Source organism: Sorex fumeus, unplaced genomic scaffold (assembly GCF_029834395.1).
Source record: "Sorex fumeus unplaced genomic scaffold, SorFum_2.1 ptg000034l, whole genome shotgun sequence".
Taxonomy (NCBI): Eukaryota; Metazoa; Chordata; class Mammalia; order Eulipotyphla; family Soricidae; genus Sorex; species Sorex fumeus.
This window is the reverse complement of record NW_026606091.1, coordinates 12,576,655-12,720,833: the sequence shown is the minus strand read 5'-3', so window position 1 is coordinate 12,720,833 and position 144,179 is coordinate 12,576,655. Positions and strand designations below refer to the sequence as shown.

Genomic DNA, 144,179 nt, shown 5'->3' with positions numbered 1-144,179 from the left:
AGTAGGTGGGGGTCACACCCACCAACTGGCCCCCTGGCGCCATGTAATCCCATCAATGGCCAAGACTCAGAGACTATAAAACCCAGCTCCCGGAAGCGCATGGCCGCATTCGCGGCTGCATGACATCTTATCATCTCATTCCTACTTTGGACAAACTGGCAGGCTACCGAATGTAACCTGCCCACAAGGCAGAGTCTGGCAAACTCTCTGTGGCGTACCCAATATGCCAAATACCAGTAACAATGATGGGTCTCATTCTCCTAACTCTGAAAAAGCCTTGAATATGGCACTTTAAAAAAAAATCTCAGGGCTAGGACAAAGGAGACTTTACTGGGGCCTGCTCGAGGCAATCGACAAATAACAGGATGATTGTGATTGATTGTGATTGTATACATGAGTAAGTAAAAGTAAAAGCCCTCCCGTTGATCATCGATTTGCTTGAGCGGGCCCAGTAACGTCTCCATTGGAGACTTTGTTGTTAATGTGTTTGGCGTATAGAATATGTCACGGGGGGCTTGCCAGGCTCTGCCGTGCCGGTGAGATACTCTCAGTAGCTTGCCGGGCTCTCCAAGAGGGGCGGAGGAATCAAACTCGGGTCAGCCATGTTGGCTGCGTGCAAGGCAAATGCCCTACCGCTGTGCTATTATATATAATTAAAGTGTAATACATAATTAATAAATCATAAAACCTAATTTTAATTTTAACTAATTTTCGGTTTAAATCTTCCTGAAGCAAGCCTTTCAAAGCATAACAAGTGAATTTTTGAAGAGCTGGAGAGAGACTACATGGGCAGAGTGCTTTCTTTGGATGCAGCTGACCCAGGTTCAATCTCTGTCATCCCATTTAGTCCCCCAAAGCCCCAGCAGGAGTGATTCCTGAGCACAGAGCCAGGAATAAGCCCTAAATAGCTCTGAGCATGGTCACCAAACAAAAAACTAAAAAATAAAAATAAAGTGAAATATTATTTTGTCTTTTATCCCCTTATAATAATAGAACACTTTCTTCTTTTAAAATTTAATTAATTCAGAGCCAGCGAGACAGTACAGCATGTAAGGCAATTGCCTTGCACAGAGTACACTGGCGATCAATCCCATATGGTCTGTGTACTCTCAGAAGTGATCCCTGAGCACCATATGGTCTGTGTACTCTCAGAAGTGATCCCTGAGCACAGAGCCAGGAGAAAGCCCTGAGCACCACTAGGAACAGTCCCGAAATTTAAAAATTATTTCAGGACTGCAGAGATAGTACAAGGGAAGGGTGTTTGCTGTGCATGCAGCAGACCCTAGTTCAATTCCTAGCGTCTCCTGAACATTGTCAGGAGTGATACCTGAACACAGAACTGAAAGCAAGACACTAGCACTGCTGGTTATGATACTCTCCTCTCAAAAAAAAAAAAAGGCCAACCCACAGTAGTAAAATTTAAATTATTCAGTTTATCAATCTTATTGAATAGCAGAATATTAGTTGTACCCTTTAATTTTTGTCATGACTAAGCAGTTTTTTAAATTGCTGTTTAATTATTAAGAATTTGTAGAGTCTTGTAGTCCACTGTCTTTGGGACCTGTTTTTAGGTTTCTTTGAATGCGTTTAAAGCCAGGGCTCAGAAACAGTTGGAGGAGAACACATGGCTAGTCTGGCTCTCTAGCACTGCCTGCCACCCCTAAACTGTAAGCAGTCGCCTCATCCTCCACAGCACTGCAGCCCCATTAGTGGCCTCACTGCCCTTACTCTGATACTTTTTATTAAAAAGAAAAATATGGGCTTTGCCCTTCAAGCAGTGTTCTCCCTTGAGCATACATCTCATCTCTGCTTCTTCCACTTTGGAGTAATCCATGCTTTCTCTTGAACAGATACTTCTCTTTATACAAATTTCTAGGTCAGCTTCAATAAAATCTACTTTGCTTCAATAAAAATAAATAAAAGACAAAGATAAATATGACTTGTTACTATTCCTTTTCTTTTCTCTATTCAGAGGGTACATAGATTCTTGAGAATCAAGTTTTTTTTTCCTATTGAGTCACACCCAGCGATCACAGGAGCTACTCCTGGCTCATGCACTCAGGAATTACTCCTGATGGTGCTCAGGGGACCATATGGGATGCTGGGAATCGAACCTGGGTAGACCACATGCAAGGAAAATATCCTCCAACTGTGCTATTACTCCAATTCCCTCCCAGTGTGCCCGAAGAATCAAGATTTTTAAGGTACACTGGGCTCAGGGATATTATTTTTGAGGTCTTATTTATTATCTGTTTAGTTCACGATGAGGAAATAGTAGTTTACCTAACTATATATACATATTTTTCCAGCACAACAAATATTTATTGGATATTCTAAGACACTGATATAGTTTTGTGAAGTACAGTCCTACAATTTTTTTAAACTTTTTAAAAATTAAGGCACTGTGATTTACAAAGTTATTCATAGTTGACTTTTAGGCATACAAAATTTCACCATCAATGCCACCACTGGTGTCAACTTTCCTTCATTAATAATACCAGGTTCCCTTTCATATCCCCATTTCATTCCATTCCCACTGCCCCCTCCACCCCCAACATCCACCAGCCTACCCTATTGACAGGCAACAAGAACTTTAACATTAATTCTGTTGTTAAAGTTTGGTTATCTTGATTTAAGTGTGGTTTGGATATTTGGTTCTATCATTCCTTAACAACACATTTGTACCCAAATCCCAGATTCAAGACTATTACTAAAGACTCAATCAGTGTTGGAAAGGAAGTGGTCTCTTATTCCAGCTGTAATGACAGAGAGATGGGGGAAGGGAAATAACATGGTTTAGTTTTCCCCCAGATAACAGGCCCACTAGATACTTTCATCTTTCACCATCTACTACCCAATTATACGTATATATATATGTGTATATATATCACTCTGCAAACTATATCACACCAGTAAAAGAAAAAAATAATATTCATATGCACATTTTAAAAAGAAACTGATTTTTAGAATGCTTCTAAGAAGATTCTTTATTTGCACTCAAAACGTTTTTCAACATTTTTTTTAACTTCAAGGAAGACAACATATTTCATAAGTCAAGTTAGCCTGTATTACTCAATCTGGTCCCCAAACCTATATGTCCTGTTCCCTAATAAATTCTAGATTTCTATGATTGTAGATTCCTTAATCATTGATAAAGGATCAAGAAATGTAAAGTAGAACAAGGAAAGCCTCTTCAATAAGTGGTGCTGGGAAAACTGGACAATATACCTGTAAAAAAAAAATAAACTCTGACCAGGTACAAAGGTCAGATCGAGATGGATTAAAGACATTAGTAACAAATCTGAATCCATAAGGTATATGGAGGAAAATGTAGGCAGAACCCTCCATGATATTGAAACTAAAAGCATCTTTACGGATGAAACACCACTGACCAAGCAAGTGGAAACAAAAATAAACAAATGGGACTACATTAAACTAAGACGTTTCTGCACCTCATAAGAAATAGTGACCAAAATACAAAGAGAGCCCACATAATGGGAAATAATATTTACCCAATACCCATATGAGAAGGGATTAATATCCAGGATATATAAGTCACTAGTAGAATTGTACAAGAAAAAAAAAACTCCAGTCCCATCAAAAAATGGGGAGAAGAAATGAACAGAAGCTTCCTCAAAAAAGAAATACAGATATACAGCCAAAGAGAAGGGCCACATGGAGGGCGGGGATCCACAGCTCCCGAAGAAAAAAAAAACAGGTTCCAAAAAGAGCCGAGATCATCGGGAAGTCCCAGATGGGGTAGGTACCGCATCCTGCCTCCCCCAGATGGAATCCCAGTGACCAGAAGCCTCTACAAGCACAGCTCGAGTATGCGGGAACTAGGACTTTTCCTCAAATCTGCCGGAACTACAACACCCAGGTAACCTCTGATTCCGGAAGTCATGCCCACAGCCCGCCCCCCAACGCCATCTTTATAGCATACAGCCAAAGAGAAGGGCCACATGGAGGGCGGGGATCCACAGCTCCCGAAGGAAAAAAAAAAAACAGGTTCCAAAAAGAGCCGAGATCATCGGGAAGTCCCAGATGGGGTAGGTACCACATCCCGCCTCCCCCAGATGGAACCCCGGTGACCAGAAGCCTCTACAAGCAAAGCTTGAGTATGCGGGAACTAGGACTTTTCCTCCAAACCGCGCGGCCGCATAAGCAGCCGTGCGACATCTCTCAATATAGAAAGTGATCCATGGGAAGTAAACCACCCAACGTTTCTCCCTGAAAATCAGAGTTAAGTTTGAAGCACAGCCACAGCCCCAGAAACACAAGGACTTAATGCAGAACCCGGCAGCTTGGAGCAGAAAAGTGAACGAACTATGCGTTAATCCAGGCCATCATGTCTGTCTGGAGGGGAAAGGGTGTTGCCCCAGTCGCCCTCTCCTTTCTGGAAAGAAAGATGGTGGCTGCATAGGAGCCTCGTGGATAGCAGGTATGAGCCGGGGGTGTGGGGGCGACTAAAACCTCATGGGAAAGGGGTGTTTCGGTCTGCCCTTAACGCCCTACCGAGGTCACCAGTTGCCCCCCACTAGCGGCTCTCCAGCACGGCCACGACTCCAGAGCACAGAAACCAATTTCTTAACTATCTGACTTTCAGTAGAAATACTTCCAGGGTCAATAAGTAAAATAGCAGAAATCCAAAGCCAACATTTAATTCTTGAACCCAGCTGTAGAAAGCAAATCAATTCACAATGCTTTTTCAGTATGTCTGATTTGGGGGGGGTGGTAAACTCTAAATAATAGTGGTGAATCTTTTATTGAAACAATGAATCTAATCAAAGCAGATAGAGTGTTAACTAGAATTCATCTTCCTCACAGGGACTGGGAGGGGTGGGGAGTGGGGTTTTATTGGGGTTCTTCATGGTAAAAAATAAGTATTGGTAAAGGGAAATGTGTTTGATATTTGCATGACTGAGACCTAAACCTGAAAGCTTTGTAACCTTTCCCACAGTGATTCAATAAATAAATAAATAAATAATTAAAAAAAAAACATTTTACAAAAAGTAAAAAAAAAAAAAGAAATACAAATTTCTAAAAGGCACATGAAAAAATCCTCTATGTCACTAATCATCAGGGAGATGCAAATAAGAACAACAATGAAATATACCACAGAGACTGGCACACATCAAAAAAGAACAAGAACAACCAATGCCAGCGTAGATGGAATAAAGGGATTCTCTTTCATTGTTGTTGGGAATGCTGACTTATACAGCCTTTTTGGAAAACAATTTGGGCATTCCTTCAAAGAGGCTGAGCTTCCATATGACCCCTGAATACAACTTCTGCAAGTATATCCCGAAAGTGCAAAAAAAAAAACACAGTAGAAATGACATCTACACCAGTATATTCATTGCAGTACTGTTCACAATAGCCAGAATCTGGAAACAAGCTTAGTGCCCGAGAACAGACATTAGGGTTAAAGAAATCTTGGTACATGTACACAGTGGAATACTATGCAGCTGTTAGAAAAGATGATGTCATGAAATTTTCTTATAAGTGGATGGTCATCAAGAGTATCATGCTAAGTGAAATGAGTCAGAAAGAGAGGGAAAGGCATAGAAGGACTGCACTCATTTGTGAAACATAAAGTAACATAATATGAGACTGACACCCAAGGACAGTAGACTCAAGGGCCAGGAATATTCTCCATAGTTGGAAGTCTGCCTCATAAACTGGGGGAGAAAACATCTGGAATAGAGAAGGGATCACTAAGTCAGTGATGGTTAGAGGGATCCTTAGGGATGGGAGATTTGTGCTGAAAGTAAACAAAGGACCAAACATGATAGCCTCTCATTATCTATATTGCAAACCATAATGTCCAAAAGTAGAGAGAGAGTATGGGGGAAATTTTCTGCGATAGAGGCAGGGGGAGGGTTGTGTGGGAGAGGATACTGGGGACATTGGTGGTGGAAAATGTGCACTGGTGGAGGGATAGGTGTTCACTCATTGTATGACTCAAACTTAAACATGAAAGCTTTGTAACTGTATCTCATGATTCAATTAAAAAAAATTCTAGATTGCTCTCTTCCTGAGTAATTTCATTGTTTGGTTTATTTTTTGACTTATGAGGATTCACACTATAGAATCTGAAAAAGACAATCCATGCTCAAAATACTTTCAAATATTTTTATCCAGATTTTTGTGAGCAAAATATGTATTTTTGCAATGGTTAGTGGACTGACAAAAATGTAAAATATATATCAATTACTAAATATTCTTATTAAGAATAATTTAAAAAACACAAAAATCTTCTTATATGTTATGATGGGAGTGAATGGAACACCAGGTAATCTAGTTAACTTAATTGGTCATTTTGAATCTTTATGGCTGAAAAGATATTTAGTCATAATTCATAATGGGATAGTTGGGGATAGAAACAGGAGATCAAAGAGAGTCCTGAGTTAGTCTTCTCCTCTTTACCTTACACAGGTGCCCAGAAAAAGGGCAGCCTCTTTTTTGCCACTTCCCCTAACCCCTAGCTGACTGTAAGATAGCAGAGTTCTCATCCATAAACATGGACCCAGGCCCAGAGAACTAAGGAAAGTCTTTTGTGGACAGGGAAACACTTGGTCAAGAACCTCAAGGCATAAGCAGTGCAGCCCTAATGACAGACCAGAGAGCACCAAAGAGAGACCAGATGTGGATTTAAGAGATGACTGACCAGCAAGAGACCTGCAAGGACAATAAGGACATAGAGGGAAATCAGTCTGAAACCAGCATGAGACTGGGACATAGAACACCAAGAGGGCCAAATAATCTCCTTAAATGTGTTAAAGAAGTAACTATAACTTTCTATCTGGACATCTGGAGTTTTTATGCAAATACTTCATATACTACTTAGAAATAAATCCATTTTTGGTGACAACTACAGAATGGCATTCTTAGATTGAGGCTGAAGGAAACTTTCAGTTGATTACAATTTGCCTCTGTTTTAATATGATTCAGCAGTCATCTTTCCATATTAATAGTAATATTGGAGAAATGTCAATATCACCATATATAAAAATTATAAAATAGATGAAAAATACAATTATAATATGAAATGCCTGATCAAAGATATGTTCTGCTAATCTTCAAGGTATAATAACTGAGCATGTAGGGTACTGAAAGAGCAAGACCTAGTAAGAAATAAAGAGAAACAGGAAATAAAATATTTGTGAGTTATATTTGTACAAGGACTGTAGGGAATAGAGTTGATAAGAACAAAAAGCTGCTATATAGATTAATATATTTTTCGTCTTTAATGTATTCACTCTCTGTCATAAAAAGATGTTAAAAAAAGATGTAAAAAAAGGAAAAAGTCTTAAATAATAAAATCAAATATTCAACTTTGAGTGAGACAAATCTGAATTCAAACTTGATCTGAGTGACACTGAGTGCCTTGTGCTTGCTGAACATGTTTCAAAAAAGGTAAAAATTAAAGATAAAATGTTTATCTTTCCAAAATATGCTAAAAATTAAGTGTGAATCATATGTGAAATCTGAATATAATGCTGGCAGATATGGATAATTATTATGCCAGGTTAACAGGAGTAATTAAATTATTTGCAACTGTATGTATTAATGTCATTCCATCATCTGAATAAATAATTTCTTTTTTTACCCCTGCATTTTATATGCAATGATTAGAACTTGACAAATGGCTGTGTTAGTTGCAATGATGTAGAGGTGAGGAGAGCTAAAGTCTGCCTCATTAAAGCATTGTATTCTTTGGCAATCTTTGTGTGATTATAAATTATTTAACTACCTTGCAAATTAATTATCTGACAAAATTTGCAGAAATAGTTAAAAAAAACTAAAATCTATGCCCCATCTAATTAGAGTATGCCTTTAAAATCAAAAACACATGTCATTCTGGATATTTCAGTCACAATGACTGAATTAGGATTCCATCATTGGATCCTAAGAAAGTGAGAAACCAGAACTAAGTAGCACTTTACATATTTACCAAGACTATCTATTTTGAAAATTATGGACAAGTTTAATGCAGACAAAACATCCTGCTGGCTCCACAAGTGAACCTTTCATCCTTATATGAAAAGAAATTATCTGCTGTGAAATGTATGATATAAAAATTTGCCCTGGAAGTATTGCAAAAATAAATTCTGGAAAATAGATATTTCCCTATTTTCCATTATTTATCTCCTCATTGTTTAACAATCATTTACTCCAAAGAACTGCCTCCAGTCTACCATTCCTAATTCTTTTTATTTAGAATTCTAATATCTTTGAATCCAATATCTTTCTTTGCCTTCTTTTCAATTTTATAAATTTATTTACTAAGTTTGTCAATTTGCAATTTCCTTTTGACTATTTTCATGGTAGAAAAAGCTAATAAAATCATCTCTTAAATGCACTTTTTATTCTTATTTGTTGACACCTACCCTTTGGGCTGAAACAATAGCACAGTGGGTAGGGCTTTTGCCTTGCACATGGCCGACCCGGGTTCGATTCCTCCTTCCCTCTTGGAGAGCCCAGGAAGCTAATGAGAGTATTCCGTCTGCACAGGAGAGCCTGGCAAGCTCTCCATGGTATATTCGATATGCCAAAAACAGTAACAACAAGTCTCACAATGGAGACGTTACTAGTGCCGCTCAAGCAAATCCATGAACAAAGTGAGGATAGTGCTACAGTTCTCTACCCTTCAGAAGTCATGACATGTGACATGTGTGATGATATCTGTGATGTCAGGATTTTTTGTTTCAAGGAATTTATTCACAGATCTTGATTATTTTGAAGTCATGATTTCTTTTCATTCCCATGGATAAACTGTACTATTATTCTGAGTTCATTATTACATAAAAATTGTTTCAAAAAACCAAGAATCAGAGGTGCACAAAATCTGAAACTGGCATGGAGTAAATGATGTATGGACTTAATATACAGCTATCTGATTCAAAAGATCATAGCTCTTCCATTAAAGTAAGTAAGTAAGTAAAGGCCCTCCCGTTGATCGTCGATTTGCTCGAGCGGGCCCAGTAACGTCTCCATTGGAGACTTTGTTGTTACTGTGTCTGGCATATCGAATACTCTCGGTAGCTTGCCGGGCTCTTCCATTACACTATGGTAATAATCCTAGGGTGTTCAATCAATAAATAACATGCTCAGGACTTTGAGCCACATGGCAGATAATTCAGCAAGTAATTTGTTGGCTGTTTTCATCTTTCAGATGGCCAATGACTGCTTTATCAATAGTCTAATCACTCTCTATCCCAATATAAATATTATGTTACTTATCTCATAATCAGAGACTCCAGGTGCTCATTTGGTTTGGTTTCAGTTTCAGTTCTGAATAATTTACACAATTTTTTTCTTTTTCTCCAAATTACCTGTATTTTATACAAATAGGTTCCGATAAGGGAAGATGTGTTTATGTTCATTCATTAAAAATAGTGTTTTGAGAGAAATACAAAATCTCTAAACTCTTTTACACTAGGTTTTGAGTGAATGTGATGAAATTATATTTAAAATTTCAAAATGTATTGCATATTGATTAATACATGCCAAAAGAACAGAATTGTTTTGGCTGGAAAATTAAAATCACAGCTATTTTGGACATTCTCCAAAATAAATGCTTTGCTGTTTTTATCATGGGTAGAATAAAATATGATCACATTTGCTTCAAAAAGAGAATCTGTCTTATGGCTTGAAAAATTATCATTTTAAGCCTTTTTATTTAAAAAAATCTGAATCATTTCATTATACCAACTATTTCTGAAATTGGAATCTAAAGAATTCTAGATGTAGTAAATGACTTCCATGATCACAATTGCACCAGTAGATTATAATACAATATTACTTTTCCCCTTGTTGCCATATTGTTGTTTTAATCGTATTTTTGCTCTTAGCATTAATTTCATGATCTAGCAGGAATGTTTTGTAACTATCGGTTTTATTAGTTTGAATTTTGTGTTTGCCAACATCACAACTCTGTTATACTTTCCTTAAAATAAAAATAAACTCAAACATTATTTAATGTGAATATACCTAGTCTTCATTGAGGTAAAATTTATTTATAGCTGGACTAGTGAGGTAATATAATGGTCAAGGTGTTTGCCTTGCATTCAAGTGACCTCAATTTTATCCCCAGCAGTGCATATGGTGCCCAAAATACTGCCAGGAGTAAGCCCTGGGCACCACCAGTGTGGACCCAAAATAGAAAAACAACAATACATTCGGTGAAATGCATAGACAGGCAGAACAAATAGAACCCTGTTTCCTGGGGTGGTGCGACATGAGTTCTGTGCCATGAAAATGCTCACTGCAGACAATTATCATAGATTTCCTAGACATTTCCCAGGTAACTGTGATGGGTATAGAGGGAAGTTGTAGAATTCCTTCTGGAAGCTGCCACCTCTCTCCTCCCAACTTCGCATAAACTACCTACAATGTCTGCAAACAGTGAACATAGATTTTTTATATTCCAGAGGAACAATGGGAAAATGGAGGCATTATTTTTAGCCCACTTCTGAAAATCTATGGGGCACAACAACTCACCCCCATGACTCATTATATGAATACCAGAGACTTATACTCCAGTCTTTGAAGCTGTTAAGCTTTAACGTCATTGGTTACTACATCATTGGGTAAACTAGTCTGACGAATATGTTATGAAACTTTATTTTATCATAACATTTTCTAACAAAAACTGAACTAAAATTTCTGTGGTAGAGTGGTGGTATAGGGCTCAAGTCTCTCACCTTCTCTTTGCCAACCCTGGTTCAATCCCTGAGCAGTGGTTGGGTATTATCTCTCTCCATCATCATCAAATAAATAAAATGAAATTGTTACCAGTGGAAGAGGAAGAGGGGGGGAGAGATGCCTAGCAATCTAACAAATACAATTGGCCATTTTAAATCTAACCAAGAGAAAGCAGCCAGTCAGATATATAATGAAAATGGACCAAGGGCAGATATGATAACACTCTAAATAGGAAACACAGGTCACTTGGTGTCCTCTTTGACCCTGATAGTGCTCCAGCAGACCGCACCGCCTAGTCCTACAGCAAGAAAAAGCAGCAGTTTTTAGCCAGGAAAGCATGGTCAGAAAATTGAGAAATGCCAAGGGAACAAAGAGCAGAATGCACCAGCAAGGAAAGATAGACCACAGAACAGTGACATCGGTCAGGAATAACCACAGCCCTGTATCAGATAAAAAGGAGAGCAATGAAAACAGAACAGATTTATTTTATTGCTATCAATCACAAATGATCATAGTTTAGGCTTTGATGAAACTGTGAATAAACTATCTCTAAAAGCAAACAGTTCCTTTAGTCAATATGTTTATTGGCTATTGAATGTATACCAAACTATTCTGGGCACAAAATAATTTCAAAGTTGCTGCCCTCATTTATGAGACATATAAGGCAGAAATAAATAATAATATATATTTTGCATCTATATGCACTTATATATGATAACTGAACTCCATTTAAGTTAAATTACTTGAGCTGAAAGAATTCAATTATCATGTACAGGAACTATATGGATGCAAATAATTGACTCACAATTGTCCCTCTCTTCCCCATCATATTTTGAAAGTTTTCCTAATTTTATTCTCTACCTTTCATAAGGTCAAAGGAACTGGCCAAGGGGCTAGAGCGATAGTACAGTGGGTAGGGTGTTTTCCTTGCACGCAGCCAACCAAGGTTCGATTCCCAGCATCCCATACGGTCCCCCGAGCACCGCCAGGAGTAATTCCTGAGTGCATGAGCCAGAAATAACCCCTGTGCATCGCCGGGTGTGACCCAGAGTAAGTAAAGTAAAGTAAGTAAGTAAGTAAGTAAAGTAAAGTAAAGTAAGTATTGCTGAAGCGATAGCACAGCGGTAGGGCGTTTGCCTTGCACGCAGCCAACATGGCCGACCCGAGTTCGATTCCTCCGCCCGTCTCGGAGAGCCCGGCAAGCTACCGAGAGTATCTTGTCCGCACAGCAGAGACTGGCAAGCTCCCCGTGACATATTCGATATGCCAGACACAGTAACAACAAAGTCTCCAATGGAGACGTTACTGGGCCAGCTCAAGCAAATCGATGATCAACGGGAGGGCCTTTACTTTACTGACCCAAAAAAAGCAAAAAAAAAAAAAAAAAAAAAAAACTGGCCAAAAGGCAAGGAGGCAAAAGATGAAAAAAAAAAAGCTGTTAGAACTTGAGGAATAAAAATAAGCAAAATGTGGGCAAGGGCTATACTCCAGTGATTAGGGCACTTACCTTGTTTGCAGTCAACCCAGATGACCTGAGTTCAACCTCTAGCACTTCCTATGGTCCCCTATATCCACCAGGTATGATCTCAGAGCATCCCAGGAGTAATCCCTGAGCACCAATGGATATGACCCCAAACCAAAATATAAGCACAAAAAATGTGAATAACAAAGGTGAATTCCCTGAGGGTTTTCTGACTGGCAGAATGGCAGAGGGAGTTCTGAGTTGCCTATTGTGAGGAAAAGATGCACTTGGTAAAGATGCAGCCCATGCCTATTCCAGTCCCTAGTTATAACTAACTGAGAATATCACTGGGCACAATAAGTAGCACTTAGGCTAAAGTTCAGTTAACCAAGAATCTTAAAATGAATTATTATCTCTTATTTGCATTTTCTTTCAGATAGAATGGTTCCTGCGAAAGCAATAATAACCAACCTCAAAATATGCATTTTCTCTTTCAGCCAGGATGTTAAGAATTGAGTTCAAAATAAGTATGATTTTTCTCCAGGAATGATGCTAGGAACTGTTATTATTTCCATGAAAGACAAATGGCTTGACTTAAGTGTAAAGTTTCCTTTTTTGAGAAATATCCTGCTTCTATCACACCTATGTTTAAGTTTGAACCACTCCTAAAAGAGGTGAAGAAGCAGCTAATCAGAAGTTTTCTCTTGCCCTGTAGGTTTCTTCCTTGGAGCTATCCTAAATTAAAGCCCTAAAAGATAAATTTTCTTTGTTATATTCATAAGACATTCTTATTTTATTTTAACTAGAAGACTATAATCAATTCTTCAAGGAAAATCAAAGTTATGGTAAATTAAACTTGCATTAAAATGACATGTATGGGGAGCAGAAGAGGTATTACTACAGGTGGAATGCTTGCTTTGCTTAAGGTGGGCCCAGATTAAATTTCTGACACCTCCTAAATTCCCCTGAGCACCACTGGGAGTGATCCCTGAGAGCAGAATCAGGAGTGCCACGAACATTACTGGGTGTGACCGCTCAAAAAATTACATAAATAAGAATAAAATTACCTGCATTGTTGCATTTAGAGGCAATCCTCTCTAACATAGAGGAAAAATACAAATAGCAAGAATAAAGTTCCACACACTTGTTCTTCTTTAATATATTTATACTATATTCTTACCAGATAGCTTTGCAGAAGAAAACATCTTCGGTTAATAGCTAACTTGGGGACTGGCTTCTGAGTTTAATTCTAGTTCTAATCTACTAATGAAGTAAGAAACTGATTCTTGAAAACAAAAATGCCAAAAGGCATTTTCTTTATTTTTTGATTTTATTGTTCTTAACTTACTGTATCATTGAAATTGTTTAAAGATAAAGATCATGAGTGCCTGCCTTAATGTGAGATAAAGAAAAGAGTGTAAAACTCAGCAAAGGTAATTTCTAAGGCTGTCTACACACTCTTGCCTTAATTATAGACACTGCTCATTCTTCTGATATCTGTTAGCTGCCTGCATAAAGCCACCCTCCATAACTCTGAAATCTATACTGTGTTTTGTCTCTGTGCAAGGGAGCTGTCAAATGATGTCACACTTGCTAATTCATGGACTATTTATCTTTGTGTTTACGCTCCAACAAAATGATGGCTGTTTAATTATACTACAAATGAGTTTTGCCAGCCAATTGTATGGCAGATGTTATTTACTCCCAGAACAACTGTCAAAAGACCAAAGTAGCACATCTAACAAATCAAAATTCAGTGTATTGAGTTACATTCCACAGGCAGCGCCCTCAAGCATCTAGCCACAGGCATTGCATTATGATAATGACGGGAGGGGGTGGGGGGGCATCACTGAGTATAATAGCTAGCGCAAAATTGGCTTGTCAGAAATAAGCAGCATTAAAGGAGATATAACTGGCTATATTCTTCTGAGGATGGATACGAGGATCTGTCAATAAACATTTATAAGATACTTAAAATTTGCTAAATGTCACATACTGGAACATTCACCAAGTAATTCTATGATAGCAGATGGGAAAGAGGAAATAATCCACCTTCGCTATTCATATGGTGACTGAGCTTTAGTCAATGAAACATATTTTACCCACCAATTTATGATGCTATAAAGGTAGAAATAATGCCTATAGCTAGATACCATAACTTGAATCTAGGAGGCATGCTACGGTAAACTTATTCTGTGTATTGTTTAAACTTTCCTAAGCTTGTGGGAGCATTTTATTATGCCTAACACTTGCTTCAAATAAAACTTGCCAGAGAACTCTGCTGTGGCTTTCTTTTATGTAGTGTGCTGGTTTTATGCCAAGGTTTTTAATAAGGAGAGAAAATAAGAACTCTTAAAAGTTTAAAGCCCAATAATCCAGAAACTAAAATCTGATTAAGTACAAAATAAACTTTCTACAATTAAATGATTCAATGGCAGATAAAATGGAAGCAGAGCCCAAGAAGTAACTCTTACCAATTTAATTCTGCACAGTCCAATAAATGGGGATGATGACTCTCTGCTTAGCCCAGAAGTATTAAAGGAAATGAAAGGGGGTTCTCATTACTTTCAACCAGAAATATATCTCTTTGACAAAAATCAAGTGTTTGACTTTCAAATTAGTAGGGATATGAAAGTTTATCTTTAAGACCCCTGCTCATAGCTTATTTTTATGTACCATCTCAGTTGTGAAGGGGACAAGTGGTATACAATGATTACAGAGCACTAATGCACACTCATATCCATTTTATGAAGTCTCAAAACCACCAATTTTGCCTAATCCTGGAAAAAGCAACATGAAAGCCTTGTTTAGCTAGGAAATATGGGCTGTGTAGACTTTTGTCTCTTTTAGAATTTCTTATAACAAAGAATCTATTGTCTGGAATAGAAATCTTTGCTGACTTTTGAAAACAGCTTGGCAGGAATATGGAGCACCTAATACTGGAGATGAGGAAATCCTAAAGAATTTCATGCATTTATTTTTATATTTCAAGCAGAATGCTTAACATTGACTGAAGTCAAAACATTAATTTAGCTTCTGACACCTCTTTATTTTTACGTATCTCTCATATATTATTATTTTATAGTAAGGAAAAAATATGATCATTACTGCTTTCTAAAAAATTGATAATTATAGAATTATGTGAATAAGTTACTTTACTAATTTCATGGGGGTAGAAGAAGGTAACTGCTCGAGCGAATATTAATAAAACAATGATATTTCTTGTAGTAATGGTAAATAGAATGAGCATTTTTAATCATGTTTTTGTCTAAAGAAATAACACTTGACAATCATCTTATATAGAACCCTATATTTCATTGAATTTACTAACCACCCAAGTCTCCTATTGATTTCTAGATCAACTTCACCTCTTAAAAATGCCAAATGATTTATGATGTCTTTTTTCTTTTCATTCTTTGCCCCCATTTTATAAAATTGCACAATCAATAGTAAATATACGCAGATATGTTATAGATTATAACCATGCACTCTGTCAAGAGGTAATGGCTATAATAGAGCTGCTTAAATTTAGAGATAAAAGATGAGCAGTGGATAACAAATCCTCTGTTTTAAGAGTAAGGGGTGACATGGTTATAAAACATCATATTTAACATTTCTTGTTTCCAGGCATAAACCCGAAACTGCCATAGTCCTCATTTGTTCGAAAAGGTATAAACTATAAATCTCTCAAGTAACTGCAAAGGAACCTTAAGTCTCTGTGCTTGCTCCTCCAGAATGTCTCAGCAGGTTTCTCTTCCAATGAGCTGAGGCCCATATGTTAACAACAACTCAGAAAACAACTCAATAATTGTAAAAAACTATGCACGCAGAAGGTTGTGTGTTCGCGGGCTCTCTGGACGGCTCTATCTCACCGCCCACGTTCGGTGCCCTAGAGCCGCTGTGTGTGGCCTGCATCGGGACGGCTGTTGGCCAAGTGCAGATGAAGGAAGAGACGAGGGCCAAGCCGGTTGATCTTAGTGGCAGTTTATTACAAGGAAGTTTATCCCATAGAAGAACTTATGTTGTGGAGGGCCTAGGTTCTCTCAAGCACATGTTCCCCTTGCTAGTCTCTCGGTAGTCCATCTTTCAGCCCTGCTCTCTCCTTCTCCAGCTCCCTTCTAGTCTGGGCTGACGCTCCACCCAGTCAGGTAGCCAAATCAACATAAGAAAGCCCTTCCTGACTGCTCAAGGGCAAGATACCTCTTAAGGTGTTTTTCTCTTTTCCTCAGTCCAATAAACTATCAACTATTCCTGAGGTTATGCAGGAAGGACAGAACAGTGTTATCCTACAAATAATAGAATGTACATAGCATCTGAGTAAAAGAACCCATCCCTAAACTCATCTCAAGTCTTGTTTAGATTCCCAGGCAAAAGGATGCAACCACCTGAAGCACAAAAATGGTAGAAGCATGCTGAAAGTAGACTATAGACCAAACATGATTGCCATTCAATGCCTCTGTTGCAAGCCACAACACTCAAAAGGAGAGAGAACAAAAGGGAATGCTCTGCCACAGAGGTAGGGTGGAATGGAGGATGGGGGTAAGAGGGATACTGGGATGAGTGGTGGTGGAAAATGGGCACTGGTGGAGGGATGGGTACTCGAACATTGTATAATTGAAACCCAAGCATAAAAAAAGTAGGTCTAGAACGATACCTCTTGGTGTTTCACTAATAAAAAATTTTTTTAAAAGTAAAAAAAAAGAAAAAACCCAAGCACAAAAATTTGTAAGTCTACAACTGTACCTCATGGTGTTTCACTAATAAAAATTAAAAAAAAAAAAAGGCCAGTGCTCTATCCATTATACTATCGCTCAGCCCCAGTTACTGGATTTTAATAGTTTATGGGATGATTTGCAATTTAATATCAAATTACAACTTGTAGTTTGTAGTAATTTACCATTATTTAAAAAATAGTCATCAGAAATCAAATGTTTTTGCTTAACTGTGTTTTCAATCTTTATTTGAAATAAATGAATCATGATTTTGAATTTCTGTCATTTTGTTAACTATGAAATATACACAGAATCACAGATATTAGCAAAAAAAAAGACAGAAGAATTGTAGTTTTTATTCTTTGAGCATAGATCTCATTAAGAACAATATACTTTTCTATATGGTTTGGTATTATGGACATGGATAGCACAGATTTTTCTAAGTTAATTGAATGGTAGAAATATAACCAAACACTCAAATGTTAGGTATTTGGTTTTGCTTCCCATATAATCTACATTTAAGTGGCTTTAATGGGTCTTCAAGAGAAAGAAGCAAAAAATAATTTGTGGCCTTTTAATGTTGTAATTTTGTAAATGATTACAAAAAGGAGCTACAAAATAGACTGAACTACTACTGTGTACTATTAGCTACATTATTCAGTCTTCTCACCCATTAGGATGACATGGAAACAAGAAAAATAGAAACAATAAAACAGATATTTTGTCTATAGTTTTACTTGTTCATTTTTACTTTATTTTATTCCAAATATTTATATGATATTTACAGTTTTAAAATCCCTTAGAAATTGCATACTTGACAGATCCAGATAAAGAAAAGTTTCAACATCTTCCTGCATCTTGATTCTAGGAGTTAGCATGGATTCCTTTATGCTCTCTCCAAATCTTAATCCATACTATGTATCCAATCACTCCTTGGGTTTATTGATTCAGTTTTATATATCTGGAATATTTTTACCTATATTACCACACCTTATCATCATTCATTTTACTTAAAATTATTGCGAGAGGCAACAGACTCATTTCACTCTGGCTTTTATGTATTAATAATAAGGAGAAATATATCTAGCCAGTACTATTTGAACCAAACGATTATAGGTAGTACCAACAACAGTATGGTAGTATTACAATGGAACACAATAAAAAGTTTACCTGGTAGTTTTCTTGTCTAAAATATATAATCAAAAGCGAACCATGAGGAAATGTCTTCAAATTGCAAAATGTGGGATCTTTCATGAGAAACTTGCTGATTTCTCAACAATAGCAACAAGAATCATTATTATAAAAAAAATAAATTGCTGTACAGAATTTTTTTTCTAAAAAAATAGGGTATGTGATTTATTTTCCCTTCTTGGTTATTTCTTTTGTAAACTATTGAATGGGAATTTTATTTCATAAAAGGTTTGGGGTTTAAAATCTTCAGACATTCTGGGTCCTTGGCATTCAATGCTTGTCGTTTGGAAGAAATGCCTTGCTGGTAGCTTCTTGTGGGCAGAATGCACAGCAAACATTACCCACAATGAATGTTCTGTCACAGGGGGACTGGGCAGAAGCATCTGTTAGAGTCTTTTATGACATATCAGTATATAGGCAATGTTGCCAGCAAGGGTTTCTCTCCATTATAAAACAACAATCTTCAGAAGAATTGAAGTCACTAAAAGTAGGAAAACAGCTTGCTTTATGAAAGATGCCACCTTGCCTGTAGCCAAGAAATCACCGATCTGATGTTAAGTTCCTGCTATTCGTCTTTCTTCAGCTGGGCAGGTGGCAACTGTTCCATGTTCCAGTTCAGCTCCCCAAGGTTACAGCTGTGAACCTGGGTAATTACTGCGTTTATTCTTTGCCAGCCTTAAAAGTTTTCATGGTAAAGTGTTCCCCCCTTCTTTATGCTTATTGAAAATCCCATCTGGAGCGGATATGTCTCTCTATTTTCTAACATTTCAGTGTTTGGGAATAAGTTTAGCATTTGTTGTTGTTTCAGTTTGTGGCCGTATTTCTAAATGCTAATGTTATCAGCAATATTGAACTTAGTTTCAGATGTCCCTTCTCTTGACCCTGCTGGAAAACGTTCCTGGTAATCTACAGGTCAAATATCCTATGCCCTGAGCATCATAAATAACTATTGTGATTTAATTGCAGTCTATGCTTGCTATTGTCATACTAGACTGGATGTTAAAATGAGATCAAATGAGATCATAGAGAACCAGACAACATAATCTTCATTTTCACTATTTTGTATACATTTCTAGTGTCTATTTCAAGGACTTCAATCTTGACAGATACCACTTCTAACCCAATCAATTCTGAGAGTTTCTAAATAATTTCTCATAATGGATGCCACATAAATTCTACATTATACAGCAGAAAACATTTCTTTTTCCTTGTTTTGGCTTCATATAGAAGCATCAACCACTCATCTTCAGCATAATTCCTATCTCTCATATAACTAGAATTTCCACAGATCTCAAATTACTCTCTGAAGCCCAATGCTCCAAAACCAAACTCTCTATATAAAAACTATCTCTTGGGCCAAAGCGATAGTTCAGGGGTAGGATGTTTGCCCTGCATGCTAGCAACCCTGATTCCATCCCTGGTACCTCATATGGTCCCCTGAAAGGAGGCCAGGAATGATCCCTGGACACAGAGCAGGAATTATCCCTGAGCATTGCTGGGCCCCTAAAATTTAAAAAAAAAAAACATGAAAAGTATTCTTCATTTTTCATCTTTTCTTCTTTTACTTTCATCTGTAACTTATTTCTTTATTTAATTTTATTGTGCCAGGTATCAAATCTAGTTCCTTACATTTATGTAGCATCTGATCTTGCTGAACCACACCATTAGGTCTATATCTGCAATTTCTAGTCAATCACTATTTTTATAAATTCAGCACCAGAATTAGAATAATTAACAAGAATGACACAGTCACAATCTTGGGCATTAGATATATTGGGAAAATCATAGTAAATAAATCATCAGGAATTTTGTCAGTTTTATAACTGGAGGATTACAGGGCACAAAGAAACAAGTAATTGGTCCCAAGTTCAAGAATCAATGGCCAGAAAAGGCCTCCCAAATAAACTGAGAATACAACATAAATATGAGTATAAATCAGCTAGGTGAAGAGAAAAAGATAATGTAGGAGGAAAAGTATAATGTCATTCTCACTGAATTTGCATTAAATGTGCAGCCATCTTTTAATTAAAATAGATGAAAATGCCAATATTTCCTTCTTAAATTCCTACTTAACAGTAAAGGAATTATAAAACAAATATCCACAGACCTATCAAACACTTGTCTCTTTAAACTATTGCTGAACATGGTATATTAAAATTTCTGCTTATAATAATAGAGTTTTCCTTTCATTTTATAGCTAAATTGTCTTATGTTTTAGAGCTCTAGTAGGATGAGTTAATGTTTATGTATACTTAATGATTTCAGTTTTGTACTTATTCAATAATAATTTTTGACTTAAATTCTCTTTGTCTAAAGCAAATACTACATCCGTTTTTGTTTTAATTTTGACCCTTCTATTTTTATATTTTAGGTAAATCTCCTGTCACTGTCACTGTCACTGTCACTGTCCTCCTATTGTTCATCAATTTGCTCGAGCGGGCCCAGTAACATTGTGAGACTTATTGTTACTGTGTTTGGCATATCGAATACATCATGAGTAGCTTGCCAGGCTTTACCGTGCAGACGTGATACTTTTGGTAGCTTGCCAGGCTCTCCGAGAGGGGCAGAGGAATTGAACTCAGGTTGACCGGATCAGCTGCATGCAAGGCAAATGCCCTACTCGCTGTGCTATCTCTCCAGCAAGGTCAACCTAAAGTCAACCTGCAGCAACCTACTGTAAAAAAAAAAATTTTTAAGTCAACATCTTAGTCTAGAAAATAAAATTATTTTCTCACTAGAGAAGTTACATTATTATTGCTACTGATGTATCACTTGTATCACTTGTCATCCCACTGTTCATCGATTTACTTGAGTGGGTGCCAGAACGCATTGGTCCCTGTAGAGTGCTAGTGTAGCCTAATGGAGTCTGCTTGCTTCAGTAACACAGAGAGCATGATTTTAGCAGCTTCTCCTTTCTCGTCCTTCCCAAGGCAGTCGTATTGGGGGCTCTTTCAGGGTCAGGGGAATGAGGCCCCTTATTGTTACTGGCATATTGGGTATGCCACAGGTAGCTTGCATATTGGCATATTGGGTATGGGAGCTTGCCAGGCTCTGCTGTATGGGCGGGATACCCTTGGTGGCTTGCCAGCCTCTTCGAGGGGGACGGAGGCTTTTAGGGCATCCTCCAGGAAAAATTGCCACTACTGATGGAGAGCCTGGCCAGTTACAGAGAGTATCTTGCCCGCACAGCAAAGCCTGGCAAGCTACTTGTGACATATTCAATATGCCAAAGTAACAACAAGTCTCACAATGGAGACGTTACTGGTCCCCACTCGAGCAAAATCCATGAACAACGGGAGGACAGTGCTACAGTGCTTCCCTTTGTAATATTCTTTGAATACTTTATGATATTTCATATTCCAATTTTTCTCTATTTCTATCTTTTTGTGTGTTGGGGAGGACGATGGTTATAACAAATCCCAGTGTATTCAGGACTTAATCCCACCTGTACTCGAAGGTCACTCTGGTGTTTCTTGGGGAGACTATAAGTGATGCCTAGGATAGAATCCAAAGACTGCATGCAAAGCAAGCATCTAAATGCCTGTACTATCTCTCCAACCCCTCTATTATAAATTTTGGTGGCATCTTCCATATTTAATTTATTTGCTCTTAACCTTGATAATTTATAATATGCAAATCATTAAAAATCTCTTCTCTCTCTATTTTCCATAATAAAACTATAAAATTACAAGAATATTAGAATTATTTGAATAATTATCCCAGTCACAATTTATTGAAATTATTATTGGGTATTCTAATTTCCTAAATGACTTCAGTGAGAATTATGCCAATATCAGTGTTGTGATGTTTGGCTAGTTTTTCCAACATTAATATTGCTGTTCACCATTTTCCCTTGAATTTTAGTAATGTAACTTGATATGATTCTTTTTTGCCCTAAACTAATTTTTAATAAATTCTGATATTAATAACATATAAGAATTTAAAAATATTTATAGTAAAAACAATAAATTCTCTACTCATTCTTTAAACACATTTTTCTAGTTATAGAATTCCAAACTAGAAAGTAATCTTTCCCCAACACATAAAGATAATTTTTTATCACATTGAAAAGAAAATAACTATTAATGCAATTTGGCTCTTACATAAAACAACTATATTTTCCCTGTGGTTGGTCTCTGACATTTAATTCTATATGTTCATTTCTATGAGTTCACTGTGATTTCTAGATATAGATTTTAAAAATTTATAATACTAGAATTCTATATAGCTATTTTTTACTTGAGGTTAGTGTCTTATAACAATCTAAAAATAAACAAACAACAAACATAAAATACCCTCAGTCAGTATCTCTTCAAGTCTTGTATTTTCTAATTCCTCTATTATCCTAGTTCTACTTAGATAAATGTTTTCACCATTTCATTCTTTTTAATATTTTTCTTTGCTTTCTCTCTGGCTTCATTCTGGATAACGTCCTTATATCACAATTCCAAGCTACAAATTCTTTGTTTCCTTTTAAACTTCAATGAGATTTATATTTAATTTACCCTTTCTTTAATAAACATTTACATGTTCTTATTTTAGGATTACCATTTGGTTCTTTGGGCTGGAGCAATAGCACAGTGATAGGGCATTTGCCTTGCACGCAGCCAACATGGCCAACCTAAGTTCTATTCCTCCACCCCTCTAGGAGAGACCAGCAAGCTACCGAGAGTATCTTTCCCGCAAGTCAAAGCCTGGCAAGCTACCCATGACGTATTCAATATGCCAAACACAGTAACAACCAAGTCTCACAATGGAGATGTTACTGGGCCTGCTTGAGAAAATTGATGAACAATGGGAGGACAGTGACAGTGACATTTGGTTCTTTAGTGAGTGTTCTCAGTCATATTCATAGGAACTATTTTATCTCTTTACATTCTTTTATCTTTTAATTGTTTCATCTATTGTTCATTTATTGTTGTTTCTGATGACACCATGACCAGAGATCACACTTAATTGTGGAATTTGTTGGGTTTATACATTTAAGTGATGGAGTTTGCACGTATTCTGAAGTAGAGTACCACAGCACAGACTTTATTATGAGACTGGGGTCTGCAAATGGCAGTTCTTCCAGAATCTCTCCGTCTGCCAAGTGATGCTGAGCATTGAAATTACAGTCACCACTCCTAAGATATTCATGAGCCCCTGAGTTGCTTTTTAAAAAGTATAAAATATATTCATTCTGTTCCTTCTATGATCCCCAAACAAGAAGCATTGGCATGTCTCATTCTGGCATTTGTTTATTTTCCTATTGGCTCAGATTCATGAGAACTTCTGTGGAACAGTACATCTTTTTCATTCATGAATTCATTCAAATTCAGCTGTGATTTGTCTACTGGCTAAAATTCATTTTTATCCTAAAATCAATACTCAATCCACTTTCATGTTTTGTGTACCATGTGGGGAAATGTGCAGTGATGAAAATTTCAGTCACCTGAAATACATACTGAGGTTCAACAAGATGGCCCTCTCTGTTTTCATATTTTAGTCCTCCAGAAACAAATGTATTTTTAAGTCAGATAGGTGGAAAGTTTTTGCTTCTTTGTGCATGTATGTCTATGTTAAAATTTCCTAGCTCAAAATTGTCACGAAGGGGTCAGAGTGATAAAACAGCAGGTAGGGCATTTGCTTTGCACAAGGCTGATCCAGTATCACGTATGGTTCCCAGGGAATGGCCAGGAGTGATCTCTGAGTGCAGAACCAGAATAAGCCCTGAGTACTACCATGTGTGACCCCCCCACAAACAGATTAATAAACAACAACAAAAGTGTCCTCAAATATCATATTCAAATGTCTATTATTTACAAATATAAGAAGACACTGATATGCTACATAGCAAGAATGTAACTTACATTAGTTTCAATTATTTCTTTCTGTCTTTTTGGCCACACATAGCAGTGCTCCAATTCTCAGTGCTTACTTTTGGGCTCTGTACTTAGGTGTCCCTCCTGGTGGGGTTTGGGGAACCATATGAAGTGCTGGGGATCAAACCTGAGTCTGCTGGCTCCAAAGCAAGAGCCTTCCCCAATATATTATTCTCCTCTCCTAGCTTGATTTACTTGAATTATATACTTTTATAAGTTACAGTTTTAGAGCTCGGTTTCATACTGAACTCAATGTCAATGTCAACGAATCAACTATATATTAAATGCATTGTTTAAAAAGAAACATATTATTTACTGTTGGAGCAAAATTTTATGATCTCCCTGTCCCAGAGCTTTGAATCTTGGTGGTTCTTGTCTCATCCAGCTTACCAGATAAAACCAAGCAGCAAACTGATGCCTTAACTCATTGGTTGGACCTGTCCAGAACTGGGAGGTGATAAGAGCCTGGTGCAGAAATGCCATTTTGAGAAGCACACTTTTTATTCTTCATGAAGGTTTTGACTTCCCCATTTGAAGTTCTACAAGTTATCCCTGTCTTGGAGAAATTGAAACCAACTTTCAAAGTCCAGATAGGTTCAATCATTCTGTTGCTTCAAGAGCAAGAATTCTTTAGTCATAAATGGTTCGATAAAAAAATGCAAATATGACTTTAAATAAAGCTAGCTGCTTAAGGTTGTCTAATTAATTTAAGAAACACAAATCTGTGAATAAATATATTTACATATTCTCAATAGTGAGTCACTTGTATCACTTGTATCATTTGTCATCCCGTTAATCTTAGATTTGCTCAAGCAGGTGCCAGTAACATCTCCATTCATCCCTGTTGCATGCTTGTGTAGCCCAATGGCATCTGCTCACTCCAGGAATGCAAAGAGCCTGCCTCAAACAGTTTGTTCAGGGTTTTGACAAAGTCTGACCATCTCATCGGTGGGCAGCCACACGTCCTTTTGACGTCCCATGGAATCCAGTTGGTTATGGAGTCATTTTCCTTTAATTAGGTAGAGTGTTAGGAAATTCCAGGCTTTGTGCTCAAATATTATTCTTTTGGTGTTAGGGACTGAATCAGGAGCAGACATATGTAAGCATTAATGTTGCTATACTATCTCTCTGGCACCAGGAATGTCATTTTTTGCATATTTACAATTCATACTTGTGCCAAAAGTTAAAATAGGAAGAACTGTTAGCATAGAGTGAGATATTTGCCAAATCATTTATAATACTTTTTAACATTGTGTTCTAAGTCGGTGGCTATATGTCTTTAACTAACATCTATTTTTTGTTGTTATTTTTGTTTCAGGGCAACACCCAGAGATACTAAGGGCTAGCTCCTGATTCTGTACTCAGGGATCTCCTGGCAGTGCTCAAGGGACCATTTGGGATACTAGGAATTGAACTCAGATTGGCACTACGCAAGGCAAGTGCGCAACACACTGCTCTATCTTTCAGCTCTGATTTACATCTCTTTCTCGGAAATGAAATTACTCTGGGGCATCGTGTGAATCACTTTGTTATCGAAATGAAATAATAATGTGAAAACTACACTTGATCACTTGACATCCTGTTACTCATCGATTTGCTCGTGCAGGCACCAGGAACGTCTCCATTTATCCTTGTCGCATGCTAGTGTAGCCCAATGTCATTTGCTCATTCTAAGAACACGAAGAACCTCAAACCAATTGTTCAGGGTCTTGACGAAGAAATATGAGCATCTCGTAGATGGGTGGCCATGCGATCTTTTGACGTCCCGTGGAATCTAGTCAGTAACAGCTCTAGTCCAGTGGTCATTTCCAAATCGCATTATGTGTCCAGCCCATCTGATTTTCAACACCTTGGCAAATGAGAGAGCATCCCTGGTTCTTGATCGTCAATGGAGGTCGTAACTCCAGATTCTTTCTCTCATTTGAGTGAAGCAGGATACTCTCCAAGGATAGCTCTTTTGATTCCTCTTTGGGAGACCCAAATAGCGTTCTCATCCTATTTTCGCAGGGTCCAGGTCTCTGAAGCATATAATAATGCAGGAACAACAGTAGAATCGAAGAGATGTGCCTGGAGCCGGAGGTTCTTCATCCTTTTAGCTATTTTTTTTTTAATTTTTAGTAGTGAAACACCATGAGGTACAGTTGTAGACTTACAAATTTTTTGTGCTTCGGTTTCAATTATACAATGATCAAGTACCCATCCCTCCACCAGTGACCATTTTCCACCATCACTGATCCCAGTATCCCTCCCACCCCCCAATTCCCACCCCCCCACCCTGACTCTGTGGCAGGGCATTCCCTTTTGTTCTCTCTCTCCTTTTGGGTGCTGTAGTTTGCAAAAGAAGCATTGAGTGGCAATCATGTTTGGTCTATAGTCTACTTTCAGCATGCATCTCCCATCCTGGGAGAATCCTCCCAACACCCCCTTTACTCGGTACTCCCTTCTCTATCTGAGCTGCCTTTTCCCCTAACACATATGGCTGGCCTCCAACCCATGAAGTAAACTTCCTGGTATTTATCTCGGCTATTCTCGGGTGTTAGTCTCCTATTTTGTTTCTTTATGTTCCCCAGATGAATGCAATCTTTCTATGAATGTCCTTCTCTTTCTGACTCATTTCGCTTAGCATGATACTTTCCATGTAGACAATTTCCATGTACCATTGTATGTAAATTTAATGACTTCATCTTTTGTAACAGCTAAATATTTCTCTATTGTATAAATGTACCAAGTTTCTTAACCAGTCATCTGTTCTCAGGCATTCAGGTTTTTTCCAGATTCTGGCTATTGTAAAGAGTGCTGCAATGAACAAACAAGTGCAGATGCCACTTCAACTATACTTTTTTGCTTCTCTGGGATATATTCCCATGAGTGGTATGGCTGGGTCAAATGGGAGCTCAATTTCTAATTTATGGAGAATTGTCCATACTGTTTTCCAAAAGGGCTGAACCAGTCAGCATTCCCACCAACAGTGAAGGAAGTTCCCTTTTTCGCCAAATCCGTGCCAGCACCAGTTGCTTTTGTTCTTTTGTATGTGTGCCAGTCTCTGTGGTGTGAGATGATATCTCCTTGTTACTTTGATCTGCATCTCCCTGATGATTAATGACGTAGAGAATTTTCTCATGTGCTTTTTGCCATTCGGATTTGTTCTTTGAGAAAGTTTCTGTTCATTTCGTCGCCCCATTTTTTCATGGGGTTGGAGGTTTTCTTCTTGTGGAGTTCAACCAGTACTTGATATCAACCTGTTATTGAATTGTATTCGGTGAATATCCTTTCCCATTCTGTAGACGATCTTTGTATTTTGGTCACTTTTTCTTTTGAAGTGCAGAAGCTTCTTAGTTTAAGATAGTTCCATTTGTCTATCTCTGTTTTCACTTGCTTGGCCAGTGGCGTGACATTTTTGAAGATACCATTAGCTTCAATGTCATGGAGGGTTTTGCCAATTTTGTCTTCAATGTACCTATGGATTCTGGTCTGATATTGAGGTCTTTAATCCATTTTGATCTTACTTTTGTACATGGTGTTAGGCAGAGATCTGAGCCCATTTCTTTTTGCATGTAGCCGTCCAGTTTTGCCAGCACCATTTGTTAAAGAGGCTTTCCTTACTCCACTTCACATTTCTTGCTACTTTATTGAAGACTAGATGATCATATGTTTGAGGGGAGATGTCAGTATATTCAACCCTGTTCCAGTGGTCTGCAGCTCTGCCTTTGTTCCAGTACCATGCTGTTTTAATTATTACTGCTTTGTAGTAGAGTTTGAAGTTAGGGAGTTTGATTCCTACCATTTTTCCTAAGAATTGCTTTAGCTCTTCGTGGGGGCTTATTGTTCCATATGAATTTCAGAAGTGTTTACTCCATTTCTTTGAAGAATGTCTTGAGTATCATTATATGGATTGTATTGAATTTGTACAATGCTGTGGGAAGTATTGCCATTTTGACAATGTTAATTTTCCTGATCCATGAGCAGGGGACATCTTTCCATTTTCTCATGTCCTGTTTTATTTCCTGAAGAAGTGTTTTGTAGTTTTCTTTGTACAGGTCATTTACTTCCTTAGTTAAGCTGATTCTTAGGTACTTGATATTCTGGGGCACAATTGTGAACAGGATTATTTTTTTCTTGTTATCTTTCTTCTCTCTCACTTTTTGCGTATCGGAAAGCCATGGACTTTTGGGTATTGATTTTATAGCCTACAACTTTACTATACAAGTCTATTGTTTGTAGGAGTTTCTTGGTAGAGGTTATAGGGTTCTCTATTATAGTATCATGTCATCTGCGAATAGTGAGAGCTTGATTTCTTCCTTTCCTACATGAACGCCCTTATTATCTTTTTCTTGCCTAACCACTATTGCAAGTACTTCCATTACTATATGAACAGCAGGGGAGAGAGTAGCATCCTTGTCTCATCTCTGATCTTAGGGGGAAGGCTCTCAGTTTTTTTCCATTGAGGATTATGCTTGCTGCAGGCTTGTGGTAGATGGCTTAACTGTATTGAGGAAAGTCCCCTCTATATCCGCTTTGGCAAGGGTTTTCATCATAAACAGGGGCTGGAAATTGTCAAATGCTTTCTCTGAATCTATTTATATGATCATGTGCATTTTGTCTTTTCTTTTGTTGATATGATGGATTATGTTGATCGATTACCGAATGTTATACCATCCTTGCATTCCTGGGATGAATCCTACTCGGTCATGGTGTATGATCTTTTTTGATGAGTCACTGGATTCTATTTGCTAATAGTTTGTTGAGGATCTTTGCGTCTGTGTTCATCAGGCATATCGGCCTGTAATTCTCTTTCTTTGCGGTATCTCTTTCTGCTTTTTGTATCAGGGTGATATTGGATTCATAGAAACTATTCAGAAGTGTTTTTGATATTTCATTTTCATGAAAAAGTTTGAAGAGTATTGGGAGTAAGTCCTCTTTAACGATTTGGAAGCATTCACTAGTGAATCCATCTGGGCTAGGACTTTTGTGCTTGGGGAGACTTTTCATTACCGTTTCAATTTCCTTGATGGCTATAGGTCTGGTCAGGTATTCCTGGTTTTCTTGGTTCAGCCTTGGGAGACTATAGGAATCTAGGAATTTATCCATTTCCTCGAGGTTTTCATGTTCCATGACATAAAGCTCAAAGTACTCCCTGAGGATCCTTTGAATTTCTGTATTTTTTGTTGTAATGACCCACTTTTCATTTCTGATTCGGTTTATTATGGTTTTCTCTCTTCCTTTCTTTGTGAGTTTTGCTAGAAGCTTATCAATCTTGTTTATTTTTTTGAAGAAACAGCTCTTGATTTCATTGATCTTTCGGGTTGTTTTTTTTTTTTTGGTTTCCATCTCATTAGTCTCTGCTCTGAGTTTTATTATTTCCTTCCTCATGTTCGGATTGGCCTCCTTTTGTTGATCCTTCTCCAAGTTCTTAAGCTGTGAGGTTAGGTTACTTATGTGGCCTAGGTCCTCCTTACTGAGAAATGCTTGTAGAGCTATAAACTTTTCTCTTAACACAGCTTTTGCTGTGTCCCATACGTTTTGGTAACTCGTGTCCTCATTTTCTTTAGTTTCCTGGAATCTTTTGATTTCTTCTTTGATTTCCTTTCTAAGCCACTCTTTGTCCAATAGTGAACTGTTTAATTTCCATGTTTTTTATTTAGTTTTCTGTTTTTGTGTGCGATTTACTTCTAATTTCAGCACATTATGGTCTGAGAAGATTTTTGATACAATTTCTATCTTTTTAATTTTATGGAGGTATGTTTTGTGGCTCAGTATTTGATCTATCTTGGAGAATGTTCTATGCACACTTGAGAAGAATGTGTGTTCAGCTTTTTGAGGATGAAGTGTCCTGTATATATCTACTAAGTCCCTTTCTTCCATTGTTTCCCTCAAATGAAGTATGTCCTTGCTAAGCTTGAGTCTGGTTGATCTATCAAGAGGTGACAAAGCAGTGTTGAAGTCTCCCACTAGTATTGTGTTGCTATTGATGTCCTTTTCCAAATCTATGAGTAGTTGTTTTAAGTACTTTGCTGGTCCCTTATTAGGTGCATATACATTTAGTATTGTAATTTCTTCCTGTTGTACAGATCCCTTGATCAATAAGAAATGACCTTCACTGTCTCTTGTGACCTTCTTCAGTCTGAAATCAATGTGGTCTGTTACTAGGATGGCTACCCCAGCTTTTTTATGGGATCTGTTTGCCTGTAGGATTGTTTTCCAGCCTTTGATTCTGAGCCTGTGTTTGCTTAGACGATTGAGATGTGTTTCTTGCAAGCAGCAGAAAGTTAGGTTCAATTTTCTTATCCATCCTGCCACTCTGTGTCTTTTAATTGGTGCGTTGAGAGAGATTATTGTTATGGGGTTTTGTCCCATTTTTCTGTTGAAATTTGGTGTACTTGAAGGGCCTGTCTTGTCTTAAAGTAGCCCATTTGGTTGTTCTTGTAACCATGGTTTTGAATCTATGAAGTTCCCGAGCTGTTGTTTGTCTGTGAAACTGTGTATTGTTCCTTCTGTTATGAATGAGAGTCTCTCTTGGTAAAGTATTTTTGGTGAGGCATTTATTTCATTGAGTTTTTCACTATATCTCACCACTGTTTTCAGGCCATGAGTGGTTCATCAGAGAAATCGGCTGTGAATCTTAAGGATGCTCCTTTATAGGAAATTTCTTTCTTTGATCTTGTTGCTTTCAGAATTTTGTCTCTATCTAAGGTTTTGGTCATTTTGATCAGGATGTGTCTTGGGGTATTTTTATTCAGTTTTCTTCTAGCTGGTGCCCTTCAGGCCTCCTGAATGTGGTCACATGTTTTCTAATCTTTGGAAACGTCTTAGCAATGATGTCTTTGATAGGTTCTTCTTCATTAGGGTTTTTTTCCTGTCCCTCTGGGACTCCAATAATTCTTATGTTACCCCTCTTGGCTTCATCACAATCTTCTCTTACCATCCGTTGCCGAATTGTGAGTCGCTTTTCCATTTTCTCCTCTTTTCTACAGAGTCTCTGGCTTCATCTTTGAGCTCACTGATTCTGTCCTCAGCAGCTGTTACTCTGCTGCTGAGACCTTCCAGTGAGTTTTTCAATTCGCCTACCAGGTTTTTCAGGTCTGACATTTCTGTTTGTATTTTCCTCATTTCTACCTTCAAATCCTCTTGTCTTTTATTGGCATTGCTTTCCATTGTTTCTTTTAGCTTCCTAAGCATCCTCAGTAGCTCCTTTCTAAATTCCTTGTCAGAGAGGTTGTCTAGCACTTCATTAATGTTGGTGTCTTCTGGGCTAGCCTCTTCAATAAGTAATCATGGTGGGCTTCTGCATTGTTTTACCAATGTGACCAGTGAGGTTTAGGACTTCATACTAGCTGTTAATATTCTGCTTGAGATGCAGAATGAATTGAGATGGGCTTAATGAATTATTGGCTAATGTGTTTCTGGTGGTTAAGCTAACCTAGTGAAAGTTCCATGTAAGAGGGTAACTTATGGCTCCTATGGGGTATGTACGAGGGAATAACTCAGAGCCACGTTAGTTAAAATCTAATTGTTGTTCATTGTACTCAGATTGGTTAGTATGTACATAACACATAGTAAATTTATTACTTATAATTTATGAATTATAGCCATGATGTCTAAATGTTTATATGTTCACTGAAAGTTGTTTCCAAATATATGCATTATAGAATGACTTCAGAGTTATTATAATTTCTTAATGTAAAACCATTATATTGATGAATCTTTTCTAATCTAAGTTGTGTGTGTTTTAAATAGTTGTAGTAGTTCTAATACTTGCTAGCAGAAATGCCAATAAAAGTTCAAGTAAACTCAATGCCAGGCATCATGCCTGGGCACAAATTCTTTCTGAGAGCAGACAGATGCAGTGCGACAGCAAGAGATTGATTTTAACAATGGAATGTCTCTTTGTCAGGTATATCTTTGTAATGACTAAGAAACAGGTTAATAAGATGATTAGGATGAAGTCTAAATATGACAAAAGTACAAAGAGTTTTCTCCAAGTCATTCCTCAGAGATATGTGGGTGGCAGATATTATCTCTGTTTTGTAGATTAAAAATGAAATAGCTCTTGTACTCAAAGACATTTTATCAGCATTTTGAGTTTTAAAGAGGTATATAGTTTCATGTATATATATGTATATATATACATATATATATATACCTGTTGTTATATCACTTTTATACTCCTGTTATATTCCCAAACAAGGGGAAACCTAGGATTGTTGAGATGAATAAAGTTTTCTTCTTTATTTATTTTGAGAACTCCCAGTGGTGCTCAGGGTTTATTTCTGGCTCTGCACTTAAGGATATTTCCTGGTAGGGATTGGGGGAACCATATGGGGTGCTAGGGATCAAACCTGGGTTGGCCGTGTGCAAGGCAAGAGCCCTACCTGCTATACTGTATCTGCAGCCCCTTATTTTATATTGTTTTCTATAAACGTCTTAACAATATTTAGGTACTAAAGTGATGAATGAAGGTGTGGATATTGCCATACCTGAGTCTATCCAAGTAATTTGTAAGATTTACAGCTTGCTTGTTTTTAAGAGAGTTTGTAAGAAAGGATATTCATTTTTGGTTTTCAATAATTGGAGCTTACAACTGGTATATGAGGCATTAACCATCTGTCATTTTTAAATTAAATACAATAATACTCAGGAAAAACAAAAGCAAAACTTAATATATAAAAATAGAAAATAAAAACTCTACATTCTATGTTCCATGTTTAGCTCTAAGCTGAATTCACTATTCAGTACTATATAATTCTACATATTATAAGTTGAATTAAGTGGGATTACCAATTTAGAAATATAATGCTTAGAACTCAATAGTTAGGTATGGAGAATAATCAAATAACAATGATTTTTCTCTACAAGTTGATGGGCTGTGGTAAGGTTATGCTATTAGTTCTCACTAAAATCTCTTTGACCTTTGTTAAGATAATTTCCTTCTACACTTTCCCCATCTAATATAATCTAGTTCCAATCCATAACTATAATTATGTTAGTAGCAATTGTTAATATTCAAAAAGAACTGCATTACATTTTAAGTGCTATAAATGACATACATTTTTACTTCCAATGAAGCCACAATTCTGTACTCTACATCTAATTCACTATAGGTTCACCAAAGTCCTATAATCTAAATAGATTTGAACAACAGTGGTCAAAATGTCACTTGCCTTTATCAGTTTCTCTAATGGTATAGATAAGAAATGAATTTAATTAAGTTTAATTATTTTATCACTTTATTATATGATTCAAAATTTTAATCAAAAAGTTATAATATGAACAGTTTATATATGGCAATGCTAAAACAAATCAAATTCATTTAAAAACAATTAAATTTTGATAGTTGTTCTGAATATTTCCTCTGAATTGTTCAATAATTTTCTATCTTTACTTAAAAAATAAAAAATGATGCAGTTTAGTTTTATGACATTTTGTGTTAATTGTGTTTTAGGAGTATGCAATTAAAAGTTTGACATAATTTAAGTAAATTACATGTTGTTTTGCATAGAATGTAAGTTGTCAAAATAAAAAATTTCTCATATATATAATAAATATTTAGCTTTCTGTATTGGTTTTATTTGCTTCAGGCTAGTAATTAGTATTAAATTATTTTCATGAGCAAATGAATCTTTAATAAATGTAACTTCTGAATTCTATAAGTACTATTTACAAGTGACATTAATTTTTCTCCTTTGTTCAACAGAATTAATTCCAAGGACTTACAATTTTGCTTCATGGATGACCTATTCGTATGTAATAAAAAAACTTAGTTGTTATGCATTTATTCGTTCAAATTTTATAATTTGTATTAGATTCCTATATCAATTAGCAGGCATGTAAAGCTATCTTAACCAGTTATAATAATATGTCATATAATTTTATATTTGTTTAATATGAGTTTGTAAATTGTCCCCACTTTTTGATATCTTCATTGTTATTTCATGTTCTACAATAGCCCAAGGAGAATTTAGATCCATTACCCCCCATTGGAAAAGAAAATAAGACAATTAGACATTCCTTTCTAATTACCTGTAAATCCCCAGAAATGGAATATCTAAATGTACTTTCCATGCTCTACTCATTTATATCTGCCAGTAATGTCTCTTTAGTTGCTTTCACATGGTTAGAGAACAGTTTCACTGCCAACTTTTATGACTCAGTTCAAAGAATGACTAAGAGTTAATAAATAGATGGAGTGAGATGAACATTTTGGCAAGAGGTGGTGATTTGTGAAAGAGTGCATTTTTAAGTTATGGTGCAAAAATCTGACTTGGGATATATGAAGAAATTATGGAAAACCTAACTAATTTTACTTTGAAATATAAGAAAGGTGCATCTACATATAACATTAAATTTTACCATTGCTAAAATATACCTCAATTTGGAAAAGAAAGGCAATGGAATAAGTGGCTGGGAACATAGTACAATTTGTATGTAAGGGTTTGATCCCAAGCACTAATAGACCCACTGAGTATTGCCAGACACACTGCTGAAGCTTCTAAACACCCTAGTGTGGCGATGAGGCCTTTGCACTGCTAAATTGGCCTGGGTGGTTTCTGGCACCACAGGACCTTAATGTCCTCTGTCCTTAGCACTGAACAGGGCCTAGTGGCTGAGAGTGATCTCAAGCCACCTGGGAATAAAAATTGAAGGCAATATTTCCCTCCAAATAAAAGAGGAACTAAAGGTAAAGAATGAAGAGAGAAAAAAAGGACACAAAAGCAAAAGAAGGAAAGGAGGGAGGGAGGGAGGGAGGGAGGGAGGGAGGGAGGGAGGGAGGAAGAATAAGAGGCAGGAAGAATGAGAGGAAGGAGTGGAGGAAGGGAGGAAGGGAGGAAGGAAGGAAAACTTGGAGGGAAAGAGGAAGGAAGGATAAAATTCTGTATTCTGACCAATTTACCAAATCAGTAAAACAGCTGTTTTAAGGTGGTTGATTTCCCATAATTAACTCTCATCAAACCTCTTTTTATGTACAATCCCAGTACATTCTATAAAACCAGAAACATCATGTTACCAAAGTCGTTTGTAAATATTGCAGGAAAAGAAAATTGCTAATATCCCTTTGAATATATATTTTAAAACAAGCGAAATAAGAATATATGTACTTTTAAAAACGTGTATATTATGATATATTAGAAAGGTAATGGTGATATAAAGTCAAAAATCAATTTTATTCTAATGTACAGCATAAAAACTCATTATTATCTCTATCTCTTCACTTAATCACTTAATCCCCGTTATTCATCGATTTATTCGAGCGGGTGCCATAACGTTTCCATTCATCCCGGTTGCGTGCTAGCGTAGCCCAATGGTATCTGTTCGTTTTAGGAACGTGTAGAGCCTCAAACCGATCATTTAGGGTCTTGACGAAGAAGTCTGACCATCTTATAGGTGGGCGTCCACGTGATCTTTTGATGTCTCATGGAATCCAATCAGTAATGGCTCTAGTCCAGCGGTTGTCTGTAAACCTCATTACATGTCCAGCCCATCTGATTTTTGATGTCTTGGCAAATGAGACAGCGTCTCTGATTCTTGAGCGTTGACGAAGATCAGAACTCCGGATTCTATCTCTCATTTGAGTGAATCGTGATATTCCAAGCATAGTTCTTTCGATTCCTCTTTGAGAGACCCGAATAGTGTTCTCATCCTGTTTTCGTAGGGTCCAGGTCTCTGAGGCATATGTTAATGCAGGAAGAATAGTGGAATCAAAGAGATGTGCTCGTAGTTGGAGGTTCTTTGTCCTTTTAGTTATTTCTTCAATGCTCTTGAAGGCATTCCAAGCCGCTCTCTTCCTCCTGCGTAATTCAGGTGCCAGGTCATTCATCATGTTGATTTCTCGACCTAAGTATATATAACTGTTGCATTCGGAGATGGTGGTTCCGTTGAGAGCGAATGGAGCGTCAGGAACAAGGCTGTTTCTCATAAACATTGTCTTCGTAAGATTCAGCTGTAGTCCGACCTTTCCACACTCACGGTCAAAGTCCACAAGCATTTGTGCCGCTTGGCTGATGTTTGGTGTTATTAGAACGATGTCATCAGCAAAGCGGAGGTGGTGTAGTTGCCGACCATCTATCTTCACTCCCATGTTTTCCCATTCTAGTCGTCGCATGATGTTCTCGAGGGTGGCACTGAAGAGTTTTGGTGAAATGGTATAACCCTGCCGAACCCCTCTCTTGATATGGATGATTACTTCTTTGTAGAATGGTGAGATCTTGGTAGTGAATCCGCAATAGAGCTCACGAAGGATCCTGATGTATTGAGTTTGTACGCCCTGATTGGCTAGGGCTTCCATGACCGCTTCCGTCTCAACAGAATCAAAGGCCTTCTTTAAATCAATGAACGTTAGACAGAGCGGCATCTTGAACTCCCGAGATACCTCAATGAGCTTGGTTATTGTGTGGATATGGTCAATGGTACTGAATCCTTTTCGGAATCCAGCTTGTTCACATGGTTGTCCTTCATCTAGTGTTCTGCTAATCCTATTCAGGATGACTTGAGTGAATAGTTTGTAGATGACAGACAATAGGCAGATTGGGCGATAGTTGCCAATGTCGTGGATGTCTCCTTTCTTGTATAGTAGTACAGTCTTGCTGATTTTCCATTGGGATGGAACCTTGCATTCAGACAGGTAGCATGTGAAGAGTCGAGCTAATGTATTGATGAGTACTGATGGTAAGTTCTTCAGGTGTTCAGGTCTGATCTTGTCTGGGCCAGGTGCTTTTTGTTTCTTTACTGACGAGATGGCATGTTGGATTTCAGAAGGGAGAACATTGGGAACGACATATCCATCATGTGGTATGTGGTATGTGGGCAAGTGGATGTGGCTATTAAAGAGATCTGAGTAGAAGTCATGAATAATCTTCTCCATTGCCCTTCTGGAAGATGTGATAGATCCATCATGATGTCGGAGGGCAGTCATCTTGGTTTTGTAGTTGGTGAAGGACAGGCGGGCATTACGAATGTTTTTCCCAGCTTCTGCTGCATCTACCAGTACTGCTGCTCTCCTGTTTTTGAGGTCATCCTTGATGGCTTTTCTGCACTGTTTTGCCAGTTCGGACGTTTGCTTGTGGTTGTCTGAGGCACGTGCCACGCCACGTTGGCGAATAAGTTCAAGAGTGTTCGAAGAAAGACGGTTTTTTGTGGTTATCTCTCTCTTGGCATTCCTTGCACAATCATGGAGGTGCTGAATCATTCGATCGTATTCCTCATCAATGTTGTCAATGACGGCATCTTCCCATGTTGCTGCAACAGAGCCAAAGAGTTCCCAGTTGGTGGTTGTTCTGGGAGTCTTCTTCTTAAACCTTGCATTCTTTTCTCCTCGTTCTGTGAGGTAGAATTTTGCACGAAGAAGACGGTGGTCTGATCCCGTTTGGAAATTTGGGACAACAGCAACATCGGTTAGGCAAAACCGCTGATTGAATATGATGTGGTCTATTTCATTGTGGAACCGTCCATCGGGAGACTCCCATGTCCAACGTTTAGATTCAGCCTTTTGGAATTGTGAGTTACCATGGAAGGTTTTGGTTGACATGATGAACTCAGACAGTCTGTCACCTTGTTCGTTCCATTCCAGGCCATGGGTTCCGATGTGGAGTTCATCGACTGATCTTCTTGGTCCTATCTTGGCATTAAAATCACCGACAATGATCTTGTAGAAGGTGTGATCTTCTTTATAGAATTTCTCCAGCTCCATGTAGAATTTCTCAGTTTCTTTTTCACCATAACTGGATGTTGGTGCGTAGACAACAAAGATAGAAACTGCCGGTAGTGAGCCACATTTATTCAAGTGTAATCGTCCGATTCGGGTTGTTAGGCATTCAAATGAATCAATGCTTGTGACTAAGTTTGTGTTGACAAGGATACCGACACCACCGACGCCTCTTTTATCACATGTTCCAAGGAACAGTTCTCCAGTGTCGAAAACAGCATGATGGGATTGATGTCTTCTCGTTTCGGTCAGACCAATGATGTCGTACTTGATCTTTCGTGCTTGTACCATAAGGTCTTCAATGGATGTAGCAGATGCCAGCGTACGAGCATTAAAAGTACAGACAATCATTTTTGTTTTTCTGCGTTTTGGCAGCCCATGTCTGCCTTGGTGTTTTATCAGCTTCTCCTTCCATATCCTTCTCGACTCTGCATAATCAGGGTTAGGGAAATGAGATCCATTTATTACTGGATTTGGCATATCAATTTGGTCAATTTATATTATCTCTATAAATATAACAAATGTATTTATAGAATCCAGTATATTTTTTATTTAAAAAAGATAAGAAAATGCGGCTGGAATGTACAGATTGCAGGGCACTAGCCTCGCATGCAACCAACAGGGGTTTTAACCCCATTATCCCACAGGAGTACCCACCAGGAGTGGTCTGAGCACAGAGCCAAAAATAAGCCCTGGCACACAGAGTATGCCCTCACCCACACCCCCATTAAGAAAATGAATTAAGTGGCCTGTATAATAACTTTTTATATATGATTATGAACAAAAGATCATAGATGATAATTAAAAGGCACTTGTGGATAATGTGTAGACACATTTAGTAGGCTATATCAAAATTTACAGAAAACCTTTACAGAGTTAAGTCTCACATTTTTTGTACTTGTAATCTGAAATTCAGACCAAAGGCATTATTGCGAATCACATAAACCATGTATAAAACTGACAAAAAGCCCACAAACTCCTACACTGAAGATTCAAGAAATAGTGATCATTCATAGCTTTTGGAAGTTAAAGACAACCCAAGATCAGAGAGCTTGGGAGAGTCAATTTTCCTATATAATTTGTGCCCCAAATTCTTTATTAACTCTGCACTACATATCCATAGAGAAGATAGAAATTAATTGAAATATAAAGGAATGAAATTGAAATTTCAGTTGTTATACTTTGTTAGAGAGAAAAAAATCAAATCTATTCTGAGTGATATACCACAATCTATAATCTCTTTAACATAATGTTAATTAATGTTAGTAGAAAGTATTCCAGAATTATTCAAAACATGAAAAGCAAAGAATATGCATACTAGTCTCAAAACAAAAATTTAAAAACCTAAATTTAAGCAAAGATAATTGAGATACTAGAATGAGCATGTAAAGATGTTTACTCAATGAACATAAAAGAAATTATATTCATGATAAAGCAGAAGCAGGAAAAATGATCTCAAAACAAATACCATAATACAGAGCTGTAAAGGCAGTACAGGGGGTAGATGCTTTGCCTAATGGGTGGTTAGGCCTGATTTTATCTACAACATCTCATATGGTTCCCAAGCACTGCTATGAATGACCCCTATGCACAGAACCTGGACTAAGTCCTGAGCACCACCAGATATGGCCCCAAAAAACCAAAACCAAAATAACAACAACAAAATAAAACAGAATCAAATAAATTATAGTGTGTTTACATATGCACATGCGCAAGTCCAATTATTCATTTGATCATCTCTATAGAAGAATGAAAATTATAAAGCAATATAGAACTTGTGACAAATTACTAGAAGCAATCAAATTTGAAAAACGTGTAGAAAATAGATTGGGAAACAAGAGTAAAGCCTCAGGGTAATTCAAAGTAATAAAATGTATAATATAAATGCAATTTTGGTTTCTGAAAAGGAGGAGAAGGTTTTTATTTTGATTTATTTATATTTAAATTTTTATTAGTGAAACACCATGAGGTACAGTTGTAGATGTACAAATTTTTGTGCTTGGGTTTCAGTTATACAATGATTGAGTACCCATCCCTCCACTAGTGCCCATTCTCCACCTCAAATGCTCCCAGTATCCCTCCTACCCCCCATCTCCCCATCCCACCCCACCTCTGTGGCAGGGCATTTCCTTTTGTTTTCTCTCTCCTTTTGGGTGCTGTGGTTTGAAAAAGAGGCACTGAGTGGCAGTTATGTTCGGTCTATAGGGTACTTTCAGCATGCATCTCCCATCCTGGGAGGATCCTCCCAACACCCTTTACTTGGTGCTCCCTTCTCTATCTGAGTTGCCTTTTCCCCCAGCATGTGCAACAGGCCTCCAAGCCATGGAGTGAACCTCCTGGTACTTATCTCGGCTATTCTTAGGTGTTAGTCTCCCATTTTTTTTACTTTATATTCCCCAGATGAATGTGATCTTTCTATGTCTCTCTCTCTCTTTCTGACTCATGTCACTTAGCATTATACTTTCCATGTAGTATACTTGTATGTAAATTTCATGACCATCTTTTCTAACAGCTGCATAGTACTCCATTGTGTGGATGTACCTAAGTTTCTTTAACCTGTCATCTGTTTTCGGGCACTCGGGTTTTTTCCAGATTCTGGCTATTGTGAGTAGTGCAGTAATGAACATAGACGTGCAGATGTCATTTTGACTGTACTTTTTTGCCTCTCCGAGACATATCCCCAGGAGTGGTATTGCTGGATCAAATGGGAGCTCAATTTCTTATTTTTTGAGAATTGTCCAGTAGAAGGTTTTTAATAGTGACTTTCAAAAATATGGTGAAATATATACCTGCATATCTGAGGTGTATACATCTTTAGTCAATATGTTATATTCTGAAATGCTTCTTTTTCCCTAATGTGACAATAATCTTTTCTTTCATTTGTAAATCTAGAAATTTATGATAAAATTGTTTTTAATATGGAAATAAAATAATTATATTATTGCACCCTACTTACATATGTAATTGAGAAAATTGTTCTTTCTTTGATTAACTTGAAAGAAATTCAACATGTCAAAGAATTATCAAAATGATATAATAAAAATAAGGAGATTTACATTGCCAACTAAATTTCTAAAATATTATAAATGTCAGTTCAGAAAAACTGATATATAAACTGCTCTTTGGGAAGTTATTATAGGTTGCATTACAGAAATATTATTAGCAATTAGAACTTTTAAATAAATATATGTATGATCAATCATAAAATAATATTTCTTGGTTTGTTTTGAATTCAGACCACACCCAGTTGTATTAGGGCTAATTCTGGCTTTATACTAAGTTATCTCGCCGGAAGGTGCTTTGGGAACATATGCAGTGCTGGGGATGGAACCAGAATCTGGGACTTGTAACACAAATGCCTTAACCCCTATAACTATCTCTCATGCTCAAAATAATATTTGTAAGAATATTTTTTATTTACCTAGGTGTATTTTGGGTGGATTGATAGCACAGCAGTAGGGCATTTGCCTTGCACGCAGCCAACTTAGGCGAGCCAGTTTCGATTTCTCCACCCCTCTCGGAGAGCCTGTCAAGCCACCGAGAGTATCTCTCCCGCACGGCAGAGCCTGGCAAGCTCCCCGAGACATATTCGATATGCCAAACACAGTAACAAGCGTCACAATGGAGATGTTACTGGGTCCTCTTTGGCAAATCGATGAATAACGGGAGGACAGTGCAGACAGTGCAGTGCAGGTGTATTTTATTTTATTTATTCACGTCTGTTTGTTTGTTTGTTTTGGTTGTGGGTCACAACTAGCAGCACTGGGGGCTGATTCTAGCACAGAACTTGAAGTTTACTCTCAGATATGCTGGAGATAAAGCCTAAGACTCCCACAGCAAAACACTACCTTCAACCACTTGAGCCATCTCCCCAGCTCTACTCTCTATTTCTATTTTTCTCCCAATTTTCAGCAGAGAATAATAATATTTAGTGAGTACAAAACAGCACAAGCCATGACATAGTTAAGTTAAAACATCTGACTTTTGGCTCTCATTTCACAGAAGTAATAATATGGAGATAGAGAACTGGCAAGACGAGATCTCACACATTTTGGGAATGTGTTTTTGCACCTGTTAAAAAAGGAGAAGAGGCGCTGGAGCAATAGCCTAGCGGGTAGGGCGTTTGTCTTGCAAGCGGCAAACCGGGGTTCAATTCCCAGCATCCCATATGGCCCCCTGAGCACCCCCAGGGGTAATTCCTGAGTGCAGAGCCAGGAGTAGCACCTGTGCATTGCCAGGTGTGATGCAAAAAAGAAAAAAAGAAAAAAAAAAAGAAAGGAGAAGAATCCAAGATGGCATCCAAGGATAAACAAACTCTCCTTTCCCTCACTTCCTGAGCAGTTTCATCTCATTATCCCTTATGCAATATACTAGCATGGCAGATGATACATGCCGTAACAATTTACAAAACTATGGCAATTGGCACGCAAAATTTTATAAGAAACTAAAAGGAGTGCAAGCCAGTTCCTGGATTCCCACCCTGCCCCCTCACTTCCATCCTCAGAAAAATCATGAGTAAATTTACCTATGCTTTGCATATAATCAAAGTTGATGATAAATGTTTCAGTGAAACTCCCTTTGGTGAATTGCTTGGATTTTGCCCCCTTTTGTGACTCCTCTTTTACCTGAGCAAATGTCCCTTTCACAAAAGCCTATTCTGGAGCCATATTGTCTTTATGATTTGAGAGCACAACCACTTACCTTAGCACAACATGATGAAATAGAATAAATGAATATATATACATATATATTTCATAATGAAAACAATAAGAGCAAAAAAATAAAATAGCAAATGTCACCATGGGTTGCAGGATGCAGAGCATAAACATTGATGTGCCTATAAAACCATTTCAAACCCTTATTAAAGTAAAAAAAATGCATATTTGGTGCCTTACAAATCTGTTAGTAAAATTTTTCTCTTACTAGTGCTGTCATCCAAAAGGTACTATAGTGGTCTCTACAACACATAAAAATATATCAAAGATTTTCCTATCAGTAAATGAACTTATTAGCTTAACCATAAAGATTAGTTTATATGGATCCACAGTTTTAGTATTTAAAACAGTTGTGTCATGCAAAACATTACCCTCAAATACTTAAATTATAAAGTTCTAAATCTATTAATTCTCTGGCATGAGAAAAAGTGTTAAAAGTTATTTCCTTTTCTTCTAACTAAATTTTAGAAGCTTGGAAATTTATTCTTCTAAGAGACTCTGAAATATTGTATTATTTAAAAGAGAACATTTCCAGTGCCATTAACCAGAAAAACATGGTAATATTTAGGCGGGTGGTTTCTGTGATAGTAAGTTTATACATGACTAGAACACAAAAACAATATTTATCTTTCATCATTGAGTTCAGTGAAGTGGAAACTGTATAATTTTTTCTGTCAATGCCTTCCAGTTTTCCTGACTATGGAGTAGCTTTTCCATAAAATGACTATACAACCATCTGAGGAAATTTAAGCATGCAGCAGAAAACTAGACATCTAAGCCATAACATTATCTGTACAAAGCTAAACATTTTTTAAAAAAATCCTTTGAATATTATTATTCAAAGATATGCATTGAAAGTTACTATTTAAAGCAGGAACTTTATTCCTCAAATATAGCTATATCAGTGCATTTCTCAGAATTCATACTTTTAAAACTTTAGTTTTCCAAATAATTTTTAAGTTTTTCTCCTTTTGAGGAAGCTATATTGAGTATAGGGGGGGGGAATGGGAAACAATGCTATTTTAACCATACTGCAAAAATGGTAATGAAAAAAAAGAACTTACACAAAATGTGAGGAATTGGTGGAGACGTTTTTCCAAAGAACACATACAGAAGACAAAGAGGCATGTACAAAACATATTTCGCTGTATTATTGTCAGATAATACAAATTAAAAAGAAAAATGAGGTGATATCACCTCATACAAATGAGAAAGACATTAAAAAAAAGTGGGCTCAGATCTCTGCCTAACACCATGCATAAAAGTAAGATCAAAATGGATTTATGACCTCAACATCAGACCAGAATCCATAATGTTTATTGAAGACAAAGTCAGCAAAACTCTCCATGATATTGAAGCTAATGGTATCTTCAAAGATGTCACGCCACTGGCCGAGCAAGTGAAAACAGATAGACAAATGGGACTATCTTAAACTAAGAAGCTTCTGCACCTCAAAAGAAACAGTGACCAAAATACAAAGAGAGCCTACAGAATGGGAAAGGATATTCACCAAATACACATCCGACAAGGGGTTGATATCAAGGATATACAAGGTACTGGTTAAACTCCCCAAGAAGAAATCACCCAACCCCATCAAAAAATGGGGCGAGGAAATGAACAGAAACTTTCGCAAAGAAGAAATTCGAATGGCAAAAAGGCACATGAGAAAATGCTCTACATCACTAATCATCAGAGAGATGCAGATCAAAACCACAATGAGATACCATCTCACACCTCAGAGACTGGTCCACATTCAAAAGAACAAAAGCAACCGATGCTGGCGCGGATGTGGCGAGAAAGGGACACCCCTTCACTGTTGGTGGGAATGTCGACTGGTTCAGCCCTTCTGGAAAACAGTATGGACAATTGTCAAAAAATTAGAAATTGAGCTCCCATTTGACCCAGCAATACCACTCCTGGGAATATATCCCAGAGAGGAAAAATGTATAGTCGAAGGGACATCTGCACTTGTTTGTTCATTGCAGCACTCTTTACAATAGCCAGAAACTGGAAGAAACCTGAATGCCCAAGAACAGATGACTGGTTAAAGAAACTTTGGTACATCTACACAATGGAGTACTATGTAGCTGTTAGAAAAGATGAAGTCATGAAATTTACATACAAGTGGTACAACATGGAAAGCATCATGCTAAGCGAAATGAGTCAGAAAGAGAGGGATAGACATAGAAAGATTGCATTCATCTGGGGGATATAAAGTAACAAAATATGAGATTAATACCCAAGAATAGCTGAGATCAGCACCAGGAGGATTACTCCATAGCTTAGTGGCCAGTCGGGCATTCTAGAGGAAAGGGCAGCTCAGATAGAGAAGGGAACACCAAATTAAGGGTGTTTGGAGGATCCTCCCAGGAGGGGGGATGCATGTTGAAAGTGGACTATGGACTGAACATGTTTGCCACTCAATGCCTCTTTTGCAGACCACAACACCCAAAAGGAGAGAGAGAACACAGGGGATTGCCCTGCCACAGAGGCAGGGGGGGATGGGGGGTGGAGGGTGGGGGGGATATTATCCATGGTGGTGGAAAATGGGCTCTGGTGGAGGGATGGGTATCTGATCATTGTATAATCAAACCCAAGCACAAAAAATTGTAAATCTACAACTGTACCTCATGGTGTTTCACTAATAAATAAAAAAAACCCACAATGAGATATCATTTCACACCACAGAGACTGGCCCACATCCACAAGAACAAAAGCAACCGGTGCTGGTGTGGATGTGGTGAGAAAGGGACACTCCTTCACTGTTGGTAGGAATGCCGACTGGTTCAGCCCTTTTGGAAAACAGTATGGACGATTCTCAAAAAATTAGAAATTGAGCTCCCATTTGATCCAGCAATACCACTCCTGGGAATATATCCCAGAGAGGCAAAAAAGTATAGTCGAAGTGACATCCGCAATTGTCTGTTTATTGCAGCACTCTTTACAATAGCCAGAATCTGGAAAAAACCTGAGTGCCCAAGAGCAGATGACTGGTTAAAGAAACTTTGGTACATTTACACAATGGAGTACTATGTAACTGTTAGAAAAAATGAAGTTATGAAATTTACATACAAGTGGTACTACATGGAAAGTATCATGTTAAGCGAAATGAGTCAGAAAGAGCGGGATAGACACAGAAAGATTGCATTCATCTGGGGAACATAAAGCAACAAAAAGGGAGACTAACACCCAGGAATGGCTGAGATTGGTACCAGGAATTTTGCTCCATGACTGGAAGGCCAGCCACACGTACTAGGTGAAAAGAAAGCTCAAATAGAGAAGAGAGCACCAAATAAAGGGTGTTGTGAGGACCCTCCCAGGGTGGGAGAAGCATGCTAAAAGTAGTCTATAGACCAAACATGATTGCCACTCAATGCCTCTCTTGCAAAACACAGTACCCAAAAGAAGAGAGAGAGAACAAGGGGGAATACCCTGCCACAGAGGCAGGATGGGACGGGGGGGGGATGGGGGGGAATGCTGGGACCCGTGGTGATGGATGATGGGCACTGGTGGAGGGATGGGCACTTGATCATTGTATAACTGAAACCCAAGCACAAAATTTGTAAGTCTATAACTGTACCTCATGGTGTTTCACTAATAAAAAAGGAAAAAAAAAAGAATTAAAAAAATAAATAAATAAAAATGAGTTGTATAAAAAAAAAAAGGACCATGGGATAGTAATAGAGTCATCTTGAAACACTTGGATCCATCAGTGAAGTAACTCTGCAAATGTAAAACCTTTTTAATGGTATTGTAAACGAGGATACCTCAATAATAAAAAAAAGAATATACCATGTAAACATATAATGGAATATTAGTTGATATGAAAAGGAATAAAATCGATATGTCTGCTATAATATGTATGTACTATAAAACATACTAATGTATGATTTCTTTTTTGTGAAATGTGAAATTATTTAAATCCAAAGACAGTTAAAGCAGCTTTGTGGTTTCCAATGGAAATTAGAAGAGTTTGAGGGTTGAATGCTTAATGAGTATTAAGTCTATAGGTGGTGACAAAATGTTCTTGAATTAGAAACCAGAGATGATTATAAAACTATGTATTTCTTTTTTTCTTTTGTGGCGCATGGTTTTGATCATATTCAGAGGTGCTCAGTGAATACTCCTGGATCCACACTCAGGGATCCCTCCTGGTGGATTTGGGAGACTACATGGGGTACTGGGGATAGAACCCAGGTTGGCAGCATATAAGGCAAACACCCTACCCACTGTATTATCGCTTCAGCCCCAATTTTTAAAATAACTGAAAATAGCCACTAAAATGGTTAAAATTGCTAAAAATATTTGTTGACTTTATCTAAAAAATTGAAATTTAGTATTAAAGTACACAATGGAATAGCTGAAAATACATGGCAATGATCAACCTTGAGACTTAACCTGATGAAATGAGCTAATTTTGAAAATAAGTTGCTGGAAATATGAAATAAGAATAATTATCTGCTATAAGAAAAAGAAAAAACAGATTGCTAATAAATTTTAATATCAATATTTTATCTTAAAAAACTAAGTGATCTACATAGCATACTCAAGGTTAGCAAATGTGGGCATCAATTTTTATAGCCAGTAATAGTGATTTTCAAATGTAAAAAACATACTATTTTAATGCTCCCGAACTCAGAAAATACACTTTCAGATTCACATTTCAATAACTTCCAGGCAAGAGAAAAAAACTGAAATCAAAATTAACTTTGAGTGCAAGCATTACATATAAATTTATTATAGATCAAAAACTGTTTCAAAGAATTTGATATATAAAAAGGCTCTTCAAAAATTTATATGACTATAAAATGTTTATTGTATCTGGATAGTCTATACTTCTCCTGCAATTTCCCTATTTCATTCACCTTTTAAAACTGTTTGGCATAAAGCCAAACATACTAATATGACATATTTTATTTGTGTATTTTTTTATTTACGATTTTGTTCCTGGGATACATCCAGCAGTGCTAAGGGCTTACTTTTGGCTGTGCTAAAGCCTCACTCTTGACCCTGACCCCTGTTAATTACAAGTATCTCTAGAAACAAAGCATACACTAGCATGATCTTATCCTTAAATATATTATCTCTTTAGTGTTCTTTGAGGAATTCTCTTACGTTTCCAATACACCTTTGAATACATGATATAAAGGCCCTCCCGTTGATCGTCGATTTGCTCGAGCGGGCCCAGTAATGTCTCCATTGGAGACTTTGTTGTTACTGTGTCTGGCATATCGAATACTCTCGGTAGCTTGCCGGGCTCTCCGAGAGGGGCGGAGGAATCGAACTCGGGTCGGCCATGTTGGCCGCTTGTAAGGCGAACGCCCTACCCGCTGTGCACATGATATCATGTTACACATTTTATAGTTGCTCTTCAGAAGTTTCTGTTCCATCTTATCTTCAAATTAACTTAAAGTCCAGTCCAGTTGCTAATCATTTAAATATCTATGGTACTCTGCATTTCTAAAGGGCAGATTTTGTTTCGAAATGTTCTTTTTCCTCAGTTTGAAATTCTAACACAGTGCATTCTGTATTGAGTTGTGAATAAATGAATAAAATGTGTGTCTATTTGGAAGACCTTGTCAAGTAACTAGAAATGAAATAGAGTAAATACATATAGTAGTAACAAATTCTGATTTGTTTTATTATAATGATTTGTTATCTAGAATCAAACTTAATAGTAGAAGATCAACTATCTATGTTTTCTTCAAAATACTTTGAAGAAGGCAATAGTCTCTAATTTTACTAGCTTTCCAAAGGGATCTTTGAGATCCAGTATCTCAAAGAGAACTTTTGATGATTATTCTTTCACTGGTAACTCTATCTGTGGTGAATTTCTTCCCTTATCAATGATAAAACATCAAAGAAAAGAAAAATATCTTGAAATTTTTTGAGCCAACAAAGAACTTTTTCTTAGCCAACAAAGTAAACAGAAAAGTATTCTTTTTCATAATATGTCATTATGCTTCAACACACACTTTATTAAACACACACACCATGCAGTACAAAGATGTAATTTTTTAATTTTTGTTGGAATCTTCCAAAGTGAAAACTTAACTCCTTTCTGTTAACCTAAATACCATGGGACTTTTAATGATATGATACTTAATGTCTAATCTAAGATATGGAACCTCCAACAAACTCAGCTCACAAATACACAGAGTTGTGAATCAACATGAACTCAAATATATAACATCCTAGAGAATCCCTCACAACATATTTTTCGATTTGGTACAGTTGCTCAGGTCAAACATTTAGGATCCATCTCCCCCACGCCTCATGTTCTGTCTCCATATTCTTCTATTCTCCCTTTCATCACCAAACCCATTTTCCATGCAGCTAAGTATTAAAAATTTTTAAAAATTACTCTCTTCTTTCTTATATCCTGTCTTTCTTCTTGTAACCATTCTCTTTTTTCCAAAATATTGGCTCTTATTTTTGTCTCTCTCTATTTTCTACTTGCTGTTCCCTATAATGTTCACTTGTTTGGGAATATTGTTAGTATTGTTAGTACTGAACTTCTTGCCTCTTTCTCTTATCAAACTTCAATTTACTCAACTTGTTGAGAGGAAATACAAACAAGTAAAATGCCCTTTAAAATTCTGCTTTCTGTTGTCAGACTGGGGAAGAAAAGCAGAATAAACAGGTGTAATTTCCTTGGGAGCCTGATTTTGATCCCTTCAAGTTTTCTCCTAATGCACATTCATTTCTAATAAATACATCTCCACATTGGTCTGAGTTTCTATTTTTCTAAAGCTCAGAGTAATTTCTCTCTGCTTGACTCTGTCTTCAGTCACTGTTTATGTTCTCTTTTGTCAAAGTCACAATGGGTATTCTTGGCCTTTTACCTCAGTAGATCTCTCTTCTTTTCTCAGATTCCATGCTGAGTAATGGTTTCTAGATTGGCTGGATCTATTTATTTTCCTACTGGAAAAAGAGACACTAGGGATCTAATTATGGTAGTCCAACTTCTCTAATAGTTATGTTGCATTTGATCACAATATATGATGTTTCTTGCCATCTTCAGAGAAAACAGAATTGCTACTTCTGTCCTGCTGCAGTTATTGTTCCAGTGCTTTATTTCAGCAGCTTTTCTAAAGAGGATCTTTTGTTTTCTTTTGGTTAGATGCATCTTTTTATTTTAAATAATTTATTTTAAATTATTTTATAATTTATTTTAAATAATTTATTTTAAATTATTTTTAAGTCTGTATTTTAAATATATTATCACTATAACCCTAGTTGGACAGCTATCATTACTAGGCTTTATTATAAATCCACGGGCTAGATTGTATTATTTAATGACTCCTCCCCCACCAGCTCCAGCGAGCAGCACAATCATTACTTGTGTGCCTAAGAAAATAGAAAGATGCCCTGTATCTGAGTGGCAGCTCAGTGGGATGAGCTCATGCCTTATACACAGAAGGGCCAGGTTTAGTCCCAGGTACCACATGGTCCTCTGAACAGTTCTGGGAGTATCTCTCAAGCAGAAAGCTGAGAGAAGCCCCTAAGTACTGCCAAGTATGGTCTATGGGACCTGGGAGGAAAATCAAGTATGACCCCTGTGCAAACACATGTGCAAACATCATAACTAAAGGAGAAGAAACCTCAGTGAGCACCAAGGCCAAACATGAGAATACCACTGCTGACATGTGAGAGTCACAACCAGCTGTATGATCGTTCCCCTGTCTTTGCAACAATAGCATCAATGACAATAATGACAAATGGGACTGGAAGATGGGGAGGGAATAATCAATGGGGTCATGTAAAAATATAATTTTCAAAAGGAAAGAAGAAGGAAGCAGGTAATTACTTGCCAGGGAATAAGGGAGGTGAGGAGATATGGGGACTGCTTAGTGGGTGTGGGTTCTGTTTAGGGGTGATAAGCATATTCTGCAAATTAGTAGGGTAGACTCACACCATTACAAAGGATCCAAAGACTATGAATTATAAGTGGTAAATATGGTAAATATGAAGTTATGGGACTCTTACCATTATTGTTTTTCATTGAATCACTGTGATACAGTAACATCAAGTTGGTCATGATGAGTTTCAATCATAGGATGTTTCAACATTTAACCCTTCACCATTGTATATTTCCTGCCACCAATGTCCCAAGTTACCCCACACACACTTTCCCAGGCTACCTCTTCTCTGTTTCTGTCTCTCTGTCTCTGTCTCTCTGTCTCTCTGTTTCTGTTTCTCTCTGTCTCTGTCTCTCTCTCTTTCTCTCTCTTCCTTTCCTCTTTCCTTTCAGGCACGATCATCTGCAATAGTATTACTGTAAGTGTAAAGTGTATCATGCATGTCACTTTACCCCCCTTCAGCACCCAGTTCTTATCTAGAGTGATCATTTCCAACTATCATAGTCCCAAAGGTCCCTTCTCTATTCCTACTGAACTCCCCACTGCCCCAACCCCCAATCTTTGTGTCAAGCTTCCTACCATGGACCAGTACTCTTGGCCCCTGTTTCTCTTTTATTATTATTCTCATACCATACCTTTTTTTAATATCATGCAAATGAGTGTGATCGTTCAATGTCTGTCCCTCTCCCTCTGATTCATTTCAACTCAGCATGATCATGCAACTCCATGTCCATCCAGGTATAAGCAAATTTCATGACATCATATTTACTGATGTCTGTATTGTATATAGAGCATTGGTAGAACTTTACAAGAAAAAAAATCATCCAACCCCTTCAGCAAATGGAGAGAAGAGATAAATTTTCTCAAAGATTTGATCCAAATGGCCAAAATGCACATGGAAAAATGCCTTACCATTATGTTTTTGTTGTTCTTGTATTGCTTTTTGGGTTACACCAAGCGATGCTCAGGGGTTACTCCTGGCTCTGCATTCAGGAACTACTCCTGGCGGTGCTCAGGGGACCATATGGGATGCTGGGATTCAAACACAGGTCGACCGCATGTAAAGCAAATGCCCTACCTGCTGTGCTATTGCTCCAGCCCCACCATTGCGATTTTTAATGGAAATCTAAGAAAGGTAGTAATCTTTACCTTGCTAGACGTTTGTCCCAACCACAATGGCAACTTCTTGAGGTCTTCGAAGCCTGAACTCCTTTGTTTTTCAGGTCTTTCCATAGCTACAATTCTCAAAGTAATGTGACTCTTTTTTTTCCAAAATTCTGGGTTCTTTAAAATCACATCTTTGTAACCATAAGGAATTCAAAGGACTGAACACAAACTTCTACAAGCAGAAGTTTCATCCTAGATACTGCATGGCCCCTTAGCATGCTAGGGAGGGAGGATGCAGGGGGCATAAAACAAAACACAGATTGGAGCTTATTTTAGAGTAAGGAAGGTAGCATAGTGATAGAGCATATGTGAGGGCCTGGGTTCTATCTCCACATGGTGTCCTAGCATAGTCCCCAAATACTGCCAGATATGACCACAAATGCAAAACAAAATAAAACAAGAAAAAACTCATTTGGCAGGTGACTTGGGATACACTAGTCTAGCATGTGTGGGGTCGTGTGCTCAACCCCAAGCACTGGCAAAAATAAAATTAAAACCACTTCTTTTGATGTTGCTAATGTTGGGTTATCTACCTAAAACATCTTTTTCATCCAACCAAACAGCTACTTGCTTTTTCTTGAAAGGCCAACTGAAAAATGGTCTCCTTGTATTGTTGATCGCACCCCCCCCCCAATTCAATCTGGGTTCTTACAGTACTTAGGTCACATTATCTACATCATGTTCCTGATATAAGATCCCATTCCACTGCATTGTAGTTACAATGATACTATCAATACAATGATAGCATTGATACAATGTGCCAACTAGCGCCAGTCAGAGTCATTCAATGCCAGACGGTGCCAGTTCCACCTCATGTCATCCTGTGTGAATCCATGCCAAGCTGTGACACGCTATGACAACCTGTGTCTTCTCTGTTAGTCAGGGCCAGTCTATGCCAATTGTGTCCAATACACGTAAACATATCTCTCCAGACATTCAGCTAATTGTTTTGGCAGTTCAGCTTCTTTTAAGATTAGATGTGGAGGTGAGTCATTTATATGTCAGAGGAGATCAGTAATAGTGGCTACTGGGTCTCTTGGGAAGGTAGAGGAATCTGCCAGCCTCCATTCGAAGAAAGTCTCAGAGTGGTCAGCCTGGCAGATTCTCTTCACTCTGGAGAGGCCTAGTAGCCTCCACATTTGACCTCCTCTGGCATATAAATGGCTCAGTTCTATTGCTTCTGACTGTGTGGCATCTCCTCCATATTTCATAGTACTAACAACCCAAATTTGAACAGCAAATCTGATGGAAAAGTTGCATAGAAACCCATTCAGTTCAATAAGTGCAAACAATAACACAAATGGCTCGCCAGCACCAACCAGTTCAGTAAATTCTCTACGAATTTAGTAATGCAATTGTTAAATATAATAATTATCACAAATTGTCTTGTATTGATCTATCTTCTGATAATTCCATTTGCCATTTTGTTGTAACAAGCAATAGAAGTAATTTTGTTTGAGCCTATTAAGCGGGGGGGGGGGGAGGGCGGGGAGGCAGGTTTGAAGTGGGGTGGTAAAGCGGAGACACTGATGATGGGAAGGTCACATTGGTGGCGAGATTGGTGTTGGGATAGTAGATGTCTAAATTCCTGAAACAACTGTAGTATCATCAACTTTGGAACTCACCATGTTTAAATTTTAACAAAAGTTAAGTTGCCTTAAAAATTAAAATCCAGTTGCCTTAATAAAGTAAAATAAGGGTAATTGATAACTGATATATATCACTGTCACTGTCACTGTACTCCTGTTGTTCATCAATTTGCTCAAGCGGTCCCAGGAACGTCTCCATTGTGAGACTTGTTGCTACTATGTTCAGCATATCACATACATCCTGGAGAGCTTGCCAGGATTTGCTCTGCGGGTGAGATACTCTGGGTAGCTTGCCGGGCTTGATTCATCTAATACTTATAACCTGATGGTTAAATTAAAAAAACAAAATTTTAGAGCCTAAAGAGGTGTTAAAAGAGAAATAAATCTGGGATACCAATGATACGTGATAGCATACAGCATCAGCCCTGGCTCGGTTAGCATAAAAAGTAAATGAAAAAAATATGCTTTATCAATTTATCAGGTGAGATCTGGCACGTTCAGGGTGGTATAGCACAGTGGTAGGGCATTTGCCTTGTGTGCAGCCTGGCCGACCCAGGTTCAATTCATCTGCCACTCTCAGAGAGCCTGGCAAGTTACCGAGAGTATCTCGCCCACACGGCAAAGCCTGGCAAGCTACCCATGACATATTCAATATACACAGCAACAACAAGTCTTAAAAAATGGAGACATTACTGGGCCCGCTTGAGCAGATCGATGAACAATGGGAGGACAGTGGACAGTGGACAATTTATCATTGATTTAATATTTTGTGGAATTTCAGCAATTTTGGTGCGTAGACAATGAAGATAGAAACTGCAGGCAGTGAGCCACATCTATTCAAATGTAAACATCCGATTCGAGTTGTTAGGCATTTGAATGAATCAATGCTCATGGCCAAGTTTGTGTTGACAAGGACACCTACGCCTCCAACACCTCTTTTATCGCATGTTCCGAGGAACAATTCTCCAGTGTCGAAAACAGCATGGTGAGATTCGTGTCTTCTTGTCTCCGTCAGACCAATGATGTCGTACTTGATCATTCGCGCTTGTACCATCAGGTCCTCGATGGATGCATCTGATGCTAGCGTACGTGCATTGAAAGTACAGACGATCATTTTTGTCTTCCTTCGTTGTGGCAGCCTAGGTCGGCCTTGAGATTTTGTCGGCCTCTCCTTTCTCATCCTTCTCAGTGCTGCCATGTCGGTGAAGCCTTCAGGGTCAGGTGAATGAGACCAGTTGTAGTTACTGGTTTTGGCATATCGAATACACAACGGATAGCTTGCCAGGCTCTTCCGTGCGGGCGGAATACTCTCGGTAGCTTGCCAGTCTTTCCGAGAGGGATAGAGGCTTTTGGGGTGACCTCTAATCACCCTTGTAGATGTTACCATATTTGAACCCTATCAAATATGGTACGACAATTCCGGAAGATGGGTATTTAGTGTCCTGGAGTGTGGCGGCAGCTGGGTAGTGGAGGTAGTGTCTATAGTGGAAGTCTGCCAGTGGGGTATTTATCTGGGTAGGGTGGGTCTTCTGTGCACAATCCGATCCCTGGGTGGTTGATGGAAGCAGACAGGGCAGGGTAGGGTGGGGCTCCCAATTAGAATCCCTTTGTCATCTGTGATTGTTGGGAGCAAACAGAGAAACTCTGTCCCTGGGTCCGCCGAGCCTGGAGTCCAAGGTCTCAGAGAGTTCCGCTTATCTTGTTCTGTGGGTCTTCATTCATGCGTGAGTCTCGGCCGGAGCTGCCACATGGGTCTGGAAAGCGTCCTGGAGTGTGGCGGCGGCTGGGTAGTGGAGGAACAATTTTAGCTCTATTCTTTTACATCTATGTAGGAATCACAACATCTAGAATGAAATATATCTCTACCATATGTAGGATAATAAACATAGTAAGGGAACAACAAGTGGTCAAACTCATCAGAACTAAAGATTGTGTCCACAGAACTGAATTCACATGGGTGGGTTGTGGGACGTATGCTTGGGACACTGGTGAAGGGAAGCAGATGACAAGAGTGGTAGAATGATGTAAGCATTAAAAGTATAAGGATGGGTACTGGATCATTGTATAACTGAAACCCAAGCACAAAAATTTGTAAGTCTACAACTGTACCTCATGGTGTTTCACTAATAAATTTTTTTAAAAAATATATAACAGTATTATAAATCCCTGTACCATAATAAAAATTTTTAATAAAAAAAAGAAGCAAATGAGAGATTCACTTACAGGACTTAATTCCTTGTCACTTTTAGACTTTAAAGAGTCTAAGAACTGAAAAGGGCGTGGGTCACTATCTCATGCAAATCAGAGCTATAATAGGGGTGCCCACAGACCATCCCAAAATTTTGTTAGAAAAATATGGGTGCGAAGCTAAAGGGTTAGGCATAGGAAAGTAGGGATAAAAATTTGTCCAGAGAGATTTTAACTTATTCAGTTTTCAGAAGCAGAGCCTAAGTCTGTCCAGAGAAACTTTAGCTAATTCAATTTTTTTATTCATTCATTCATTTATTTATTTATTCATAATGTTTCACCATGACAGACTTACAAAGTTTTGTGCTATGTTTCAGTCATACAATGATTGAGTACCCATCCCTCCACCAGTGCCCATTCTCCACGATCAATGATCCCAGTATCCCTCCCAACACCCCCACCCCATCCCTCCAACCCTACACTGCCTCTGTGGCAGGGTATTCCCTTTTGCGCTCTCTCTCTCCTGAGTATTGTGGTTTGAAATATAGGTGTTGAGTGGCCATCATGTTCGGTCTATAGTCTACTTTCAGCATACTTCTCCCATCCTGAACAGACTCTCCAAATAACCTTTACTTGGTGGTCTCTTCTCTATCCAAGCTGCCATTTCCCCCAGTATGTGAGGTCAGCTTCCAAGCCATGGAGCAATTCTCCTGGTTCTTATCTCTATTATCCTTGTTAGTCTCCCATTCTGTTACTTTATATTCCACAAATGAGTGCAATCTTTCTATGTCTGTCCCTCTCTTTCTGACTCATTTCACTTAACATGATACTTTCCATGTTGACCCCACCTATATACAAGTTTTATGACTTCATATTTTCTAAGAACTGCATAGTATATTCCATTGTGTAGATGTACCACCGTTTCTTTAACCAGTCATCTGTTCTTGGGCATTTGGTTTTTTTCCAGATTCTGGTTATTGTAAACAGTGCTGCAATGAACATACTAGTGCAGATGTCATTTCATCTATACTTTTATGCATCTCTGGGGTATATTCCCAGAAGTCGTATTGCTGGGTCAAATGGGAACTCAGTTTCTAACTTTTTGAGAAGTGTCCATACTGTTTTCCAAAAGGGCTGAACTAGCTGGAATTCCCACCAGCAGTGTAGGAGGGGTCCCTTTCTCCCCACATCCACACCAACATCGATTGCTTTTGTTCTTTTGTATGTGTTCCAGTCTCTGTGGTCTGAGATGATATTTCATAGTTGTTTTGATCTGCATATCCCTTATGATTAGTGATGAAGATCATTTTATCATGTGCCTTTTGGTCATTTGAATTTCTTCTTTGAGAGAGTTTTTGTTCATTTCATTGCCCCATTTTCTGATGGGGTTGGGTGTTTTCTTCTTGTAGAGTTCAACCAGTGCCTTATATACCCTTGATATCGACCCCTTATCAGATTGGTATTGGGTGAATATCCTTTTCCTCTGTAGATTGTCTTTGTATTCTGGTCACGGTTTCTTTTGAGGTACAGATGCTTCTTAGTTTAAGATAGTAAGTCCATTTGTTTATCTCTATTTCCACTTGCTTGGTCAGTGGCGTGTTATCTTTGAAGATACCTTTAGCTTCAATGTTGTGGAGGGTTTTGCCAGCCTCTTCTTCAATGTACCTGATGGATTCCGGTCTGATGTTGAGGTCTTTAATCCATTTTGATGTGACTTTATGCATGATGTTAGGTAGAGGTCTGAGCCCATTTTTTTTTGCATGAAGCTGTCCAATTTTGCCAGTACCATTTCATAAAAGTGGCTCTCCTTGCTTCACTTCACATTTTTGCTCCCTCATCAAAGATTAGATGATCATATATTTGAGGGTGTGTGCAAGAATATGCAACCCTGTTCATTGGTCTGTGGCTTTGCCTTTGTTCCAATACCATGCTGTTTTCATTATTACCACTTTGTAGTAGAGCTTGAGGTGAGGGAAGGTGATGCCTCCCATCTTCTTTTTCTCGAGAATTGCTTTAGGTATTCATGGAAGTTTGTTGAACCATATGAATTTCAAGAGTTTGATTGATCCATTTCTTTGAAGAATTTTATGGGTATCCTTATAGGGATTTCATTGAATCTGTATAATGCTTTGGGAAGTATTGCCATTTTGACAATGTTAATTTTCCCACTCCATGAGCAGGGGTTATCTTTTCATTTCCTTATGTCCTCTTTTATTTCATGAGCTAATTCACCTTTCAGTTAGCACCATTGGCACAGATAATGGCAGAGTATTTTCTTTCCAGCAGCACTCAAAATTCTGTATATAATTCATTATCTATATATATTCAGAGCAAGTCTGGTGAAGAACCAATGAGATTGAACGTTAAGAAAAATGGACTATTTTTGTTTTTTAAAAAAATTTTAAAAACTCTGAATTTGGTCCTCTGTTAAGAACTTATTTCTGAATTTCACCTTATTTGAGACAGAGATTGAACATATGATATGTTATTCAGCTAAATTATTGACAGGCTCACTCACAATAATTATGGCAGTCTATATGTCCTTCTATATGAACTTGACCAATGATAGTAAAATTCATCATGTAAAATAATTTGCTAAGTTACTTTATTATAAAATTAACAGCTTAAAAAGTAAATAAAGTGCTGAATAGCTTTCTCAAAGGGTTGAATGCTGGAGTCCTGAGTTGAATTCCAGCATCACATGGTTCCTCAAGTATAACTTGAAGCAGTCATAAAGTACAATAAAACATAAAAGGACACAGAACCTTTTAATTCTGAAAAAAATCTATTTTGGTAGTGATTACAGAGAGTTATTATATATTCATATATAGTTAAACATGTGTCAGTTAAACTCAGAGAAACTCCTCAGTGGCCAAACATCCCTGATTTTCAGTGTTTAAGAATTATTTAGAATGTCTTTAAATCCAACACCAATCTAGTTTACCCCTAGATATGATTTTAATATTATTAAAGGATTTGTAAAAAAAAAAAACCTGTTTCCTGTACAGCCAGGCATGTGTCCAAAACAGAAACAAAAAATAAACTGTTTTGCACAATAACAAAACTTTCTCAGCAAGTATGGCAGTGTCAGACAGGGCTCGACATTGCCAAGAGTTGGCCTTGAGCTCACAACAAGACTCTCATGTACTTCTGATAAACACAATAATTGCACTGTGTAATGACTACACAAATAATCCATTACATTGGCTTTACACAGAAATGACAAATTTTCCTTTACCCTGAGTCTCTGCTTTTACTTTTTCTTTATCAACTACACACTAGTCTTACTCAACACTTCCACCTCTTCAATTATATTACTAATAAGTAATCATAAAGTTAACAATAGACAGCAAGATAAAAAGTTTTGGTATAGATTTGGGATTATACTACTAGTCCTACTAATAGTTCTATAAATTCTAATAATAGTAGCAAAATAAATTGAAAGCTAATATTCCTGGATATTGGGGCAAGTACTCATAGCAAGTCCTATAACAAGTAATTTGTCCACTATCTCCTTAATGTACACAGTGTATGAAATAATTGTATTCATCCATATTTTATAGATTAGGAAAAAACTGAGACCTAAAAATGTAACTCCCACAAAGTCATTGAGCTCATTATTAAATACTGGTCTAAAATCTGCATGTCAATATATTATTTTATTATTTACTCATCTGAAGGCAATGAAAAGGACCACATTCTTGCATTGTGTCTAACAGAAGGATGATTTTTGAAATCTGTCTGACTAGAGGATATGCCTGTTGGAAATTCTCAAAAGAATGCAAGAGTACCAACTATGAATCTTTTTAATGTAAGAAGATTTCATGCCAGTTTTGGTTTAAGCATCTCTTCTTTGAAGAATTTCCATGAATTTTGGGTATTTTTGTTACTTCCACTAACTGTTAGTTCCAAATATATATATATGCCAATTCTTATATGCCAAATACCAACTGAAAGGTTCGGTCTGTGTTAGCCAAATTGCAATTTTGTTCCACTTCTCACTAAGCTCCTACTGCTTTGTCAAAAATTGGAAATATTGCTACTCAGGTTTCTATTGTATAATTAGGATAATTTTTTACCCCTACAATCTTACTCTGGCTAGGAAGATGACGTTTTTTTCTATCCCACTTTTGAATATTCAAATAATTTTTATGGTTGCTTATGCTGATTGATGAAATAAAAATTAAAACCCAGCCATGGCTTTTTAGAAACGTTTAGGAGCAAAACACTCACCAAACACATGTTTATGTCAAGAAAGTTTACAAAGTTGAGAATACCATTTTCAAAAATTAGCAACAATTCCATGTCTCTTATATACTGGACTAAATGTGACAACCATAAGATGGAGCAATAGTACAGAGGGTAAGGCATTTTTCTTACATATATTCAACTAGGGTTCAATCCCCAGCACCCCATATTGTCCCCTGAGTTTCACCAGGAGTGATCCCTGAGAGCAGAGCCAGGAGTAAGCCCTAAGCACCACCACGCGAGGCCTCCAATTAAAAACAAAACAGTAAAATATACTTTAAGAACTAAAACTCCAAAACCAATGATAAGGAAGATTTCAAGGGCCAGGGATATAGCTCAGGAGTCAGGGTGCATGGGTTGCATGCTTAAAAATTGGTGTTCCCACAGCAGAAACACCATCTGCACTCCTATGTTCATTGCAGCATTATTTACCATAGCCATAATCTAGATACAACCTGACAAGAACAGGTGAATGGATAAAGAAACTTTGGCACATCTACACAATGGAATACTATGTAGTTGTTAGGAAAAATGAAGTCATGAAATTTGCCTATAAATGGATCGTCATGGAGAGTATCATGCTGAGTAAAATGAGTCAGGACAGGAACAGATATGGAATGACTGCATTAATTTGTGGTATATAAAATACATATAGTAGAAGATTAATATTTATGGCCAGGGAAAACAGGGGTTAGGAGGACTGGTCAATGGTTAAGAACTAACCACAAGTGTGTGTGGGACTGAGGGTAGGTAAGATAGAGAAGAGACCAGTATGGCAATAATAGCTGGGAATGATCATGATGGACAAGATCTGAGTGTTAAAGATAGGTAAAGGGATATTCTCGATAACCTTTAAGTATCAATATTGCAAACCACATGCCCAAAAGTAGAGAGAAAGAGAGACAGAGAGAGAGAGAGGGAGAGAGAGGGAGAGCGAGACAGAAGCAGAGAGAGAGGGAGAGAGAGAGAGAGAGAGAAGAAGAAAAAGAAGAAGAAGAAAAGTGCTTGTCATAGAGCTAGGCAGGGGATGGGGGGTAAGGAGAGGGAACCTGAGGACACTAGTGCTGAGAAATGCACACTGGTGATGGATGTTGGAATACTGTATCACTGAAATACAATCATGAACAGCTTTGTAAGAGTCTATCTCACAGTGATTCAATAACAGTTAAAAAAAAAAAACACCAACTCTTTTCACTCTCCCCACTACATAGCCTGATAAGCACTGCTAGGGCAACCCTAGGGACTCCCAGAATCACTGGCCTGAAGAGTGATGTACGTCTGAGCCCTAGCATTGAATCATCTAATCCAGTTTTCCAATTACTGATGGGCATACCTCCTGACTCCAAGAACTTCTTGGGACCCATCTCCCAACTCCCCCACAAAACACCACCAAGCTAATTTCAAGTCGTTTCTAGAGAAACAAACACACAATCTCTGTGATTCATCCTTTGACCATTAAATCCACAAACATTTTTAGTAATGTCAGGAAATAGATAAAGCAAACAATGTCCATTTCTGAGAAAAAGAAAGGTAGTTGTTTAGTTGCCAAGATTCTTAAAATTATTTGGCGCTCATCTTATCAGAAATGGTGCCAGGTTGAAAGCTTTGGCACTTGAGATTATTTTCTCTAAGTATTTCTGGATCATGTGTAACAGGGGCAGCTTTAGGTTAAATGACTCCATCCTGAGTCCAAACAAATTAGAATGGCCTCCAGGACAATGGTCTGTGAGAAATGAAAAATCATGCTATAAGTAAGTCATGCATGATTTTGCTAAATGGTAAAAATCATATTATCTTACATATAGATCATTAAATGACTTTATAGTATTTTTAATTTTTCATGTATATCTCTTTCACTTGTTGTAAAAAGAATGAAGTTGGAGGCATGTCAGCCCCAACTTTTTTATTGCATCATGTTTTTATGTGACATCATTTTTTAAGAGAACAAATTCAATCCTCACTTACCCATGGAAGTTTCTATTTTCCAGCAGGCCTCTCAGTTTTTATTTTTGGTAAACTCTCAGTCTACAGGTTTCAGATGAGTTTAACAAAAAAATTTTTACATTTTGATTAAAGGTGTGTTCTATGATCCAGTAGAAACTAATCAGCATATTCAATATCTCCAGCTAAAATAATTACTTTAAGAAAGGGCACATAGCTCAAAAGAGCTCAGTGAAACTGTATTCCAGGGATTAGAAAAACTTTTAGGTTTGGATTCTTCCTAATAATAAGGAATGTATCGTTTGAAGACTACCATTTGATAATTTTTTCTTTTTGAGAATGAAGTTAGTACTAACAAATAATAATCACTAAAGATAAAGAGATAGTGGTGAGAGAAAGAGGATGGGTGGGTGAAGAATATTAGGGGGGAGCAAGGAAGGAAAGAAGAATGAAGGGAAAAGATAAAGAATCTTCTGATGACATTGTTTTGTCTTGAGAAACATTGAATTTTAACTCCCTGAACAATTAATTACTTCTTTATCTTCAAATTATTTTGAATGGAATCAATTTAATTTTCAACTTAAAAATTTAATAATACTCCTAAACGTGCATGCACCTAATGAGGGGTCAGCTGAATACTTAAAACAACTGCGAACAGATTTTAAGAAGAACATTGCTAGCAACACAACAGGATTTGGAGACTTCAACACTGCCCTATCTCCTCTAGATAGATCAACAAAATTAAAACTCAGCAAAGAAACACTGGCTTTGAAAGAAGAGATAGAAAAGATAAGGCCAATAGGTCTATACAGGGCTTTGCATCTCAAAACAGAAAGAATTTTTTCTGCTCACACGGAACATTTTCCAAAAGGGAATATATCCCGGAGATGCAAAAAAAGTACAGTAGAAATGACATCTGCACCAGTATGTTCATCGCAGCACTGTTTACAATAGCCAGAATCTGGAAAAACCTGAGTGTCCAAGAACAGATAACTGGTTAAAGAAACTTTGGCACATCTACACAATGGAATACTATGCAGCAGTTAGAAAAGATGAAGTCATGAAATTTGCATATAGGTGGATCAACACGAAAAGTTTCATGTTAAGTGAAATAAGTCAGAAAGAGAGGGACAGACATAGAAAGACTGCCCTCATTTGTGGAATATAAAGTAACAGAATGGAGACTAACAGACAAGGATAGTAGAGATAGCACTGGGTAGCACTGTCCTCCCGTTGTTCATCGATTTTCCTGAACGAGCACTAGTAACGTCTCACAACAAATTGTGAGACTTGTTGTACTGTGTCTAGCATATCAAATACATTACGGGTAGCTTGCCAGGCTTTGCTGTGCGGGCAAGATACTCTCAGTAGCGTGCCAGGCTCTCCAAGAGGGGCAGATGAATTGAACCCAGGTCAGCCACATGCAAGGCAAATACCCTACCCGCTGTGCTGGTAGAGATAAGGACCAGGAAAATTGCTCCATGGCTTGGAAGCCAGCCTCCCATGTTGGGGGAAAAAGCAGCTCAGATAGAGAAGGGACCACTAAGTAAAGGTGCTAGGAGGGCCTGTTCAGGATGGGAGATGCGGACTGAAAGTAGACTATAGACCGAACATGATGGCCATTTGGGTAGAGCACTTGCCTTGCTTACAGCCAACCTGGACCAAACTGGGTTCAATTCCTCCATCCCTCTCGGAGAGCCTGGCAAGCTACCGAGAGTATCGCGCCCACATGGCAAAGTCTGCAAGCTACCCATGACATACTCGATATGCCAAAAACAGTCTCACAATGGAGATGTTACTGGTGCCCGCTCGAGCAAATCGATGAACAATGGGAAGACAGTGCAGTGCAGTGCTACTGCAAACCATAACAACCAAAAGGAGAGAGATAACAAAAGGGAATGCCCTGCTATAGAGGTGGGGTGGGGTGGAGGGGAAGGGGCAGGGGTGGTGGGGGGGATACTGGGACCATCGGTGGTGAAAAATGGGTACTGGTAGAGGAATGGGTACTCAACCATTGTATGACTGAAATGCAAGGACGAAAGTTTGTAAGTCTGTAACTGTACCCCAAGGTGATTCACCAATAAAGAATTTTTTAAAAATTAATAATATATTCCTGTATAAATGAAGAAATCAGAGTTCAGAGTGAAGTGTCTTAAACTTCACTATGAAAGAACTATGACTATAACCTAACTCCTAGCTTCCAAAATTTCCCATCTTACCACACTGCCTTTACTACATAATACAAAATACTTAGCAAGGTCATGGGAAATTAAGAAAACATCCCATATTTCATTCTTAAACTCATAACTTCATATTTAAATAATATAAGCATTTTATTGGAGAGAATCAAGAAATCACTTCTACATGATATACCCCTTTTTTAAAAAACTACATTTCTCAAAATCAGAGGTAGAATTTGAGTATCTGACATTATCTAGTCATTTAGCTTTCTTCTGAGATTGCTCAAAGAGGAACCAACTGTGCTTACAGGTAGCATAATAAATAAATTAAATAAACTTATTCATTGAAATTCATTTTACTAGAAACCATTTTAGATCACAAAAATCACAAATCATCCTGTTATTCGTCGATTGCCTCGAGCAGGCCCCAGTAACGTCTCCTTCATCCTAGCCCTGAGATTATATTCAAGGCTCTTTAGGAGAATGAGACCCATCATTGTTACTGGTATTTGGCATATTGGGTACGCCACGGGGAGTTTGCCAGACTCTGCCGTGTGGGCAGGCTACATTCGGAAACCTGCCAGTTTGTCCAAAGTACGAATGAGATAATAAGGTGTCATAATAAGATGTCCGGTTCCGGGAGCTGGTTTTTATAGTCTCTGAGTCTTGGCCGTTGATGGGATTACAGGGCGTCAGGGGGCCAGTTGGTGGGTGTGACCCCCGCCTACTGAAATTTGGAGGATCTGGGTGGAGGATGCTCGGGCCAAATCTGAGTAGTCTTGGAGATCTCGGCCCCGGAACCCGCGTGGCTTTGTCCCTCTGCCAGTACCTTCACGTGTGCGGAGAGTGGTCTCAGCATGGTGGTGGCTGGCCCGGGAGGTCTTTGGCTGCCAGAGCCCTGGTCAGGGCGGGGAGGAAAGCTCAACCCGCTCCCCTCCAAGGGGCCCCGGAGAGGACAGTCAGGAGCACCAACTGTGCTCACAGGTGGCATAATAAATTAATTAAATAAACTTATTCATTGAAATTCATTTTACTAGAAACCATTTTAGATAATGTTTTGTAATTGATAGCAATGGATAATAAATGAAAGTAATTAAATACTGAGCTGTCAATTCACTTAATTCTGGTTTCTCTTAGTACTTAACCTAGTACTAAGAAAAGGAATTTGTGGTTGATGGCCATGACTGGAAGCAAAGTTAAGGAGGAAGTGGATAGCATACAAAACTAGATTACCTAAGTGATTTTTTTTCTGAATAACTAGTTGAGATTATCTGATTAACAAAGACTGGGTTAGAGTAAAAGAAAAAATATCTTGATATGGATAGTTTTTTACTGGGAGATAAACATTAAGCTAATTTATTATTTGGGAGGTTGATTTCAAATTCTTCATGTTTTCTAAGGGCTTGAGCAATAGCACAGCGGGTAGGGTGTTTGCCTGCAAGCGGCCAACATGGTGGACCTGAGTTCGATTCTTCCACCCTTCTCAGAGAGCCTGGCAAGCTACCGAGAGTATCTCGCCCACGCAGCAAAGCCTGGCAAGCTACCCGTGACGTATTCGATATGCCAAACACAGTAACAATTGCCACAATGGAGACGTTACTGGGCCCGCTCAAACAAATCGATGAATAACAGGAGGACAGTGACAGTGACATGTTTTCTAAAGGGATAAAATTATATATTGAAATCTCTATAAGATACGGTACAATTTCTCATTCTAATTGTCATTGCAATAATTTATAAGTCAGAGTGAAATTTCTTCTGATGGCATAAAATTAACCTTGAAATGTACTTACTTTAGCTTTGGAAGATCAGAAATAAACATATATCCAGCACTATATCTATGATGTATTGAATACAATATAATTGTTAAATGACTTAATCGTGAATTGACTTAATTATAGACTCTGATTTGTTTAAAATGGCATTGATATAATGTATATAAATACTAAAACTACAGAAATAAATTTAGGGCTTGCAAAGATATATCTTACTTTTTAGTCAAGTGTCCTATTTTCCCTTTGAAATGCTGACTAATAGATTTGCCTTCATAACTGTTTCTCTTTTCTTGGTACCTCCTCCAATTTCCTTCTCCTTTTCTAGTCCATATAAGAACTGTATCAGCATGGAAATACTATTTTAGAATTGTTTCATTATCTGCTTCGCAGGGTTGGTGGGACTTTTTAGATTCTTTACAGTTCTCAAAGTTTAGGTACATGCTTCTCCCATCCTGGGAGGATCCTCCCAACACCCTTTATTTGGTGCTCCCTTCTATATCTGAGCTCCCTTTCCCCCTAGCATGTGTGGCTGGCCTTCAAGCCATGGAGCAAAATTCCTGGTACTAATCTCGGCATATGGGCACTGGTGGAGGGATGGTTATTTGATCATTGTATAATTGAAAACCAAGCACACAAATTTGTAAGTCTACAACTGTACCTCATGGTATCTCACTAATAAAAATTTTTTTAAAAGTTTAGGTACATAAGGTTCAAAAATCAATGTTTCATCTCAGGAGTTCATTAGATCCAGAAGAGAAATTTTATGACTATTTCGAATAACAAGGGCTGTAGCGATAGCACAGCAGTAGGGCGTTTGCCTTACACGCAGCTAGCCCAGCCGATCTGGGTTCAATTCCTCCACCCCTCTCGGAGAGCCCAGCAAGCTACTGAGAGTAGCTTGCCCTCATGGCAAAGCCTGGCAAAGCCTGGCAAGCTACCAGTGACATATTTGATATGCCAAACACAGTAACAAGTCTCAAAATGGAGTTGTTACTAGGCCCGCTCAAGCAAATCTATGAACAATGGAAAGACAGTGTTTGTTGTTGAATAACAAAGAAATGAAGATCTTTCTAAATACCTGGTATGTGAGAAATATCCTGAACTAGTCATTATAGATGTAAATAAAACATTGCCATAGCCATATTATGAATTTTAGGGTCTGGGTGGGCTGGAGCGGTAGCACAGCGGGTAGGGCGTTTGCCTTGCACACAGCCAACATGGCCGACCCGAGTTCGATTCCTCTGTCCCTCTTGGAGAGCCTGGCAAGCTACTGAGAGTATCTCACCCGCATGGTAAAGCCTGGCAAGCTCCCCGTGACGTATTTGATATGCCAAACACAGTAAGAACAAAGTCTCACAATGGAGACGTTACTTGGTCCGCTCAAGAAAATTGATGAACAATGGGAGGACAGTGACAGTGAAAGTAACAGGGTCCAGGTAATTCAGAAGATTATGAATTCATTTTCTTTTAGGCTCTAAATATCTGAAAAAAAAAGGCACAACATTTTTGCTTCATCAGTAACCAGAGATGACCTTGAAAGACAACAAATGGAAAAAAAATTCATTCCTAAGTCCTTGAACTCTAGAATCCTCCTAAGATTACTGATTTATTGAAATGCATAATGCTGAGTCACCATTAAAATATAATTACCTCTTTTATCTGGGGCATTTGCCTTGCACGTGGCCAACTTGGTTTCGATTCCTCTGCCCCTCTTGAAGAGTCTGGCAAGCTACTGAGAGTATTCCACCTGCACAGCAAAGCCTGGCAAGCTACCTGTGATGTATTCAATATGCTGAAAACAATAACAGCAAGTCTCAGAATGGAGACGTTACTGGTGCCGGCTCCAGAAAATCTATCAACAACGGGAGGACAGTGCTACACTGCTACCTACCTCTTTTATCATTAAAACTAAACACTATTTAGGTCAAGAACAACTTTGTTACATTATTACCAAAAAGTGTTCTTTGTGCATTAAAAGTTTGATTGATACTTAATTAAACACAAATAAACAAAATTAGTTTCCATTGTTTATTTATTCACACCTCTTCTGTCAGATACTTTCTTTTCCAAAAGCTCAGAGTATCTACATATTTCTAATTCACTAGCTTTCCCCCCTTTCTTCCTTAAGCTTTATTGCATATTTTGAAACAATTAGCTCATTCTCTTCACAGCAAGTAATCTGGGAGTGTTTCATAACTGAGAGCAATTTCAAGTAGTTATAGCTAATTGTAGTAAACAAAGACAAGTTCTATGGTTAGACATCCTAATATCAGGTCTAAATGTGAACTGACTAGATTGCTTCACTTTTTTTTCTTTCATAGACAAGTCAAGAAACTGTTTTTAATTCAGAGGTTTAAAATAAACTTTCCCACATGATGAGGCCTTGTTTTAGCATACCTATAAAGAACTACACAAATGATACTTGACAGAATTGCAGTCAGTATGAAGATATAGGTATATAGGTATATTAAAGATTGCTTCACTATTTGAGACTCCTTCCTTCCTTCCTTCCTTCCTTCCTTCCTTCCTTCCTTCCTTCCTTCCTTCCTTCTTCCCTTCCTTCCTTCCTTCCTAAGTAGTCAGATAAGGGACCTCTCACAATGAGTTTGGGGAATAAATGAAACCAAGATATTGTCAGAAAATAAGTTATCTTGCCCAACAAAAACCATAAACTCATGACTTAAATGACCCTAGTTAGACTTAAGATTATCTTGAACTTTCAACTGTATATGACTCAGGACCCAGCCTAAGCTCGGAAGTCAATTCAGAACACGAACACTTCAGGAGGTAACCCAGTAGGCACTAAAGTCTAAAATTCTATTGCAGAAAATTACCGGAGCACAAATTTATTTCTTCTTGCCCTAGCAATGAATGCTCCCCTGTATAGGAAATCCCTAAGCACAGGCAGTTTTCTTTAAAAACAAAACAAAGAAACAAACCTTAAAGTAAACTTTGCAAAGTAAGAGGTACATTCCACTCAGGAATCACTTGCAGTGCAACTTGGGGTGTATAATTCTTTTCTTTTATTTAATGACACTCTTCTCTCCAGAGAATCTCTGATGTCTCATAAGCACATTTTCTTTTCTTCATTTTAATTAAATTTATTTGCTTCATTATTTCACTCCCGAAACTTTTTTATGTGAGAGGTGGTGACAAATATGGGAAACCTGTGCAGAAATCAGGACTGACTTTTCCTGTAGAGTATAGTTCAACACCCCTGCCTAGGGTGATGGAAATTTGGTACGAGTTCCCATGAAAATCAAGTGGACATCAGATACGTCTTATGGCTGCCTCGGTGTGGTTAAGGGGATCCTAGTGTCAACTCTAAGGAGGTTCTCATAGAAAACTTGTACAAGTCCTACTACCAGGACTCTTCTCCAGTTAGATGGAGGTGAGCTACATCAAGAAGGCAACAATACTCAATTGAAACTACGCCCTCTTCACTCACTGGCTTCCCATACTTCTCAGTGAGCTTTCTTCCCTTCTCCTTCCCTCTCTCCCACCTTTCCCTCTCTCCTACCTGCCCTCCCTCTGTCCATCTCTCCCTCCCTTCCTATCTTCCATCCTCCCTTCTTTCTTTACTTCCTCTAACCCCTTTTCATATCCTCCATTCCTTTCTACCTCCTTCCTTCTTTTATTGCTTTTGTCTTATAAAATGAAGATCGAGTTTTTCATTTGTTGTATGTTTGGGGATACACCTAGCTCTGCACTTAGTGATCACTCCTGGCAGGCCTGGGGACAATACAGAACCCAGAGATTGAACCCAAGTAGCCATGTGAAAAGAAGCTGCCCCATAGGAGTCACATTTGTTGTATATTTGATAGGAAAAAAATGTTAAATATGCAAAAGCACTGTGGTTAGATAATATTAAACATTTCTTACACATATTATACCTTACACATTTCTATTCATCAAGATATATGTTTAAAAATCGCATAATAGGGGCTGGAATGATAGTACAGCAGGTAGGGTGTTTGCGTTGCATGCGGCCAACCCGAATCCAATTCCCAGCATCCTGTATGGTACCCTGAGCATGCCAGGAGTAATTTCTGAGTGCAGAGTCAGGAGTAACCCCTGAGCATTATCGAATGTGACCCAAAAAGCCAAAAGAAAATCTCATACTAATACTTATAGTCAGTTTTAATATACCAGTCTAAATAGCCACTTTTATTTTATTTGCAGTGTCTCAAGTGATGTTCATGGAATTCTAAGGTGACTCTCATTGACATTGCCAGATAGTCTGATGGTGCAATGCTAGGGCCCAAGCATGCAGTGCTACAATACTCCCTGTGATGTTAGAGATTATCCAAGTCACCGTAGTAGTGCAAAGGAGGCCTCTATGGTCACACCGAGCATCACACTGAAGGGCCTGAAAAGCTATAGCAGCAATGTCTAAGGGTGAGAAGGATCAAGTACAAGTTAGCTATGTAAGACAAATGCCTTAACTAGTACACTATCTCTCTGGCCCCTCAATGTCTATTTCAAATGCTGTACCTCTTCCTAAATTATTTGCTAAAATATCCAATTAGCATTATATCCTCTTTGATGACTTTAGCATCCTTTGAGTGTTACCCATTTCTATTAGCACTTTATACTTTTCTTACAAAATTTTATCTTCTTAAAAATAACATCCCATTTTGGACACCTTTATACTTCTTGTCTAATCATATGCTTCATACATAATTACAGAGTCAAAATTAAATTAATCAAATTGAACTTAAAAACAATCAACAATCTTATGCTGAGGTACAACTTCTTTCATAAATATATATAAAGACACACACGAATATAGACTAAGATGATGAAATTAAGAGGAAATTCTATTTGCTAAAAGAATGGTTTTGGATAACTTTGTGTGCTGGGGCAGTATCCTAGCTTATTCCGCAAGTCACTTCCACAATTGTTAAAACTTAAACTGTTCAATAAGCAAACTTTGGCAAGAATTATTACTTTTCGTTGGGGGATCATGGATTTTCATTTACTAAGCATATGTTATAGATATATAGATATAGATTTCAGAAACTCAATGAAAAAAAGAACTATAGCAGAACAGCTTTATTTTTGTTATAAAACTATTATTAAATTTATAATCCAGATAATATTTAGTCCATTAATAAACATTAATAATGATTTAATAATAAAGTTTCAGAATTCAGAGTCAGGAAAAAGTTAATTTCCAGGAGGAATAAAAAAGCATGATTTTTATTATTACATAATAAAAGTCAAATAAACCTTTGACTTTCTAGTTTCTTTTCTTTCAAAAGGAAAGTCATAGCTAAACTTCATGCTCAAGCAATTTACTATACTGTCCTCACTTTATTATGAAGCTATTTTCATTTTACCAGTTTTTAATGGCTTTGTATTATTGCTGCCTTATAGCAGAATCTATCAGATAATTTTGTGGATGTGACAAGAATAAATAAATTAAATATTTACCATATGCTGCTGTCACTGTTAGAACTAAAATCTGTTTTAGGTTCTCTTTTTGGGGGGCTACGTTTGGCTGTGTGCAGAACATAGAGCATACTACTGGTTCTGTGCTCAGGGATCACTTCTGGCAGTGCTCTGGGAACCATATGTGTTATTGATGATCAAATTCGGGTCTACCACATACAAGCTAAGAAACTTCCCACCTCTACTATCACTTTTGACCCTAGAATGAATTAATACTTTTAACTACTGTGGTAGATGTTGCAATGTACTTTCAGCTACTCTGTCAATGAAGAAACTGTTGCACAACAGAGGAATGTCTAGGAAATAGCCTTGTACTGTCTTTCTTTCTGAAATTGCTTCAGCTGTAGAAAGCCACATTATCCAAATTGTCTGTTTTTCCAAGGATAGCTCAAAATGATTATTTATTGAAAAAAATGAAATCATGGAATTTCATCACAGCTGGAATAATTCTGAAGTAGTATTTTTACTTTTGAGTGTCAAAGATTTTGTACAACTTTTGTCATTGGGACTATATCATGGAGCAACTCTCCATCTGCTTATTTCTATGTCCATACCCTGTCTCACAAATGTTAATTCGAAAGGCATTTACAAGTCAAAGTCCTCCTTTGTTCATGCTTTGCTCAAGTGGGCCCAGTAACATCTCCATTTTGAGACTTGTTGTTACTGTGTTTGGCATATTGAATATGCCACTGATAGCTTGCCATGCTTTGTCGTGCGGGTGAGATACTCTTGGTAGCTTGCCGGGCTCTCCAAGAGGGGCGGAGGAATCAAACCCAGCTTGGCCAGGTTGGCTGCGTGCAAGGTGAACGTCCTACCACTGTGTTATCACTAATTTCTGCTTCAAAAACTGCTCCTCAAGGAACTGAACTTCCTTCTTTCAAAAAATTTATTGATGAGATTCTGTTATTTAGCCACTGTTAATAATTTCCTACGTACAAAATTTCAACACCACTCCCATAATCAGTGTACTCACCTCCCAAAGACACAATTCCCTTTCAAAGACCCCCAAGTAAATTGCGTGGATTGCCTCTCCCATTCTGTTGCTACCTTGCTGTGTACCTTTAAGCCCCGCATATAAGAAGATTCATTCTGTATCTATCTTTTTTTTCTTCTGACAGACTTCATCCAGCATGATATCCTCTAGTTCCGTCCAAATTGCTGCTAATAGCATGATTTTGTTATTTTTTTAGAGCTGCATATTATTCCATTTTGTATATATACCAGAACTTCTTGATTCATTCATCCATAGTTTGATACTTGGGTTGTCCCATATCTTGGCTGGTGTACCAACTGCAGCAATAAACATAGGTGTGCATGAATCATTCCAAATTTATGTTTTTGTGTTTAGTGGATAAATGTAGTATCTATCATATAACATATTCATAGTGTGCCAACTCCCCCCCCACCTTCCCCTGCAAAAGCAGACTATCACTGATGTTGACTCATAGTTGAAAGACTTTTGTTATCTTATTAAGTTTGTTGATCTGCCATATAACAAGAAGTAGTATCTCCAAGTAATATGGTAATTCTATTCCTGTTTTCTTGATTGGTATCCTTATTGCTTTCCATCCTTATTGCTTTATCCCACCAATTGAATGAAGGTTCATGGAACTGAAGTTTTATTAGTTGCTGTTAGGAAAAGATTACAAAAGCGGGTACTAGTATTGTGTTACAGAAATGGACCTCATGCCTTTTGGCTAATAACAGAATCATGTCACAAGTGATTTATGGTGGTTCACACAGCATGAATACTTGTGCAAGGAGATTGTTTTTGATTCCCAGCATTAAATATGGTTCCTGAACCCCATCAGGATCAAAGTGAGGACTAATCACTAAGAACTTAAATGTGTAACCTAAGAAAAACAAAACAAAAAATTTTTTTGGTTTCTAGGCTACACTTGGAAGTGACTGTGTTAACTAGTTCAGTATACTGAGTTACGGAAGAAATCAAAATCGTAAAAAACAATTATTTTAAAAAACTATTAAGCATTACTGACATTCTTAATAAGATAACAAGTATGTAAGGAATATAAGTCAACATCAGATATTTTCTGCAGGGGAAGGTGGGGGATTGGCACACTATGCTATACTCAGGGCTTATTCCTGGCTCTATACTCAAAGTTGACTCCTGGCAATTCTTAGGGGACCATATGCAATGCTAGAGAATGAACCCAGGTCAGCAACTTTCAAGGCAAGGGCCTTGCCTACTGTACTATATCACCGCTTTGGGGATCACCTTCTTGATAGCATATGAAGAAAATATCATTTTCTGCAGCCAGGGGAGAAAAAGTGAAACATGACAAAGATCCCCCGATCAAAAAAGACCTGATTTACCAAATCAGGGTTCTAATATGTGGGTATAAATTACTACCAAGTAAGCTTGAGGCATTTGGAGTGATATGCATGAATATCTAGAATTTCCAGATTTTTCTGAACCTTCTGAGTTTATGTGATAGCCTAAATCTCATATGTCATTTAATTTGCATGTGTGTGTCTGTGTGTGTTTGTGTGTTCCACTGAGCTAGATCTCTGACCCTAACCTAATCTGTCTAACTTCAGCAGTCACCTGCTTTATAAATAACAGATCAGTTTCACAGAGATATTAATGCTTCCAAATTTCATCTTGCAATTTGTTGAATCAAGATTTAAACCCAGAAGTATCTATTGAGAGATTTAATTCTATTTTTTTATTTTACATCATAGAGTCACAGCGGGTAGGGCGTCTGCCTTGCACGCAGCCAACATGGCCGACCCGAGTTCGATTCCTCTGCCCCTCTCGGAGAGCCCGGCAAGCTACCGAGAGTATTCGATATGCCAGACACAGTAACAACAAAGTCTCCAATGGAGACGTTACTGGGCCCGCTCGAGCAAATCGATGATCAACGGGAGGGCCTTTATAATATCCTTCACTGGATATCATAATATTCAAACAAGATTTATAGTTCAAGAAATTTTTCATACAGTTAGAATAATAAATCTATAATGTGAATTGAAGTTGTAATCTCTAAAGATTTGTTTTCTACAATATCCTCTTACGTCATAGTGATATTCATAGCATTTATCATACAAAATACTTAAATAGGATTTATTGAATTGAGTAACCAAAAATAGATACAAATATAGCATAGTGTACTACAAGATAGAAGGGTGGTAAGAAGAAGAAAAGAAGGTAAGGGAAGGAAAGAAACAATCTTTTATGTCATGTCATGTGATTTAAATAAGAAACTGCAAAAATGTCAAGGATATATTAATAATTACTTATTTAGCTCTCTAAGGTGAAGAATTTGAAGTCCTACTGAATTTTTAGATTAGAAGAAGAATCAAGGCTATAATTTAGAAATCCAGGGAATCTACAATAACATACACCCCATGTAGATATCTTATTCCTATTCATGGTAATATACTAAAGACTTTCAAAACCTACTTCAAAACACTTACATAAGAATCACCAGAGGTATATTTCATTATTCTCTATTTTCATGTGAGGGAATTAAATGAAGTCTATTGAAACCTTGATCTTTACTTACAGCCTAATGATTGAATAAGAGCATAGTGACAAATCAACTGGAAAACATCTAATTACACTTTCAAAGGGAATAACTAAGTTAATGTCTTAGAGCTTCAAGAGGGTTATCTAATGACTTTCTTGCAATTCATGTTTTTGTGACTTCCCTCTTCCTGATAAGATCTAATATTATTTTGTCTCTTGCAAGTAAATTCAAATTCAGAGTAGTTCAATTTCTAAGAAAGCAGGTAAAGAATAAAACTAGAAGTATGTGCTGCTTCTTTTCCTCCCAAAGAAAAGGAAATATTGAGAAGGTCAAACTTGTCAACTGTCTATAGCTGTTCTGACAAAGGACTCTTAGTTATAGAATAATACAGTAACTTTCCAATTTATCAGATATCTAGACTAGACACTTTCTACATTTATAAAAGTTTTCTGTCTGTGTTTCTCATGACTTTGAACCTCAGAAATATTAGCTAATATCTATATAAAACAATTTCCATATTTTTAAAAGATAGTAAAATATTTTAGAGTAATTATCTTCTACTTGCTAGTGGTATAAATCTTAAGGAGGTATCTTTTGCAAAAACCAAAAACCTTTGTTCACTACCAATATCCTTTAATACTCAAAAATACCGAAAACTAAAAGAATAACCATGCAATTAACTTCTGACAATGGCATAAATTTAAGCTTGTTAAAACAAGTATTATTAATATTCCCTTGGGTTATCACCCTGACCTAACTTATCCAACCATAAAATACAATAAGACACAGACCTATAATTTTGTGGCTCACATAAAATGCCTAAGGAAAAGGAGGGGGGGGAAAAAAGAAAGAAAGAAGCTCTCAAACACAATATAAAAGCCTAACAAGATTAAATGCATTAATCATATCTTTAAAGCCTGGGAATTTGCATTTCATTTTAAACCAATAGTTGCAATGATTCCATGACGATTATGATGAATTCTTACTGGCTGTGATGACATTGTGCTTATAATTTGTCACTAGAATTTCAGAAGTCTCAGTTCCAGTCTACCTCTGGTTGTTCTCTTTGATTTCTCAATAACCCTAGCTGAGCTTCTCACATAGAGAAAATGAATGCTTAAATGAGTAACTGAGTAACTATAATGTAGTGCCCTTATTTGTCTTGACGGTTTAAGGACTATGAATTTTCTTAATAAGCAAGATAAATCTAGAAAGTTAAGCTGGAAATGGAGATCTATTGGGAAAGCATCAGCTCAAGCACTACAGTTTGAGTTAAATCTGACCATTGATAAAATATAGAGCTTTGGTAAATCCCAATGTTAATAAGACTCTCTTCCTTATTAAAAACACTCCAAGTATCATAAAGTTTGAATTTTTGTCTTACTATACAACATGTAGTAAGTACATATAAAATTTGGAAAATTAAGTAATTACATAGGCAATTATATAAGGCATAGAAAGATGTTGAACATAGCTCAATATTTTTTTATTGATGGCTACCATCTTTATTATCTATTAATCACTAAAATTAACCGATGTTGGATGATCAACAATGTTCTTTTGAATAAAACATTTTCAAAAATTCAAATCACACACACACATATACAAGGAGAAAAACTAGAAAAAGATTAGGTCAGTATCAGCTCTTTAGGGTGTAAATCGCATAAGTTAATTATTTAACTCATGGTTTTACCCCATTTATTTTTTTTCTGTTTTCTTCCACTATAGGATCAGACTGTTAATACACTTAATGAGGCAAAGAAGCATAGCAGTATATCTGAGCAATTAAAGCCCCTTCATTCAGACAGTAATAAAACCTGCAATTGTCTCCTTTCTGCCTGGAAGAACAACTTTATAGTTTAATGAACAAGTAAGATTTTGATCCAGCTCTAATTCTCCTCTTCAAAAGTCTGTGCATCTTCTTGTCCTCACCTAACTCTCTAAAAGGATGCTTCAAAGAGAAAGAATCACAAATAAATATAATGATGGCATATACCAGTTTAATGTATCCCCCAAGCATAAGTATTATTTAAAACCATTGCATTTAATTGACTTTTCTTATTTTCTGCATTAAAAATTACATAACTTTTCCTTTCCAAAATATGAAACTAGTAGGATGTCTACAGGGTAAGCCATGCTTTTACTCTAGCCTAAATACTGCACCGTTCTTCTTTCCCTAACTTACCTCCCTCACTAGACTCTAGGACAACCAAATCCCTACCTGGCATAAAGATTTACTCTGCCAGGCATTCTTGATAATAATAGGTGATGAAATAATATAAATTGACCTCATTTTATTTTAAACTTTATCATTTACCTTTTACAGTTCTATACTCTGACATAAAGATCTGGAAAATGACAAAGGAAACATGGAAGAGTGCCATAAATTGATTAAAAGTTCAGGGATAAAGTTAGTGAATTTGTAATTCAACTTCCAATTATACAAGCTAAGTGATTTTTGCAGCCTTTGAGGACAGAAAATGTTTCAAAAATGACAAGTTTCTTGTGTTCTCTGAGTATATATATTAAAAGGAAACAGACTTAAATGGCAGAACAAAGGATTGCTAAAGGTCCTTAAGTAACAAAATAAAGGTACTATAAGGATGGTATCTGAGGTTTCTTGCAAGGTTCTTATCTGTCTTTATGATATGCGTAGATGTGTGTAGTTTATCACCTGCTCAGTCATGTTAAAAACCTGTAATTGTAGTAACAGTAGAGATTAGTACAAAAAGAAGAATAGGGGATATGATTTATTTAAAGGATAAATAAAAAAGATTTCAAAAAAGAGGAGAAATAAATGGAATAGGATAAACTGGAACCAAGGATTTTTACATTTACAAAAAAAGCTGTATAATTCATGGCAAGATATAAAAGAGGCAAAGAGACCTAGAATTATCTCACTGATCCACTTAACCAAAACCGTATAGTTTTTCTTCAGTGAGAAAAACATTTCTGATATCCTATCTCAGTACATATATAATGAAATATTCAGGCCACCACAAAAAGCAAGCAGCCTGACTGTGTCATGTAAAACACCGCACCAACAAGAAGATAAAACTCATCATCATTCCTCAGGTTGAAAAGAACTTGTGGCACAGAAAATTATATGAGCATTAAAAAACACACACTCACAAACAGCATGTTTATACACTCATCTATACTATCAATTCTGGACAGAGGACATGCCTCCAGAAAGCAGGAGCGCCTGAAATTACCAATCAAAAAGTGGCATCAACAAAACCTCTCTTCCTTCGAAAGATAAACAAACAATTCAATACCAGCTTTGTAATGACCACATATTTTCAGCCACAGCAGGTTGCTGCCTAGTTCCTGCAGGAGAATGACAAATGAATGCTGTTTAATATTTTGCTTGAACAGTTTTTTCTTTCAGAAAACTATTTGCAATACGATAATGAGAAGAGCATAGCTGCAGAGAGTAGCATTTTATAAGGATGACTACCTTTCTAGGGCATATCATCTGATACACACTTTGTTTATCCAGAGTAAATTCAGTGGTTAAAATGATTAATTGAACCCATTTTGTGTTACTCATACTAGCTCTTGCAAAGGAGGTGATTGCTATTTTTTCTTAGTGACTCATACAAAGACGCCAGCAGTACACTTGCAATAACAAAATGACATTTCTAAATTTAGCAGTTCATAAATCTTATACGATGCCAGCCGTATTCAGTCACCCCCTCCCCCGTGCTTCTCTCCTAGAACATGCTCATATGAGAAAAATATCTGAATGTGTATGGAGATAAAACAGAGATTTCCTCAGGGCTGTCCCTGTTCAGTCCCTAGCAGCAACTTTGCACACTCTGATAGGAGTAATGTATATATTTGTCAAGTGATAGCTTGTATTATCCCATTAAGAAACTAAATATGACTGGTAAAAACATATATACAGAATATGAGTTTGTTTCCAAAAGACTTTAGTTTAATGAATTATTTTCAAGAGCACTATGGAAAAAAGAAAATGTCCCTCGTCAACTATGCTGTCTATTCTGTGACATCAAATATGCAGTAACTTCACAGTATCAGCAAATTAACTTTCTTTATTGTTTGTTTTGTTTTGTTTTGTTTTGTATTTTGGTCAAACTCAGTGATGCTCAGGGCTTACTCTGGCACTGCATCGAGGAATTACTGCATTGGGCAGTGCTCAGGGTACCATATGGGATGCTGGGGATAAAACCCAGGTTGGTCTTGTGTAAGGTTAAGTGCCCTGACCGCTGTTCTATTGTTCTGACTCCAGAGAAATTAAATGTTTATCTTTGTCATTTTCAATGTTTTACATAATGTAATTACCAAATACATTATGACTTTATGATGATTTTTCCCATTTTTAAAACTTCCAAACTATTACTGCCATTCCAGAAATGCTTTGCTTTTGTTTTAGGGTCACAACTGACAGTGTGCAGGGCTTATTCCTGGATCTGTACTCAGCACACAGGGAACTATATAGGGTATATAGGATCTAGGTTGGCAGTGTACAAAGCAAGTGCCCTACCCACAGTACTTCCATCTGGCCCCCATGCCCTTTTAGAAATGTTAGTAACATATGTGTCAGGGGTGAACATCCAGGCTAAAAAGAGATTCCTGGGGAAATATGGTGATAGAGAACATTATTTGCTTTGTTTCTAAGGGAAGAAACAAACAGTTGTTAGTTTGAGAAAGACACAATACTCAAAAAGTACTACAGACGGACACACTAAATAGCACTAGAAGGGCCTCAAAAGCAAGTCAAGAGTCAACAGACAAAAATATGGTGAAGAACCTTGAGGTTGTAGTCCTGGGCTGAGCTGCAACTAAGTCAGGAACCTTGAGTGTGAAAGAGAACCTCAGAGGAACAAACCCTTCAAGCAGGTGATGCCTATATCTAGGAGCTGTGGTACTCCAGAGAAGCCAGGACCACTGTGAGGAAGATCAGAGAAGATATTTTAGACAATACTTTTCTTCCACCCTTTGGGAGTGTCACTGTTCTTGTGAGTGCAATGATGGTGAATAGACTTCATATTCTTAAATATGAGACCCCCAAAGAGAAGAAATCCGGGTATTGTAACAGACACAAATAATCCCCATTCAGCATGTTTGTGACAGTGTCTGGACCTTTCATGTACATGCCTCACTTTGCTGACACAGCAATCACAGGTACAGACTAAGTATCCATAGACAAAATCAGTTGCCAAAAAAATAAAATAAAATAAAAATTCAGGACCCCACATCGCAGAAAGGTAAAAGTATATAAATTGTAATTGCTGATCCAGATTTATTTATTTTTATTTTGAGGCCACACCAAACAGTGCTGAGGAGTTACTCCCGGCTCTGCACTCAAGAGTTACTTCTGATGGTGCTCAGGGAGCCAAATGAGATGCCGGAGATTGAACGCATGCTGTCCACATGCAAAACTGGCTGCCTTCTATGTTAGGTAGATACTGTTACATTTCAAAATTGAGAATTTTTTTAACAAATAAATCCCCTAAGAGCAGATAAAGTGTTTCACTGGTTTATATAAATATCAAGGGATTCAATTTAGGCTGTTGGAAGTGATTAGATCAATCAAAACATTCAACTCTTATACCAGAGTGACAGTACAGCTGGAAGGGGCTTGCTTGCCTTCCATGTATCCAATCTCGGTTTGATTTCAGACACCCCATATGGTCCGCCAAGCTCCACCAGGAGTGATCCCTGTGTGGCCAGGAGTAAGCCCTAAACACCTTCAGGTGTAGACCAAAACCAAAGAAATAAAAACAAAAAATAAAAATCCACCCACCCAAATAAACAAGCAAAAAAACTATTCAACTCATCTGATGTATCATCCTTATCCTTTGGTAGAATTTGTTCTTTTTAAAAGAAGTTCTTGGTTTCTCTCTTTTTTCTTGCATTCCCCCCCATGCCTTCCCACAACCGTGTGCTTGCCATTTATATCATACTATACCTTGTAGCAACTGAGTTTTACAAACAATTCTTTACTCAGAGTATCTAAGTTAATAAAATTTCAAGACCCAAGGTATTTATATGTTATGCCTGGTGCAAACTGAATGGACTAAGTACTTCTGAAAAAACATGTGGACTCTGTTGAATTCATTGAATACATTTGCTTTTTTTCATTAAAAAAAACAGACACACAATCAAAATAAAGGTGTCATTATTTTCAGACAACATGGAAGGCACTTAAGATGATTATTATACAAAGTGCAATAAGTTAGCATGCAAAAGTTAGTTCCATATATTTCAATCATATTTAGAATATAAATAACTAGTTTTGCTCAATGAATTTGCAAGAACAACAAAACTAATTCCAAGACTCAGTGAAAACTAAGGGTTGAATGGCAGAAACAGGCAGAGTCTTTGGTGATAGGTCTGCACTTGAACTTTTGTGGTGGTGATTCTGAATCCTGCACACATAAAAGTATGGAACTGTTCTTTAAATTCTGTAATAGTGCAAACAATTTGGTGTAATTGTAAATAAATTTTCAAAAGAAAGAAATGACATAATCAACCTTTTCTTTACAAAAAAAAAATATCTTCTAATTGGTTAAGGATAATGGTTACTCCTTGACAGAGAGGTAATAAGGTCATGTCAGATTCTATTTCCCAAAAAAAAAAAAAAAAGTGAAATAATTTTCAGGATTGTTTTTCAAGATCCATTTTGAAAAAAAATAAAACTTTAAACTGTGCTTGATGATGACAGATAAGGGACCACTCAAAATTTTGCGTTAAGATATTTATTTTCCAAAAGGGCTGAACCAGTCGGCAATTCTCACCAGCAGTGGAGCAGGGTCCCTTTCTTGCCACATCTGCGCCAGCACCGGTTGCTTTTGTTCTTTTGGATGTGAGCCAGTCCTGTGGTTTGAGATGATATATCATTGTTTTGATCTGCATCTCCCGGATGATTAATGCTGTAGAGCATTTTCTCATGTGCTTTTTTGTGATTCAGGTTTCTGTTCATTTTGTCGTCCCAAATGGAGACGTTACTGGGCCCGCTCGAGCAAATCGACGATCAACGGGAGGGCCTTTACCTTTACCTCGAGCAAATTTTTTGATGGGGTTGTATGTTTTCTTCTTGTTGAGTTCAACCAGTACTTTGTATATCGTTGATATTAACCCCTTGTTGGATGTGTATTTGGCGAATATCCTTTCCCATTCTGTAGACTGTCTTTGTATTTTGGTCACTGTTTCTTTTGAGGTGCAGAAGCTTCTTAGTTTAAGACAGTCCCATTTGTCTATCTCTGTTTTCACTTGCTTGGCCAGTGGCGTGACATCTTTGAATGTTTATGAGAGTGTCTGGACCTTTCGTGTGCATGCCTCACTTTGCTGACACAGCTATCACAGGTATAGACTAAGTATCTATAAACACAATCAGTGGCCAAAAAAATAAAGTAAAATAAAAAGTCAGGACTTCACATCACAGAAAAGTAAAAGTATTAGCTTCAATGTCATGGAGGGTTTTGCCAACTTTGTCTTCAGTGTACCTTATGGATTCCGGTCTGATGTTGAGGTCTTTAATCCATTTTGGTCTTACTTTTGTACATGGTGTTAGGCAGAGATATGAGCCCATTTTTTACATGTAGCCATCCAGTTTTGCCAGCACAATTTGTTAAAGAGGCTTCCTTTGCTCCACTTCACATTTCTTACTCCCTTGTCAAAGATTATATAATAATATGTTTGGGGGGAGATGTCAGTATATTCAACCCTGTTCCATTGGTCTGCAGCTCTGCCTTTGTTCCAATACCCTGCTGTTTTAATTATTACTGATTTGAAGTAGAGTTTGAACTTAGGGAGGTTGATTCCTTCCATTTTCCTTTTCCCAAGAATTGCTTCAGCTCTTTGAGGGAGCTTATTGTTCCATATGAATTTCAAGAGTGTTTGCTCCATTTCTTTGAAGAATGTCATGGGTATCCTTATAGGGATCGCATTGAATTCATACAGTGCTTTGGGAAGCATTGCCATTTTGACAACGTTAATTCTCCCGATCCATGAGCAGGGGATATCTTTCCATTTTCACGTGTCCTCTTTTATTTCCTGAAGTAGCATTTTGTAGTTTTTTTTGTATAGGTCCTTTACTTCCTTAGTTAACCTGATTCCTAGGTACTTGATTTTCTGGGGCACAATTGTGAATGGGATTGTTTTTTTCATGTCACTTTCTTCTCTCACTATTTGCATATAGGAAAGCCATGGACTTTTGAGTATTGATTTTATAGCCTGCAACTTTACTATACAAGTCTATTGTTTCTAAGTTTCTTGGTAGAGGTTTTAGGGTATGGACAATTCTCAAAATATTAGAAATTGAGCTCCCATTTGACCCAGCCATACCTCTCCTGGGAATATATCCCAGAGAGGCAAAAAATATATAGTCGAAGTGACATCTGCACTTGTTTGTTCATTGCAGCACTGTTTACAATGGCCAGAATCTGGAAAAAAAACTGAGTACCTGAGAACAGATGACTGGTTAAAGAAACTTTGGTACATCTACACAATGGAGTACTATGTAGCTGTTAGAAAAGATGTCACTGTCACTGTCAGTCACTGTCCTCCCATTGTTCATCGATTTGCTCGAGCGGGCCCAGTAATGTCTCCATTTTCAGATTTATTGTTACTGTGTTTGGCATGAGACCAGTTGTAATTACTGGTTTTGGCATATCGAATACACAAGCATATCGAATAACCAAGCTCATTGAGGTTTCTTAGGAGTTCAAGATGCCGCTCTGTTTAACGTTCGTTGATTTAAAGAAGGCCTTTGATTCTGTTGAGACGGAAGCAGTCATTGAAGCCCTAGCCAATCAGGATATTCAAGCCCAATGCATCAAGATCCTCCATGAGTTGTATTGCAGATTCACTACCAGGATCTCACCATTCTACAAAGAATTAATCATTGATGTCAAGAGAGGGGTTCGGCAGGGTGATAATATTTCACTGAAACTCGTCAGTGCCACCCTCGAGAACTGCGATGACTGGAATGGGAAAGAATGGGAGTGAAGATAGATGGTCAGCAACTACACCACCTCCGCTTTGCTGATGACATTATTTTAATAACACCAAACATCAGCCAAGCAGCACAAATGCTGGCCGACTTTGACCGTGAATGTGGAAAGGTAGGACTACAGCTGAATCTTACGAAGACAATGTTTATGAGAAACAGCCTCGTTCCTGATGCCCCATTCGCTCTCAATGGAACAACCATCTCCGAATGCAACAGCTATGTGTACCTAGGTCGAGAAGTCAACATGACAAATGACCTGGCACCCGAGCTGCGCAGGAGGAAGAGAGCGGCTTGGAACGCCTTCAAGAACGTCGAAGAAGTAGCTAAGAGGACGAAGAATCTTCGGCTCCGGGCACATCTCTTTGATTCCACTGTTCGTCCTGCATTAACATATGCCTCAGAGACCTGGGCCCTACATAAACAGGATGAGAATGCTATTCGGGTCTCCCAAAGAGGAATTGAAAGAGCTATGCTTGGAATATCACGTTTCACTCAAATGAGAGAAAGAAACCAGAGTTCCGACATCCGTCGATGATCAAGAATCAAAGACGCTGTCTCGTTTGCCAAGGTGTCAAAAATTAGATGCGCTGGTCACGTAATGAGATTTAAAGATGACCGCTGGACTAGTGCTGTTACTGACTGGATCCCACAGGATGTCAAAAGACCATGTGGCCACCTACCAGATGGTCAGACTTCTTCATCAAGATCATGAACGATTGGTTTGAGGCTCTTCATGTTCCCAGAGCGAACAGATGCCATTGGGCTACACTAGTACGCGACAGGGACAAATGGAGACATTACTGGCGCCCGCTCGAGCAAATCGACGACTAACGGGAAGTTAAGTGATTAAGTGATTAAGTGTTTGGCATATTGAATACATCACAGTTAGCTTGCTAGGCTTTGCCGTGCGGGCAAGATACACTTGGTAGCTTGCCGGGCTCTCCGAGAGGGGCAGCGGAATTGAACCCAGGTCGGCTGAGTCAGCTGCATGCAAGGCAAACGCCCTACTGCTGTGCTATAGTTCCAGCCCAGAAAAGATGAAGTCATGAAATTTACATACAATTGGTAGTACGTGGAAAGTATCATGCTAAGTAAAATGAGTCAGAAAGAGAGGGACAGACATAGAAAGATTGCATTCATGTCGGGAACATAAAGTACCAAAATAGGAGACTAACACCCAAGATTAGCTGAAGTAAGTACCACGAGATTCACTCCATGGCTTAGAGGCCAGATGCACATGCTAGGGGAAAAGGCGGCTACCAACATTGTCTCATTGCAGCACTGTTTACAATGGCCAGAATCTGGAAAAAAAACTGAGTACCTGAGAACAGATGACTGGTTAAAGAAACTTTGGTACATCTACACAATGGAGTACTATGTAGCACCAAGTAAAGGGTGTTGGGAGGATCCTCCCAGGATAGGAGATGCATGCTGAAAATAGACTATAGATGAACATGATTGTCACTCAATTCCTCTTTTGTAAACCACAGCACCCAAAAGGAGAGACCAAAAGGAAATGCCCTGCCACAGAGGCAGGGTGGGATGGGGGATATGTAGTGGGTGGGATACTGGGATCAGTGGTGGTGGAAAATGGGCACTGGTGGAGGGATGGGTACTTGAACATTGTATAATTGAAACCCAGGCACAAAACTTTGTACGTGTACAACTGTACCTCATGGTGTTTCACTAATAATTTTTTTAAAAAACATTTATTTTACTGAAATCTACTATAAAATTGATGTTAAAATTTTACATAGAATTAGCAGAATTCTCTTTCACTCCCACTTTCTTTAAAATGTAAAAATAGAAATATTACCTAAATTATTTTTACTCAAACACTTCATCATACATCATATATTGGGGATTTTTTTTAATGCTGATGGATCATCATAATTTAGGAACTCTGGATCAGTTTCCTTTATAACAATTAGTTCATCCACATGCATTTCAAAGCAGTTTATCAAATAATGGGCTGCATATGAGAAACACAGTGGCTGTGTAATTTTTTCTATTGCTCTTATTTGTTTATAGTGCATGGTGGATCCCGCTGTGAAAGAGTAATTTGGTTTTTCATTAGCAGCAACACATATCCTTCTTACTTTCCTTCCTTTCATTCTCCGTGAGAGAGAAAAATTGTTGGCAGGATGCTAGAAATATCCAGGATTATTAGCACACAATCCATGTGGTCTCTTTGTCAATATAGAACTTGAAAATGAGATGAAATTTTTAAGGGATCTCTACACAAAAATGACCATGCTTTAACTAGATGAGTGGAGGGAGGAAGGGTCATCTCAGGAGTTGAGGAAAAACCAAAGTCACGGGAGAGAAATGATGTGACAAACAGACCTACATGGATTAAATTGGACTATTTTCATAGTGAACTTTAGAAAATTCAGGGCAGCAGAAATACTAAGCTGTCAGTTCAATTCTATCCCCTGTCCCCAGATAGCACACTTGGCTCTAGAATTCTAGGAAAAACAGATGCTCACTCTGCCCCTGATACAAAGTCACCATTCACTGGCATCAGTGCAATTTATTTCGACTACTTCAATCCCTTTGGACCCAAAGCTTTCAGAGTAACCAAGAAAAGAGATAGACATAGGTTGTCATAACCAAGTTTCTCAGTAAATGGGAAGGAAAATGTCTTCCATCTAAACAGATGTTGCAAAGCAAATATGTAAAAACAGTGCAATTTTGTTTTTTCTTTCTTACTACCAATGATGAACCCTCCTGAATAAAAAAAAGCCTGTACCCCTGCAGACTGCAAAGAAAAATGAGGACTTTTATCTACACTAGTTAATATGTATATCACAGACTGTCTTCTTCTTAAATAAATAGCAGTCATTTTTTTTAAAGTGAGATAATTTGAGTAGCAGATGAAGTAGCTACTCAAACTCTAATCTCCCTCTCTCTCTTATTTTAATAAGAAATGGGACCAACCAACCTCTCTCTAAATTAACAATAAAGAAGCAATACAGATAAAATTTCCCATTACTGAAAAATAAGATTTTTACTCAAACTCATGCCAATGCTGGGCAGCTGTAGGAAAAATTCAATTTATCCCTGCTTTGCATCATAAAACAGAGCCTTCCCAGAATCGTTAAGGGAACAGAAAAATGGTGAATAAAAATATAGACCTAGAAAAGACTTTAAAATTAATCTACAACACTTTACCCTTATAATTAGACAGTGAGACAGTGAGTAATTAAAGATTATGGCAAATATTTAGCTCAAAATAGAGCTGAGACTAAGTAGCAAGCCTTAAAAAGTCAAAAGATATAGAATCTCAGTGAGTATTAGCTAAACATTAAGAAAAATGACTTGAATACTTGAATTCTTGAGCATAAAAACTGTGAAGCAGAGTTATTCACTTCCACCTGTGGTTACAGAGAGTTAGAAGATAGATGGAATAAAGCATTGTTCATAGTAGTTAAACAGTGTAATCCAAGCTGAGGAATTAAATTGGGTGTGAGGGAGTTGAGTCAGCTCTGTTGCTCAAAGCTGACTTCTGGCTCTGCCCTCAGCGATCATTTCTGGCTGTGCTCAGAGGAAAACTTGGGATGCTGGGGACTGAACCATAGTCAACCACATGCAAGACAAGTGCCTCTCCCATTCTACTATCTCTTTGGCCTTTTAAAAGTTTGGTAATCATAAGATGATCTGGAGAAAATGTCTGGAGTAGGATAAGGAAGAAGATAAAAAGACAAGGAACTTTTTTCTTTATCATTCAAAGAAGGGTTAATGTAACTAAAGGATCAAAGATGAAACCCAGTAAAACATAAGAAAAATTTAAATTATTCAGTTATATGCAAGTTGGAAATTTATCCAAAGAGAACTCTGAGAAATTTAAAAAAATGAGACATGGTGAGTTTTCTTTTTTTAAAACATATCTCTGACTGTTATCTTAATACCTGAATCAAAAGACATAATGATTGAGATGAAGAGGTTATTAAATAATTTGTTGTGCAATCAAATAGGATATAGTAAATTGAGGGCATATGAGATATGTGACGATATGTTCTGATCTAATAAATGTTAGTTGGTAGAAACATTAGCACATGATTGTCACTGTCACTGTCCTCCCGTTGTTGTTCATTGATTTGTTCAAGCGAGTCCAGTAACGTCTCCATTGTGACACTTGTTACTGTGTTTGGCATATCGAATATGTCACAAGTAGCTTGCCAGCTTTGCCATGCAGGTGAGATACTCTCGATAGCTTGCCGGGCTCTCCGAGAGGGGCAGAGGAATCAAACTCGGATCAGCCATATTGGCTGCATACAATTTTAATAAATTGTAAACGCCCAACCCGCTGTGCTATCACTCCAGCCCGAGCACATGATTACCTTAAGCTTTTGATTGTGTGATTGGAGAAAAGAAAATTTCCTGGAGTCTTGTTTAAGCAATTGATTTTGGTATATGTTTCTTTTCATTAACATCTGAAGGATAAAAAAGGGGAAGAGCATAAGGTAAAGGATAGATAGTGGATCAGTATGTGATATTATGTATTTGATAATCCTACAGATTTAACAGACATTCAGATTGATGAGGGGAAATGATGCACCAAAGATGAAGATATTATTTTATCGGCCTACAATAATGTGTTTGAATGAATATATTCTTGAAAAACTATGAGTAGTAAGAAAAAAGACTAATCACAAATACTACATTTTTTTTTTTGCTTTTGGGGTCACACCCAGAAATGCTCAGGGGTTACTCCTGGCTTTGTACTCAGGAACTACTCCTGGCAGTGCCTGAGGGAACCATATGGGATGCTGGGGATACAACCCGGTTCAGCCACCTGCAAGGCAAATAAATGCCCTACCCACTGTACCATTGCTCCGACTCCCCACAAAATACTGAATTTTTAATAAATTGTAAACCAGAAAAATAGTTCTGTATCTGAGTCAAGGAGTCAGATCATACTCTCTTGTTATTTCTTTGTACACTTTCAATGTAGAATTTTTTTTATTAAAGTTGTATCACTAAGATAATAGGAAAGAGTATAAAAATGTGAAGTCTCTCAATAGTGTCATTGGAAAAAGATATGTCATACTTTTATATTAATTTTTATATATAATAAAATTTGTTTAACTTTGAGATAAGAGTTATTTACTACCAATGGCATATATAGGCAGAAAAAGAATCTTCCAAAGATTCTTAAAACCTGCAAATGAAACCTAATGTAACACTTTACATAAGAAAGGGGACTTTGGGAAGAATTTAATTAGAAATATTTAAATGTGGAGATTTTCCTAGAATATCCAAGTGACCTTAGTCTATGCACATGACTCTTTAAAAAATGGAAAACTTTTCCTGACAGTGATCAGCAAAAGAGATGTGATGACAACCACAGTAGAGTGTAATGGATGTGTTATTATAATGCAAATTGTTGCAACTGAATTTGAGGACATAAGAGGGGAAACTTTGAAATAAGGAATGGTATATGAGCATCTATTCAAGTTGAAAAAAATTACAAAGTTAAATCTTTTCTAGATTTTTCAGGAAAGAACAGAACTTAGATGACATGCTCATTTTAGACCAGCTAATCTATATCAGACGATTAACAATCAGAACTTCAAAATAAGAAATTTTCATCAAGTCACTAAATTTGCAGTATTTTTATATAAGCAATAGAAAATGAACATGGTATAATAGAGAGACAATGTCTTAAGTAAAGTAAAGAATATTTTTAACATTCTTACTTTCATTTGTCTAACTTGTAAACTCATATTTATGAATCATGTGATTCACACACCAACTTCCCAAGTATTCCATGACCCTTGTAGATGACACAATTATTTCTTTCTTCATACCAATTTTGTGCTTTAAGAATTCTTATTGCATCTATTTGGGATTCTAAATCCCTGTCTCTGCATTTGAAAGTAGTGCCATGATTAGTTACCTTTTGAGAATAATTTTAAATATTCTAGTGTTCTAGTCATCATCTATTACAGAGAATGTCTCTGAAAGTGCTTTTTTTTAAATTGAAAATACATGTGAGTTGTGTTAACATGAACATCTTGAAATCTCTTCAAACCTCTATTTTCATCATAAATAATGCAACTGTCATCTGTGGCTGCTCAGGAAATCAAATAAGATAATAAATGTGACTGGAGTACTAAAAGAGGATGTACTACATAAAATTCATTAAATTAAATACATACTGAAGCATTATGCCCCCAAATTGGCATCAAATATTTATTTCTAAACTAAGCAATAAGATTTCAACAGTAAGTAAACACAGAAGAATTATTACTTTCTTGTTTAATAGTATTAAATCAATAAGTATGTATCTAATAGTGAGAACTTTAAAAGCATAATGCAAGTACAATGTTAGGGACTATACTTCTTGCCAATAGTTATTTCATACATAGAAATCTAGACCAAAGGGTAAAATATTAACTGTGAAGAACTTTGATATACAAAGCAAATTTTCTGAAGATTAGTTTTTGAGAGATAAAATGTCCTTAACATTATAGAAAGAACCTGTAATAAGAGCAAATGATCTAGTACAGATAATTGCAGTGATCAATGTAGAACAGAGACTACTTTGCCAACTATTAATTTGAATACCATTGTCAATGTTGAATCACATAACTTGTGTTCCACTCATTGTTTCAGAAATAAGCTATTCTCTTGTTAAAGCCCTCTTTTATTTCATTTTGTATCAATGAATGTCAGAATACAAAATTCAGGTGCACTGTTCAAAAATTTTTTTCGTCCACTTTATATTTTAAGTGAAGAAGATATTTTTATTACCCTCAAGTACTTTAGTTGTCCAATTTTTTTTTGGTCAATTCATTTTTGTTCTTGCCTTCTATCACATATACAAACAAAGCCAGTTATCTGAGTAACTGATCTTTCATTTTCTTTCACTCTATCTTATTTGTAAGGCAAATTTTCATTGGAAGTAATGTTTTCATGTTATTGTTATCTCCTGACTATAAAAATGAAATTATGTGCCAATGAAGCAAACTTTTCACTTTGCACATAAAAGTTAATGGCTTTGAGAACTCCATGAGTTTCAATCAGATGATTTTGTAGCTAACATTAAGTTGGCTTCTTGGATGGCTGACTTACAGCGTCTTTTACCCAATGTGCTAATGTCAATTCAAGTAGAAAGTGAAGGGATAATTATCATTCATCAATAACTACCTACGAAGAAACTATAATTAAAAGAAAAGGTTTCATCCTTCTCCATTTTATTATACACTTAATAAGAATGATAAAATGTTATTGTTTCCCAATGGTTATTAGTTTTATGAGGTATATTACTGCTTGAAAACATTACAGAGATTAATATAAAAACTAAGAAAGGAACCACTTTTAATTCCTAAATGTATTACAATAAAGTATTTACTATCATACTTTTTAAGAATATAATTTTGAACATTATGCTTCTATTTTAAAAACTTTTGCTTTATGTTTTCCTTTCAATGACCTTAATACATTTCCATCATGCATATTAAATGAGCTTTAGAGCTTGGTATCAGAAATTGGTTATTCCTTACAGAGGCATGAAACTGACTTCTTTTTATCCCAAAGGGAAAAGAATATACTGATCTTTATAGAAGACACAAATAGATGTACACTCAAAGCTTATCAACAAGAATATCACCAGATCAAAATCATTTTAAAGAAATTACTTAGTCAAAGTGATAAATTGGTCATTTAACATTGGATTCAGTGGTTGAAAGGTACAAAGAAGTTTTAGAAAGAATTAAATGGAAATTAAAGCTATATATGACACATAATGTATTTTAAAAAATCTTTTTAATCAAGTTTTTTAAATGTACAATGCAAATGTAAAATGTACAGTAACTGCCATGTAACCCCATCAATGGCCAAAATCCAGAGACTATAAAACCAAGCTCCCAGAAGAGAACAACACAGAGTCTCCTGCCCCCGCGTCTGGCGGTCCTCACCGGGGCCCCTTGGAAAGGGGGGCAGGTTGAGTTTCCCTCTCCACCCCAAGCAGAGCCCCAGGAGTTGAAGACCTCCAGGCCCCAGCCACAGCCATGCTAAGACCACCCTCCACACGCTCTCAAGAGCCTCACGCATGAAGGAACCAGCAGAGGAACTCAGGTGTGCGGGACCCGGGGCTGAGATTTCCAAGCCTGCTCCGTTCAGAACTGGACCTCCTCCACCCAGATCCCCCATCTTCCAGTAGTTAGACTGTTACACCCACCAACTGCCATGTAATCCCACCAATGGCCAAGATCCAGAGACTATAAAGCCGAGCTCCCACGCGAATGCAACCACGCGACCTCTTATTGTCTAGTTTTTGCTCTCAGAGAACCAGGCAGGCTACCAAAAGTATCCTGCCCGCATATATGCCTGACTGTGAACACATGTAAAGGTGATTAGAGGCTGCCCCAAAAGCTTTGATCCCTCTTGGAGAGCCTGGCAAGCTACGGAGAGTATCCCGCTCCCACAGCAGAACCTGGCAAGCTACCCATGGAGTACTCGATATGCCAAAAACAGTAACAGTGATTGTCCTCATTCCCCTGACCCTGAAAGAGTCCCCAATATGCCATCAGGCTACAATAGCATATTACAGGAAGGAATGGAGATGTTATTGGCACTGGTTCGAGCAAATTGATGAATTACAGGATGACAGTGACAGTGACAGTGACAATGCAAATACAAAAACTGACTACAATTTTTATGTGAGTCCATTCACTCTTTTATGACAGAATGTTGAAAATTAATGTAATGCCGTGCTGAGAGTAGACTTTAGACCGAACATGATTGCCACTCGATGCCTCTTTTGCAAACCACAGCACCCAAAAGGAGAGAGAGAACAAAGGGGAATGTCCTGCCACAGACGCAAGGGGGGGGTGGTGGAGGTATACTGGGATCAGTGGTGGTGGAGAATGGGCACTTGTGGAGGGATGGGTATTGTATCATTTTATAACTGAAACCCAAGCATAAAAATTTGTAAATCTACAACTGTACCTCATGGCGTTTCACTAATAAAAATCTAAAAAAAAAAGAAAAGAAAATTAATATAATGCCAAAAATGACCTAATCCTTCAACCAAATTTTATGTTAGAAAATTTTCATATATTGTTGAATAAAGTATTTGAGATTATTATAGTTTTATACTGGGCTGGAGCGACAGCACAGTTGGTAGGGCATTTGCCTTGCATGCAGCTAACATGGCCGACCTGAATTCGATTCCTCCCCTCTCGGAGAGCCCGGCAAGCTACTGAGAGTATCTTGCCCTCACAGCAAAGCCTGGCAAGTCCCCGTGACATATTCAATATGCCAAACACAGTAACAAGTCTCACAATGTTACTGGGCCCACTCCAGTAAATCAATGAACAACGGGAGGACAGTGACAGTGACAGTGAAAGTATTATACTATAAGAAAATAAAATTCTTATATTTTGAGTTACTTTCATACTGCTGTATTTGCTACATCAACTAGTAATTTACAATAGTATTTTTCAACCTTTTCCCAATCATAGTCCCATTTGACCTCACTTCCTTTCTGTCACCCCCTGTCCTTCCAGTTGGTCCCCTAGTTTTATTCTCATTCTGTGATTCCTCAGTTACACAGTTCTCACCTGTACATTTGGAATATCCTAGGAGCTCACAAAGGATCATGTGACCACTGGTAGAGAAATGCTGGTTTGTGTACTATTATTTCTGCATATTTTACTTTAAATAACAAAAGTTTAAATAATGAAAGAACTGGTTACAGAAAGAAAGTTATTCTGTTCAAGTAACTATTTTAAAACATTAAAAATAGGATTTATAAATAAATAACCAACTATAAAGGAAAAAAAACAGTTGTGAAGCCCGACAAAAAAAGGGAATAGAAAATGACCTATTAGGCCAAATAGAGGAGGTGTGTGTGACTAGTAACACATCATTCAACAGATGTCACTGATAAAAGAAAATCATTGGTACAGTAAGGTCCAGAATGACAGGAGTGACTGCATGCAAGGAGTTATGGGGAGGGTTTTCAGGGAGAACTGAAGAAGAGAACAAAAGCTAAACCACGAAAAAAGAATAATATTCTTCCTTTATTAACAATTAATTCTCTGGCTAGATGATATAGAAATAAATTTGGGATTCAGATGATTTCCTACAACTACTATATGTTTCTGGTTCTAATAAAATGCTCATTTTCTTGATTTGTGCACCAGATATTCAACTATATCTGCTATAGGGATCTTTTTATTCTAGATTAACCTGAAAAGACCATTTATTTTTTCAGACTCTACAGTCAAATTAGAAGCTTCATTGAAAGTGGTTGAAACTATATTCAGGAAAGAATTAAAAGCCATTTAATGGATATTCAATACACACTGAGGCAGGGTTTCCTAAAGCAACAAGTTCTCGTTCATAATATAACAAAATTCTAGAGAAAACCTTGACAAGTTTTCCAGAGAAAATTTTTAGCAGATTTGGGGTATACTAAAGGTGAGTATAACAGAACATCAAGGAGAAAGTTCAGTAACAAGGATATTTATAAAAAGCACATAACTCACATTGCATGGAGATGTACATAATTACAAACTGAAATCACATATTCAGATATTACTTTAAATCTCTGGGATAGTATTACAAAACTTCCCCAATCATTGCCCTGTTTAAGTTTTTTATCACCTTGGTTCTGCATTATTCATGAATTTGGTTCAATGATCCATATGGCTCCAATTTGTATTTCAATCATCATTTTCTTATTATCTCAGTTTTTATACATAATTTTAATGTTTCTGTCATCATTTTTTGTGTTCACATTTTTGCTCTATCAATTATCTGCAACACCAGCTATTGTTGAGATTTTATTTTAGACAACACTAGTATTTATAAAAGTATATATATTTCCAAGTATGTACTCTGTAAATTACAGCTGAGTTTTTCTCAAAAAAATTTATCCCAATACCGTGGCAAACCATGTTTTTATTGGTAGAAAAATATTTGTTAATAATACTATTTTTAAAAAAATAAAAACAAATCTGAGTACAAGTCATAAATAATAATAAATATCTAAAATGTAATCATCATTAATTCTCTATTTGCTGTTTCATACTATAATGTCTTCCGATGCCTGACTTAATTCAGTAATAATTATGAATATTTAGTCAACAAGCTCTGAATTTGAATTTTGGCTTTGCTACTTACTAAATTGGTAAATCTAGGCTATCAAAATAAGAAGTCTCTCTAAGTTCATCTGTAAAGGGGATAATCTTTCCCATCACTACCACCAAATAATTTATCATAGAACTTGAAAGTCACAAGCAAATCTCTTAGCACTGGATATAGAATATGTTGTCTTTCAGAAATGATGGCATTAATTGCTTCTTTTTATCAATCTGGTATCATTTTCCATGGATGCATCTGATGCCAGCATACGTGCATTGAAAAACCTGGGCCCTATAAAAACAGGATGAGAACTCAGGGGTCTCACAAAGAGGAATCATAAAGAGCTATGCTTGGAGTATCACGTTTCACTCAAATGATCAAAGGAGAGAAACAATCCGGAGTTCCAGCCTACGTTGATGGTCAATAATCAGGGATGCTGTCTCGTTTTGCCAAGGCGTCTAAGATCAGATGGGCTGGACACATAATGAGATTTGGAGACGACCGCTGGACTAGAGCCATTACCGACTGGATTCCACGGGATGTCAAAAGATCGTGTGGCCGCCCACCTATAAGATGGTCAGACTTCTTCGTCAAGACCCTGAACAATCAGTTTGAGGCTCTTCGTGTTTCAAGAACGAACAGATGCCATTGGGCTACACTAGCACGTGACAGGAACGAATGGAGACATTACTGGCACCTGCCCGAGCAAATCGATGATTAACGGGAAGTCAAGTAATCAAGTGATCAAGTGATAAAATTTTTATCTCTAGTGTAACAACATAGAAAAGCCAAAATATTTTTAAAACTTAAAAATTGATGGGCTGAAGAAATAGCACAAAGGCCAGGGTGCTTGCCTTGCACAAGGCCAACCCAGGATCAATTCCCAGCGTCCTATATGATCACCCAAATACCTCCAGGAATAATTCCTAAGTGAAGAGCCAGTAGTTACCCCAAGCATGACCAGGTATGGCCCAAGCCCTCCCGCCCAAAATTAAATTAAAAACTGTTTCTATACTATCCTATAACCATTGTTTTGTAACCAAAGACAAATTTGATAGAAAGATCCTTATTAATATGTGTATACATATATTAATATATTAATATATATATTTATATAAATCTTATTGAAACCTAAGAAAGCTGATACAATGAAAGAATATCAACAATGATCAGCCAAAGGTACCTAGAAAAATGCCAATTACTAAGAAAAGTGTCTTCAAGAAACATGATCTACTCTTAAGAAGGATAGAGGTTTTATAGCTGATTTTTTTTCCATGTTAGAGTGAGAATAGACTAAGTGACTGGAGCTGGAGCTTATAGAAGTCATTCAAAGTTTATTCCTGTAAATAGTTGCTTGTTTTTAAAATTCTTTGAGAATTCATTAGGGGACTATATAGCAAGAAGCTATTGTTACCTCTTAGGAGAAAATTGATAGGAGCCACCACAGAACGGCTGATATTCTCAGGCTGAGTACACTAACCTGTTTATTTTTTTTTCTGGTCAGTACTCTGAAGTTCTATAGATTTAATGTTAGCATGGACTTTCTTTCTGTATTATAATACCATAATACCATTTCATTTTGTGATAGTCATATCTGTGAGAACTCAAAATATACAGATAAATATATTTTCATAAATAAATTTTGTAATTGGAGATTTAATTTCTTTTACTGAATTTCCAAACCAAATATGAAGTCATTAAAAAACATGTTACATAACAATTGTTAAAATGATGAAATCAGAAAATAAGGCTTTAAAAGTAACAGTTTGTTATAATTTTGTTATAACATTGAAAAAGCAATTCATTTGTCATAGTCCACTTAATAAACAGAGAAACTATGTACTTATGTATATACACTATATGTACTATACAGGGTGGAAGGCAATATTTTAATATGAAGTATTTAGAGTTTGAATCTTTAACAATTTTATAATTGCTTCAATCATGCTATTTCAACGTGCCTGGGAGTTGGATGAAGTTGAGATATTTACTTTCTTCATCTTTTACTATAACCTCAATTTTATTGCTTGAAATTAGGATGGATTTTCAGGTGCAATTGTGTAAGCACAAATCAGGTGAGTTCATAAAATAAGTGCAATTTCTTTCTTCAATTCCCAGAGGTAGTTAATGAAACTCTTAGAATAAAACGAGTTGGAACTTTTTGGTTCCCAGCTAATATTCATAAATATCATAATGTTATCACCTAGTTTTATTCATGTGTCCATTTATTTTAAGTACTTTAAAGGCTGGAGCGATAGCACAGCGGTAGGGCGTTTGCCTTGCATGCAGCCAACATGGCCGACCCGAGTTCGATTCCTCTGCCCCTCTCAGAGAGCCGGGCAAGCTACCGAGAGTATCTCGCCTGCACGGCAGGGCCTGGCAAGCTCCCCGTGACATATTCGATATGCCAAATACAGTAACAACAAAGTCTCCAATGGAGACGTTACTGGGCCCACTCGAGCAAATCGATGATCAACAGGAGGGCCTTTACTTTATTTTTAAATTCTAATATATATGACAGGCCTAGAGGTAGATATATGTAAAACAAAACACTTCCATCAAGTAATCCTTTTGAGAAAAGCAGAAGTAAATTACATGTGGTCAAAGGCTGGGATAAGTGCTACAATAATAGCATGCAGATCATGGATAGAGCAGAGAAATTACTTCTTCCCAATAATGAGCAAAAGTGAAAGATAAAGAGTTGAAACACTAAAAAGAATAACATGAAAACATTGGAAGGGACTCTGAAAACAAGAAAATCCAAGTAGGAAGTTAGAGAAACTATAGCACATGTAAGAAATAGTGAATAATTCATTACGGTGGAAAGTGCATGCACATGGGAATGTAGTGGGAAATAAGACCAAGGAAATAGGGGAAATTTTCCTGCATGTTTAATGAAGTACTCATCTAGGAACTGAGCAAGAGAACAGTTCCTCTACATTAGGAAGCATTTTATGGGAGAAAGCTTAATTCTGACTTTGGTAAAGACTCCAGATTCAAACGACATTGATTGGAACTTTGGTTCTACCACTTACTTGCTGAATGGTTTGGAACAAAAATTTTAATCATCACTCAGAAAATTGGGACATGGACTAAATAAATTCTTTAATAAATAACACATGCAAAGATAAATGAACCCCAAAATATATATGCATATATATGTCACGTGTTTAAGTTTATAATATACTATTACACTGTTGGAGATTCTGGAAGAATAGAAAAAAGTTTCTGAATTTAAGGAACTTACTGTTTGATTATTGACTGAAGGTGAGAACATCCAATGAGAGCTTTTCTAGTGATGTTATTTAGGTTCTTGGAGATAAAGACAAGCATGAAAGACCATGGGCAATACAAAATCTTAGTGGTCCCAGTCAAAACATCTACCTGACAGTCCCTCTGGGGGTTCTTGTAATTCTCACTCTTTTTCTAGAATGAACCTAAACATAATGTGAATGAGGGTAGAACCCATGTTCCCTGTATGTTTCCTCTCTTTTACTGAAATTCTCTTTCTAACACCATATAAATTATAACCCTTTAAAACATTTAGATTTTTATTCACTTGAATGCTTTTATTAAGACATAATTAATAGTTAGGAGAAACTTTACTAGACACTTGGAATGAACTGAACCATTGACTAATTATCATACTAAAATTCCTTTTTTAAAAAAAACATAAAGAGGGTCTGAGTTCAAATCACTTAGGAAACTTAAATATACCATAGAAAATAAATTGTGATGTTTATGTATTAAAATTCTATACTACATGTGTAAACAGGAAACTATAATTCTAAAATGAATATTTTAAGACCATTAGCACATTGAGTTCCTTGTTAATTGTGCAGTTTTATATCTATTGAAAATTTAGAGCAGCTTAAATTTTATGAGATAAGCCCTTTTGAATCTGAAATTTTATTATATTACATTGCACTTTTAATTTATTGCTTAGTACTATGTTAATATATCCATTTAACTTTCAACATTTTTTTCAAATGTCTTTTATTTTTAACTCCCCAAGAATCTCTAAAACAAATGATAGAGCATAGGCAAGGCAGCGCAGCTACACTTGTCTAACCACAGATGAAAAAAGGCATTAAGCATAGAAAATAATCATTAAAGGATCTTTTACAGTTGGCTGAGGGATTGTTATGATTGGAATGGGAGGGACATTAACTTGCACATTATTCAAAGCAAAGTATAATGATATATTTTACAAGTTAAGGAGGCTTTGCATTCTACCAAGATCATTTTCAGCAGTATGGAGAAAAACAGCTGAGCAGTTTTTTTAGTATCTCGTTACTTAAGAATGTTGAATTTAAGAATGACTGATATTAAATGGATTTTAAGAGTTGGGTTGAAATGCCCCCCCATGAATACCAAAGCTGCTGGAATAAGAGTATGCCTCCACTATACTAGCATGCTTCTCCATGAATGACCTTCTTGGACCTATAGAAAATAAATCTTTTTTCCCATGGAAACATCTTATTGATAGCCTGAAAAATGTTCACTGAAGTGTCATTCTGGATATCAATCACTTCCTAGTTTTTGTTGGAGTTGGGGAGAAGGGCAGAAAACAAATAATGACTTGATAATCAGGTGTCAACATTATTAACTTCTTGAACCTCCTGCTGTAGATTCTTCATTGCCACAAATATGAAAAGGAGTAAAGTACTAAGAAGTGATCCTTGGAACACAATCTTTTTAAACATAATTAAATCACTCAAACATTACAAAGCTTTCTTTTTTCTGGTTCCAAAATATCCAGGGTTTCTCAAATGTGATTGTGTGTGACCCTTGCATTACCCATCCAAATACAGTGTTCATCTGACTCAACAAACCAAAGTTAAGTAAGATAAACATACTCAATACCATAGTTGTAATAGAACCATGAGTAAAACTGGAAATTAACTCACATTTTCTGTCTCCAAAGCTATTGTTTTTTTTCTTCTACACAGTTTCCAACTTGGTGTAATACACAACATTGTCTTTTATTTAAGGTTCATGTAACTTTACAACCACTAGAGTAGAGTGATCATCTTCCTGTATCTATGTATTTTGGTTCTGTTCTGATTCTTTGTGGTTGAAAGATTTTATTATAGTTGCCCTGGGGGGTTTACCCTGTTTTGAAATCACTCAGGCAAACAGCCTCATGGTTAATTAATGAGTAAAGTTTTAAAGAAAGTTCATTTTTTTACAAGTCTGTTTCAGTCTCAATAGAAAAACATATAATATGAGCAGAATAATTAGCCTTACACTTACGCATAAGTCACTTATTCAAGGATATCAGCCATGCAACTGGATTAAAAGCAGCTGAATAATTTTCTATGTAAACCAGCTCTTTCCAATCCATCCTAAGAATATTTGCAATTTCAATTCCTGAGGACTCCTTCATGTCATTGTTTGTACTCAAGAGCTGTCATTCATTACTTATTTTGCTTTTCATCCTTTAATAATTTTAGTTTGCTTTTTTTTCTTTTGCAGTGCTCAGGTGATCATGCAAGGCTGGGACCAAACCCAAATTTCCTGTAAGCAAAGCACATGCTTTAGTCCTTTAAGCTCTCCCCACCCCCTTTATTGTTATTTAATAACAATATTTAAACAGACCCTCCCATATTACTAATTTTTCCTTGAATCACTCCACTACTCAGGAAATTTATGATCAACCAGAGACAATTATATATAAATTATGACATAACTGCACATATTTTTTCCTGATTTCTCCTAAAATTTATTACTCAAGGTAGATCAACAATTGAAAACAAAATAAAGCTCAATTAGCATGATTTTTTGCATGTGAATTGTATTGTGGGAGGGAAAATTAGAGCAGAAATTTTCTTCTTTTAATTATGGATTCTTGGATTAGAGAAATAGTACAGGAGATAAGGCACTTGCATTGCATGTAGTCAACTCACTTTGATCTTTGGTACTCTATATGGTCCCTCAAGTACACCTGAAGTTATCCCTGAGCCGAACTGTATAGAAGTAAATATATGAGGACCAGTCTTTCGAGAGTTAAGATAAAGTGTTTAGTGGCTACATTTTCCTTACACAACAGAAAAATCCTGACTTAAATCTATCAACATACTGTAATCTTTCTGTAACAAAATAATAAACTCTTGGAAATTATGAGTTGCACACAGTGAAAAGTTATACTAGCCCCAAAGAAATTGAGAACTAAATATAAGATTAAAACTCAGAAAACTCTCTGGGAAGACTGCTGAAAATGGGAAAAAACATTGAGATCCTTCCATGAAAACACTGCTAAACGGAATCTAATGTGCAGGTTGAGCCCTTAATCAAGTCTTTGTTTAGACTACAGATGCCCAAGCCAAAGAAATTTACTGACCACCCTGATGTCCTTCGATCTGCAGCCTACACTTTCTTTTCTTCTCCTATATGAAATGTTTCTGGTAAGTATGCAGGCAAGGCAATTCTCCAGTATGCAAATTTGCTGTCTTCTAGACATCTGAGCTGGCTGTTATTAAAGTACTTTTTTTTTTTTTGCTTTTGGGGTCACATACGGCGATGCTCAGAGGTTACTCCTGGCTTTGCACTCAGGAATCACTCCTGGCATTGCTCAGAGGGCCATATGACATGCTGGAAATCGAACCCGGTGAGCCTCGTGCAAGGCAAACACCCTACCTGCTGTGCTATCGCTCCAGCCCCTAAAGTACATTCTTGACAGGTCATCTTGCCTCTCAACTAACTGCCTCCTTTAAGAGATAGCAGAACTGAACATTAAGTGTTATAGAAGTAGCAGAGGAAAAATTGGGAAACATGCTTTACCTTCATAAAGCATTATAGTCATCCATAGCATATCTACCTATTTCTATACCAATTTACATTGACATGACACTTTACTATTTTATATATACTGTGTCTTTCAATCTGAATTTCTATTGTATTTCTATAATGCTATTGAAATCAGTGGTATTCCTGTCCTGATTTCTAGAACCTATGTAAATATGTATGGGTACATAGTAGGGGTCAATATTGATGCAAATGAAATAAAAGAAGACATTTTGGCTTATTAAGCTGAGTATAATAAAATTGCAAGTTCCTTAAAAGAGGAAGGGGAACGGAAAACAAAAAAGGTAGAGAAATTTTTATTTCAGATGACACATGGGAATATAAAGTTAATGAGTTTAAAATAGATAATAGAGGCTTAAAATCAGGGAATGTGAGTAGCATCTAAAATCTAGACAAGAAAACAAATTATTCTCTGTTGGTGCTTTAATTTTAGCACTGGCTATAAAATAGCATGTGCATTGTTTTGAGATAGTAAACTTCTGGCCACTTGTTATAACAGTACACAAATATAATGCGTTATGTTATAACACATTCCTTTGGGAAGTGTGTGTTTGTGTGTGTTGTGTGTGCGAGAGTATATGTATGAGATAGAAAGACAAAGAATCCTCTATTAAGGACTGAATTTATACTTTCTACATCTACTGCATATGCTTTCCTTGAGAGTAGGCTTACCAGAATTGTTTTGGTATATATCAACTTGCTATATTTTGCACAGTATTTAATAAAGAATACTGGAATACTGTATATGGAATAATCAATTGCTTTTTGGTTTGTGGTTAATATTCTAGCAGGCAAGTTAAATGTTCAGAATTTCGGCAGCAGAACTTGGTATTCACATTTTAACTCCCACTTTTGTGTGTTGTGAGAATATCAAACTTAGGTTTCATCCATCTAGTTTTTGGTGTATTAAAAAATATTAAAACACAATTGATAAAGAAGGGGGGAGGAGAAAGAAGAAATGAGGAAGGATGGAGAGAAGGAAGTAAAGTGAATGAAGAGGAAGGAAGGGAACACATAATGAAGTTAAGGCTTGACCAGAAATACCATGATGATAAACATTTAAGAAAGGTTAAGTTTTCAGTTTTCCCCATACACACACACACACACACACACACACACACACACACACACACTCAAGAGTAAACATGCTTAGATTTTTTTACTAGTCTCTCTAAATTTCTTTAGCTCTACTAAACAAAGTCATATTAAACATCCTTAAGTTTATTTCTTAAGTTTACCTGCAATTTACCACACTTAGGATTCTGAGTAACTATTCAACCATTAACATTTATAATTGGGTAGTATTTTCATTAAAGATTCAAAAAGCATGTATAGTCTAAGAACAGTATAGTAAAGTAAAAGTAAAGTATAACAACATTATAAAAATTGGAAACATTTTACTTCTCCAAAGGATGATTTTCACTATACCATCATTTAAAAATAGAAATCTCAATCTTACATTGAAAGTCAGAAAAAGTCATACGGAAGTTATCATTTTAGCATGAAAGTTGTATTATAATGTGAATCATAAGATGTGCAGAGATTGTGCAAGAAATTTTCCTTACAGTTTTAGAACATTTAACATTATCAACAGCAGTGCTAAACCATTTTTTGACTTGGCATTTGAATTCTTGCCTCTTAACTATACCCAGTTGTTGCTAAAATACTTCAGGTAACCTACTTTATAAGATCATTGAACTATTTTCTTTCATTGCTAGATTTTTTTCTTGCTATTCTCAACTCTTCCTGGATAAACTCAGTACTCAAAACTAATTTGTTCTATTAAATTGCTGAGGTTTTTAATCTGATGCTCTTAAAACTGAGTTTATATTGATTGAAGGATTTTATAAAATGGAGTTGTTTATCCACTAGTTCCAACTATATTTTCCTTTCTTGGTGTTTAAAACGTGGTGAGCCATATGCTCATTCTTGTCTGAGACATATTCTTTTGGGTTTGGGCCTTAGTCTTCCCTGCTGTTGGCGAACTGAAGAGAATACTTCCAATATATATAAGTCTCCTCTAGTGAAACCTATAAATCCAAAGGGGACACTCACGTTTAGAGGGGGATTTAGTTTTAAATTACCTTTCCAAAGCAGGTAATTCTCTAGGTTCCCTCCCAGATAAGTCTGCCAAGCCATCCACTTTGTTAGCATTAGCATGGCTTCGTGAATTTGACAACTACAGATGGTGAAGGCACATAAACTCCGAGACAGGAAAGTCAGACTTTTGTAAGGATTCATAACCAGCATATATTATAAAGGTGTTTCTCAGTTTTTTTTATAGCAGGCACAAAATGCAAATGAAATGATCTATAAAGGAAATCTACTCTTTTCTTACTTGCCCATCCTAAGCTGTTTCATCAGGTTCTGAACATTGAAAGAAAACCTATTTCTTTCTAAATAGGCCAGAGATCTGAATACTATTTATAAGCTGAGCATAAATTATTTTTATTCATAATTTATTTTATCACTGTGACTCCTTCAATCTTTTCTATCTTTTCTAGTTTCCATTTTACAATAACCACAGGTAATATTACACCTAGCTTTTTTTTTTATTAAGTTATAGGTTCCTGGTTTTGTTCTCTCATGCTTAAGCATAAGTGTGCTACTGAAATTGATGACTTTTTTTTGTCAGGGAGTCATACTTGATGGTTTTCAGGGGCTACTCCTGTTTACTGTTGGGACACCATTTCCAGGGGATAGAAGCCACATACCTGTATGCCAAGCACATACACTAGCCCTTTCAACTATCTCCCCAGTCCGCTGAATCTAAAATTTTTTAAATGTTGATTGATCTTCCACAGAAAAGTGAAAATGAACAGTCTTTTTACCAGGCTTTGAATTCTAATTTCATTGAACTTCTATTGTCATTTTATTAGCTAAACAAATTGTTTAACTACTCTTAGTAATTATTTGGTGTATGTGGGGGGGGAGCATACCTGGTGGTGCTCAGGGTTTACTCCTGGCTCCAGATCAGGTATCATGAGCACTGCTCAGGGGACCATATGGGGTGCCAGGAATTGAACACAGGTTGGACAAGTGCAAGACAAATTCTCTACCTTCTGTAGTATGGCTCTGGCCACAGTAATTTTATTTTTAAATAAGCATTAGTGACGTATTCGATATGCCAAACACAATAACAACAAAGTCTCCAATGGAGACGTTAGTGGGCCCACTCGAGCAAATCGACGAACAACGGGAGGGCCTTTACTTTACTTACTTTACTATTTCTTTTCAAAGGTACTACTAACATGAGTCTAGTTCATTGAGATTTAATTTATGTCTTTTCATAAAATAAGTTTCTCTACTGTTTTTTTCCCCATGTGTGTTGCTAACCACATTGGAACGTGAATTGTTGCCTCTGTTGTCAAATTTACTTATTTATTTATTGGATTGAGGGCCACACCTGGTGTGCTTAAGTCTGACTCCTGACTCTGTACTCAGGGATCGCTCCTGACTGAACTCAGGGAAGCATATGCAATGCTGGGTCAGTTGCATGCAGGCAAATACTTTACCCACTGCACTATCTCTCCCACCCTAACTATTTGCATATTTAGAACATCACAATTTATTTAAGAAAGCATGTTTTCTTGGATGAAAACTAGCTGTTTCTCATTATTAAAAATTTTAATTTTTATTTTAAAAATGTGCTATAACAGTAAATTGTTTTTGTTATATGGCTGGTGCTCAATGTCATCTGCATATCATTCTCTCCAGAATTGATTGCATTGAAGAAAGCAGAAGGAAGCCTAAGAAGTGAAGCTCTATTTTGCACAATAATTCAAAGAACTAACTTCAAAAATTATCAAATTCCTGGATGAACGATTTCACAGACTCATGGGAGTCTTAAATATCAAAACCTCTTAACATACATACAAAATAGGGGGCTGGAGCGATAGCACAGCGATAGGGTGTTCGCCTTACAAGAGGCCAACATGGCTGACCCGAGTTCGATTCCTCTGCCCCTCTCAGAGAGCCCGGCAAGCTACTGAGAGTATTCGATATGCCAAACACAGTAACAACAAAGTCTCCAATGGAGACGTTACTGGGCCCGCTCGAGCAAATCGACGATCAACGGGAGGGCCTTTACCTTTCTTAGAATTAAATAAAACAAAATCTCTTATATTTCAATTGTAAAAAAGTTATACACTTTAGAAATTCTTCAACAGATAAAATTTAGTCTTTACACCTCTGAGTCAGATCTTGGCTTTTCCCATTTTACTGATGAGTTAAGTGAAAAGCAAAAGTAAAAGATAATTCAAATGAAACTTCATTACCAATAGACTCATGAAACCTAAATTCTTTTTGTTGTTTTTAAAGTCTACATAGTCTGCAGTGCTCAGTACTTACCCTTTACTCTGTGCTTAAGGATCATTCCTGGAAGTGCTCAAAGGACCATATGTAGAGCCAAATTTTAAACCTGGGTCAGACACAAGCAAGGAAACTGCTTGACACCTATATTATCTCTCTGGGATGGAGCCTTTATTCTTGTACTTTTGTTTTTATATCGTTTAAGAGAGCAAACCAATCATTTTGTCAATCTGAACTTTTTAAATAATTCATTGTATTATTTTTATTTACATATTACATTTTAAATAAAATTGGTAGTCCATAAGGCATTATGCCTTACCAGTTCCATATCCCACTAGTCATCTTCAATATTAAGAGATAAGAGCAGGTTTTCCATAAGCTAGCCTTGCAATTTTCTATCTTTAAGCTCATCATGGTAGTTTGAGCACTTTGAAATGACATGTAAGTACATAAAAAATAAGTATCCAGTATATTATTTCACTTTACTTCATTTTTCTTATGAAAAGGAACTGCTATTTTTAAATTTGAGTTTACAAGTATTTCATGCACAATTGGATACATAACATAAAAACAATGATTAGACTAAATTTCCACATTTATACAGACTTTGGCCATTTCCAGCTCATTTTGCTTTATAGTACGCCTACTCTTTTTGGAGTTAGACATTAGACATGCATTTAAATACTTTTTCTCTATTTAGTAACTCTGAAACATTCTGCTGTTTACTTAATCTCCCTTTGATTTTGTGACCTTTCCCTTACAAGGGGATATTGCATTTCTACCTCCTAGCTTTGTGATGAGGATTAGAGATAATAGATATATGCACTGAATTCAGGACCTACTTGATGGTATTACTTCAAGTATTATATTTATCACATATGGTGTCTGATCCTAAATCAGTTCATCTTTTCTAAACTAGGAAGTTAACTTTTGCTTGAGATACTGCAAGATAATACAAACAAAGCAGTGTGTGAAGTCAAATGTTTAGGTAGAAAAAACTCATATCCATGCACAAGACAGATAATCTCTGATGAATTGTTGAGGCTTTCAAAGTGCTTCTAAAATGTTTCACATAAGGACACACAGAAATTAATGGAAGTTTTCATGACCCACTGGAGGTAAATTAAAGAAGCGTTTATCAAGTGAGGAACCCCAAGTTTCACCTGCTGTTTCTTCTGTTGCTGGATAATCAACACACTACTATCCTCTTTGTATATGCTGCTACATGTGTAAAGAATATATTTGCACATGACAATAAGACAGAGTTAACCTTAGTCAGGATCCCAGTTTATAACAAGATAACAATGGTAACACATTTATAAGATTTTCGAGGACCTGAAAACATGCCTAAAAATCCACTGACACACTTACCAGCATACACAGGCACACAATTTCATTTTATTGTGCCTCAATTACTTTGCTTAGTAAAAATGTTTTTCAAAAATTGAATGTATATCAACTCTGGATCAAATAAGTCCATGAGCATTTTTTTCATAAAGCATGTTTTAACTTCATGTTTCTGTGTTACATTTAACTAAACACTATAGAACTGTAGCACTGTCCTCCCGTTGGTCATCGATTTGCTCAAGCGGGCCCAGTAACATCTCCATTGTGAGACTTGTTGTTACTGTGTTTGGCATATCAAATACGTCACAGGTAGCTTGCCAGGTTTTGCCGTGAGTGTGAGATACTCTCAGTAGCTTGCTGGGCTCTCCAAGAGGGGCGGAGGAATCAAACTCGGGTCGGCCAGGTCGGCTGCATGCAAGGCAAATGCCCTACCACTGTGCTGTCACTCCAACCCTAAGTAACATGTAAATTTTTAGATGTAATTCTATTTGAGTTTTAATAGCTTATAATATAGTATAAATAAAATGTTTATAAATTTCACATGACTAGCTGAACATGATACTCACTTTATTGCACTTGCCTGGAATTATACCTGAAATAAATCTAAGTTATGCCTATAATGAGTTCTTTATTATTCTAGTCTCTGATTCTCTCATTTGCCTCCTATGGTTTAGTTGTATCAAACTACTTAATGACTTACAAAACAGCTATGCCTTTTTATATCCATCATTTTACATATTTACTCTGGAAGTAATGCTGTATCAATTACAAATTTCTGTATAACAAATAATCACAAACCCAGAGGTATAAAAATAACACAAATTTATTATCTCAGTTCAATATCATTTAAACTGGTTAATCACACGATTGATTTAAAATTAAGGGAAAAGGAAAATTATCAGGAGAATAAAAGCTATAAAATCAAAACCAAAATGTATGGAAAATAGAAAGTCAAACAACAATATTTAGATATCAGAACTTCTGTCACAGAAAGGTCCAGATTAGAATAATCTTAGTAGTTCAAATAAAATAACATTAGAGAGTACTGCGCTGAGTTAAATTAATAAAGAGAGAGACAGATATAGAATGATGTCTCTTATATGTGGAATGTAAAGTAACACAGTAAGAGAATAACAAATCATCAAAGGCAACAGAACTTGAAAGAACTGGTTTGCAGAATCGAGCTTTCCAAGGACAGGATGGGAGTTGGAGGGTGGGGCACAAGAATGGACATAGACAAAATTGTCTGGAAGTGGACTTTGGTGGAGGGTGTGGCGACTGAATGCTAATATGAATGAGACCCTATCATGAACAAAATGATAAATCATGGTACCACCAATAAAATTATTAAAAATAAATAAAGAAGGGTTGGGGTGATAGCACAGCGGGTAGGACATTTGCCTTGCACGTGGCCAACTTGGGTTCATTCCCAGCATCCCATATGGTCCCCTGAGCACCACCAAGGAGTAATTCCTGAATGCAGAGCCAGGAGTAACCCCTTTGCACCACCAGGTATGACCCAAAAAATCAGTGAATAAATAAATAAACAAATATAAATAAATAAATAAAATAATGCTCGAGCGGGCCCAGTAACGTCTCCATTGGAGACTTTGTTGTTACTGTGTCTGGCATATCGAATACTCTCGGTAGCTTGCCGGGCTCTCCGAGAGGGGCGGAGGAATCGAACTCGGGTCGGCCATGTTGGCCGCTTGTAAGGCGAATGCCCTACCGCTGTGCTATCGCTCCAGCAGACAACAGTGAGTGGAATATAGAGTAACAGAATGGGAGACTAACACCCAAGAATAGTAGAGATAAGCACCAGGAGGTCTGCTCCATGGCTTGGAAACCGGCCTCACATGCTTGGGGAAAAAGGCAGCTCAGATAGAGAAAGGAACACCAATTAAAGGGTGTTAGGAGGGCCCATTCAGGTTGAAAGATGTGTGCCTAAAGTTAAACTATATACCTAACAAGAGGGCCACTCAATACCTCTATTGCGAACCACAACACCCAAAAGGAGAGAGAATAAAAGGGAATACCCTGATGCTAAGTCGGGGTGGGGTGGTAGGGGATAGGGTAGGAGTGGTGGGAGGGATGCTGGGAACATTGATGGGGGAGAATGGACACTGGTGGAGGGATAGGTAAACGATCATTGTATGACTGTAATGCAAACACGAAAGTTCATAAGTTTGTAACTGTACTTCATGTTAATTCAGTAATGAAAAATAAAAAATATATATAAAATATGACAACAGTGAGAGTGGACATATTTAACATTTGTCTTTCAAAGATGTTAACTCAGAAGCTGGAATGCAAGTGCATTCTTTATATATAGTTCAATGGAATTAATTGGGCTTTTCCTACCACTCTAGATCCTATTACACTTATATTTGATTTCTTGTGACTTCTGATTTTTAGAGCATATAAATTAGTTGAATTCAAATAGCCATTTTGCTGTCTATCTAATCATCCTAAGGTTGCCCCATTCTCTAACTAGCCTACTTGATCATCTGACCTTATTATCTTGATGATGATGATGATGATGATGATGATGATGATGATGATGGCGCATGTGTGTGTGAGATAGAGAGAGAGCTATACAAATTCATCACTCAGGTTATATTGTCAACATACTAGCATTTTAAGAAGTGTTAATTAGAAAAATGGATACAGGACCAAAGAGGCAGAACTGGAGGTAAAGCCTGTGCTTTGCATACAGAGACAACTGCAGGCAGAATCTCTTGCACTACAAATGGTTCCCCAAACACTGCCTGAGCACAGAGTTGCAAGCCCTGAGTACCACCAAAAATCAAAGATAAAAAAGAAAAAAGAAGATGAATACGATTAGATACAGGAAAGAATACCCTTCTGCATTTTTCACATTTCCAAAACTTCTCATTGTTGTTGACTAGGAGCTAGAAGGGCAGTCATCTTGGTCTTGTAGTTGGCGAAGGACAGGCGGGCGTTACGAATACTTTTCCCAGCTTCTGCCGCATCTACCAGTACTTCTGCTCTTCTCTCTTTGAGGTCTTCCTTGATCACATCTCTGCACTGCTTTGCAAGCTCGGACATTAGCTTGCGGTTGCCTGAGGCATGCACCAAACCACGCTGGCGAATTAGCTCAAGAGTTTTCAAAGATAGGTGATTTTTTGTGGCTATCTCTCTCTTGGCGTTCCTCGCACATTCATGGAGGTGCTGAACAAGTCCATCGTATTCCTCGTCAATGTTGTCAACAATGGCATCTTCCCATGTTGCCGCAATAGTACCAAAGAGTTCCCAGTTGGTGGTCATTCTGGGAGTTCTCTTTTTGAACTTTGCAGCCCTTTCTCCCTGCTCTGTGAAGTAAAATTTTGCACGAAGGAGACGGTGGTCTGATCCCGTTCGAAATTTTGGGACAACAGCGACAGCAGTCAGGCAAAACCGTCGATTGAATATGATGTGGTCTATTTCGTTGTGGAATCGTACACCGGGAGACTCCCATGTCCATCGTTTAGATTCTGCCTTCTGGAACTGAGTTACCATGAATGGTCTTGGTCGACATGATGAACTCAGACAGTCTCTCACCCTGTTCATTCCATTCTAGGCCATGGGTCCCGATGTGAAGTTCTTCAGCTGATCTTCTCGGTCCTATCTTGGCATTAAAATCACCCACAGTGATCTTGTAGAAGGTGTGGTCTTCTTTATAGAACTTCTCTAGCTCCATGTAGAACTTCTCGATTTCTCTTTCATCATAATGAGATGTTGGTGCGTAGACAATGAAGATAGAAACTGCAGGCAGCAAGCCACATCTATTCAAATGTAAACGTCCGATTCCAGTTGTTTGGCATTCGAATGAATCAATGCTCTAGGCCAAGTTTGTGTTGACAAGGACAACGACGCCTCCAACACCTCTTTTATCGCATGTTCCGAGGAACAATTCTTCTCCAGTGTCGAAAACGGCATGGTGAGATTCGTGCCTTCTTGTCTCAGTCAGACCAATGATGTCGTACTTGATCATTCGCGCTTGTACCATCAGGTCCTCGATGGATGCATCTGATGCTAGCGTACGTGCATTGAAAGTACAGACGATCATTTTTGTCTTCCTTCGTTGTGGCAGCCTAGGTTGGCCTTGAGATTTTGTCGGCCTCTCCTTTCTCATCCTTCTCAGTGCTGCCATGTCGGTGAAGACTTCAGGGTCAGGTGAATGAGACCAGTTGTAGTTACTGGTTTTGGCATATTAAATACACAACAGATAGCTTGCCAGACTCTTCTGTGTGGGCGGAATACTCTCGGTAGCTTGCCAGTCTTTCCGAGAGAGATAGAGGCTCTTGGGGCGACCTCTAATCACCCTTGTAGGTGTTACCATATTTGAACCCTATCAAATACGGTACGACAATTCCGGAAGATAGGTATTTAGTGTCTTATGATGTGTCGCATGGCCGGAAGTCTGCCAGTGGGGTATTTATCTGGGTAGGGTGGGTCTTCTGTGTGCAATTCGATCCCTGGGTGGTTGATGGAAGCAGACAGGGCAGGGTAGGGTGGGGCTCCTGATTAGAATCCCTTTGTCACCTGTGGTTGGTGGGAGCAAGCAGAGAAGCTCTGTCCCTGGGTCCGCCGAGCCTGGAGTCCAAGTTCTCAGAGAGTTCCACTTATCTTGTTCTGTGGGTCTTCAGTTGTGCGTGAGTCTCGGCCAGAGCTGCCACGCGGGTCCGGAAAGCGTCCTGGAGTGTGGCAATGGCTGGGTAGTGGAAGTAGTGTCACATCCATCACATCCTCCAGAACGGCAATGGAGAAGATTATCCATGACTTCTACTCAAATCTCTTCGATAGCCATGTCCACTTGCCGACATACCAAATTCCACAGGATGGATATGTCGTTCCCAACGTTCTCCCTTCCAAAATCCGACACGCCATTTTGTCGGTAAAGAAACAAACAGCACCCGGCCCAGACAAGGTCAGACCTGAACACCTGAAGAACCTGCCGTCAGTACTCATCAATACACTGGCTCGGCTCTTCACTCACTACCTGTCTGAATGCAAGGTTCCATCCCAAAGGAAAACCAGCAGGACTGTACTACTCTTCAAGAAGGGAGACATCCATGACATTGGCAACTATCGCCCGATCTGCCTATTGTCTGTCATCTACAAGTTGTTCACTCGAGTCATCCTAAATAGGATTGGCAAAACACTAGATGAAGGACAACCATGCGAGCAAGCAGGGTTCCGCAAAGGATTCAGCACCATCGACCATATCCACATGATAACCAAGCTCATTGAGGTTTCTCGGGAGTTCAAGATGCCGCTCTGTTTAACATTCATTGATTTAAAGAAGGTCTTTGATTCTGTTGAGATGGAAGCGGTCATTGAAGCCCTAGCCAATCAGGGCATTCAAGCCCAATACATCAGGATCCTCCGTGAGCTGTATTGCGGATTCACTACCAGGATCTCACCATTCTACAAAGAAGTGATCGTTGATGTCAAGAGAGGGGTGCGGCAGGGTGATACCATTTCACCAAAAGTCTTCAGTGCCACCCTCGAGAACATCATGCGACGACTGGAATGGGAAGGAATGGGAGTGAAGATAGATGGTCGGCAACTACACCACCTCCGCTTTGCTGATGACATTGTTTTAATAACACCAAACATCAGCCAAGTGGCACAAATGCTGGCCGACTTTGACCGTGAGTGTGGAAAGGTAGGACCACAGCTGAATCTTACGAAGACAATGTTTATGAGAAACAGCCTCATTCCTGACGCCCCATTTGCTCTCAACAGAACGACCATCTCCGAATGCAACAGCTATGTGTACCTAGGTCGAGAGGTCAACATGACAAATGACCTGGCACCCGAGCTGCGCAGGAGGAAGAGAGCGGCTTGGAACGCCTTCAAGAACGTCGAAGAAATAGCTAAGAGGACGAAGAATCTCTGGCTCCGGGCACATCTCTTTGATTCCACTGTTCTTCCTGCATTAACATATGCCTCAGAGACCTGGGCCCTATGCAAACAAGATGAGAATGCTATTCAGGTCTCCCAAAGAAGAATAGAGCTATGCTTGGAATATCACGTTTCACTCAAATGAGAGAAAGAATCCGGAGTTCTGACATCTGTCGACAATCAAGAATCAGGGAAGCTGTCTCATTTGCCAAGGTGTCAGAAATCAGATGGACTGGTCACGTAATGAGATTTAGAGACGACTGCTGGACTAGAGCTGTTACCGACTGGATTCCACGGGATGTCAAAAGACCGTGTGGCCACCCACCTACCAGATGGTCAGACTTCTTCGTCAAGATCATGAACAATCGGTTTGAGGCCCTTCATGTTCCCGGAGCGAACGGATGCCATTGGGCTACACTAGCACGCGACAGAGACAAATGGATACGTTACTGGCGCCCGCTCGAGCAAATCGATGACTAACGGGAAGTTAAGTGATTAAGTGATTAAGTACAGGAGCTAGAAGATCTATCTCTCATTATTTTTGACTAGGAGCTAGAAGATCTATCTCTGCAGCATACTTTGTGTTTGAAGTTCTCACACTGCTACCATCTTTCAAAACCAATTAAGTATACCTTTATCGTGCCTCCTGGTGGGGTTATTCAGTGAGTGCTAAATGGTTTAATTAAAATCTGTCCTCTTTCCCTAATGCCCAATTGGAGGAATACCTTTCTCAAAACAGCAATTAAATATATAACAATCCATTACTTGGGAAGAAAAAAGGATCAGCAATTGTCCCCTAATGATAAACAAGTATACTCTCAATTATCCCATTTTAAATCCTACTTTACAAATATATAATGGCATTGTTCTTTCCATTTTTAATTCTATTGGCCAAAATAACCACAATATTTCATTCTTGCTTTTTCTTGGGTAATGCAAGATAGTTATTACAGAAATTATTTTGAAAGCTGTAAGGAGAAAGAAAAAGAGTAGTATGTGTTCAAGAGAGAATAGGAACTTCCCAGAGTGAAAACAAGCAAAGAAACATTGAGACAAGCAAGCATACAAGTGTTCAAAGGAGAACATGGAATTGAAAGTAAGGCAAAAAAAAAACCTGATTTCTTATAATAAAAATTGTTCTGTGACTCTCTCTAGAGCAGAAGGGAATATATACACAAAAATAGACTAATATTGCCAATAGGAAAGGTCAATCTTGTGGTAGATAGAGAATAGGATTTAGAAATGACTTTTCACTGAATATACCATTTAACTTGACCTTCAGTTTGTTTGACTTCTGAACCTGTGCACTCTGAAATACTTCCTCCTTCCTTTCCAAAAGTAACCAATGGAAACTTCAGGCATCTTGTATGAGTTTTAAAAGTCTGTGTTAGGGGCTGGAGTGATAGCCCAGCTAGTAGGACGTTTGCCTTGCATGCAACTAACCCGGGTTCGATTCCCAGCATCCCATGTGGTCCCCTGAGCACCACCAGGAATAAGTCCTGAGTGCATGAGTCAGAAGTAACCTCTGTGCATTGCCGGGTGTGACCCAAAAAACAAAAAGGAAGGAAGGAAGGAAGGAAGGAAGGAAGGAAGGAAGGAAGGAAGGAAGGAAGGTAGGTCTGTGTCAGAGCTAGAGCGATAGTAGAACAGACAAAATGCTTGCCTTGAGTAACCCTGGGTGTGGGCATTGTGGGTGTGGCCCAAAATCAAAGAAAAAAAAGGAATAAAAACTCTGTGTTGCATACTATAATACTAGGTTATATTTTACCTTACTCCCATCCCCCTGCCACTTCAATATCTAAATTTAAGTATGTTTCTCACAAACTTATGATATTACCTTATGCAAGTAATTCTGAATCTCCTCTATAATTAAACACCTCTTCTGAGAAAGAACCAAACAACTAGCATGTGTCTATAATTGCCTAGAGGAATAATAATAAGTCAAATGCTAGAACATGTACTCAAAGCACATCTATAGCTACTAAGCTAAAAGATGGAGCTTTAACCTGAGGGGGGAAATGTGATGATTTATTACAGTGGAAGTAAAGCACTAAGATATTCAATCCTATCATTTTTGTATGAACTTTTAGCCAAATTCCTAGTTCTCCTTTCATAAAGAGGCCCCAAAGCAAGTGGTTTGTATGCTTTTCAGTTTAATACAGTTGCTCTTCTAGTGGTACCTCTAAATATTGTCTAATGCAGATTGGCAGAGCAGCACCAGTGAGTTTTTAAAAGCTAACCATTTCTGCTAGATCTATTATGTAGGAGACAGAAGACTTAATTTTCCAAGGCTGAACTTTCATGCATTTTCTGCCAACAATAAATTAACCATAAATGAAAAGAAAATATTAAATTTTAAACCTATGAATATCTTTAAATATCTAAGATACACACCAGAATTGAGGATTGTTGGTTTTTTATTTTCTATTTTTTGTAGTTTCTAAGTCTGTTCAATAATCAAAAATCATTTGAAAATGGTTTTCTAAATTCACTGATTCATTTACAATTGTTCTGGGAATCTCTCCTTTTGGTTGTTTTTTCTGTGACTAATAAAGCAATTCTTGAATATAGGAGAACTAGAATTCTTTCCATACAGGAAACAAATGTTCAGACTTGCTGGTTCAGGTTATAACAGACTCCTAGAAATCCCTTTTTTAAAAAAAACAGGCTTGGTTTACAAAGGGAATTGCTGCTAATCCTAAAGTATATTAGTTTTCCCAAAATAGCATCCTCTAAATCAAGAATCATGGACATAATGAAAATCAAAGAGAATAGAAGGGTGTATAGGATGCTGCTTAGGGATCTGCCTCGAACAACATACATTTACTTATATAGAATGTAATCAATGTAGATTTAGAATCTATGTGTTAGAGATTGGATTTATAAAAGCTGGGGAATAAGGAAGAAACATTACCATGAATCTACTGAAAAGGTTGCCTGAACAAGTTCACTACTTAGAGTAGGAAATGAAAAGAAGTATTTAGAGTGTTAGCTGGATGCTCATAGAGTAGTCTATGGGGTAAGAATCCTCCAAATACTAACAACATCTCTCCCTTAACACTGCTTTCATGCACATATAAGAGTTACAGAATCATATCAAATGCCCACTTGCTTTTCATTACAAATGAAATAATCACCCTAAGAAAGAATTAGACTCATCATGTGTTTTAACACTCCCCTCCATTTTAAATAGTTAATTATGGATTCCAAGCATTAAAAAAAAAAGCTTCACAGCCTGTAGAGAAATTCATGAAGAGATTGTTTTCCAGGAAAGTACCAAAAGTGCCTCATCTTCTCCCATAAAAGCCAAAGAAGATGATGACAGTCCAGCTGCTCAGCAAGGATTGCTCACCCTTTATGAGCTCCCAGAAGCTTCCATGGAACATAAAGAAATTCATATTTTTATTGCTTCATATTCTCTCAGCATGAAGAAGAATTTACATTTCTTAATTGGATTTCCTTCTCTCTGCACGAGAAATTGCAACCATCTCACTAGATTCCACTGCTCTGCAGCCCCCGAGAAGCAGTGCTGTAACTTATTCATGAGCCTGGGTATAGGACAAAGATTTGCAGTAAAGTAAAAGGGCTACTTACATGGGGATTGTCTGAAACACAGTGTAATAATGCAGTTTGAGGCTGTTCTCAGAGTTAAGGAATCAAATTTTCTAAGGGTGGTACAAAGGAATTAAATTCTCTCAGGGTGGAACTCAGAAACCTGCATTAATAGTACTATTTATGCATAATATTTGAGAATTTAACTGAAAGAGATTTTAAAATCCATACAGAAACATTTTTATTTAAGTTTTTGGGGGTGAAGGGTTCATAATCAATATGAAATGGTTATATATATATATATATATATATATCTTTGCTCCTATAAATTCTAAGTGTATACTATATTTAAAAGATGATCCTGGAATTTAGCAGTTAAGCGAATTTCTTTTTGGTTTGGGAGCCACATTCATCTGTTCTTGGGGATCATAGTCTGTGCTCAGGGATCACTTCGGGTGGTGCTCTGGGAACCATATGCGGTGCCAGGGAAGGAACCCAGGTTGGCCACATGCTAGACATGTGCCTTACTCACAATGCTATATCACTCAGGCCCAATTTCTTAACATTTTAATAAAATAATAAAACTTAAAGAGTCTTCTAAATCCTTTTCTCTTTATTAACAATACTTTGAGTATTCCTTTTGAAAGTATAATATTCTGCCTAAAAGTATTTTATATTAATAAGAACCCACTCCATTCCAAAGTGAATCTGGGCATTTCTATTTGGGGTTTATCATTTGTCATAACTTTGAAGTTTAGGGATGGAACAAAACTTGGCTGTCTATTTGGGAATTCATAGTAGCTTCTAAATCAATAAAGGCAATTCTATTGATGCTAATATACATTTAGTGTGCCAATCTAATCATAGCTCTTACTCTACATATTGCTTATGTATCTGTAATAGTATAAGACAATTAGATAGTCTTAAATTGCTAATCTAGAAATTACTAGCTTTATTTTACCCATAATTGTCTTAAATGCTACAGGGAACTAAGCTGATTTAAATTAAAAAAGAAGGTGAAGAGAATTTGACAGGTACTTCTACATATGGAGTCTATATATTATTCTGCATGCATTAGTTCAATAAATTCTCACTCTGCCAATTTATCAGTATACGTTGTCTCCATTTTTCATAAGAGTATTCAGGGAAGAATTATAAGTTAAATAAATATTTTGATGATCATATTCTTTATATGTGACCAAGGTCAAATTTGAACTCAGACTGGAAGACTAGCTTTAATACATAGGCTTTATTTAGATAGAATAAAACTTTGAATGACTAGAAAGGGAAGGTAAAGGTAAAGGTAAAGGCCCTCCCGTTGATCATCGATTTGCTCGAGCGGGCCCAGTAACGTCTTCATCATGAGACTTTGTTGTTACTGTGTTTGGCATATCGAATACGTCACGGGGAGCTTGCCAGGCTCTGCCGTGCGGGCGAGATACACTCGGTAGCTTGCCGGGCTCTCCGAGAGGGGCGGAGGAATCGAACTTGGGTCGGCCATGTTGGCTGCGTGCAACGCAAATGCCCTGCCGCTGTGCTAGAAAGGGAAGAAGAGTAGAGAAAGACCCCAAAAATATTTCCATATTAGTCTGTACTAAAAACTAAAATGTTTTTAACAGGATAATTTAACTGTAAGCAAAAATGCATAGGATCGTGCAAGAGTTTATGTATTTTGCTATAATGATGTCTGCTATTCCTTAAGAGTCTAACACTGATATTTCATTCTAATATTAACCCCTCAGAGCTATAGTAACTTAGCATAACCTTTAGAACAACAAAGAAAAAACAAAAATATTCACTAGTCATCTATTTTTACAAGTATTTGTAACAATATTATTTTCCTATGTATATATCAAGGGGAAATTCAAGCTTCTATAACAAGTCTGTCACCAAATGTTAACAATTTTCCCTCTCTAAGCTAAAAATAAGTTATAGTGTCTAAAAAGTAGAATCTTCTTTAAATTATAATTCTCTGAATAAGTGGTTTAATTATACATAGGAATATTAATCTTAAAATGCCAAAGTTTTTTGATGCCAGCAATCGGAACCTAGTTCCCCAAGACATTTTTCCCAGTACCTTAAAATGTGTCTAGTAATCCATGTGAATGTTTTACCATTCAATAAAGTTAAATGTACTTTAAACTTTTTTCTATAGACTGGAAGGAAGTGATACAAAAATTGTAACAAAAAGGAAAAAAATATGTGCACTTGCACATTACTGACTGCTACGGGTTGATTTATAAGCAAACATCCTGTTGTACTGGGTTACTTGCTATCTCTTATTTAGGAATATTATGGAGCGTAAGAAAAGATAAAATATTGCAGTTTGGGAGCCGGAGCAATAGTATAGCGGGTAGAGCATTTGTCTTGGATGCAGCAGAGCTGGGTTTGATCTCTGGCATTCCATATGGTCCCTTGAGCACCATCAAGAGTAATTCCTGAGTACAGAGCCAGGAATAATAACCTCTGAGCACCACAAGATGTGCACCTCCCAAAAAAGATCTTGCATTTTGTTACCGTGTGGATGGAACTGGAGGGCATCATATTAAGCAAAATAAACAAAATAGAGGAAAAATACTAGATGATAGCACTCATCTGTGGTATAAAGACACAAAAAACAAAAGAATAGGCCTTAATTAAGGTGGAGAAATCCTTGATCTTGGACTTGCTGATGCTAAGTTCATCAAGATCATACACATTACCACTACTGTAAGCATGTTATATTAATGATTATAATAATAAGAATTGAAATCCTTGGATATAATGTCAAAGTGAGGAAGGGAGAAGGGAGAATAAAAATTGGGGGGCAATGGGAATTTAGGCTCTCATACTCCAAAAGCATGGCTGGTTACTTTAATACTTATAAGATAAATATTTCCATAGGATAACTTAGAAAATTATTCCATGGGCCAGGAGATAGTTCAAAGAACTGCAGTACATGTTTGGCATTCACAAGATTTCAGTTTTGATTCCTGGCAGTGTACAACTTCCTAAACATAGCAGAGAGTTATTCGCAGAGGGCCCTAGCATCACCAAAGAGTAGCCTCCACAAATTAAAGGAGTCTACAAGGTGTATGAGTGAATATGGGCATAAGGAATCAAAGTTTAAAACCTTTGCTGTATGTGTTGACGGTGGATTAACAGTGGCCTGTCATCTTCAATATTTCAGTCAGTTCATGTCAAATTTGGCTATTTATATTTGCTAAACTTTCTTTGCTGAAGCAATTCATTGCAAGTTTTTTAGAGCATTCAGTTTTCTTTTTCACCTCCCCTGTTCAACATTTTAGGATATATAAATACAAGCATTTGTAAAATATATCTGAACTATTTATCCCTTGCCTTATTAGAATACTTTTATATCACCATCAAACTCCTTTCAAATAACTTTTAGTAAATGACCTTCAAGAGAAAATTGGGGGAAAGGCATACAGCAATTTGTAAAAGAAAACAAACAGGCTATATACCATAATAAATATTTATGAGTAGCAAGAAACATATTTATAAACTATAATGAAGTATCACCCTTCTCTTATCAAATTGACAAATAGCAACAGACAAAACCAAACAACAATTTTATTTTAAAAATTAATTTGGAGGACAAAGTTTAGTCTTAGAACCACTGGTTGTTTTCCAGTTACGTCAGCACTAGACTAGTATATGATTATCCATTTGTTAGGCAAAATTTTTCTTCCCAGATTCTCCCCAGACAAAAAGAATGGACCTTATCCGGGTGTGCTTAATTTATTCTCTCTAAACCATTTATCATAGTAAGCTACACTATATCCCCAGATGGGTAATGAGTAGAGGAACAGAGAGACAAGAAAGACTTGGAAAGCAGAAATAGAGTACTGGAAGCAAGAATCTACAAGCCACACACAAAAATTTAACTACTTTGTTTGGTTTATGAACTCTGCATTAGCAGAGATTAATCTTAGGAAAAGGAGAGGCCAAGAGTTGAGAACAGTAAAGGGGTTTAAATTTCTGATTGAGATCAGCTAGTGCCATAGCAACTGGATTCCTGGGCTGTGCCAGCAGCCCTACATCCCGTTCTGATATTTTCCTTAACATCTCAGAAACTTAGTAACCACTACTCTAAAGATTAGATGAATGAATTCTGAGACTCACTGATGCATCCAATGTCCACTATCAATTATTGGATGATAAGAAGTAAAACAGAAATCAGCTGTTTGGGATGAGAGGAGATGGCGAAATCTTATAAGAATATACAGCATGATCACATGTACATAACTTATTTTTTATTTCTTTAGAAGCTCTACCTGGTTAAGGTAAAATATAGACTTGTGTATTTTTATTTACTAATATAATTAGGAAGAAGTGAACTGCTTTTATGTATCATGGACAGAAAACCTTACTCTCTTATCATCAAAAATATATAAACCAAGGGAAAAGAAAATATTTTTATGGTAAATGAATGTACAAAATAGTTTATAAAAATATAATTTGTGTGCTTAAGCCACGGTCAAGATAAAATTCTCTCTGCCTTTTCAGTGAGAGGAAATAAAAGACCTAGGGAATGGACTGTGATGGAAGATTCATTATAGCTGAAACCTGAATCACTGTAATTAAACACAGTTCATAAGTGCAAACGGTATCTGCTTCTTGACAGATTAAAAAGCCGAGAGATGAGAAATATTGCTGAGCTAAACATGTCTGTTTAATAAGCCACTCAAATAAACACTCCTATTATCCCTTGACATACAAGCACAAATTGTCTCTGTAAGCCTAATAAAATCTCATTTGCTTTACCTGAAGATTCCATGAACCACCTGGTGCCTCTCTTTGTACTACTTATTCTCTATTAACTTATGCTTGGTAGATATTAAGGCTTTTATGATCAATATTTTCACCAGTTTTAAATCATTAGGTCAATGAATGCATTTGGAGGCAGTAGTCCAATATGAAGCCATTAGAAAATGTGTTGGGAAAGATAATAACAATAATTTTAGATTGTAAAGTGTTTACCTTAATCAGAACTCTGACTTTTTTAAGTGAAAGCTTGTTGGAAGTATTGAATAATGCTAAGTTATAAAATATTACCAGCTTAAATTTTGATTAGAGTTGATGCTGTTCCAGTCACTAAGTCTATAAACTTTTCAACATGTCAATACCACTACATATCAATATAAAATCTATTTTTAACTTTGATTTTAATTTAATGATATTACTGAAGAAGAGATTAAATGAGAAAATACCATAAATATCTTAAAATTTAAAATATTGCTGTTCAAAACTAGATGAATTTAGTTATTAGAAGAAGAATTTGAGAAATTTCATGAGATATCATTTTGTGACTGCTTACTGTTGTTGTTAGAACATGAAATTTTACCAACCATTTTCTGATAAAGTCTTAAAAAGGTTAATAAATGGTTCTTTAGATACTTTGTTAGGAAGCAATGGTAAATTTCTTGAGGAAATCAGTCATACTAATGAAGAATCCATTAAGAAAAAAAATGAGTATGGGAGAGTTTTACAAGTTAAGCAAGGAAAGATTGCCCCTACTGCAGGCTCAGTTTTGGTGCTTCAATTGAAATTTGCTAAAGGTATTGGTTTACGACAAGACATATTTCCAGATCTATTAATGATAATCAGTAAAGAAGACTGGTCTATTTTCACATATTACTGTCAAGTCACTAAAATTTGCCTATATAGTTTTCTTTTTTGTTTTTTTTTTTTTTGCTAAAAAAAGTAATCAGTTGCCTTCACTAATCTCGTATTTTGGGTAGCCTGTGACTTCCATTAAAGGTCCATCATGCCATGACAATCAGGAGGACTTGGCATCTTTTTTCTAGTCCCATCTGTTATTGGATCCTTTTCTGTAGAATCTTTTCCTTACTGCCTTCCAGAAGATAGCCACAGAGAGCTCATCTCCAATTCTTTTCTGTTTAGATAATACTAATGCATTTTGTTTTAAAAACATATTCCTGTGTTACACAAAAATCTTTATCATTCTGTTTTCCTCCCATTGATTCTGGTCTTTATTAACTACTTTCTACATGAAAACCTCTTAAAAATATTAAAGGTCTGATCTATACTTCTCTGATATATTTTATTTTTTTCCACAAAAAGAAACCCAAAACAGACAAAAAATATGTCAAGAGTACTTCATACCATTCCTCATGAAAGATACTCATTGTTAATGTGAACACCATGGTTCCTACCTTAAGGAGGAGAAACTAAGCAAATTTGAAGTAGCAAAAGGACTGAAAATCAAAGTGGGATATGAAATTGAATGTGAGAGGTAAAGGTGAGTAATAAGAGAAACCTAGTTGAAATATTTCTAAAGATACAATGATTGGTACCAGAGTGAGAGAATAGTAGGTATGGCACTTGCTTTGCATAGTCGGACTAGGTTCAATATCCAGCACATTTTATGGTCCACCCTGAGTCAGCTAGGAGTGATCCCTGAGTGTAGAGCTAGGAGTGATCCCCTGAGCACCACTGGGTGTGGTCCATTCTTCCTCCCCACAACTACAACAATGCAATGTGGTCAAAGATGATATTCCTAGTCTTTGCTGCAGCTCTTATAAATTTCTTGCTTTTTTCCAGCTGAAGTAACACAAAGGCATGGGTGGAGGATTTATAAAGCATGTTAGTGTGTTAATAAAGTGAGGCAACAATATGCACCAAAATTGCAATCATTACTCAACAAGAGTGGAAAGAAGAATGGGCAGTGTAGGGTAAAAAGAGGTTAGGGAAGATCAGACCAGAAGTGACATAAGGACAAGAATTGAAGGTCATGGACATCATTGGAGGTGTTATAAAGTAACCTGGTATATCAATAATATAAACTTAAATACCATTTTAATCTTATTGCCTGAATAGTAATAAAATATTTTCATAATTTTTTAAAAAATAAAGCATTCATGTTCAGAATTCTTATGTTTAACAGCTATAATAGCATAGACATGTGCTGGACCCATTTCACTAGCTCACGTATTATAATATCTGATAAATAAAAGGTAGCATTTAATTTGAATTAAGATATTATGCATAAATATATTATAGCAAACTCAGAGTAGTTCAAAAAACATTAGTTTGCAATTTTTATTGCACTGGGACAAAAATAAGTTTTCCACTGCAAACAGATTACTGAAAACAAACAAAACTGTATTTATTGCATAATTTTGATGGAAGGAAACCCTAATGTAAAATGTTAATGACCAAGTTCCATAATTAGAATTTTATTAATCACTGGAAATACTTAGCATTTATTTATATCTTTTGGGAAGCTTAGGTAAAAAAATAAAAATTGAAAATGAATTCAAATTACTTAGGTAAAATTCTGGTCCCTGGTGATAATAAACATGAAATAGCAACTCACAAAGATAGATTGTGTGTTTATTGTGGTGAAAAGAAAACTATTTTCCTGGAACAAAAATGCCTGTACTATAGTAGTAAATAGTATTGATGGTTAAAATGTGAAAATCTCCTTTGACCATTGAAATGGCCAATAGCATTCAAGTTTAAAACAATACACAAAGAACCAGAAAGTTAGCTCAAAGGACTGGAGTGGCACAAGTCCTTAAGTCAGATCGCTAGCCTCAACATAGCACCAAGCACAGCCATTAAGTATAGCCCATCTTGCTTACTATTTTTGAGGATGCATACTAGTGCACCATTAAGATGCACTCCTAAAATGACTATACATGTAAATTACCTATATGCTATATTTATGTAAATTTATTTAATATATTATTAGATAAATAATGTATGAAATGATAGCTATTTATTGTAAAAAATACACATATCAGTGAATATATAATTGGTAAGAAGTTAAAAGCAAATAGAATAAAACAATGAAAAGTTGGTCATTAGAACTTTTAATATTTATGGAATGCAAAAAGCTTGGCTTTTCATTTCTCTTTTCATTATATTTTAGAGTACTAAAAGGTTAGTGAAGAATTTGACTTCTAATAACTCCAATATATGCTGTGCATCAACTGTGTTCCAGATAGACTACAATGTCGCTTATATAAAACATGTCATTTAAACTTGGCAAATCATAGGATAAAACTAAAATCCCATTTGACAACTGAGGAGTGGTGTGTCTGAAACTGAGAAAACTGCCTGATACTTAAAACTAAAAAGGTCACATTGGAATTCAGGTCTGCCTGGGTCTCAGGTCTATGCCTTTATCATAGATTTTGGTATGCTTATTTTAATCAAGAAGTAATACTTGTTTCCCCAACATAGAAAACAAACAAACAAAACAAACACTGTCCTCTCATTGTTCATCGATTTGCTCGAGTGGACCCAGTAACATCTCCATTTTGAGACTTGTTGCTATTGTGTTTGGCATATATTGAATACGTCACGAGTAGCTTGCCAGGCTTTGCTGTGCAGGTGAGATACTCTGGGTAGCTTGCTGGGCTCTCCGAGGGGTGGAGGAATTGAACCCAGCTCTGCCAGGCTGGCTGCACACAAGGCAAACTCCCTACTGCTGTGCTACCGCTCCAGTCTTTTGGCTAAGATCAAGTGTAACATAGAAAATTATTTTCAAATATTCAAGTCTCTTTTCCACATACTGTAACAATTTATGTCTTTCAATTTTGTCAGGAACATTTTGAAATTCTTATGATAATTCAAAGTTTTAGCATACAGAATATGACAAAAATGCATTACATCAATGTTTTCCTATGAGTACTCTGTACCTTTATAGATCTATTTCAGTTCTCTCTGTGTGCTTTACATAGAGCTGGAGCCAGGGACAGCTCAGAGCCTCATTTCATGGAAAACTACCCTTTGCTTTTACTATCCTATGTAGTATTTTCCGTGCTTTTTCAGAAATTGCATTCAAAAATTTCATTTTAGACCTTTAACTATACTCTGTCTAATGGGAAGATAATCAGAGTCAATACTCCTCAGTAGATGTAGAGACAGCTGAACAAACAAATAAAAAGTTAAATATGAATGTCAAGTGTATAAAGGATTTTAGTTGCCTCTCTTTTAAGTAAGGTCTTTTTTCTCAGTTTATTTTCTATTTCTTTTTGAAAACCTGATTATAGTAAGTAACCTTAGGCAGCATTTCAATTCTCTTTCTAGTAAAAACACTATAGTTATTAAAATTGGTATCATGTGAATTGTTCAATATGTCACTATTGCAGAAAGAGCTGAGGAGGGTAGCTTTTTGAATGGTAAGCAATCTAATTTGTATGAACGATTTCCAGAGTATATCATTAAAATGCTAGACATACTAGAAATATTTGGGAGTTATGCTTTCTGATTATCAGAGAGTCATAAGAAATAACGTGGCTCTCTCTTATTTAATAGCTTTCAAGAAGCCATTTCATTTACTTTTTTTTCCATGAAGTATGATAGTTTTTATTGAACAAAACTTCCTTAGAAAGATGTGGGGGGAGAGAAAGAGAGGAAATACGTGTTCAAGAGAGAACACGGGCTTCTCCAGAGTAGAAAAAGCAAGCTTAGAGACAAACAAGGAGATATATGTTCAAAGGAGAACATGACCAGGAAGTCCATTTCATTTACTTCTAAAAAACAAAACAAAACAAAACTCAGGACTGCAGAGATAGCACATATTAAGAATATGCTTTTGCATGTAGTTGACCCTAGTATGATACCTGTCACCACCTGATTCCTCAAGTCTCACGGGCCCCTTCAGCACTGCCAGGTGAAGCACTGGAGAGCCTCAAGTCCCACCAGGGTTACCTTGTTAATTCCTAGCACCAGTGGGCCTGAGCAGCACAGAACCTTCAGAACCTCATACTGACCCCAAAGCTTGCTTGACTGGGAATTACTGGAAGTGACTCCCAGGACTGTTTGACTGCCCTCCCACCCCAGTTTCTCTCTCCCTTGCATAAGTACACACATAAAATCATTGCATCACTAAATCCTAAATAGACAAATAACCAGACTTTTTCTGTTGCTCTATTCTCTCCCAGGTTCTATGCAGTATGTATTATATAAATTACCACATTTGATCCACTCAACAGTCATGGGATATAACTCAACAAAGAACAATGACTGGGTGTGAGTGCAATTTAACCTCAAAAACAGAATTACAATCTGTCCAACCTAACAATTGGATCTCAAAAACCTTGTATTTAAAACTAAAAGCACATAACCAGATAAACAGTGCTTATTCTGACAAATATATATAATATATCATAATCATATGTGGGGCTGGAGCGATAGCATAGCAGGTAGGGCGTTTGCCTTGCAAGCGGCCAACATGGCCGACCCGAGTTCGATTCCTCCGCCCCTCTCGGAGAGCCCGGCAAGCTACTGAGAGTATTCAATATGCCAGACACAGTAACAACAAAGTCTCCAATGGAGATGTTACTGGGCCTGCTCGAGCAAATCGACGATCAACGGGAGGGCCTTTACTTTTACTTTTATTCTGACAAAAATATAGATGGCTTCAAGTCACATGAAATATGTAGATTTTATGAATTCAGTTAAAAACTGCTATCCGTGGGGTGGAGAAAGGTTAGGACACATCAGCTGCACCCAGGGTTTACTCCAGGTTCTGTGCTGATGAATCATTCTTAGCAGTGCTAGAAATCAAACTCTGGTTTGCCACATGCATAACAAGTGCCTTACCCTGTATTATCTCCCTGCCCTTCAACTACTCTTTTGAATAGACACAACAAGTCCTTTCCTGACTCCTAGTTACACTAGAGCTGATATTATAATTTATTCATACATTACATTATTGTGGGCTGGAGCAATAGCACAGCGAGTAGGGTGTTTGTCTTGCACGAGGCCAACCGGGTTCGATCCCTCCATCCCTCTCAGAGAGCCTTGCAAGCTACCAAGAGTATCCCACCCACACGGCAGAGCCTGGCAAGATACCGGTGGTATATTTGATCTGCCAAAACCCGTAACAACAAGTCTCACAATGGAGATGTTACTGGTGCCTGCTTGAGCAAATCGATGAACAACAGGACAGTGCTACAGTGCTACATTATTGTAACCTAGCATGTTTGTCTTAGTTTTATTATGTGATTACTGTACTTAACTTTCTGCTGTTTTTATTATTGTTACTGCTCGTAGAATTTATTCTTTCTTATATATTTACATTTTCAGATTTCCTTGTAAATCTCCTCAAATATATCCGGATTTCTATTCCAGTTTAAAAGGCAAGTAGTCAGCAACAAAAGCCCCTAATGTAGGAAGAGTGAGCAAAAAAAAGAAAATGGGTTAAGATCAAGCTATTTGTGATCTGACCCATCCGGCTATGAATAGAGACCTGAGCCAGTTTCATTTGCTTGAGATTACTGAGTGAAATTCAAACTTTCCCAGAGGAAATAAGGACAAAAATGCTGCCATGTTCCACCTCACCTCAACTGCTGATGAATGCAGTTATCCTTGCAAATTCTATGCACACTGATTATGCTTTCTGTATAACTTGAGGTGGAAGATATACCAGATCAGAAGATAACCATGTGCATTGGGTCAGACATGTAAATAACTGTCTGACAGCTGATCCATGATGTGGACATAGAGTTCTCTTTCCTCATTTTAAATTCCCTGAAATTATGCATTACATTTCTTGCTACCGCTTCATCACAGTGTGAAATAACCTAGCTGGAAAAAAAGAATCTAGTACTAATCATGCACCTGGAGGTCACTGGCTTAGCTGTAATGATGTGAAATCTGTTGATAGTGAGTCTGAGTTCCTGAGCTGTGAAGTTAATTTTCTTAGTGACACTTCTAGTCAAAGGGCAACAGTTTTCACTGTTGCATGCATTGTTTCACTTGGAAATAGCAGTTAGCTTTTCATCAAATCAAATAAATATTTAAAAGGCCCTTCCTGTGCACTTGGGTAATGGACACTAAAAATAATAGGCAACATTAATTTAGAAAATTATCATCCAAGGCAACAAACTAAAATTTTACAAGCATTAGCACAGATATGGAGGCTACTTTTTAGAGAGTTTAAGTGGTTTGACCAAGTAATACAGCAGAGGAAGAACTTGAACTGAGACAGATTCTATAAGATTTGTTTTCTAAATTACTATTTTTCTAAAAAGATTGCAACCACTGTGGTTGTATATATTGGTTACAAGCTTATTTTCAGTGGGAGTGATGGCTTGATACAGATATACAGAGGGAAGCAGAACATTTTGAAGACAGCAAATCATAGGCACAAACAAACTGTGAAACAAAACAAGCAGTAATATAATTAGCACAAGAGATGAGGAAAAGGATAATTTCTTAAAAGAGGTTATTACTAATTTTGGTTTACATGGGGTCAGAAAAAGTGCCGCTTAACTCCTCCCTGTTTCTCTCTCTCTCTCTCTCTCTCTCTCTCTCTCTCTCTCTCTCTCTCTCTCTCTCTCTCTCTCTCTCTCTCTCTCTCTCTCTCTCTCTCCTCCCCCCTCAATCACTTGTTTTTGGGCCACAGCTGGTGATGCTCAAGTCTTAATTCTGACTCTGTTCTCAGGGATCACTCCTGATGGGGCTCAGACAACTATAAGTGGTGTCAGTAATCAAACCCTGGTTGGACATGTGCAAGGCAAGCACCCTAGCAGATGTACTATCTCTCTGGCCCTATTTTCCTTTAGCTTGCATGAACATCTTTTTCTTATAGACACTACCCACTCCTCATTATCTGTTCTTCCTTCTTCAGAAATGATACCTTGATGTTAAATTTGAGCACATGTTTGCTTGTAATAGGGATTAAATTTCAACAGAATTCAATTCTGGCCTATGAGATGTAAATGGAAGTATATTTGCAACTTGCGGATTGTTTTTTCATCATAGAAGGGGTAGTTCCTTTCACATCCTTTCTTGCTGAGTGCTAGGAAGCGAATCTAGATCACTATCTTGAATTATGAAATAAACTCGGAGGTGCAGGCTATATGTAAAGGAGCAATAAGAACCATGAAGTTTAACACAAAAGATTGCTCTCATGTTCAATTCTAAAATATTACCTAAAAAACTGAAATAAGACAATATTATAGGTTTAATAATAATAGTCAATTTTTTTCATTTTAAATTTTTTATTTTAATACTGAACAAAATTCTAACTACTCACAGCCGCTTCTCCTGGAAGGGAGCATAAAATGAGGCCTCCATAACTATGCCACCAGACTCCATGCCAGGCTGTTTTCATTTGGGGAGCCCCAGAGGGGGGGTAGTGAGAGCCCTCTCTGCCCCAAGGGACCCAGACCCGGCAGTCAATCTCCACTACCCTATCGCCACCAAGCTCCAGGCCGCTTTCCACATGCTCAGGCCGAGACTCACATATGAGTGAACATATTTCTGGACCGCACACATCATAAGACACTCCCTACCTTTTTTCCATAATTACCACATCATATTTGATGGGGTTCAGACAGTAGGTTCAGACAGTAGGCAACAAGTCATAGAGGGAAAATTTAAAATATATATATATATATGGATATATATATATCTCAGAGAGCCCGGCAAGCTACAGAGACTATCCCACCCTCACAGCAGAGCCTGGCAAGCTACCCATGGCATATTTGATATGCCAAAAACAGTAACATTAACAGGTCTCATCCCCCTGACCCTGAAAGAATCTCTAATATGGCAGCATTGGGAAAGAAGAGTAAGGAGAGGCTGCTAAAATCTCAGGGCTGGGATGATTGGAGATGTTACTGGCATCCGCACTAGTAAATCGATGAACAATAGGATGACAGTGATACAGTGAATATGCCCTACATCTATGTAGTTCATGAAATTAGGGCTTTTATTTATAAAATCTATGAAATAATAAGGCTCATGAAATAAAATTTATGAAATAAGTGCGTTTTATTTATGAAAGAATTGCTCTTTAATACCAGCATATAGTAGGTTATTTATGTTTAATAAGGACACAGCATCTAACCATCATGATGTCTTCCCTTCTAACTTCTATTATTATGGCAGAAAATTTTTGTGTTCCTAGATTTATAACTTTGAGTACAACACTATCACTTATGCTGTACCTAACCACTATTTGCTTATCTTGTCTAGACTGGTATTCTGAGAGATAGCAACAATCACAGATAATGAATACAATATCTCCTAGATAATGATTTATTAATGACATTCTCTGTAAAATAAAATAATTATTCTTGGATAAATTACAATTTTGAGGACCTAATAACATGTATCTGAATTTGGGGAGGGGCAGAAATCAAAAATTGCTCAAATTATCATTAGGAAATGTCAAAAGAACTTTGAACCCAACTTAAATTGTCTCCCTCCAGTAAAGCATTTCTTTTTAAAGTTCGGTTTATCTACAGTGTGATTTTCCATATTACAAAAATTTCATTTTTTGTCAATCTGCCTAGCCACTAAAAATTTATTTGAAACTACAAATTACTTATAACAACTTTCTAGTCATTCACAGAAGTACAAAGGGCAGCAATTTAGATTCCTAGCCAAAGTCAAATATGTTGAAACTCTAACTTCTTGTTTCTGCTCTCATATTGTAAACAAGTATCCTTTAACTCTCTTTTTACTGTCATGTTTTTAATATTACCTGCATTCTGTTCATGAACTTACTGCTGACAGTGACCTCCACATAAAATGATGAAAAGTTGTCTGCTGTTCATTGACACAAAAGACAAGTTAACACCATGAGTAAAAGAAAAAGAAATGGTGTGATGGTGCTGAGCCATGGTACAGCCGGTAGGGTGCTTGTCTTTCACTCAGTTGATCTCCAGAACCCCATATGATGCCCTGAGCCCACCAAGATTGATCCCTTGGAGAGAGAACAAGGAATATGCCCTGAGCACCATGGGGTTTGGACCAAAAACAAAAGAAATAATGTATTAGTTGGGGGGCAACCCAGAGTGGGGCAGGTGTGTTGCCCTCTCTGCCCCAACTGAGCCCCAGCAGCCCAAATCCTCCATAACTCAATCACTGCCATGCTCATGGCAGTTCTCTACAATCTCCATTGAGCCTCATCCATGAGTGAATCTGATGAAAAACCCAGGTATGAGGGACTTGTAACTGAAATCCCCAGTATCACACAGAGTCCACAACAGGCAACCTCCCCTCATCTCCCTGCACTTCCGGTAACCTGGCAGTCATGCACTGGAATTGCCTCTGGAACCATATAAGCTCATTAAGGGTCATAATCCAGAGACTCACAAATAAATCTCTCAGAAGAGAACAGCACAGAATGATATGCTGTGGAGATGCCTCCAGATCCAAAATCGCCATCCAGTTTTAAAAAATTAAATTTAACCTCAGTTGTATGACTGTATTTAAAATTTTAGAATTCCTGAAGCATCTCATATGTTAGTATTCTCTTATACAAGGCATACTGGCTCCACAGTGAGACACAACACACTTCACACACTTTCCTCTAAATAAACTTTTATTTGGACCATTTTTAGCAGATTATTCATAAGTAGAAATGCAAAATAAATTATTTAGGTCCTGCTTTGGGGCAAAGCTTTAGGGTAGAGGTGGAAAATTCTAAATTCTAAATGTGGTGGTAGGTACATGTAATGGTGATGGTATTGGTGTTGGCATATTAAATGTAACAAATTATTGTGAGCAACTTCATACAATTAAATTAAACTAAAAACAATATATTAGATAAGCCTTTTTAAGATGTGAGCTATGGTAATAGTCACTGTGACTTCAATGCTAATAAATCAACACAATATATATTAAAAGATCCATTTAAACAGAAATATACATTAAGCAAGGTTATTTATTGATAGGTTTATTAAAGTACTGCAACCAGAGGCTCACATGGATTTATATCCCCTAGGAATAACGTTTGAATCATTAAAACTTCAGTGCTTAAAGTGATTAATGGGACATAGAATCCCAGTCATGAAAATCAATTCTAAATAACAATAGCAATAGAATATAATCTAGTGAATAAAATGAAATACCATAAATCCATGTAAATATAATTATATTAATTAATTGACATTCTGATGAAAAGGATTATATTTTCATAGCATCCTAGAGTTTCTAACCAGATATTGATCACACAAAATTAGGCACCAGCTAGAAGGATACATGAGAATGTAGAGTTTTTCTACAAAAGTTACACATTCTGAATCTAATCATGAGGAAATACAATTCTAACTTAAAATTGTATAGGTTATAAAATCAAGAAATTATTGAAGAATTCTTACAGACATAACACAAAATGACATAAACACTTAATGCAAGGCAAAAATTTGAACTGTATCACTTCACTATAACAGACACTATTAGAAAAATGCACAGGCAAGATGACCTAATAGGGATAATCTCTCTGCATCTCCCTATGATTACAGCAAATCTACAGGAACAATGAATTAATTTATACTAAAAGGAAGGAGCAGGAGAAGTGTACCCAGAAAGATAAAAGAAACAACCTCACTAAGAGAGAAATCCACTGCAGGACAATAATAAACTATCAGAAAGAAACTTTTAACAAATAGAACTTTACAATGAGGTTGTATATGGTAAAATATATTACACCTTAAAATAAATAAACATTTACAGTATGTTAAACCAGTATTAACCTAATAAAATGTTTTTATTAAAGACACCCTTATGATTATTGGAAAAACTTGAATGCAGTATGGAAATTAGATCTGTTTTGATCAATTGATCTTTTTGTTTTATATATGATGGTCCACTGTCCTCCTGTTGTTCATCAATTTGCTCAAGCAGGCCCAGTAACGTCTCCACTTTGAGATTTGTGGTTACTGTGTTTGGCATATCAAATACATCACGGGTAGCTTGCCAGGCTTTGCTGCGCAGGCGAGATACTCTCAGTAGCTTGCCAGGCTCTCTGAGTGGGGCGGAGGAATCGGACCCAGCTCGACTGGGCTGGCTGCGTGCAAGGCAAATGCCCTACCGCTGTGCTATTGCTTCAGCCCATTTTATATATATAAATATAAAATATATAAATATATATATAAAACAACTATAAAATTGTTGTTTTATAGTTATATGGGAGATTTTCCTCATTTAAGAAATGAGAATGATTCATTCGCTCATGTTTTTGAAAATTACTCTCAAAGATTCAGAAGAAAAATTGACTGATACTATTTTCCAACTTTGCTTTAATTTTGTGACTTTTCAAAACAAAATACTTTAAAAACTAGTCTTGGTGGTTGGCTAAGTAAAAAAACAAACAGAATGACATGACCTATTTTTACCCCCTCCCCCAAATGAACATCTAAAGCCCAGTATGCATGCATCTTTATCTCAAATAGTAAGCTAGAGAGATGTATACTCCCATGTATACCACTTGATTTTGTAAGACTAATGTGATCACCTAAAATAATCAATACTAAATGGCTTGATAAAGTACCCAATTGCATGAAGGAACCTGACAGCTTATGATCTCTACTTTATAGGATATTTCTTCAACTTTTATCTTTTCCCCTTATTTTCTTTATATGATCTGTTTCTTCTTTTTAATTACTTTTTCACTCATCGTAGGGATCCTTTCTTATAGAAGAGACTAGAATATGTTAGTGTTTCATAGAATAAGATAATTTCACAGCTCTCCTGATACATAGCTCATAGTAGCAACCCTTAGCCTTCTTTTCAAGCCCAAGTCCACAGATTTATTGATAAAATTTCTTGATTCTATTTTCTTCACTGGACAATGCAATATCAATGCTCAGTATTCAATCTATGTGCTCACAGTTGTATCTAACTGCTATTTCTTAGGCATATAACTTTTCTCCCAGGAGCCAGTTGCAAACTGGATCCATATCAATGTAAAAACATTAACATTACCAGGCTACTGTTAGTGCTCCATTTTGAAATAAGAATTCTGTGTTAAATTATTTGAAAATTCTCTCATTCCCAAAACATTTATTCAGCCAAATTCCCTAAAGAATAATTTTTGGTATCCAGGAAATATAAATGTCATTTGTATCAAATGTAATTAGAGAATCTCTGTCAGATGGGCTTCAGGCTTTAAACCTAAAAAAAATGCAGTTGACCAATGTTGAGAGTGACTTACTTCTCAGGTATTTTATCCCTTTGTATTTCTGTCTAGTGGATTCACTTTTATCTATTGTTTGTCTTTTATTAAGTATATAAATGCAATTTCAAGTTTTGGAATTTCTTTTTTTATATACACAGTGACTCTGATTCTTAATCCCAAAAGATTTTTTGGTGAAATGGTATTTAGTTTTCATGTTCCTTTTGTCATTGAATCTAATATGTGTAACTATATTTTATTGTTTATTTAAAAACTTCTCGTTTCGGTCAGACCAATGATGTCGTACTTGATCTTTCGTGCTTGTACCATAAGGTCTTCAATGGATGCAGCAGATGCCAGCGTACGAGCATTAAAAGTGCAGACAATCATTTTTGTTTTTCTGCGTTTTGGCAGCCCATGTCTGCCTTGGTGTTTTATCAGCTTCTCCTTCCATATCCTTCTCGACTCTGCATAATCAGGGCTAGGGGAATGAGATCCATTTATTACTGGATTTGGCATATCAATTTGGTCTATTTGGCATAGATCACGGATAGCTTGCCAGGCTCTGCCGTGTGGGTTGGATATTTAAGGATATTTAAGGTATCCGGAAAATTATTAAATAAATAGTCGCGCGGCCGCGAATGCGGCCGCGCGCTCCCGGGAGCTTGTTGTGATAATCTTTGGATCCTGGCCTTTGTTGGGGTTACATGGCAGTTGGAGGGTGTAACTGTTTAGCTACTGACAGGTCCAGTCTCAAACCGTGCAGGCTTAGAGATCTCAGTCCCGGGTCCCACACACCTGGGTTCCTCTGCCAGTTCGGTTATGTCTGAGGCTTATCCAAGTGTGTGGAGAGTGGCTCCAGTAAGGCCTTGGTTGGGGCCTGGAAGTCTTCAGCTGTTGGGCCCTGGCGAGGATAGTCAGACACAGGGTAGGAGACTCTGCCTTGTGCTCTCCCGGGAGCTTGTTGTGATAATCTTTGGATCCTGGCCTTTGTTGGGGTTACACGGCAGTTGGAGGGTGTAACTGTTTAGCTACTGACAGGTCCAGTCTCAAACCGTGCAGGCTTAGAGATCTCAGTCCCGGGTCCCACACACCTGGGTTCCTCTGCCAGTTCGGTTATGTCTGAGGCTTATCCAAGTGTGTGGAGAGTGGCTCCAGTAAGGCCTTGGTTGGGGCCTGGAAGTCTTCAGCTGTTGGGCCCTGGCGAGGATAGTCAGACACAGGGTAGGAGACTCTGCCTTGTGCTCTCCCGGGAGCTTGTTGTGATAATCTTTGGATCCTGGCCTTTGTTGGGGTTACACGGCAGTTGGAGGGTGTAACTGTTTAGCTACTGACAGGTCCAGTCTCAAACCGTGCAGGCTTAGAGATCTCAGTCCCGGGTCCCACACACCTGGGTTCCTCTGCCAGTTCGGTTATGTCTGAGGCTTATCCAAGTGTGTGGAGAGTGGCTCCAGTAAGGCCTTGGTTGGGGCCTGGAAGTCTTCAGCTGTTGGGCCCTGGCGAGGATAGTCAGACACAGGGTAGGAGACTCTGCCTTGTGCTCTCCCGGGAGCTTGTTGTGATAATCTTTGGATCCTGGCCTTTGTTGGGGTTACACGGCAGTTGGAGGGTGTAACTGTTTAGCTACTGACAGGTCCAGTCCACTCTCCAGACCGAAACGAGAAGACATCAATCCCATCATGCTGTTTTCGACACTGGAGAAGAACTGTTCCTTGGAACATGTGATAAAAGAGGCGTCGGTGGTGTCGGTATCCTTGTCAACACAAACTTAGTCACAAGCATTGATTCATTTGAATGCCTAACAACCCGAATCGGACGATTACACTTGAATAAATGTGGCTCACTACCGGCAGTTTCTATCTTTGTTGTCTACGCACCAACATCCAGTTATGGTGAAAAAGAAACTGAGAAATTCTACATGGAGCTGGAGAAATTCTATAAAGAAGATCACACCTTCTACAAGATCATTGTTGGTGATTTTAATGCCAAGATAGGACCAAGAAGATCAGTCGATGAACTCCACATCGGAACCCATGGCCTGGAATGGAACGAACAAGGTGACAGACTGTCTGAGTTCATCATGTCAACCAAAACCTTCCATGGTAACTCACAATTCCAAAAGGCTGAATCTAAACGTTGGACATGGGAGTCTCCCGATGGACGGTTCCACAATGAAATAGACCACATCATATTCAATCGGCGGTTTTGCCTAACCGATGTTGCTGTTGTCCCAAAATTCCAAACGGGATCAGACCACCGTCTTCTTCGTGCAAAATTCTACCTCACAGAACGAGGAGAAAAGAATGCAAGGTTTAAGAAGAAGACTCCCAGAACAACCACCAACTGGGAACTCTTTGGCTCTGTTGCAGCAACATGGGAAGATGCCGTCATTGACAACATTGATGAGGAATATGATCGAATGATTCAGCACCTCCATGATTGTGCAAGGAATGCCAAGAGAGAGATAACCACAAAAAACCGTCTTTCTTCAAACACTCTTGAACTTATTCGCCAACGTGGCGTGGCACGTGCCTCAGGCAACCACAAGCAAACGTCCGAACTGGCAAAACAGTGCAGAAAAGCCATCAAGGATGACCTCAAAAACAGGAGAGCAGCAGTACTGGTAGATGCAGCAGAAGCTGGGAAAAACATTCGTAATGCCCGCCTGTCCTTCACCAACTACAAAACCAAGATGACTGCCCTCCGACATCATGATGGATCTATCACATCTTCCAGAAGGGCAATGGAGAAGATTATTCATGAATTCTACTCAGATCTCTTTAATAGCCACATCCACTTGCCCACATACCACATACCACATGATGGATATGTCGTTCCCAATGTTCTCCCTTCCGAAATCCAACATGCCATCTCGTCGGTAAAGAAACAAAAAGCACCTGGCCCAGACAAGATCAGACCTGAACACCTGAAGAACTTACCATCAGTACTCATCAATACATTAGCTCGACTCTTCACACGCTACCTGTCTGAATGCAAGGTTCCATCCCAATGGAAAACCAGCAAGACTGTACTACTATACAAGAAAGGAGACATCCACGACATTGGCAACTATCGCCCAATCTGCCTATTGTCTGTCATCTACAAACTATTCACTCGAGTCATCCTGAATAGGATTAGCAGAACACTAGATGAAGGACAACCATGTGAACAAGCTGGATTCCGAAAAGGATTCAGTACCATCGACCATATCCACACAATAACCAAGCTCATTGAGGTATCTCGGGAGTTCAAGATGCCGCTCTGTCTAACGTTCATTGATTTAAAGAAGGCCTTTGATTCTGTTGAGACGGAAGCGGTCATGGAAGCCCTAGCCAATCAGGGCGTACAAACTCAATACATCAGGATCCTTCGTGAGCTCTATTGCGGATTCACTACCAAGATCTCACCATTCTACAAAGAAGTAATCATCCATATCAAGAGAGGGGTTCGGCAGGGTGATACCATTTCACCAAAACTCTTCAGTGCCACCCTCGAGAACATCATGCGACAACTAGAATGGGAAAACATGGGAGTGAAGATAGATGGTCGGCAACTACACCACCTCCGCTTTGCTGATGACATAGTTCTAATAACACCAAACATCAGCCAAGCAGCACAAATGCTTGCGGACTTTGACCGTGAGTGTGGAAAGGTTGGACTACAGCTGAATCTTACGAAGACAATGTTTATGAGAAACAGCCTTGTTCCTGACGCTCCATTCGCTCTCAACGGAACCACCATCTCCGAATGCAACAGTTATATATACTTAGGTCGAGAAATCAACATGATGAATGACCTGGCACCTGAGTTACGCAGGAGGAAGAGAGCGGCTTGGAATGCCTTCAAGAGCATTGAAGAAATAACTAAAAGGACAAAGAACCTCCAACTACGAGCACATCTCTTTGATTCCACTATTCTTCCTGCATTAACATATGCCTCAGAGACCTGGACCCTACGAAAACAGGATGAGAACACTATTCGGGTCTCTCAAAGAGGAATCGAAAGAACTATGCTTGGAATATCACGATTCACTCAAATGAGAGATAGAATCCGGAGTTCTGATCTTCGTCAACGCTCAAGAATCAGAGACGCTGTCTCATTTGCCAAGACATCAAAAATCAGATGGGCTGGACATGTAATGAGGTTTACAGACAACCGCTGGACTAGAGCCATTACTGATTGGATTCCACGAGACATCAAAAGATCACGTGGACGCCCACCTATAAGATGGTCAGACTTCTTCGTCAAGACCCTAAATGATCGGTTTGAGGCTCTACATGTTCCTAAAACGAACAGATACCATTGGGCTACGCTAGCACGCAACCGTGAGGAATGGAGACGTTACTGGCACCCGCTCGAATAAATCGATGAATAACGGGGATTAAGTGATTAAGTGATTTAAAAACTTATAACAGGGGCTTGAGAGATAGCACAGTGGGTAGGGCGTTTGTCTTGCACACGGCCCACCCATGTTTGATTCCCAGCATCCCATATGGTCCCTCGAGCACTGCAGGAGTAATTCTTGAGTGCATGAACCAGGAATAACTCCTGTGCATTGCCGAGTGTGACACAAAAAGCAATAAATAAGTAAATAAATAATAAATTAAATAAAAAATAAAAACTTATAACATAATAAATTGCACTTGCATATATTGGGGCTAAGTAAAAGAAACAAACAAAAAAAGTTGATGTATGTTATAGCACCTCTTCCTGGCTATCCTTAAATGCCTCCTTTGGAACTATGGGAGTCTAGCATAACATTTTTCACTTTAGGTTGTAGTTGAGAATTCCCTTGGATGTACCGGTCTGGTTCACACTGACCCCTTTTTCTGAGTTTTGTTCTTATTCTTATATATAAATCTGTGCTTATTAATTGCTGACCCATGGGAGTCAACTGGTCCCCAACAGAACTAAGCTTATTTTTTTCTCATAATCTGACATCGCAATTGAGAATAAATACATGATCACATTTTTATAGCCCAGGTTGCATCAAAGTCTCACCATGAGGTCTGTAAAGTCTTTTTAAAATAAGGTATTTGGATGTTGCAAGGCAAAGAAATCAAACTCCTTTGCCATTGATCTAGCCATATTCTGGCCCTAGATTACCACCTGATAGATACTGCTTGACTGCTCCAAACTATAGACTTAAGTCTTTACAATAAAAGGCATCCACTTCTGTGGGAAGAATAACAGTTCCACGATTAAGTGTTGGTTCAGTTAGTAGTAGACCAAGTACTCCTACACTTGGCACACCAACCCCACAAACAATGTCTGTTGCAACTAAAGTAGGGACTCCAATGTCCCTTACAGGGCAAAGGTTTACTGTACATATGCCCACTTCACAGGCCCTGGCTGTAAAAGCATCAATTCCTACAGCATCAGCAGTTCAGAATGTTCTTATTAATCCATCTCTAATTGGATCCAAAAACATTCTTATTACCACGAATATGGTTTCATCACAAAATACTGCCAATGAATCATCAAATGCATTGAAAAGAAAATGTGAAGATGATGATGATGACGATGATGATGATGATGACGATGATGATTATGATAATTTGTAATCTAGCCTTGAGACATGTAATGTGTATACTTGGCCTTGATTTAATTGCATTGAGATTGAAAATGCATGCTGAATATTTTGAGTTTTGAGTAAATATAGTTACCATACTTTGATGTTTACATGTTGGATTTTCCTTAAGTTTAAAAATGTTTTTTTTTATTGGCCTTTAAAAGTAAAGTTTTCATTTGTCAGTTTAAAAAAATAATAAAATAAAATAACTAAGGTATTTGGGGGCTGGAGCAATAGCACAGAGGGTAGGGTGTTTGCCTTGCACGTGGCTGACCCGGGTTCGATTTCCTGCATCCCATATGGTCCCTGGAGTAATTCCTGAGTGAAGAGCCAGGAGTAACCGCTGTCCATCGCCAGGTGTGACCCAAAAAGCCAAAAAATAAAATCAAATAAGGTATTTGATGTGTAAATATAGTTTTCCAAATGGTATATACATTACAGGTTGACAACTATAAGTACTCTAGCATAAGATTATGAATGTTCCAGCAAAACATGACATGTCAATCGGTCATATAATAGGAGAAATGATTTTGGTTTCGCTATAGGTATTCTTTAAAATATTTCAAATAGGGGTTGGAGCACAGAGGATAGAGCAGTTGCCTTGCACGCAGCCAACCCAGGTTCAATTCCCAGTCCCCTGAGCACTGCCAGGAGTATTCCTGAGTGCAGAGCCAGGAGTAACCTCTGAGCATCACTGGGTGTGACCCAAAAAGCAAAAATATAATAAAATAAAAATTAAAAGTATCATTCAAAAATCTACTAAAATATTTCAAACAAAAATATAATTCAAAATAAAATCAGTTTTATATTTACATAGAATTGCCATATTTTTATTTTTCAAGAAAAGAACTTTTACAGAAGGTAACACACTGTCTTTTTTACAATCTATTTGACAGAATAGATTATCTCAAATCAAATAAAGGAAGTACATTTATCTGAACACAAATACATTGGCATGCAGGTGTTAAAAATAATAGAAGCAACATATTTTTTAATTTTCAAATCTAGAAAAATACCAATTTCACAAAACGCGTTATTTGTCTTCATATAAATTTGAATGACTACATTTAATAGAAACATAAAGTAGAACTTAAATGACAAACATACAGTTTATCACATCATCAGATTTCAAGTTTTAAAATTGTGCATATATTGGCAAAATTTATTCTACATAAATCAATTCAGAAAAAAATGATGAAATGAGAGTGACTTGCAGTCCTCAGAACTTGTTATTATCTAAATATGATAAGAATAGAAATCTAGTTAGCAAACTTCAGTAGCACTGTACTGTAGCAGTGTCCTCCTGTTGTTCATCAATTTGCTTGAGCGGGCCCAGTAACGTCTCCATTGTGAGATTTGTTGTTACTGTGTTTGGCATATCAAATTCGTCACGTAGCTTTCCAGGCTTTGCTGTGAGGGTGAGATACTCTCGGTAGCTTGCCCGGTCTCAGAGAGGGGTGGAGGAATCAAACCCAGGTCGGCTGGGCTGGCCGTGTGCAAGGCAAATGCCTTTCTGCTGTGGTATCATTCCAACACCAGCAAACTTCAGTGTGCCTAAAAATTTGATTGCTATAGTTGACATAAGGTGGTGTTAAGAACTAGTATATGATTTACCATACTTTTTTCTAGCTGCCAAAGAAATGAGCAATGCCCTAAATTACTGGTGCTCCTTTAGGGTAATCTGTGTCAGGAGATATGAATCATAGCCTTTGGTTAAACATAAATGGGTATTTATTGTGAAAAAGAAATAAATTTATATTGCTATAAGCTATTTTTTGTCAAAGGATATTATAGTGTATTTCTACAATAAATTTATACATGATAAAACCGCAAATCACCTGAAATATAAGCAGTAAAAACTTCATATAGAACAGATATTTAAAATACTTAAAAAGAACAGAAGTAAAAAGTAGAAAAATTTTTAAGTTTTAAAGTAAAAAAGAAAAGTGGTGCAAGATAGATAATATGTATCAACTGAGTTCCAAATTCAAGATAGAAAGAAAAAGAAGCTCTTTGTTATTATAAAGCTTTGTATCACAAAGAATATTCTCTTGCTCACTGGTGAATTAGATAAACTCCTGGCAGATAAAGTGATAACTGGTACACTATTTGTTTTATATTAAAACATCAAGTAGCAAACACTTAGAAAAACAAAATAGAATTAGTTTATATTAAATATTTTTCAAAATAATTGTTGGTACTAGAGGCACTGTACAGTGGATAAGGCACTAGCCTTGCCTGTGACTGATCCTGGTTCCAACTCCAACATCCCTTATGGTCCCCTAACCACCACTAAAAGAGATCTCTCAGTGCAGAATCAGGATTAAGCCTGAGTACAGTCAGCTATTGTGTAAACTCACACAAAGAGGGGGCACGGCAACCAACTCAGCGGCGGTGGCTCTATCTCTCCCGCCGCCCGCGTTCGGTAGTCTCACCCTTCTCCCACCCCGGAGAGGTCGATGGTGATGGTCAGGCAGAGGAAGGAACAAGGGCCAGGCTGGTAGGTATTAGTCGTAGTTTATTCTGATTCTCTCCTCATCTCTCCTTCTGTCTCTGCCCCCATTCTTCCTCCCCCAGCTACTTCATTCTCCTTCTCCATTCCCCTTCATCCTCCTTCTCTGGAGTCTGGGTTCTGATCCTCTCTGAACTCTCTTCTTCCTTCTTTCTTCCCCAGTCTCACTCCTACAGTACAGTTAAATCCTCTCTCCATGAGGAATTGGGGGAACAAATACACATAGGTGCAGTCACAATCAATAGGGGTAGAAATCTTGGCCTCAGGGAAGACCGCTCCTAGGACAGATCCTTCCTCAGCAGGAGGACCCACCCTAGAGCAGAATCCCATGGGCGTGCCTCTCCTCTCCTTGTCGACAAGCATACAAGAATATAATATAAATCATTTTGTATGGATACAGTAAGAAATATCTTAAACTTATAGAATTGCTCTCCTAGGGCCATCTTGATCTCAGACTACGGTGCTCAGGCCAGATAGTATTTCCCACCCCTAGCAGGATCCTAGTCTTGTCGTTACCTTTGGATCATGACAGCATTTGTCTATGATCAAACTCTTAACTTATAGTTAAGAATTGTGGCACTTTGGCCTGGCCCATTTCGCTGCCAGGGTAGCTCACCACTTGCCCTGGGTCCATTCAGTCCCTCGTCGGGACCCTGCTTTTGGGGTGTTAGGAACTAAGGGCAACTGAGGCTTAAGTCGAGAAAGATGCCCGGGAGTGAACAATATTCAAGGCCGATCAAATCCTAAATTACAAAGCATAATGTTAACGGTCTTCCTGTATCTATACAAAAAGGATATTACTTTAAGGTAAACTGTTCATAAGGCATAAGGAGAGGAAAAAGGCAATATTTCACTCATACATATAAAATCATAGATTTCTGGGAAACTGATCTTACAAATTAACAAAGTCTGATTAAGGGGAAAGCTGATTAACTGGGTGGGAAGGAGAGCGTAGGGAAGACTGTTTACATGTTTACACAAGGGAAGACTGTTTACATGTAAACACAATGGAAGTGGAAGTGCCTCTGGAGCACTGTGGTGGGTGTAACCAGATTGATGGGTGTAACCAGATTAATGGGTGTAACCAGATAAAACCTAAGCTTCTTGAAGGACAAAGCAATGTTACCCAACAAGCTATGGGCAAAAAATAATTTTAAGGCTTTATTGAAGCATAATTAGCATGCAATAAAATTAATCAATTTCTAAGTTGATGTATTTTAGCATACAGAAATAGTATGTTGATAACCAGAATATTTCTCATTCAAAAAATATATATGTCCACCCCTATATTCATAGCAGCACTATTCACAATATCTGATACTTAGACTCAATGTAAATGTTCATCAACTAGATTAAGAAGCTATGGCACATATACTTAATGGAATAACAATCAGCTACTTAAAAAGACAAAATTGTTCCTCTTAGAACAAAATAGATGAAACTTGAATTGTGCTAAGGGAAAGAAGGAAGTTAAAGACAACCAGAGGATGGGATTTCTAATATGTGGGATATAACTAACCATAACAAGTAAATAGGAAAAAGACAGTATTTTTACACTCCAAGAAAACTGTGATGGTCACCTGAAGGAAAAGGGGGTGGGGTTAACGAAATGGGAAGGGATGTCATTTTGATGGTGGGTCTTTGATGATGGGTGTGGTGAACCATGAACACAAGTAAATGTGTGAAACTATTTCAAATTTAATCAATGGCAAATAATTTTTTATTTGAATTTATCAAATAGAATAATAAAATGGAGAACTAGTGTTAATATAATGATTAACACTATCTGCTGCATTTTTAGAATAAGAGACTCCTCAGTGATGTTTCATGATCATTATGCCCTAACACAGTGTGTTGGTCTACTGCCAGGGTCCTGATGGGAAGAGATAGAACTGGAGACCTTGAGCACACAAAGTGTTCACTCTACCCTTTTGAGTAATCTTCCTGG

At 37.4% G+C, this 144,179-nt stretch overlaps 1 pseudogene; it reads left to right on the top strand.

Moving 5' to 3' along the window:
- The first annotated feature begins 52,232 nt into the window (after positions 1-52,232).
- LOC130026569 (transcription initiation factor TFIID subunit 9-like) lies at positions 52,233-139,882 on the top strand (annotated as a pseudogene).
- The last annotated feature ends 4,297 nt before the right edge of the window (positions 139,883-144,179 follow it).